Source organism: Apus apus, chromosome 15, assembly GCF_020740795.1.
Source record: "Apus apus isolate bApuApu2 chromosome 15, bApuApu2.pri.cur, whole genome shotgun sequence".
In the NCBI taxonomy this organism is placed as follows: Eukaryota; Metazoa; Chordata; class Aves; order Apodiformes; family Apodidae; genus Apus; species Apus apus.
The window spans coordinates 9,032,053-9,155,782 of NC_067296.1; the positions used below are offsets into that span (position 1 = coordinate 9,032,053).

The following is a 123,730-nucleotide window of genomic DNA, read 5'->3' on the forward strand; positions in this document are numbered from 1 at the left end:
ACAGCTGGGGAATGAATGATGAGCAGAGCCCTTTGTGCCACCATTTGGTTTTAACACTGGGATTGCTGTGAAATGGTGGCTGTTGCTAATGCAGAAGCAGAAGAAAAAAAAAAAAAAAATCCCAGCTGTGATCCCTGCTGGTTAAGCAAGGTGATGTAAAAGGAGAGAGAAGAAGAATCCCCTAAAACATTGTTCTGACTATTTTTGCTTTTGACAATTGTGAACACAGAATGAAAAATAAACTTGTGTCTGAATCATGTGAGGTTCAGTCCACCTGTTCTATGTGAACATTACCAAAAGAAGTAAGAAGGAACTATTAAAAAGGGGCATTCCGTTGGAACACCCAAACCCAGATGCCATCTAACAACTTTGAGTCACTGAATAAGATTTAAGCGAATCTGCAGAGGTACCTTGGACCCAGACAGATAGCCAAATGGGAGGTCCCAGCAGCTTTATTCACCGTGCTAGAGAGTAGTGGTTTGTCCATGGGTGTGCATGAGGAAGTCCCTCTTTTATCTCCCATTTCTTTAGTGTCTTTTGCCAGAAAAGGAGACCGATTTAAAACAAAATACGAGCACTTCCTCTCCCCACACACCCCCCCTGCCAGTGCCTGCTTCCATACAGCTTTGTTTTAGACCACTTTCCTGTACATGCAAAAATCTGAATAGTCATTTCCCCAACCCCCCAAGGAATGTACATAGAGATCAGATAAAGTAAGTTTCAGACTACTGAAATTTGCACTCATAAACTACAGGTCAGACAAGAAAGCTTTGCCCAAGCCACATTTAAAAACATTTCCTTAAAATTTCCTTCCTTCTCAGCAAGAGCAGTCTAGTTCATTCAAGGTGACTTATTTAAATACATATTTAGGGCCACATGTCATTCCACTATTATTTATTAGCTGAACACAAAGTCCCCAAACAGAATTGGAAACCCACAATCCCGAACTAGATGATGTTGCAATGTACTCACGACTGATTTATTTTGCCATTTCTTAGAGAAAAACTTAGTCCAGAGGCTTTAAAATATTGATTTTCAGGTGTAATTAAAAAAACAAAACAAAAAAAACTACAACAAAAAACACACACACCCACAAAAAAAAAACAACAAAAAACCCCAACAAAAGAAAACACACACAAACAAAAACAAACAAACAAACAAAACCCAAACAAACAAAACCTTAAACAACCAAGCTTCTTGAAGAACAGTTACTAGTTCCACATACCAGCTGCTTGGTAAAGTTAAATATGTCGGATGGTTTCTCAACCAATACTAAGCAATTAGGCTCGATTGTGGTTTAATGATTTTCCAAATGCCTTTTTTTTTTCTGTTCCTTTGTCCTGAGGGATCTTCCTATCATCTGACCCAACGAGGGCGGATGATAAAATGCACATTTGATTGGGAGGTTTGAATAAGAATTCATTCCTAACAGCTTTTATCCCTCAAGGAAATAATGGTATGAAGTAAATAAACAAACAACCAAATAATTAAGAAACTGCCTCTGTCCTGTTTCCTTGAAGAAAGCAGAGCTGCCTTTTCTTAATATTTTTATTATTATTATTATTATTTTTATTTTGCTGCTTTTCTCGTGGGTCTTTTCCCCCAGAGAGCCCCTCCTGAGCACAGGGCAGTTTAGTGTATTACAGGTTTCAAATGCTGATGTTTAAAAGTTTTCAACGAATATGTTAATTACAATGGACAAGCCTTTAGCACTGTGCTGAAGCAGCAGCCTGAACATTGTGTATTTAGCAGATTCTATAAGGTGACGACAGCTCACAAGGAGCTGATAACCGCCATTCCTCAGAAAGATAAATGTAAACCAAACATCAAACCTCTGGCAATTTATCCACAAATTCAATTATTTGATGACAACATTTTAAATGTAAGGGATTGTGAATTTTAAAAAGCAACAATAGAACTTAGGCTTGACTTTTATTTATAAGCATTGAGGAAAACATGATATAAAACATGAAAGTCAAAATAAACCAAGGTTAGGAGGAAGACATTAATATTCTCTACTTGTATGGGTCCTGGCTCCTTCCTGTGACAACTTTACATGGTCATCACAATAACTGACTCCAAGCAAGTCCAGAATTGCAGAGCAAGTCCCTGTCTTTTTCAAGGTAAAAGATTTGAAGGAGCAGGTGGATTTCAGAGCTTATCTAGCTAAAGGGTCACAACATGACTACCATGTGCACACACACACAAAAATGTGGACTCTCAGCTCCACTGGGATCCCCTAGCTTGGATGCCCCATGGCTGGCTCTAGGATTGGGCACCATGGAGCTTACAGGTGTCAGAACATGTTTATCAAGACCTATGAGAGGAGCAACCCAGTGTTTTTTAAAGTACAAAACTTCCCTTGCGGATCCCGTGCTACTGCAGAAGCAGTTCCCCAGGGGTGTGAATATTCTCTCCAGTTGTACAGTCACTGGGGAATGCTGTAAATGGGATCGGATCTTTCCTGCATGGATCGGCACATCAGAGTGTCCCCTCAAAAAACTCTGGTGCTCAGGAATGTGCATTGGAGTTGGGGCAACACCTGGAGGATTTGGTTCTATAAACCAGTTCAGCAGCTTCATACAGGACTATAATTTGACTTTGAGGTGCTTCAGAGTCATTATGTCCTTCTTACAGATAAGTAAAATAAATTGCATTGAAATCTATTTTAAAATATGAAACAACTTCTGTTTTACTAGCAGACTAAAATATGCCTTAGTGGTTTTAACTGTCTGTGGAAACCTCAGACTCTGGTCATGAGAACTAGGTACAATTCTCTGTTACCTTTAGAAAATGACATGTGGGAGTCATGAAATGGAAGTTGCTGACATGCACACCATGAGGGGAAAAAAAAAAGCCTGTGACCCCTGCTGCTTTCTTTTTGAACATACCTGCATGTAAACACAGTGAGACAAAAGCACAGCACAGGCACTGGAAGATGGTTGGTCAGTTGTGCTGTGTGATACTATTGGCACATACAGATGTGCTTTCCCCCCCCCCCATCCAGTGTTCATACTCTGAAGTGCTCAGTTTTTGAATACCTGAATCACATGAGTTAAATATTTGCTGTGCACACACAATGTGGGGCAGTGCAGGATCAAAAAGTTAAGAACATCAATTCAGTGCTCTGCTTTGTGAATCCTGAAGTTCAGTTAAGTGATGTTTTGGGGGTTTTTTTGGCACTAGTTCTAAGAGAGTAATCCTTCAGATTGGATATTTTCAGGAATATTTCCCCCAAAAAAACCCAAAAAACACAACAAAACAAAAAACAACACAGCCAAAAAAACCCCACAAAAACACCTCGCTCCATAAACAGAATGTGCTGCTTCTTGAAAATGCCCTTCTCAGATATAAGGATAACTGTGTTCTGGGTTAAGCAAGGAAACACATTCTGTGCTGGGACATCAGCAACTGAAACCATCAATAAATAAGACATGTACTAGAGACCCAAGATATACTTAAGTGTGCCTCAAGTCACAACAACCCATTACTTTCAGCTTTGATGAAATCAAAGAAACTGCACCAAACCTGGCCATACTCAGCCTGCTTTGTAAATCCCTCAACTGGTGCTTCAACACCCGGATGCTCCACTTGCTTTTAAATATCCCATCATGTAATTGCAAAAAACATTTTCAGATCTGTCCTGGGCTAATTTTTTAGTACTAAGAAAACTCAATGGAGCTACATGTGCATGTTAGAGCCTGCTGGGAAAGGACATGTAGGTGTGTGTATGAAGCCATAAGGTGGTCTGTGCTTTGAACAGGTAGTGTTTGCTGCTATCCCAGACAGGAAGCTGAGAGAGCACATAAAAAAAACCCCATGCTGTAATCCAGGGATGAAGTCCCTGAGTACTCTTGCTTCTACATCCCAACCACCAGCTACACCTCAATTAGAATACATGTTGTATTGATTGCCCAAACTGGCAATTAAATATAGCTGTGTTTCTGTGCGTATAAAAGTGTAGGAGGACTCATAAAACCACCACCTGAGGCTCCTACAATGAAAAATGTATCTTAATTGATTAATTTATTATATTTGTTGACCAAGCAGAACCACATCCAAGGCTGACATTTCTCGTTCTGATTTCAAGAAGGAGCATGTGATTACAGAATCACTTGCTCTACATAATTTGAAATTCTTTCATACCAATTGCTGAACTTGTTCAGCTCTAGTGGAGGTTTGCAATATGCACCACGCTCCTGGGTTTGATTCATACAGATTTTAGACACACATTGTGTGAAACTATTTAGAGAGATTCAACACTTTTTTTTTTTTTTTAAATCAGCATCTGACTCATTTGAAGTGCTTGAACACAAACTCAAGCAATGATTTACAGGAAAAATGTTTAGGGGATGTGTCAAAGACTGTAGAATGGGTAGCATTATAATTTGTTAAAAGCTATTTGGTGTCTCAGCAACGTATCTGACTAAGAAATACTTTCTATTATCAAAAATATTTTTTGGTATTTTCATTGGGAAAATGTGAAACATATTGTCGTCTACTGCATCTGCTTACAGAAGGGAAATTTCATCATTCCCACTGATGTCACAATTTGTTCAGCTGCACACATTAAAGGTGGGAGTCTTTGTTTAGCTAAACTTCTACTGAATTTCAGTTTTATTCTACATCAGCTGCTATGACCACAGACAGCAGAGGCCAGCTCCTCCAAAGGTGCTGTTCAGACTCTGCTAATCACACAGTTCTATCAAGAAGATACCAATGTCCACATGACTGAGGTAGAAACATCGAGGCACAGATTACATGATTTGCTTGAGATCGTCAAATAGTTCAGTATCACAGAACAGAATACCGACTTCCTAACTCTGATAACAAATGTTACAGAGTAGTCTATTTTTGATTAATTTTTAGCAGGTATACTCCAAATGCAGTTTCTATCTTCTGAACAACACAGGGTCTTCCAAATTCCAGCTAAGTACTTTCTCATATAACTGCTTTCTAATTATCCATCTAATTTCTTGTTGCAATGTAACGCCTGAATTCTCCTCAGTTGTAAGCATCCTATTTTCTGGTTGTTGATTTTTTTCACATATTAACACTTTAAATTATGAGACTTACAGCAAAAATTAACATTTATGCACCGTTTGAGATCGCATCTACTTTAACTGTAAGGTTATAAAAAATGGCAATAAACAAAAACATGAGCAACACAGCTGTGAAGTGTGTTACTTTACATAGAAATGTATAATAAATACAATTACTGTCCAAAAGCTTCCATACATTACAATATTTCTTAGTCCAACTGTTCCTACAGAAAATTTTTATAGAAATAGCTTCGTTTCTAACTAAGAATGATACGTTACTTTTGTTTCACGCAAGAACTGTATCTAATACTGTGGTTGTTGAGATCTTAGGTCATGGAAAGAAGATAAAAGAAGATATTAACATATCAATGAAACACTCTCCTCAGGAGCCATGGAGTGGGAACAATATTTGCATCTACAGTTTGTTAACAGCATGGGCAAAATTCTAGTGAAAATTCTTAAATTAGGGTTTAATGTGATGGTATCCATTTTCAAAAGAGAAACAAAAAGCTACCACAAATCCATGTGCTCAGAAGTGGCTTGTTCTATGTAAATATCACTGTAAATCACCAGTGAAGACCTCAACCCCTTTTGGTTAGGTAGAGAACAAACTCGCATAATAACAAATTAATCTAGAACTACCTTGCTTCTTGGGGTCCCAACTAGGAAAATTACACAGCTAATCAAAAGAAGAATTTCTCAAAATGCAGTGAATTAATTGTAGTATTTATCTAAAGAAATTATTGCTTCATACAGGTACACCAAATTGAATAAGACCTTAGTAGATAAGCATCTTCTCCCTAACACTGGCCAGTTCAATATTTGGGATATACAAGGATCTTGTGGGAGATCCCGTCCATAGCAGATTTGTTTTCTAACCCACATCTCTTAATGGTGTCTTATGCCTCAGAGCTTGAGAAGCTATAATTTCTTTTCTTGCCCTATTTGACTTCAAGAACATCTTGTGATAATGAGTTCCATAGAATACTTCTGTTGCACTGGAAAAAGTATTTCCTTTAGCCATTTTACACATCCCTCATCTCTTAGCCACCTTTATTTATGAAGTACTTCTTGCTGAACTAAGATTGAATGCAGTATTCCAGATGACATCACACCCTTAACATTTTATATTTTATTTTCTCTCACACTCCTTATACCATCTACTATTTTAAAAGAGAAATTGAAATCCTGACTGAATGCTGAATACAGGTCCCATTAAACTGTCCTCAATAATGCTCAGGTCTTTTTTCACACTTGTATCACTCACCGGAAAAAACAGACCTTTTCTTTGGAACCATATGTCAATGGAGTTGTTGGCATATTCACTATCCTTAGTTATATTTTAAGATGTTGTTAGAATGAAAACAAATATGAAGACAGTTTTTCACAAAAGGGAACTGTTTTCTGGAGCACCTTGTTGGCTTGTCATGAGCTTTGAGAACATAATCCCCTCCTTAGGACCAAAAAGCAGCAAAAGATGAAGGAAATTCAGTATTTCTGAAGTTATGGCCACATATTCAGGAAAATAAATATGGAATTAGGGGACTATGCATTGCCAATCATTCCTGAAAACCCTTAATTGGGTGATTTTATGTAGTGCCAAGAACCTAGCTAAAATTTTAGCTTCCAAACGATGAGTTCAGGGCCTGGTTTTCAAAGCGATGAGCACTGTTAGGTTCTACAAAAGCCACTGTGGACTATAGCACTTCATAAAAAATCAGGCTTCATGTTGTTTATTTAATTTATTTTTAAAATATTTTCTTTGCTTTAGTCCACTAACAACTAATTAAGCTGCCTCCAGATTAAGAGGTAGAGCCAAGAATTACAGGATATACCACATGCTTTCTCAAGGCAAATATTTACAGTCGTTTGTTGGGTTGATGTCTTTGACATCTATCTTCTACACATAGGCCATTAAAAAATGCAACATCACAAAAATCACCACATGACATTATGTGAAAGATTTGCTTTTTGAAAAGCGAGATGTATTCAACGCCAGCTTGCAAATTGTTTTGCAGATGCTATTTCTATAATGCTGGCATGGCTTCTTTTAGCAAGGGGGGCTGGGGGGTGGAGAGAAACATAAAAGACTTAGATCAAAGATTCTTTTTTGGTAGGCAAAGGCTTCTGGCTTCTTTTTCCTAATAGAAAAAGTTTGTGATATCAGAGGAGACCGCACATCAAGCAGGGTTATGCAGCCCAGCTTTAGCATTCTCTTTATTCGTGCTTTGTGCTTGCTGCTGCTCCCTTGTCACTGTGTTGGGGTTTCATGGGGGCCTCTGCAGGATTTAGAGAACAGAGGCAGAAAATGCTGCAGAAATAAAGACTTTAGTAATTTGTTTATCATTCCTGTTAAACTAGCGCTATGACTGACTCTCCTCAATAAGACTAATCCAGTGAAAGGCTCCAATGGCTTCTCAGTGCTCTCAGTAATCACAGAATGCCCTTATGCTTAATGATGACACGGCAAATGCATCCCTGTGCGGGTGAAAGAAAGCTCCTCAGAGCACTGCCTGTCCTTTCTTAAATCACATGCATCTCTGATTTCAACAGAAAACTTCGGAGGAGTCAGTTATGCAAACAGAAATTTAAGGTAAAGAGACATATGTATAGCATGAGGCTGTCCACCCCTCATTGCCTCAGTTCTGCAGCCATTCAGGTTTAGGATAAAGCTCCCATTTTCTCAGTGGGCGATGCCTAGTGCCCACGTGTCTGACTGAGGCAGTGACCAAATGCTTGCCCAGCAGGTTACAGACATGCAGCATGACCAGAACAGGCAGTTCCAGTGTCCCTGTGCTGACTCCTGTCATAGGGCTGGAGACTTGCTGGAGGCAGGCAGCTCCACTCACTCCACGAATGGATAATACAGCAGTATGTGCCTCTTCCAGCCAGCTCGGCAAATGGGCTTTGTCAAGTTACTAAATACATTAAAATATAGACTTCAAAAGCCTCTGATCAGAAGATGGTGACAATGAAGGACACCATGCAAACAAATAATCTAACACTGTAGACCTGTTTAGGAGCTGGAAGAAGTGTAGAGATTTTCCGCTCCCTCACCCCCATAGTTTTCGGAAAAAAGGTCTTTTGAACTTCTTTATCTGAGCACTTATATTTTTATTACAGGAAATTAAGAGGCTGAATGATGTGTGATTCAACTGTAGACCCCTGAACATGAAATGAAGCCATAACAAAACATTTTCATATGAAATCAAAACCATAAGCTTGACTCTCTCCTACTTCTGACCTCTGCTCTATGCAGAAACAAGTACATAGTGGGAGCCAACAGCTGCTCCTTCATTGTCTTTCACCAATAAGGCTTTAGACAGGTTATACACTGCCTTCAATTATAATTCTGGCCATGGAGGTCCCAAGAGCAGATCTCTGTTGTGTAACAGAAGGCAGCCCAGGGATGCCTGGCCAGTGCATGGCCATGACAAGGTAGGATATGAGCCTGGTTCTCCTTTAGCACATACTGCTTGTGTGCTCCTGTGCCTGGCTCATCTTGAAACTCAAGGCTGTGGGTCCCAGTCAATTAATTTACCTCCTCCTATGCCTCCTCCTAACACAGTAAGAGAAGACACAGAGGGTCTGAGATACAAATTTTGATCTTAGCTTCAGAATGATAAAGTCAAGAAATGAGATTGGACAAGAGAGGGTTGCTTCAAAGTTGGCTTTTTTCGCTTTGAATATTGCTACTTAGGAAGAACAAATGCAGATGCTTGGTATCATGCTGCTGCTCGCTGAGCTGGTACAGAAAAACATGTGAGAACTGTAAGCATTAGTCAAAGAAATCAAGCTAATGCTCTAATCAAGTACAGCTAAAATCTGTAATGCCCAATAAAAGACAATCAGCACAACTGGAAGAGTGCCAAACAACCAAACAATACAAATTTAGTTTTCCAGTGAGGGCCTCTCACATTAAACTAAAAAAATCAACAAAGACTTGAGTCTGACATTGCAACTAAACCAGTCCAACAGCTCACCCCATTGCAAGCTCCCTTCCCCCCCGCCCTGTGCCAGTTTCTGTGAACACAGAGATCTGATCCAGGGGGCTAAACCAGCCAAAAACTAAATTTCTTTTCCTCATACTCAGGTTCCATAGAATGACACCGAGTGTCAGTGTCAATGCAATGGAAGTGGCAGAAATACATATCTGTGCACAACTGAGGAAAACGTTATTACTGGACTGGGTACACTTTGATGTTATCAGGAAGACAAAGAGGAGAACTGAAGCATCCTACCTGTGCTCCATCTGGGAAACCAAGCTAGGAATTGCAGGACAGGCCGCCACAACATGTGTGCAACAACACAACAAATTTACACTAATTGCTTTGAATTTATAATTGAAATGCAATTGTAAATCTGAATAACTAATGGTGGAAGCAAAACCTCATGTCTAGACTTCCAGAACCGTTCTCCAGTGGGTCATTTACTTCTGGCTTACTGGGATGCCTGCCTTCCAAAGGAGTGTTTGGAGTCATGCTAATGTTTACACAGCAATCTGCTTCCAGCAGCCAAATACTGTGTTTCTCTTGGTCTTTGGAAATCTGAGCAAGCCACTCCAAAAGTTCTCTGGCAAATAAATCAGGTGTACATCTGTAAACTGGGTCCCACTTACTAAGTAATGCTTACTGTAACAGAAATAGTCACCTGGGTATATTATACCAGAAATGTAAATACAGATGACATAGTGACACAGAGAGGAACAACTATCCCTTATGTCAAAGTCCATACTTCAGCTCACATGGAATCTAAAGAAAAAGCACATTACCAACACTACAAGTCATGGTTACTCAGAGAAGCAACACCACCAAACTTATCAAACCTGGGCGACAAAGGCAGGCTGCACACCCACCCTGCTTGGGAGGGATAGCAGAATGTGAGCAAGCAACATGAGAAATTGATTAGCACTGAAAAGTCAAACTCAAAAAAGGCAGAAACAAGTAATGGAGCAGTGATACAGTAACAGAGACAAGGAAATAGAGGGAAAAAACCCCAAACAAACACCAAACCAAACAAAAAAACCCTAACGTTGTTTTTATGTTACTCACATCCACAATAAAGAATTTGGTCTTTCTCTGTGAGGCCTTTGCCTTCTTTTACATTCCTTCCATCACATATGTTGTCCAGAGCACTCAAATTTATGGTCAGAAGCTGAGAGGATGCATAAGACAGGAGGACAGAACTGTTGCTTTTGGTGCAGCACCTGCAACAGTGTGCTCCTGGTTTGTGACCAGTAATTAAAATAAATAAATTTAAATAAATAAAAGACAGATATTGAAAGACCTCATCATTGTCACTGCTTCAGAATTAATTAATCCACCTGTAGTGTCTGGCTTTCCATTTACATTTAAAAGGATGTGAAATACACAGTAACAAAACAGTATTAGAACAAATAAGCCCAATAAGACAACTAAAAGAGGAAGTGAAAAGCTTAATAAAAATAAGAATGATACATAGCAATTGTCTCTGATAACATTTGCCAGTATGTCCAAACTGAAATGTCATATGGAAGTGCTGCAATTTTTGCCTTAGATATGAGTGAAACTGTCTGTCAGATGCTTTCCTCTTATCCTTAGTAGTTCACACATTAATGAAACTGGGGACTTCTAAGGTGAGCACCCAGCTGTCAGCCTTCCAGGCATAACACTATGAAGCCAAGGCTCTTCCACACTACAGGAAATCTTGGAGCAGTTTTTCTTTTCTATTCCAAATTAGAGGTAAAGGAAATTTGAGAACATTTGCATTCTGTGTTGAAACCTAATAAATTCTCTATCAGCCAGCTGTGCTAGATATGGTTTCCCAACCATCTAACCAAAAAGTTCCCAAGTGTAGCGTACTAAGTTATTTTCTCCAAAGACCATAACCATGTTAGACCACAAGAGCAGAAGCACATGGTGCTATGCTGGTACAACTTTCGCTACGATAGCCTGAGAATCCCTAAACTTGATTGATCAGGGTTGTAAGATATCCCAAACCATACAGAATCCAGGTAAATGACTTGCAGAGAAAATCCAGATACCAAATGCAGATATGAACAGAAAGTGAAAGTCAGATCACAGCCAGGAATCAGAACCAGCCTTCCCCAATCCTGGACAGCCCATGTTCACTAGATCACTAGAATATTCTAAGAAGAGAGGTGAAAGGGGTCTTCTCTCAGTCACTGATCTTATTTAGATGTGCAGCTCCTAAACCTTAACACTTTCTAATAAATACAGGCTTAATGACAGAACAATATCACAACAGCCAAGAAGACCAAAATGTAACAGTTTAGAAGGGAAGGGATTTTTGCCTAAATAGCATACAAGAAATGGTGTTCACTTTGTTGAAGGCTTTAAAAAAAGTTATCCACTTATATTTTAATGAAGGGACATTCTGGCAATGTCCAAACTGTCCCACCACTTCAAGTAAGGCAAGAAATTACAATAAACATTTTCACACTTCTGAGAGGATAAAAAGCTTCGTTGCTGTTAAAAAAAAAAAAACAACAACACAACAAAACCCAACACAAAACACACACAGAAGAAAACCAGAAAAAGAGAATAAATTAAAGGCAAGATAATTTTTAGGAGTGCCTAGCTCTTCTCTAAAGCTCAACAACCCCTTTTGCCAACTGCCACTTTGTAGGCCTTTATGATTAGAAATAATTTCAAAAGCCATAAAAAACCCTTTGCTGATCTTTTCAGAGTAATTTCAGTTATACTGTAGAAATCTCCTGACCAAATCTCCCACATTACACACCCTTATTTAGGAAGCTTTTCTGAGGTTATTTCTAGGCAAAATAAACCAGGAAATTACAATATTTGCTGCTGTTTCAGTACCAGCCTCTTTTTTTTTTTTTGCTTCCCTTCTAGTAAAGTGGTCATCCAGAGGCGACTGGAATGTACAGGAGCAACCCAATACTCAGAAGAATAAAGTTCAAAAATAATTTTATCACAGACCTCAAAAAAATGCAAGCTTGGTAATTTTTCCTAATTCCCTCTGCCAAGAAATAGAAATGCTTTCTGGTTCATTGAGCAAATTGGTGGGTCTGAATTCCAGAAATTTAGAGATACTCACAAAGGCAGCATTATGACCAAACAGGTTACATGTTCAGAATTCTGGCTGAGTGCCACTTTGTTAATAAATACAAGTGTTGAATTCAGCTGGATTTAAAGATTGTATTCTTTGCATGAGCAAGTCTGAAAGTGCCAGAGTTGTAAAATTATCGTTGTAGCTTGTGCTTTGAAACTCATGAGACACCATCGCAGATAAAAAACTGTCTCTGATGCTGCAGATGGGCAGGTCTCACACTGAGCCTAGCTGACTTCAGGGACCTAAACCAGCTTTTCTGCACAGAGCCTTAAAAAGATTATACAACCTGTAAAAAATTAAACACTCAAATAAACTACAGAACATATTTTACTTTGATTTAGGTTTTTTAATTCTAATTTTAGAGATAGAAGACAAAGCAGTAAAAACGTGATTGCAGATCAGAGCTAAAATTGTTTCGAGTTCTCTGTGCTCTACTTCATTAAAAATAAATTAATTTTCTTCAATAAAATTGACTATATTCCATCATCAACAACAGTAATCAACGAGAATGTCAATAAAACCCTCCTAACAGTCGTTTGGTGTTTTGGGATTTTTAGTTAAAATACAGTTGATTGATTCTTTTAAAAAAACAAACAAACAACAAACTCTCTGTCTCAGTTATACAGGATAACATTGGTATTTTATATTGCATAATAGCAGTTACCAGAGCTGAACAATTTCAGCCAAAATATTTCTTTCCTTATCTGCTCCAGTTCATAAAAAATATAAATTACTCAAAATATATTTGTTATTCAAAATTATTCTGTAAATACTACTTGCAATTAGCGGTTAATAAGTGCACAGATATTTTTATTATTTTTTTTTCCTTTGTGCAGAATTACCAGATCCATTTTACAGATTAAAACCTGCGGCATGGAAAGGCATCTAACCCTGCACAAAACCAGCCTCTTCCTGTTGAAGCACTGGACCACAGAAGTTTAGAATGGTCAGATTCTTTGCAGGTAACTGCCTATGCACATTTACTTAAGGATAATCATCCTTGGATTTTATGCATGCAGGCACATATACACACGCATATCTCTGCCAACACCCAAGTTTTATCAATACCAGACTCTACATATGCAAGACTGTTAACAACTCGAGCTTTTTAAAATTTATTTTTAGTTTTTAAACAAGTGTAAGTGCCAAGGATCTACCATCCCTTAAGTAGCCTAGAGGCGATTCCTCCTTCATCGTACATCTTATTCTTCTAATTGCTTTATACTCCTTTTCACTCCTCCTAAAAAATTTGAAACCGTGCTGCTATTAGCAAGCGAGAGAATGTTCTGCCCCTCCTCCCCCAGTTCTGGTGCAGCTATAGACTCCAGTGAAAGCCTTGTTTCATGAGAACAACAATTATTTGATTTGAAATGACTCAAATAAGAATTCTGTTCTGAATGGCTTCAGGGAAAACTATTCATAAAATCCTTTTGTTATTAGCAAAGATAATTTATTCTTGGTACACTGCAATAAAAACCCCAGAAGTCTGCACTGTCACTGCAAGCGATACTCGGCTTTTCCATCAGGAGCTCAGTGCTCTGGCCTCCGGATTAGAGCATATTCAATACAGCAGAGCTCCCCGTAGAAAGCTGAACCCAGTCTTTACAACCTGCAGCAGCAAGATGCAGACAGGCACCTAGCGGAAAATGTAGAAAATTCCTACTTTTCCTTACCCTTGAAATGCTGAAGTATTACATGGAAGAGATACTGAGCATCTCCTAGGAACTTATGCTGAAAACTCCTGTGCCGAACGGGCCTCACTAGGAAGGTTGCCAGCTGAAACTTTATTTATTTATTTTATTTTTTAAAAACTGGCTGTGAATTTAGCAGTGCACGGATTCCTGGGACGCATGAACTGACTGTGGACCGACACCATCCCAGGAGCCGGCAGTTTGTCAGAGAATCAGAAGAAAGGTTTCTGCCCGTGCTGGAACCGAGTTTAGAGCAGGAGTGACAGCACAGGGACGGTCGGAATTCTGTGTTACAGGGACAGCTCCAGCCATTATTAACATCTCAGAAGTTCCTCACAGCCACTGAAGGGTTTAATTGCAGCAGCCTAATGAAACTCTGCCATGCCCCCTTGCTTCTTCTTCGGGTCAGGACACATGGGGCTGGGGGAGGGGACGAGAGGAAGGGAAAAGGAGGGAAACAAAAAGATCAGAAGTACATTGCTTATCTGAACACTTTGCTAGGTGCTTCTCATGACATTGTGGTAGCTAATCTGGTCAAAATAACCCAAAACATCTAGTGAAAGAGATCACTGTCTGCACAATGAAACCTTGCAAGACATTTGCTCTTCTTTCAGACACCACCCACGTACACGTTTGAAGATTTCCACACTTTTTTCCTCAATTAAGCACACTTAAAGTCACAGATCCTCCAGCTGTACCTCATCATTTACATTGTTACATGAAATCAACACTTTCTTTATACATTGAAGTGCGTGTAGATACACGCATGCACATACTTACAGGAAAATGCAATAGAACGTTTGCAGAAGTGCAGGCATATATTTGCCAAGCTATGTATTTTACTTCTGTATTTGTATAGCTCAGAAAAAGGAACAGTGCAGCTTTAACATTTTTTACTCAATATTTTAATTCAAATACTTGAGAGATACGTGTATTGCAGCGTCTCATCACTGATGCATTGTCCTGTACTGCCAAAGAAGAGTGGGAAAGCATTTGCATCCACAAAAATGCCACTCAGGAGAGCTGTCCCACTGAAACGTCTCGTGCTCCTCAGGTGAGGATCAGTCACAAATAATTAGTTTGATATTTAATCAATGTCAAGATGCTGCTGGAAGTTAAGTGTCTATCCACATCAGAGATCTAATGGATCTATTTTGATATTAAAAATACATGGAGAAACTTCACTTACTCTAAGGTAGAACAAAGAGCTTTTAATTGCTTTACAGATGACTTGATGCTGTACACCACATCAGTGGGCAAAAAAAAAACAACAACCCTGTAATGACAGCTCAGTGTCTATTTTTGTTCCAAGATACACTTGAATCTACAGGGCAAAGTTCTCAGATCTTGCTTTTTTTTCTTCCAAATTCACCTTCTACTGCTCAGTCTTTGCAGAAGGCAGTGGGAAATGAAAGGGGAATCAGATATTCTGCACAGCCTGGATGGAAGAACTTAGCTGTGGTGTGTCTTTAGACAGAGCTTTTATGGTTAACCTTTAGCAGTCTCTCACTTTCTCCCCACTTCTTATCCTTAATAACATTTTCAAAATTAGTACCCTTCTATTCAATTGCTGTAGTCAAAACAGAACCACAAGAATCTTAACACAGAGTCAAAAGAATGGCTGTTCCTCCTCTTACCTCATCATCTAAGTACTACGTCCTTAAACTAGTCAAAGATCACTTTCAGAGATCTAAAAATGTTCTGAGGTGATAATAATTTCTGCTTTCTCTTGACTTTAGAAGGATCAGATCAATTTGATTCAATTCACTGTGAGAAAAAGAGGTTTTGCAATGAATATGCACATTGCAGACCTAAAGGTCTTTCTCCAAAGCACTTAACATCAGAGCAGTCTTCTAGCTGCAGTCTGCTGCCTGACAATTTGTTATATTTACTTTTTGCTCTTTCCTACCCCTTTTTTGCTGAAGTGTAGTGCACTAAACCCAAAAAAAGAATGAAGTTATTTAACTGTTGAGAGATCTACCAAATATAATGAGATTACCCAATATTCAGCCCCTTAGCCAGCTGAGCCCTGAGTTTACTGTTTCAGCTGTTCTATTTCTTTCTTCAAGAAGTGCAGATTTTCAAAGTTAATAATAGTAGATAATAGTACACAGACCCAACTATTTTTTTTTCCCCGGTGATACAAAGGAAGTGATTTTGCTGCTACCAGGTACCTTGTTTGGGATAGTAAGATAATGAAAGTTCACCTCCACAGACAAATTGTGACTGCACTCCATCCAATCTGACCTCAAGCATGAGATATTGAATGAGGAGACATACATTGATAGCAACACTCTCTAAGACTCCAATAAATCAATTTCAGCCCATCCCCTAATCTAATAGAAGAAAGTGAACTTCTGTACATATAGTTTGAGAGAAGGAAAAAAAAAAATCCTTCAGAAATGTTTCAGTGGTGTTATACACATGCAAATAAAAGGCCAGTTCAAACTTTCGTCATATTTAGCTTTTCTTCCAATTGCTCATTTTTTAAACAATCCTGTTTCCAAAAAAAGGATGCACAGGGAGGGATATCAAGAGGCAAGTTTACTTGAAGAGATACGAAACATTACACACTGAATCCCAGTTCTGCAAGGCCAATCTTGCACCAAAACATTTGCTGCTTCTGCAGAAAAAGTGATTCTATTCTGTTATTCAGGACAATAGTAGACTTTAAACTAGTACAGCGAAATACAAAGAGTTCATCACAGCAACTGAATAACTGGGCTGAATAAATACCAATAAAAGCCACTCCTAGGCACACCTGTAAAAGGTCTTCTATACAGTCAGTACTTTTCTAGTTATTTATCACTGTGTTTCATGCCCTGCTAGAGTGGGTGTGGTAAATTTATGATATTCTCACAGAATAACCTGATCACCTTGCTAAAGACACTTTCTCTCTAACTTGAAATGTTCACATTTCCTGATTAAAATGGGTAAAAAATAATTTATGTTGTTGGTTACAGATTAAAAAGTCTAGTATACTTCAAAAGCCTGTTTACCTGTGATTTAAAACCAGTATCTTTTGATCAAAGAGATAAACTGTCTCCGTGCTGTCTGGTGATCACTACTTTCCTAAGTCCTTTTCCCTTTTAGTTAACTTCTCTTTAGTTTTGGTCAAGTACAAAAAGATGAGACTTGAAAAATTGTCCATGTAAGCTTACATAGGGTCTATCACGCTGCATCGGAGATAATGTTTCAGCGATTTAAGATTTAACAGCTGCTGCCAAGAACTGCAATTGGATAATCTCACGGCTGCTGTTACTTTGAAGTTGCCAAGTCACACAAAACCCATTGCTTCTTGCAAAGGCTGCTTTTGGGATTATTACTAGTCGATTGGAAGATCTATTGCAAAGAAAACACTAAAATGCGTGAGTATTTTTCTGCTAAAATCAGCTTGAAACCTGCAGCAAAATGAATCAAAACTTTATTCTTCTTAATGACAGCATGGAGCAGAAAGGAAGAGATGCAAGATTGACCTTACTTCCTTTGGTGCTTGTTTATATCACTGGAGCAGAAAGAATCTCAGTGCTTGGCAGCCCACTTCCTGAGGGCAGAAAAAAATAACCTTCATTTGCTGCAAATTATACAGAGATCGTGAAGCTCTGATATCACAAGTCATTGATCTGGTCAAGTGTTAAGAGATAGATATGAGGCTTCACCTTTTCAGTTACAAATTCCAACATCAGAGACAAGAAAACAAGGATTTTTCTTGCCCCCAGAATGTGTTAAATACAGAGGGAGAGAACCCTGGGATGACATTTTTCCTCCTTGTGAGAAATACCCATGTTATTTTTTCTTATACCAGCAAACATTTTATTAACTATAAAATGCTTTAATTGAGCTACTGAGAGGGCATCAACACTGCAACACCGATAAATATTTACTTGAAAATATCGCCAGAGCTGAAACTTAATTGAAATGCTAAAGCTTTGTTTGCTTCCCCTGCTTCAGCACAGCTGAAACAACAAAACCAGTCAGACAACTTTCTTCTTCTTTTTTTTTTTTTTTTTTTCCTTTTCGGTCAGGTATGTGCTGAATTACTGACAAAAAGCTTTGGGGTTCTTAGAAGAGCTGCAACACCCAAGGGATCTCTCCCAGCTCCAGACAGAATGACTTCATTTAACTATACTGGGTGCTCTTTTTGTGATTGCCTTTCAGCAGCCTGGACTGAATGTGTGTCTGTTTTGTGGGCAGACACGAAATTTAATGTGAAAACACTACTGGAACACCCTTTTCCAAAACATTAAAAGGTTTACAAATGAGATTTTAAGGTTTCTACATAAGCAATTTGTGAGTGTAAAGGGACTAGGTTTTGTTTTTACTGTAAACCTCCCCCTTCAAATACATGAGGACTGTGGAGATAAAAACTGTTCTTTATACTTCACTCCCTATTTTGTTTGTTTTCTGGATAAAATTAAATTTCTGAAATTCCACGGTGGGTTGTAACATTTTGTAGGATCCTCATGTATCGTAGCTTATTTTTTTTAAGCATTTAAAACATTTTTTTTTAGGTTTTTAAAGATATGCCTAGAGTAGCTGTAACTACACAAGTGCAGAGGTCCGTAAAGTATTTTTACACCTCTTCTGCGTAAGTGTGTTAATGTCAAATAAGTGGAACTGTTTCCATTTCACAGATGGAAAACTTCAACATAGATCCTCAAAAGCTACCTAGGCATTTATCTTTTCATCTGCTTCCCAGACTGTGAGTGGTTAGGCAAACCTCTACTGAGCTCATCCGGGCAGATCCCATGCTTGGGCACTTAACATCCTCCGGGTCTTGCCTGACTCTTGGGTCTGGGGGTTCCAGCTGGAAACAGCTTGATGGACACGGATGGAAAAAGAGGCTTCAGTGTATAAAGAAGCAGCAGCAATGCCTTAGAGTACTCTGAATACAATTAGAATACTTCTGCTGATTCTTCACATTGCTATAGCTTACCTGTGTTAACTGCATTAAAAGCAGCAACTGCTAGTCTATGCCATAATACTATTCTTCTTTCACTTTAGTGTAAATGTAGGCTTAGTTTCTACTGTTCTAGTACTTTAAAAAAGTTAGCCATCTTAGTCTAAAGTAATCCAAACTGGAGAAAGATTATAGGACAGTATTTGGGGAAAAAGAAGTAGTCTAAATAAATGAACTGTTCTCAGTATTCCCAGGCAAACTGATCTTCCAACCAAGATGAGAGGGCGCAGACATCTAACCTGCTGAGATGGTTGAGAAAACCCAGAGCTGACCAAGTTCCACAGCATGGAAAAAAATATATCACAGTCTGAGCATATTGTATATCCTGGCTTCGTGCTTTTAATAGAAACATGAACGACACAGACATGAAAAACAAACGAAGAAACAAAAAAGGCAACTCAGCCCCAGCAGGCTTACTTTAAATTAAATACAAAGAGCTCCATGAAATGGTACAAAAAGTCATGAAAACTGTCACAGCTTGAAAGATAGCAATGGTTCGTAGCACTAATGTGGGGTGTGGGGTGAGGAGGACTAAGGCATCACAGAGGATGTTTTGGCTTCCATAGCAGTAACAGCAGGTGATGCTGAAGATGAAGATATTGATGAACTACACCTTTTTAATAAAAAGAACAATTGTATGAGAACAGCACACAAACCAAATAGACTGAAGATGACACCATGTTCCATAGACAGTGCTTTTTCAGAAAAGCTTTTGTGTAAGGCTTTTCCAGTACAGGTATCTCATGCTCCTTTTCAGAAGAAAAAAGAAGAAAATGAAAATTGTTACTCTGTGTGTGTCTCATAATATGTAAAGATTGTCTTCTCTTTCATACAGAAAATGTGTTGATGCATACCAGGAAGTAGGTGACTCAAAGGTTAGCATTAATTTTATGCAAAAAACACATGTAAGAGCTGGGGAAATAAAATCTGCTGAAAAAACATGTAAAAAATATCTGGAACCCTCATTAGAAATTCTCACCCACACAAAACCAGACAAATATTCATGTTTTCACCTATTTTTCAATAAGCTTTTTTTTCTTTTTTTTGTAGAGCTTTTTAAATGGCTGACAGCATAATAACCACTATCATCAGAGTGTGTCTCTTTGATTGCTGTTCCATGCATTCTCAGGTGAGAGTTTTCAAATAAAGCACAATATAGGCATTCAGAGCTTCACAAGGCCATGCCCAGTACAGCACGGGTAAGCAGACGGACCCTACCATATGAAGTCATGAATCGAGACCATTTAGGCAGAAATGCAGCATCTTGTTCCACATTTATTGCCACCAACTGCAATAAAGTAACTTAGCAAAATTATTAATGGCAGGGATAAAGGGCTACTGTTGTGAAGCACCGATCATACCAACGTCTAAGTGTTAGGCAGTGTCTAAAAGAAAATTACAGCCACAAGTCCTGGATAGCCAAAGGGCAGCAGAGGTGCACAGAGGCAGGGGATGTGTCATCTGCTTTTGAGACAAAACTTTTGGTATGTTAAGAACACTTAAGCTCCAAAATATATCTTTAATTGTCTTTATGAGGTTCCCTCTTAGGGTATTCACACCTCATTCTGCAAAGTTACAATCCTCTGTATTTAAAAATGAAACAACAAGATTCGTGCTACTTTTGTGGTGGTTTTTCAAGAACAGGTTGTGCTGGGGCACATCAGAAACTTGAGCAAATATGTAGAGCTCTGAGCTTCTAAAGTTATGTTCATAGAAGTCTGTGAAAAGTTTAGAAAGTGGAATAAGTGCCTTGCCCTTTTGCAGAATGGCTGTAGAAACTGACTGGCATTTTGATATGCCTAGATGTATTTGTTCTTTGTCTTGAAGAACTTCTGGTTTCTGAAATGGCAGTGTAATGGTGGAAACTAGGTTTACGTTGTGTTTTTAGCCAAAGCAAAACTCAAAAATGAACTACTTATTGGTGGGTTTATCGCCCATCCACCTAATATGCTGGGGAGATTATGAAGATATTATATAGCATGCTGGAAGATTATCTTATTTGCAAGCAAAAAAATTAAGAGTAATAAGTGGGTGAAAAGAATCACCAATGTAAACATTGGATTGCTGAGGAAGATAGTCCATCTTTATAAGAAAATGAAAAGCAAATTTCAGAGGGCTAAACAGTGCACTCTGAAGAGAAAAACAGCATGTTGAATGCTCTCTGACCAGTGGCCCCAGAATTCTGTACTGTCTACCTCTGTCCTTCTCCTGCCTTCTCTTTTAAAGCATTTGATTTGTCATTCCTAACAGAGTGAAAGTCAACCTGGGAAGAGCTCCTGTAAGTCAATCCCCAGGCTAAACACTACTGACAAGCTAATGCTCCCTGTAGCAGCGGGGTGAACTTCATCCCATTGCCAGACTAATTAAATAGCGTGGCACGACTGGAGGCTGAAGAAAAGTGTTAAAACTCCTTTGTGATATATAATTTTTCACCAGGGCCTCATATGCTTTTGATGCCATGAAGACATAGCCAGCAGAGAATGACATGGGCAGCTAGGTCTTAATGATTTATTTTTCATAATTTAAGAATGCCAGTTGTACTTATTTCCTGTGGTGGGAATCCATTATTCACATTTACAAGAAATTCTCTAGTAAGCAGGTAGAAGCTCATAATCAGAATCAAATTACTATACTCCTGATGATACTTCACAAGATGAACACTTTATTAGGAAAACAAAAGCTTCCAGAGAGACTATTTAATGATAACTACATTAGTTTCTTTAATTCTTGAACAGTAATTGCTAGTGAAACAATTATTTTTCTTGCCCAGTGATTTCCCCACCCCTAGTGAGAGTGGTTGTATTCAATGCTTAGAGCATAATACAGTTATTCAGAGTTCATTAATAGGCAATATTGTTTTTCCTTTCATTATACCAGACTTGTGTGTCTGTTTGAATAAGAATATATAAGTAATCAACCATAAAGTATATAGTTTTAACATTTTTTTTTAACTGTTAAGGAAGGAACAGTGTATTTAGGGAACTGAGGAAACCTCGCTCCTAGTTGAGTTTGCTGTTCATGGTAGCGTGAGCAAGTCTATCTCTCAGCACATCTGCTCCACTTCAGTTTCCCACATGTCAGACAAGGAAAATTCTTCCCCAGCTTTGTAGGAAGCTTTGGAAATTTAGAGATGAATGATAGAAAATTACTTACACTCTTTTTAAACTTCTGTCAGGCAGCATTGAGGACAAGGAGCAGTGATAAGGCAGATCATATGGCCAGAATGATGGGATGAGCCTGGTGGCTCTGCAGTCACATCAGCCTTTGGGTACAAGAAAAGCTACAGCAGTGACCATAATTTTGAAGTGCCTTTTGCCAGTGGCTTTCTGTTCCACCACAGGATTTCCTTATGAAGTCTTTCTCAGCTGGATAAACCCCTGTTACACAGTGGCCAGGCTCCTACACTGGATAGAAGTAATAGAAAACCTTTTCTCCCTTGGCACACCAACTCCACTGTCAGCTGCACTCACAGTGGCTGATACTAGAAAGAAGCATGGGCTAGCTAAGTAAAGCAGTGTTCAAAAAGGAAATAGGCAAATAAAAAAAGCTCTCTCATGGACAACACCAGCACAGTGGGCCTCTCACTGGGGCAGGAACAGAAAGAAACAGATAGCTAATTTAAGGGACCTGCTTCTCCTTGAAATATGAAAACAGCCTTCCCCCCTTGTTCCAGCCCTCCTTATAGCACTGCAGATGAGCATTAACTCCACTGTATGATTAAAGACAGCATGTACCAATTTTTCTAAAACCTTAAAATTCTTCTTAAAAGAACTGTATTCATTCTGAAGCCCTTCAATTCAATTTGGCCTGTTTGCCTCATAAAGCCCTAGTCTTATTTTAAGTCAAGGTAAGCAATTAGAGTACTAGGAAAAGCAGTTTTGATGCCGAGCAAGCAGACAGAGGCAAGTACTTTTACTGAATGTTCCATGTGGTGCCAGTAATTACTGCCAGTAATGAGGGAAAACAAGCCAACACATCCATCTGCAGTTGTATCATAGTACCGCAGCACATAAAACTGTTCGAGTTTCCCTTCTGTATGTTTTTGCATGCTAGGTGCTGATAAAGATCTTTTCCTCTAGTTTCATGTTTGCATGGTATTCTTGTGTAACAGCCAAACCTGTTTGGTTACAGATTCCTCTGTCTGTCCTGATTAATGTCCTCCTCTTTGGACCCTGTGAGGGAATCTGAGAGGCTTTTGGTGCTTTTTAGGCCATTTGTTGCATTATCTGGGCTGTCATTCTCTGTTTCAGCTGCAGATTGCTCAAAACCCAGTGGTCTCCACCATGCATTACTTGAGGTTTTACTTGGCTCCTCTGTTCTCTAGAGAGGAACTTTTCTTTGAATTGGTACTGAAATCAACTTAAGAGTAATCACTGTTACAAGAGTATAATGTAGATAGCCTAATGTCTCTTCAGTTAAGAATTCCATATCTGCAGGGAACCAAGAAAAGCACAGCTCTTATACACCCCATGTGATTCAGGGCTTGCAAATTCCCTATCACCTTGTAGTAGTGAACAAGAAATCCTGGATGCTTGTCAGTTTTTGTTTTTTTAAATGGAGAGACAACATCTAGTATGTGGTACCAACAGGAACAAAAAAAGCATAACGTGCAGGCATTCCAGTCCCAGTGTGAGGCAAGGTAGTGATAGTAAAATCTCTCCTGGGGGACAACCTAAATACCGGAGTGGTTGGGTATTCATTAATCACTATCAACCTTTAAAAAAATAAGCTCAGAGCAAAAATGAGGTACATCTGTCCTGTGGAGGACTGTTACTTTAGTCTGAAGAACCTGGCTTTATGGCAACACTAGGCACGAAAAGGTGAATTAAAAAGAAGTTCCTTTGATGTGACATCCCCATAGAGACTGTTGCTACAGCAACAAGACCATTAGTTCCTCAAGTCACTTAAAAATAAATAATACTAGTAAAAAAAGACTTGGCTTTCCAAGCCATTATGAAGTTTTCAAAGAAGAAAATTTCACCCAAGAAGAACTCAGGATGGGTGTTACACTCGCTCCTAACACATTCAGCAGGTGCACAGCATTGCAGTACTGTAATCACAACTTTTTTCCTGATCCTTATTCTGAGGCAGTTCTATCCTTCTAATTAACAGCATATATTATGCCCCCCCAAGTACAACAGGAAAAGAAAACAAAGCATTTGGCTACAATGTACTATTTTGAATGGTTAAAAGAGAAACAGGGAAGGGCGTGCGTGTAAAAAATGAAAAGTATATTTATTACTGATGCTCACTATTAAATTTGACAGATAGCATTTGCCTCCAACCTTTCAAGCCAGAAGTGGAACAGATGTTCATGAAAAGCCAGTTAATTTCCTGCCATTTGTGAACTGATTAGAAACTGAAACATTAGCACATTGACACTTCTTTATTTTTAATCTTGCTCATGTTTTGAAAGGAAAAGAACCACCGGGAGCTAAGGTCTGGTTTTCAGATAGGAATGGCTGCACATTTTTGTTTCCTCTTTTAACCCAAACCCTCTCTGTTAAGGAAATAGAAAAAAGCAAAACTGCCACCACACAGCCAGTAGCAACTCGGTGTTGCAAACTGTCTTCTGCACGGCTGATGCAGGGCTGCCAGCACAGCCAGTGAATGAGGAAGAGAAGTAGCTGCTGCTCTCTCACACACACCTATCTACTGTTAACAGCTGCCAAGTAAACAGACAAAGGCTCTAAAGCTGTTTTCCAACACTGCTAGTAAATAAGCAGGTTACACTTGTACAGGTCATTGTCAAAAACTAAGTGTTCTGCGCTATAATGAGGAACAAGGAAAGAGGAACTTTCTCCAGTCTTAGTTTTCAGAAGTGTTGTTACTGAGCTGCATTTGTAAGAGGTCAAACAGCCTCTGCTTTAATAGATCCCAGAACAGAAATTCAGACCCAAATACTGATCTAAGTAGGCTCAGTTCCACTCAAAACTGAATGGTGTCTCCTGATCTAATTCAAGGACAACTCACTTTTGTTATAAATATTTATGTACTATTATTAATCCCAGTGGGAGAACTTCAGGAATGCATTATCAGTTATCTATTTATTCCCTACCCCAAAAAAACCGAAGCTTTTACTCTCTCAGGTCACATGTAGCAAGTTACTCAAAAGTAAAGCTGGTCAGAAACTTTCTGACAAAGCGAGAGTTTGTTGGGCAGTCACAATTTGCTAAGCCCAAAATATGTTATTTAAAACATCCTCGGGTTTGATGAACAGCCACCGAGGCTGGGGCAGGGTCCAGCCCAGCCGGGCTGGGGCAGCTGCGGGGCCAGCCTGGCTTCTTCTGCACTTCCACTGCTGTTCTTGTCAATTTTCCTGCAAAGCCCGGGGGGGCCCAAACTGCCGCAGCTTCAGAAAACTTCATGGCCCCAGTACCCAGAGCAAGCAAAAAAAAAAAAAAAAAAAAAAAAAAAAAAAAAAAAAAAAAAAAAAAAAAAAAAAGAAAGAAATCCCTGCAAACTGGAAACCCTGCTTTTCAAGCCAGCAGTACTCAAGAGTAATTAAAACAAAGATAATAAAAAAACCACAAGATCTCTGCATTTGAAACCAAGGTTTAAAAAAGGAGAATCAGTCAGGAAAGATTCTCCCCCAGGTCAGCTCGCTGCTCAATGTTATATATATATATATCCTTCGCCTACGTTGTGCATATATCTACAACTGGAAGAGCGTGTGCTTCCAAACACATAATACATACTTTGTGTATCTACATTCTGAACAGTGCAACTGTGATCAAACAAATGATTCAGTGAGCAGCAGATCTGGTGTGAGAGTGTGTGTGTACGCGTGTGCACACGTGTGTGCATGAAATCAGAGTACAAAAATCGGAGAAATGCAAAGCTGGCATAGAGTGAGAGCTGCTGGAAAGGTTTCATGTTGAAAGACAAAGGCTGATGTGTTCCCTATGAAAATTTTCTTGGCTCTGCAATTATTTCACCCAAGGTGCACCTTTCTATGTGCATCTGTAAAGGTATGTAATTGTTTTTCTGACGGAGTTTCAAGTTTTAGTAACAGGTGGTTGGACTAATCCTCAGAAAATAGCATGCAACACACAAAGCTTATCTCATTTTGAATACTGCTTTTACCATACTGAATCAGCACACACCCAGCTTAAAGGTTATGAAACCTCTTGAGTGAAACTATCCAAGTTACTTACCTCTGTCCTAATATATGAAGAGCGAGGATGTTACACAAATACTCTCATCTGTGCTTTATCATAAACCTTTAGGCCACACCTTGAATTGGAGTAAGTCAGAGTAACTAAACTGCTATCTGAAGGACAATGCATGTGCTTAAAGCAAATGGCTTGTGAAATTCAGAGTTTTCATTATCTCACAGAATCTTTGGAAAGATTTGCTAAAAAGTGTACAGTTGCCCTTTAAATTCCTTTCCTTACCCCACTTTCAAGTTTTCTTTACTTTTTAATTCCTTTCTTCTTCCTACTTCTACTACCACTCCTCTGCTTCCTCCCTCTACTGGGGGAGGGGAAAAGGAAGAATAAGTGCTTTGTTGTTACTCCCCTCCCCCAGCTTGTAAAGTTTTCTTCTCATATCCCAGTGGAAAAGTCACATTTCCCCAACCATTTGAAAAAATACTGCAATTTTAAATTGACAATTAGATGTTTGAAAAAGAGAAGAAAAAAAAAATAAAATAAAGGCCTTGTGGGGAGAAAAAAATGTGGGTGTTTTTTTTCTTTTTTCCTTTTTTGTTGTTGGCCACGTGATGTGTAACTGCGAGTGGGACTCTGCATCACGGTGCCTACGTTCATGATCGTATCACTCCCACCAGGGAGGGTCGAGCAAACTGAGCTAACAGAAGAGTGAGAGAAGCCACTCCCTCCAGCCTCTGCAGCTCCATCTTCTTGAATTACTCGCTCTTGAGGCCTTTTAGGGTTTTACTTCTCTATTCTGCATGAATTTCCTTTTCCCAGCTATTTCAGTCCCTTCCCCTGCCCTTCCACTTTATGAAGTGCTCAGTTGATAAACAATTCCCACTGGCAGGAAGTACCACTACTGCACTTGTACACTTCATGTTCCAAACAGGGAAGAAATGCAGGGCAGCCTGCACCAACCTCCCTGCCTACTCAAAGCGCATCCAAATATCCGTCTAAAGTTCCAAGCAGTCTCTTCAGTATTATCTGCTTACCCCTCTTTCAGCCTTAACAGCACTGCAAAAGCCAGCCAATTGTTTGAAAGGGGCAATTTAGTGTATCACAAAATGTCAACCACATAATGAATAATTTCACAAAAATCATAAATGTGCTAAATTAAATCACCATTGAAGACCCTGGAAAAAAATGTCATCAAGTAATTTTAGAACCATACAAATGTAATCCCTGAAAGGAGCTCTGAACTGACAGGGAGGGGACTTAAAAAAAACACAACAACAAACCAAACAAACAACAAACCAGACTTAATTTGCACAACTGTTGTAATCTTTACAGAGAGCCTTCTATCTAAATAAAACAACAAAACATAACACAAAAAAACCCCACAAAAAAACCCAACAAAACCAAAAATCCCAACCATAATCCTTTCAATTCCAGTTTATTATATTGCTGAGTATATTAAAATATTTCTGCATAAATTCACTAATTTTAAATAATTCCCCCTTCCTCCCCCCAGTGTCCATCTGTTTATAGGGCTCTACTCTTGACTCAGGGAACAGAAACATAACTAGACTTGTGTAAATTATTTCATTAAAAAAGAAAAAAGACAACAATAGAAAGGTTGAATGCATGTAATTTGGTAAAATTATGACTAAGGGAGGATATGATAACAGCCTAAAATATTTGACATGTGTGAACATTAAAGCCTGGCATGAAATAGTGTGGGCTGAAATGAAATTAGACTGAATAGCAAAACAGTCTCCTAGACTATGGAATATTTTGCTAACAGGAGTGGTGTTTGAATCACTTAAAACTAGACTGGACAAGGAACTGGAGAACATACTACATGGTTAGAGAGACAGCTACATCAAAGGGTGATTTTCAGTCTATGAGTCACCGTGACAGCTGTGCCCCGCTGGGAAAATGCAGATCACAAAGCTCAGGATGAAGCACATGAGAGCCAGAGACAAAGCTTTCTCTGTCAAGGGGAGCTGCCTACACAGCGGTCTTCAAGCAAGAGATCAGGCAAGTCCAGAGTCGGAGCATCTTTAGGACACGCTGCAAAACTGTCTCCCTTAAAAAGTCCCTCCACTAGGAGACAGACACGATATTGATAGTCCTTGCTACTCTGAGAGTGCAACCAACCGACTAAAATGAAGTACAAAAAAAACCAAACAAGAAATTCAAACACAAAACCAACCCAAGTTCTCTATAAACAGAGATCTTATCCCAGAAGAAATGAAACACAGAAATGACCAACACTCTATGAAGTCCACTACAGACCTTCCTTTTGTGCAGTGGTGCCTAATACTGACCTCTGAATACAACTCCTTAATCTGAAATAAGGGTTATTCCAGCAAAATTATAAATACATATTTTCTAAGAGTTGATTTTCTAATATAAATAACCTCAGGTCCAAAGCACAGAAGAACCCTGAAGTAACAGGGAAGTGGAGCATTCCCTCTAACTTTTTTTTCTTTTAAAATAGCAAAGTATGTATAGTCTGTCCAGTAGAAACTGTGTTTAAAATCAGTGTATTGAATGAAGATAAGCCAAGGCATATCCAGATTTACACTTAGAATCTATGTATATTTCACAAACCCCAACGTTTGCTAGCACTGTTTTATTTATGCTGTATAAATCCACCTAGTAATCAAAGCCTCACATAATCAGTAACGTTTGCTGTGATGATTTGTGATGTTTATATACTTAAGGTAACTCTCTGTTTAAATGACCAAAACAAAAGCAACTGTTCTAAACAGGTTCCACAAAACTAAAGATGTAATAACAGAAATCCCCTGTCTTCATCCAAAATAACTGCTGCTGGAAATTACCCATGACCAATTTAAAATGAGAATTTGGAAACAGGCAGTGATCGTTCTTATTGTCCTACTGAGACAGAGCTACTCCTGGTGCACTTCCAGGAAAGCCCACACTGATGTAACGCTAATGAACACTGCCATTTACAGGCACGAATCTGTGCAAACAATACTTCTTGTGTACTAGCAAATTCACCTAAGAATTAGAAATGCTTGTTTCATACACTGTAGTTTTAAGTGGTAGTATTCTGTTCTAACCTAATTGTAACAAAATTTATCTAGCGCTTCCCACTGCCCAGATACACCTAAAACAAGAAAATAAACCTATAGTTCTGTAGGAAGTTTGACTTGACTTTAGCTTGAGATATTGAATTACTGGATTTATTCCAAATATTAAAAAGTCTCACATTTTTAGACTTGAAAACTGTGTATTTTTCTTTTTAGAATAGATAGTGCTGTAGTCTAAACTATAAAATAAACAGACAAAAACAAATCCTATGTTTTTCTCCTAAAATTAGTTGAAATGTAGCCTCGTCAAACCTTCCTGGATTTGACCTGAACTGAATTCTAGATCCATTGATGTGGTTTCATATAGCATTTTTAACTCCAAGAGTCCTTAATTTCCTCTTAATTTTCATATGCGCGAATTATCCAGTTTGCATATTAAACCAGACTCTGCCACCTCCAGGAACACCCCTTGCTGCAGAGTGACACAGAGTACATGCTACACTGCCTGGCCTTATTTACTCCTTGATAATTTATAGGTTTTTTTTTTAAATGAGAATTGAATGTATTTTATTCTTGTAACCTGATATCTATTCTATACCATAAACATTTGCCTTTTTCTTCAGTATTTACTTAACAGAAGAACCTTTACACAAATTTCTTCTATCAGCAGACGCTGAACTAGTTTAGCCACCTTTGTTTTTTGTGTGACCTTATCTTTCGGTCTTTCATTTTCATTTAAACCAATGTTAAACGACGTGGCTGAGATTATTAAAAGAAGCATTATGTAGGCTACAGGAAACGAATGTGGGATTGTTTTAAATCTCTTCCTCAATCATCATCCATTTGTACAGTGTTTTTTCTTTTTTGGTTCAATTAGTAATAGACACTAACAGCATGGCTGCCGGCAGCACACCCACTGCAACTGAAAGATACTATTTTTGTATAGTCTGGCAGGCCTGCAATGTTCCTGTGGCCTTTGTACAAATAGTTTCATGTCTAATTTATATTATTTTAGTTCGTGCAGTTAATGCCAGTGTGGCAATCCATAGCCACTTGCACATGTTGCTGCGGAGTCTTTACATTAAAAGTCCTCAAACTGCCTTTCTACAGGGAGATGAAGAAAGTGGCCTGTGTTGATACATCAAAGAACAACTGTCCAGCATCAAAGCTCTGTTGTAGATTTAAATCAAAGATGCATAAAGCATTACAGAAGAAATCAAGTAAAGTATATAAATGCAGAGAACAAAGATTTGTGCATCCTAATACCAAGGAAAAGCAGCTCCATCCTGAGTACTGATGCAAAATGCAGATTGGGGTGAACAGGAAGACAAAAAAGTGTTCTTGGGACAATTCTCAAAAGCTGGGGGTTTATTTGCATAACAGATCAGATAATTACAAGACCTGCCATCTCTTATTTCTGTCATCAAACAGGAAAAAGAAATAACAGAATGTGTCTTGTGGCTGATCATGTGACCAAAAAACTGAACAACATGAACCTCCTCCTGGACTGTCTACAGAGAAATCACAGGACATGGTTTGTTTGCACAAGCTATTTGATGAATCATTGTGAACAAATAAACTTCGATCAGGCGATTTAAAACCAAAAAAGGGTTAAATTAGATAATTTGTGGTGATTGTGATAAAAACTGTAGGTGGCTTATTTTATCTCATTCCACAACATACTACTTTTTATCTAAACAGATTAGCCAATGCCTAAGTTTAAGGCATTTAAGTACCTTATGATAAAGCAAAACACACTGAGCAATAATTTGAGTGAAGAAGAAAGTTTAGAGCTTCTTGTAGTTCTGATTTGGGTCTCTAATTTAGCCTAGTCTGCTCATTCTAAAGCCAAACTGATGTTAGAAATGTTGCTTGCCCTACTCCAGATACTACAAGCATTTTTTTTTCTTTTTAAGCACACTAATATTCAAACATCTTCTGTGTGGAAACAAAATCAGCAGTTTCTCTTTCTCTGACATAGATAGCACCAACGGCTCTGGCCCAAACAGGCAGGAGCTTTCAGATAAGTTATCAGTCACTGCACACAGGCTGGGTATAGATCCCCAAATCTTCCTAGATGTATCAGGTTCCAGATTAGGGTTTCTGCTCTATTCCATTGTCACTTGGTAGGCTTTGAAGAAGGAACTGCTCTTCCTGCTTCACAGAATAAATCATCCTGCAAAATATTGATCATTCTGTTCCAATAAACCACTCTGTACCTTGCAAACTATATTCTTAGCTGTACTTGGTGGATTGTTCATCTTTCAGCACTCTCTCCCTCTCCAGAGTTTTATTGACAAGCCTAAAATAAGTGATTTCTCAGAGCACAGATGTGCTCTTTCTAAGAAAATCTGCACCGAGATGCTCAGAAAAGCATTGCTCCATGTGGGAAGTTGCATTTCACAAGCCTCTCACGACACTGCCTCTGTTCTGCATGCCAATAAACCCAGGCACAGGCCCTCAGAGGTAAGCACTGCTTTTATTTGGTCTTTAGGCTTTGATAGAGTATTAGCTGCTTTGTGATCTTTATTAGGAGCAAGGAAACACTATGTAGTTTTGTCAGGCAGTGGCAGATGTGAAGCAGTGTGGAGATTTTTATGTTTTGTTTTTTACTCCCAGGAACTTCTGACAGCCCTGCAAACAAACATTTGGCCATATAGCATGTGTCAGTTGTACAACATACATTGGATTGTGCTTTTTATTTTCAGCTTTTATTCACTATAATGGGATTATGGTAAGAAAAGAACTACCTGAAAACATGCCTTTCCTCACTATGCTTTTTAACATCTTATTAACCACAGCTCTTACTCTGTCTGCTTGTATTACACACGTACATGAACACAGAGAAGGAAGCATATAAACTAGATTTATGCTGCTTGCCCAGATTCATCCTGAGGCCACTCCCTGTTTTATATAACCAATCCCACAAGCAGCCTGGCCCCCAGACTGGGCAGGGGCAGCAACTCTTCAGGCTCAGTGAGGTGGAGATGTGCATCCATGGCCCTTACACGTGGGAAGGCATTGTCCTGCAGTGGAAGTGGAAACCTGTGTCCATCCCAGGCACTGCTCCCTACTCCCCAAGCACCCCAAAAGCTCAGAGCTCCAGCCTATGCCACCTCTTCCCTTCCAAGAGGATGACTGACTTAACAGGAACAGCACTACTGGTAACATTTAACAGAAATGCAACAGGAACACCTAAGTAGGTTCTCTCACTCTTCCTTACACTGGGCAAGGCTATAGGGAAATGTAGTAATTTTTACTAGACCAAATGAAAAGTTGTTTTTCTCCTTCCAGAAAGTGTTAAAACATATAAATAAAAATCTTCTGCTCTGTTAACTAGGCCTTTGTCCATCATGGGATTCAAATGCATAGAGCAGCTGTAAGCACAAGGACCTAAATTAAATTTAGTCTTTTTTTCCCTTGTTATCTAGGTATCTGCTCCCTTCCAATAATTTTTCTTCTAACCTGTGAGTTGTGATTAAAAGGTGAACTGCTAATTGCTTCAGCCAACAAGCTTAAATACCACCTATCACCAAAAAAATCTCAGTGCAGTGATGTACCTGTCAGAACCAATCAAAGATCCTGGACATTTGCCTCATTTACACAAAAATTTGATCAGGATCCCTGACTCATATCTGCCTGAACCAGCACGCTGACACTGAATACCAGGAACTTCAGACACCAAGCTGTGTAGGAATAATCCTTTATCTTTTAAGAGAGCTCAGAATACAATTTTTCCATTATTAACCTGAAATATGTACTAGTCAGTTTTAGAGGAGTTTCACTATTTTCAGTCTCAGGAAATACCATAGTTCCTAAGAGCCACAGCCACAAACTAGAACCCCATTGTGTGAAGGACTGTACAAAAAGCCTGAGAGACTTCTCAAAAGACAATGCTTTCACCCATTTAGAATGAAACTAGGAAACTGAAATGTTTCCTTTATACTGAAAGGACCTAAGTGAAAATGCGAACTCTATACAGGTCCTGCTGATTGTGCTTTTTAATCCAGATGAATCTGTACTAGAAATAATACCGGAAATGCTGGCAACTTATTTCTCAACTTCAGCTTAGGGCAGGGACCGTGAATACTTTGTACCCGGGCAGACTGCAGGGTGAGAATACCTCCTTTTAAAGGCGACTGATCCTGCAGTAGCTTTTCTGCTGAGGTTACAGAGATGACAAGTTAAGGATCCTAGTCGTCCCGGTACGCAAGGCACTCTCATTAATTACTCAGCTGTCTGTCCTAGCTCAGCCTATTGTGACAGGTATGACTGCACTCCTTTTTTAGTCATGCAGTTATGGTTGCATACAGTGTTTAATTAATTATGTACCTAACTAGGCAATTATGTATCTCACAAAGCAGTTATACAGTTATCTGACTTGTATGTGAACTGAAAGCACAGAACTGACTGTACAACTGTATATATACACTTATGACAGATGTAAATCGCAAATCAGTTGTGTTGGCTTAACAGTGTGCAGTTGTCAGCCATCAGTCCCATTTATATTTCGTACCAGACACGCTTCAGTTCTTTCCATTAGGTAACAGCTTTCCCAACTGGATGGCAGTGTTAGGAGGGAAAGGTTTAAAGTAAGAGATTTCATGGGTCTCAAGCAGAAAATTGAAAGTTGCTTTCTGAGAAGGATATGGTGAGAGTAAACAGTATAGTTTTTCTTCAAAGCGATGTGGTAAAGTACACAGGTAAGCATGTTTCCTCCCAACCAGCCACCTGTCCCAGCACTGCCTTTGTCTCTCTCGTCATTAGTATTGTTTCTATTTCCTTCTTAATATGAAGAAGGCAGTAAGAGAAAAACAAAAGCACATCTACAATCGCACAAAAAGTTACTTCCGTGTTATGTAGACCAAATCTCTCGACCTTTTTGTTTCTTTTGCATTTGAAAGGCAAAGAGAGAATGGTGCTGCGAGGAATATGTCTTTTCACATACATAAGGCACTTGTTCTCATTTACCCTGTCTTTTTGATTTAAAAGTACTTCTGTGGTGCCTGCTTAACATTCACATCACACTGTGCATAGATTTTTAGGCACATTATTTTTTGCTGTCCTAACTACATTGGTTTTAGCAAGACAGCAGATGAAGAAACGAGAGGTCTCATTTTCCTTTTATCCTCACCCCTCTCCCCTTCAGTGACACTCCCTCATTTGTGTTTGCCCCACTCCCACAGGCACACGCCCCACATCACCTTTTAATCACTGGGCTCCCAGACCAACTACCAAATGAAACTCTGTCTCCAGTCATCCCTTGAATGGTGCTGAGCGGGAGAATTAAACCATACAGCAGTATTGCTTTATTATTTGTGAAGGAGGGTAGGATTAACAGGAAACCTGAACAGAGATTATTGGACTCAGCATCGAGCTTGAGCTGTAAATCCTGAAAAATAAATTAAAAAAAAAATCAAAGTGTAAAGAGAGGAAGAGGCAGGGAGGTTTGGAGGAGTGTGCTGTTGTCCCGAGCACAGCACTGAGCTGTAGTTAGGATAAGCCACCATTTTGCTGAGGCTGCAGAAGCGTTATTTACCCAGAACACTGCTGTGAAGAAATTGCTCCGACAACATTTTAGAGGACCCTTTCATTAGCCTCCCCTCATGATCAGAAACGTCCTCCTAAAGAAAACCGATGATTTTGAGTTCACCAAAATGGTGCCTCCCACTGTCTCCTCTCTTTCCCTGCAGCGATATCCCCATCCCTGGCACATCTGCACCTATAGGCACATCTCTCTCCTCCCTGATCTCTATGCAAATTTTGATCATGTAGCTTTGGGTTTTCGTTTGTTTGAAGTTGTGCTTTTGTGTATGGGGTTTTTTTTGTTGTTTTTTTTGGTTGGTTGGTTGGTTGGTTTGGGTTCTTATTTTTTCTCTCCCCCCCCCCCCCCTTGTCTCCACGTTTCTATGAATGGGAGGACAGGAAAAAAAACCTGTAAGTGCAACTGCTTGAATAGTTTTAGCGACTGAAACGTCCAAGAAACTAAGTCCAAGTGCCCTCTGCTGGCATTGGAAAAAAAAAGGTGCCTGGAGAGCGTGGGTGCGGAGAGGAGGGGGTGGCAAAAAGAGGAGGGAAGTGATATTAAGCAATAGCAAAAGGAAACTGTGTCAATAAAGTGGGTATAATCGCATAGCAAAGCTATTAAATTGTTGGCAGGCTGGGTTGTTAGTGTAATGTACAGTACATGCCAAAAAGCACGTTGCTGGTACAAAAGCAGTAACAAGCCAGGATGTTGAAACAACTTCTGTTTTGGGGGTGGGGAAGGGGAGGTAATTAAACTCTTTTTAGTGTAAAGTAATGTCTGTACTTCTGATGCAGAAGATAATTTCTTCTCTTTTTTTTTTTTTTAAATTTTTGGCTCTTAAATTTCACCTTGGACAAAATTTTGAGGGAGGCAAGAAGGAAAACTTTTGATTATTTAGTACTTAATGTCTTTATTTTAAAGCTGAGAAAAGCAGTTGTGCAACAATTACATTACCACATGAATCTGGTCCTGGAAGAAATTATATCATGTGTGTTTATGGGAACTTAATCCATGAAGTCCCAGGAATGCTGGGATTGTGTGTGTGCATATGCACGCACACACACTAACAAAACAGTTAATGGAAAATCTGTTTCAGACAGTCATTTTTGGACAGAACAACTCATTCCTGCTCTGTTAGAAAAGCTGTGTGTACAATTTTATTGGTACCACTGTGCTGACAGTAAATTTGCAAGATCAAGAAGTATGGTGTAACATGCAATTGCAGAGCGTTCAGATTTTACTGAGTCCAGTAATCTACAGAAGTTTATCAACTGCCTCAATAAAAGGTAAAACAAGCCTAACATTATTATAGACAACAGATTAACTGCAGTTGAACAGGAGGGCTATGTAAGAAAAAAGAGTTTAACAGAAATTCAAGCAGCAAACTTTGATTAACTGCTGGTTAAAATATATCTATATAATTCTGGGAAAGTACTTCTCAATTCCTGTAATAACAGCAGCAACTTTTTTCAGATTTACTGAAGAGACCATATCAAGAATGGAGAGTCACACAGCATTCACAAGACACAAAGGCACTGGGGAAGTGAAGCCCAGAAGAGGAGAGCTGGACAGAGATGGGATTCAGCTGCTGCATGAGGAAGCAACTTGGGGAAGTGACAATTTTGTCTGTTTTTCTGCCAGGAAGGCAGGGGAGGAGACTGCTCTGTACAGTCTGAATAGGACTGGATGGGATTGCGATTACTCACTGGAAGACTGATGCGACAACTATAAATCTATGTACAATGTCCTTTTTCCCCTGCTATGTCCACAGTCGGTTTCAGAGGTGTCACATGCTAAGTAATTCAGTAAGTAGCTGCCATATTTATCATACTGGGAGAGAACGAGCACCACTCAGGATCTGCAGCATTGCATCTCTTCTGCACTCTGTGATTCTACTCAATTCAGTTTAGGTAATCCTGATGCATATCCATTTAATTACAGTAAAAGCAAGTCAATTTGTGACATCTAAATTATTCTAGTGCATGTTGAAACCTACCAGAAATGGCAACAAGACCTTGTGTGAGATCAGGTTAATGCATTATACTTATTCTTAAAAATCATGTATTATGTACTTGCTAGGCTGGAACTTGAGGTGAAGATCACCTCGCATTCCCAGTAACCACCAACAAATCAAACACATGGTACCAGCCTAAAAAAGCTCAGAATCTTGGTCACCTTTCTAATATAAAAAAATAATTAAAAAAAATAAAAATTTGCTGCTAGCCAGTTAGCTTAGGGTTTCTTTCTCTATGAAACACATGCTGCTATTTGATTACTCCCTTTAATAGTGTCCATCTGTGGGAAGGGCTGCAGTACTAATATACATGCACGAAAGCAGTAATCTTACTTTCAATATCAAGGATTGTTTTATCTGCTTCATCTTTAATATTTCACTGCTGAGAACAGGTTGTACTTAAGGTTCTGCAGCAGCTTGTTTGCAGTCCATTTCATTGTGAACACCTTCCTTTTCACAACTTCCCTTTTCCACCTGAGCTGATTCTTTATATAGTGCAGCAACATTAGTTTTCATATAGCGTTCATCATCTGGTCCAAGCCTAAACCCCCTCATGGGCCGGATATTAAATCATAAACAGCTCAGGACTAGTTGTGATGATGCAAAAATATTCCACCAACTGCAACAGGAAAAAAAGAAAAAAGAAAAGAAAGAAAATAAAAAGTCCATCTTGCCTGAGCGTGGACATACCTCTCTTGAACAGCAACCGCATGTGAATCAGAGTTGTGGTGAGGCTGGAAACATTGTCCCCTAGAGAAGACAGTTACCAAACCTGTCTTGTTGAGAAATATCTTGGGTATAATATACTCTGGGAAAAGTGACATTAAACATAGATATGTAGTTATCTTTTTCCATGGTCCTTGCATACCATTCTGGGAAGAGCCTGGCTTGTCCCTGCATGGTTCTGGGTCTTCCACTTGCCATGAAGTCCCAGGTGCTGTGAGCTCCCACGAGCAGCAAAGGGTAAGCAAGGCCCTAAGTCCCATTTTGGCCCTGTGGCTAGAGGCACAGATAAGGCCTCCATCTGTCTCCTGTTGCACTTGGAGAAGGCTATGAGAAAACCAGCCGTCAACATGGAGAGATCCTAAGGGTGACCTGTGCTGCTCTCACTGCACCACAAACTTTTCTCCTCTGCTGGGCAGTATCTCAGAGCTTTCCATATCTCTGACTTTAATGTAAGGAAGCCAGATATATATCTATGAGGTACAAATAAGTGTAGAAGCAATAATGCATTATCTTACTGGAGCTGTCTATTTTAATGTAGACATGGCATTGACTTTCAAAAACTGATCTTTCCAGCTAAAGCATAATAGACAGTTAAATAGCAAGATGCAAATTCAGACTAGCAACTAGAAAAAATATCTCACTTTCAATATCTGACATGTTCACTGGCAATAACAGCTGGATTCCCCACACTAGTTTTCATTCTCATCTCAGATTGCAAATTGAGATATTTCAGAAGTACTTCAGTATTTCATGTTACTTTGTTGGTAGGGCAGAGATCAACTTAATACATTAAGAGGAAGTCAGATATAAAAAAAAAAGTACTTAGATAAATGCAATCAATATGTAGAATCTGACAACATATTTTTGAGCCTGAAAACATAAAAAAAATATTCCTCAGAAACAGACAATAAGTTGTGCTCAAACTTACAAATTGAGTACCAAGGAAACACATTTTTCAACTTTTGCGGGAACTAACATGACAGTCTCATGAAGGGTCAACTTGAGGGACTAAATTAAAACCAAATGAGAAGGCTGAAAGCATGCTAATAATGTCAGTTTGGGCTGACCTTTACAGTATCTCACTGCAAAAGAATCAGCACGCATAAAAGGTTAAGTTCTTTGAGAAGTTACAAGCCAAATACCCCAACATTGAAGCATGCATAATCATTAGTTGCTTAGGAAATTCTTGGCAAATGCATGTACATAAGAACAAAAAGCTTAAGGAACCCTTTCTGCAAAACCTTAAATACTATTTCCATCATAGAATATAGACATTTACAAGTAATTCTGCCAGTAACCAGTAGTAATTTTAGTACAATGTTTGTTTCCAAGTACTTGAAAGCACCTACTCTTGTGCAATGGACTAGGAATAGTAACTACCATCTTTACCCTGTCTACAGCAATTGCCTTTTTTTTTCCCTTGATGCTAGAAAAATGAAACACAGACTTGATGGAAAGAGAGTAAGATTTTCTAAATTCTTCTACTTTCAGCATATGGTTTAGTTTCAGTTTTCTCCAAGTTAGAACAATATGCTTTACAGGAGACAAGATGATGAATGCTTAATTTTGGGTTCAGCTAAAACAAACAACTTTCTCTAAAAGCACATGCTTTATTTCAAAGTGACATTTGTTAAAAGCCTCAGTGTCCATATTATATTACATCACCGCAGGTCAGCTATCATGACTGACACGGTGACATGGGACAATGAAAGAAGGCAGATTTGCCTTAACCCTTGACATGCCACATCTCCTGTATGCTCTGAACACACCAGAATTCAGGTTCCTTTTGCACTGTTTCTACATCTCTTTGTAACAATCGAGACAGACTACCAAGTTAAGATATGTAGAGATTTGTGCTTGTTGAGAGAGAAAGAGAAAAAAAACAACAATCAAACCCCCAAAATTAACCCAGTAAACACAGACTAAAGAAGTATTTATATAGAGCTCACACCAATAAGCCACCAAGAAACAATATTTCATGCTGTCTGGTGCAGGCAGGCTTTCTGCCAAATGTGCCAAAACCCACCACCATTCTTTCACAGCAAGATACTCAATACAAGCCCTGCTTGGGTCTCTTGTGAGGCTTTAAAATGATATATCCCCTACTTATAGAACACTGGCACATTTTACAGGGAAAGGCAACTTTAAAAAAGTAAGCTTGTTATTTCTGTGATAAACATTCCTTTGTACTTCTGGGCTCCAGTAAATTTACATTTTAGCATTGTAATTCACCTTTAAATAAGAAGTGATGGAGGTCAAAGTTGTTCATGTTTTTAGGGCTGAAGTTAGGTGGTTAAGTCCACACTTAGGCTTCTAACAAAAGAGGCAGAAGAACGTATCTCTGCACTGGATTAAACATGTGCAACCCTTCCAAGAGGTCAGTTTCTAATGAGGGCTTCAGCTAAGGCACTGCCACAGCACTTCCAGACAAATCACACCACAAACTCCAGAGAAGGCTAAACCCAGAAAAGTTTACCAAAGACTGACGTCTCCTTGGGAAACCATAAATGAACTTCACATAAAAGGCTGAGCACATACTCCAGATTGAAAAGGCAACAATCTCACACCGGCCTAGCTGCCTGAAGGACAGCTCAGTAATGCACAGCTCCTACCTGGTTCTGTCCTAAGCTGGCTTTTCTTCTGGCAGCAAATAGACCCTGTCTTCTTTCCCAATTGCTTTCACAGGAGCCTAAACCTTCTTAGCAATATGTATGGTGAAAACCAACTGTGCTGACTCACCCCACTGCAGTAATTATCCCTTGTTAGGTCTCTGTGGGTCCTGAAGACCCAACTGCAATAGCAGATTGATGGAGACAAAAATTAGTTTTTACTTGGCAGTTTTACTGGCAGGATTGCATGGAGGGAAGAGGGTGGGAGAAGAGATGCAAAAATTATTTTCAATTACAGTCACAACATCGCTAAAAGCTTAGAGTGGGTTTAGTCACACTGGAATTGAATTTGTGTAGCTCATGTCTCTGGCAGGGGTGCTCTTCTAGCAGCATTGCAAGAAGTTAGCTGCAATTACCAAAATGCTTCTAGTGTGCAAAATTAGTGTGTCCACTGGCTACAGGGAATTGTTTCCATAATATCTAAGACCAGGTTCTGCTCCATTATAGGAGATTTAAATAGAGATATAGACATTTTGTGTCAATAAATAGGTGTTAATAAAGTTATCTAACCTTGATTACTGATGAAGGATGCATGCTCATTTGTGCTGTTACTATATCCACCTGCTTCCTCTCTTACTCTGCTGGTAGCTGAGTGAGAGAACACCTTTCTGTCATCTCAGGTGACACCCAAGGATTTTAGTTTATAGAGATAAATACTCAAGGCTGTGAAGTACCTTAGCTGAAGAGCCAGCACAGGTTTAATTCTGCAAGTCTCCTATAGTACTTCTAGCAAGAACCAGTAGGCTTTAGGAACTAACCAGGTATCTATTTATCTAGGTGTTTATATGACCCTGGTCTCCTCAGCAATGAAGCGTGATGCGCATTCATACATAACAAGGTATCCCCTTCAGAGTGGTAGAAACAAGCTCTTACGTCCATATGCTTACTAGAAATAATGCAAACTATGCAGAGAGGGGAATTTATGGTCTCCTATACAGAGGCGGAGTAAAAAGGCTTTGAGAAGGCACAGATACGGGATCAGAAGCAGGCAGCAGGACACCTGCAAGCTAAACTCTTGCTGTTCCTACCAGCCATGCTCACAGTGCTACCCACTGCCTTGTCAACCCATGCTCCCTCCCAGCCCACATGGATGGAGGCTGAAGCCAGCAGCTGGCAAAATCCCACACTTGCTTCCAAACCCTCTGTTTGTGCCCTTGAAGGGAGACACCCCCTGAATGCAGCACTCTGTGACAAGCTGCCTGCAGAGGAATCGTGACAGCAGTGTTTTGATTGGGGACTTCTAAAGTGAATGAGTGATAGGGAGATGTTCGGTTCTACCAGACAGACATATGTTCTTATTTCTGTCAGTCTTTTGCTTATCAGGGGTTATATGATCTCTTTGTGTAGGAACAGGGCATTTGATATTTATATACTTCTCCAATACTGTGGATCAGTGGTTAAAAAAAGAAAAACAAAATGATTGCTTCAGAGGCAAGCTCAAGTTTACAATCAAATTTTTCATAAGAAATTATTTTCTTCCACTTATGACAGCAACTGCCAGTGCTCAAAGGCTGCAAAGAGAAAACTTCCTGTGGTGACAGTGCCTCAACATATTGGGTTACTTCAGTCTCATTTATTCAAGTAATACAATTTCAGTTTATACCACCTAAGAATCTACTTCTCCAATTGACTGGAAACTGCTGACAGAAATAAGTGAAAACTCTGCAACTTAATCCTCACTTCCCTTACGTTTTCCAAACAACTCTAGTGAAGTAATCACAAACATCCTTAAAATTAGTGAAGTACTGTAACAAAGATGACTCTGCAAAATTCTAATCATGTTTTAAATGTCCCAAAGATTGTGTCCAGGGTCTGTCTTTTATCATTCCCCATGCATTGTGACACTCATAAAGGACCTTACTCCTACTCTGTGTAGGTGAAGGGGTAGTGTCAAATGCTGCATCACCTGCTTACAGTGGGATGTGATAAAGAAGGAATTTGGACTTTGTACCTTTCCGGTTTAAAGTCAAATCGCTAATGCTTCCTGTGCAGGAGGCTGTTTTCCTATGCAGTTCAGTAGGTGACAAATTTAATAGGAAACGATTAAATAAAAGCAAAGAGTGTTGATATGGGTTTTATTCTTCTTCAAGGCTTTTGATAATTTGTTTTCAGAAAATAACACAATCTTTAAGGAATTTAAATGCATCTTCTGCCTCTGTCAAGGCTGCTGCAGAATTTCCTGTTTTTGTGTTCTCAGAACTGCTAAACTGCTGAAGTTGCCAGTAAAGACCTGGGTGTGTTATCCAGAAGAGGTGGAGTCTATAGCAAATCCAGATTCTTCACTGATATTCTCAAATGGGTATACTGAAGTAAGAGCTATTCCCTTGCTCACCTCACAAATGGAGTCAGTTCCCACAGCCACAACTCATCTGTGCACTAACCCTGTTTATTTTCTGTTGTGCTCTTTTCTATGTATGAAAACATGGATTTTGTTGCATAAGTTGCCTCAAAGCCAGCTGTAAACATTTATGTATAAAAAGGTATTAAGGTAGTCTTAAAACATGCTCTAAGTGTTAGGGACAGGGCTAGCAATGTGAAACATACAAATGCTGGAAGCAACTTTGTCACTCCCTTAGATGTCAGATTCTGGTCTCAGTGCAAGCAGACCAACCCCTCATCTCCTAAAGCAAAGAATCTTGTACTTAGAAGAGTCAAGATCCTAATCAGATTCCCAACTGGAAAGCTGCTCCAGCTTAACACCTGGCTGAGGGTAGATACAGGTCTGGCATGGTCAACAGGGAGAAAGTCTGTACTTTCTAGATACTCTCAGCAGTATTTATCAGTTTTCAAACCTCCCTGGGAATGCAAATACAGCATGATTGAAGGGTGGACACAATTCAACAGAACAAACACTTTCACCAGACAGGTGGCCCAAAAAGAACCTCTTAAGATTCTATCATACAGGAACAAGACTGTAGTTATGATACTTTCAGGCATATATTCCGCAGGAGCTGGGACCCACAGCAACTCCTCAGCAATCCCCTCACTTTGGCTGGGCTAGCAGTGACAGGCAAAAGAGGCTGAGGGGACCCAAAAGTGTATGGACTGGCTCCTGGGGCACTGAGGTGTAGTGCCTGCCCACACAAACAGCCGGCGCTTCCCGGGCACCAGGCTTTAAAGTGCCACTTCAGCCCCCGCAGGTTGCATGGAGCACCCCACCAAGCAATTCCTTATACTTTGTGGCTACTTTGCAGCCACCAACAGGCCCTGTCCCAGCACTCTTACCAGAGCAAAGCCAGGCATGGTCACAGCAGCCGTTACAAACCTGCTGTCCCCAAGCATACACGAGCCAGGCCTGGCCCTCAGCGCTCAGTTTCCCCCCATTGCCTAAAATGTGTGGGGAAGAGTGACAACTGCTAGTCCCGCTCTCCACTCTGGGGTCAGGGACAGATGACTTTAGGCTGGGTGGCCAGTTAGGTGTGGAGACAGGCCTGGCCAGCGAGACGGGCCTGGCCAGACCTGACTGCAGCTGCCCCGACCACGGCCTCCAACAGGGCCCCCTCAGAGACACCACCTCCAAGACACACACAAGGCAACCGGTGGGCAGGGCAGGCCCAAAAAAATGCCAGTCTTTGGGGTGATTTTGTTTTTATGCAAGAGTCTTGCTTCCAACAAACAAATAACGGCTGCTAACGCGCAATTACCTGGTGGGCGTGCGGGCAGGGTGCTGCTGACGGGCAGAACCAGCGGGCGGGAGGCTCGGTGCCGGAAAGCGCCGCTATTGCCAGAGTCAGCACAGGGCAGTTCTGCCAGGAGTTATTTATAAAAACCTTCTTGAAACGCAGTGGAGTTAAACACCTGGACAGCTTCCAGAGAAGAACAGTTGAGCTCGGATATGCTTTTTCAGGAGGTGATTTGCTTTCGGGTGACCTGTGGCCGCCACCTGCTGTGAAGCCGCTCGCGTCTCTGTGCTGCCAGGGCAGGCCGGGCTGGCTGAGGGCTCAGCCCGGGGCGGCTGGACCTGTGCTGCGGGGCCCTGGACCTCACCCAGGAACCTGCTCTGCTACAGAGAGAGGGGAATCAACATCTGTCTGTTGGACGAAAGCATGGCTTACACAAAAAGTAGCAATTTCAATCCATTTCCTAGGACTTTTTTGTATTTATGAGACTGTGTTAGCTTAAAAGTTTTCCAAAATGCCTGCATGAAACACACCTTAAGATCTTTGAAGCAGTCTGCTGTACTTCAGTTCCCCTCAGAAGGTCCTGTGCATAAAACCAGAGCCTGTTTGTTGACAGGAGAGTCTAAATGCAATGTATTGCTTTGGCTAATTTTTTCCTTTGTCTTGGATTGCAGCCTTTTCCAATGTTTTGTTGTCCAAATAACTTGTTAAGTTTTGCCAGGCCTGGACATAAAAGCTCTACTTTTATGTTTCTTATATGGCATGTGGAATGCGGAAGCTCAACTTAACTCTGAATGCATCTCCTAAGACCTTTCTTCCTCTTGGGGCTCCATGTGCTGCTGCTTTATGAGAAGGCTGACAAGCTTCTTCAAAGCTTGTGTTGTTCCTGTTATCAGAGAGGAATCAAACAAAACGGGGAGTTTCTGTGTGGGAGGCAGTGGCTGTGCTAACCGTTATTTCATCTGCAATAATAGCTCAGTGGCATAAGGGGCATCCACAGCCAAACTTACTATTTTTTCTTGTTTTTCTGCCAAGAGGATTTCCTGATTCCTGAAATTGGCCCCATTGCCAAGTGATATGGTCAGATCACGTGGTCAGCAGTCCTAATTGCCACAGGAAGTCAGAATTCAATCAATTCGATCAGACCTGCTCTTAAAGGGTGGACTAAGGAAGAGCTTCTATCTTCCACAGAAGTCCTGATCTATCCATAAGATAGCATTAATACTCACACTATTGTATAATTATGTTATATAGTTTGAAATATAATTAATTAGCCATAACATATTTTTATTTGAAAATTGCTTAAATACTATTCTAATACAGAGGCAACTGCAGCAGTATGTCACCAAATAGCATGATGGCATATTCCTCTTTTCTGATAACACTATGCTGACCTCAGTGTAACCACGTGGATGTCTCACTGTATGTAGCTTTATATGGATTGATTTAATCAAAGCTGTGTACTCTTACAGTGTAGACAAAGCCTAGAAGTTTCTTTGGGAGCAAAGCTGGGTATAATAAGCCAAGTCCTTCTCTTACTCTACCATAAATGGGGATGCACAGAAGTCATCAGTCCTACACAGATGTAGAAGTAGGTCGTTGTGAATCAGGTTTGAAATCTGTAAGCAGTCACTCCAGATTGCTATCACTTTATATGGCATAAAAGGCCCTTTGTACTAGGGAGGAGAACAGAAAGTACTAGTATAACTAAAGGATCTTTTGTCTGCGCTCTCTGCACATTGAACCACCAGCAAGTCTTGCTCATCTGCCCCAAGTCCCCAGGTTTGCAGAGGCCAGTGCAAAAATACCACCTACCTTCAATGGCTCATAGGGAGGGTGAAGGGTCTGTCTTCTATGACTAGTTAGAAATATAATTTGGCGTATTTTACGGAGTTATCACTTGATTTCCAGTTGTAATCTTTACTCAAATACAGAATGAGAGCTGTTAACTTCATAGGCAGGTTTTTATGTGTTGATTTCTCTTAATGTCACATCAATCATCAGAAAACAGGGACATAAATAGCAAACCTCGTTTTAAGATTAAAGCAGCAAATTATTATTTTTTTTAAAGGGTAAGTATTCATTTAATCATAAGGAAGTCAAAATATACAATGCTGTATCATTCACATACTAGTGTTGATTAAAACATCAGGTCCACAGTTCCCCCTCCAGGTTGGCCCAGGGTTGAATAAACCACAGAAATCTAATTGCAATTTTCTGTAAAATTTATTAACTACAGTTATTACAGGAGTTTTATGAAGCAGGAAGGAGCCTGGAATTTGGTTTTTATTAGGATTAATTACAAGTATGGATATAAACAAATATATGATAAAACAACTAAGTTTCCTATCATATGAAAAACATTAATAACAGGATTGTAGTTCCAGCCTCCGAGTTAGGGCTGTGGCGGGGGCGCGGGTGCCCCCTTGTGTTCCTATTAAAACCTTAAATAGATTTTAATTTGTTATCCCACCTCATCAAGACAAGAGAGAAGTTGTCTCAATCATGTAAAGCCTTTGCATTTTAGCGTTTTAATTTACATTAATAACCAATATGAAATAAAACTTTATAACCACTGATTCTATTATACTGCAGACTTTTTGCTAATTTCAGCTCTATTGAAAACCACAAAAGGTGACTTGGCTGTTTTTACATTTAAGTATAACATTTATCAAAGGAGATTTTTTTTTTTCCTGGCTGCTTCAAAGCTCTCGAAAGCTGAGGATTTGTTGCTCATGCCTTGCTGCACAAACTGCATTCCTTTGTCACATGCAATATTTCTGCTGTGTCTTTAATTCGCTGCCACTTTCTTACCTTACATACTCTACCCTCTATAGACTTAAAATCTACCACATGACCTTTCTTTAAATATACCACACATTGCTTGATGATCTTTAGAGTTGCTTTCTAACATCTAATGAACAAACCCTGTAAATGATACACCTTAAATGATACACCAGTGTTTGCTTTAGCCTCAGGCATTTGATGACAGCCATGAAAAGGAAAATAATGAGTCATCTCTACTGCAAGGGAGCTAGCAGAGAGCTGCTGATCCTTCAGCAGCCACGTTAATTCATTACTTGGATTTCCCAGCAGGTAGGATAGACACTGGATCTGTTTGCACTTCAGCATCAGACATCCTTTTGGAGCCCTGTGGAATAAGATATAGAAATTTATAAACATTTTCAAATATTTCAGAACAGTTAAGGCTGGGATTATATAAGTGTTAGAGTTTTGCTAGCGGTTCCTCCACTCACTTCACCTCTCTGCTTTCCTTAATTTGCCTTGAAGTTAATATGCATAAATAGATGAGCTCCATCTGCATCTTGACGACCCCAGAAAATACTGCCTGTAACTGCCTAAATATGGCTGTTATTTTAATACAATTTTCCTAGTCACAGAAAGCAGTTGTCTTTAGAAACTGGACTAACATACCAGACACATATTGCTGTGTACTTACTGCATTGTAGTTTTGGCATAGCTCTCCCTAAAGTATCCCTGGCCTGAACGGTTCACTGACACCGTGCTAAGCATCCTTCAAGCCTGATTAATAGTGTATTATAGGCAGCCTTGGTCTGTTGTAAGTTAAAGGAACATTAAATACTTTCATGCATGACAAGTATTTGACAATGTTAGAGTGTTAAAGCTTTTTTAGACTAGAAATATAATTCTGGTTTTGGAGTCAGTTCAAGACACTAATCTGTCTCTGATGAAGGTAGTACATAGAACTAGCTGTACCAACTGAATTTTTGACCAGCAATTGGTCAAACTTGGCTTTAGTTTTAAGATGCCTTGACCTAATTTAACTGGCTCTGAAGCCATCAAAACTTCAGAACATGAGGGCGAAATGGATCCACAAACAGTTTCAGAGGTCATTGTTAACATTGTATAGGATGCCAGTCCTGTTTGCAGCCAGATGCCTAAGCCATTATGTACTAAACAGAAAAACAGCATGACAAAGCTAAAGGTGACTGCTATGTGCTTTCCCTCCAATAGGAACTGTGCAAAATCATATGTGAATTGTCCTTTCACACAGTAGGTTTTGCACTGGAAAACTGACTCATCTCTTAGGTCACCATAGGACTATTCTGTGTCAGACCGGGAGAAAGATCTCAACTTCCTCATCCCTTTCAGGGAAGTAAAAACACTGGGTTTTTTATACTGATTAGACTCTGCCTCACTGATACTCTTAACTTTTCACCTTTGAAAATCTAACTAGTAAAAAGAGCAGCCAAAAATCACAATGGACTAAAAGAATCCCTTGTCTTAAACTAACTGTAATATTGTGCAGCTCAATCGGCTTGCTTCTGCTTACACTGATGTTGAATTTGGAAGAAACTCTAGAACAGAATAAAAAATTTTGGCCACTTATATGTAGCAGCAAATGGAAGAGAAATTTAAAAATGTTACAGGTTCCAATACGCATCAAACAATACTGAACAAGCTAGTCATTCCAAACTTATCCAGCAACCCTAAAAACCTACACACCGGTTAAAAGAGTCACGGACTCTGTCAAATGGAGCTGTTCCTGTCTGATGCAGTAAGATATCGAGCCATTTCTAGAGTGATCTAGGAAACAAGATGATACTATTTGCCATTCTTCCTATAAATGGGTGAAGCAAGAAGCAGAAGCTCATTTAAGATAATCCCCATTTTGACTCATTTAACACATTTGCAGAAGTGTCATATGCTACTTGCTTATACTACAGTCTCTGGGCTGCACCCATCTTCCAGGTGGTTGCTGATTAAAGCAGGAAGCTTTGAGGGAGACTGGTTGATGATTCTTGTTAAACTGGATTTTCCAAGCCCAATGTGAAATAAAGAACTTTGTTCCTGCCCTTTTAACAGCCAAATTCCAGCTCTGCCCTCAGATGCAGAAGCACAGGTACCACTGGCTCACATCTCACTCTCGGTTACTTTACATAACCCCTTTCAGTGCACCAGAAGTAGCCTGCACTTGTGACAGCTAAGCTGGAAGATATTATTTTGGGCAGAGCTCTTTAAAATGCACACACAGGAATGTCATGGTATTGGAGTATATTTTTTTCCAGCTTGTGCTCAGGGGAGGTTTGTGTCAATATACTAGATAGTCTGATCAGAACAGGTCAGAGTAGTTTCCACATGTTAAGCACTCCCAGCTTCAGACAACTTAAGTATGAGCTATTCCAGCTCAGAAAACAACATCATTAGTATTTTTTTTTAATTATTATTTTATTTTTCTTTCTAATCTTTTTAAGACTTATCAAATACCTTTGATTTTATATATCTTATAAATTAATCTCTTTTACCATAGGAACAGCCACTGGACCTTACTGTCTGTGCTAAAACCACCCAGCCACACCGTAACGCTGCTTGCATAAATCGCTCCATTTGTATCAAAAGTTTCAGCATTTATTAGCCCAACTGGGACCAGATGTTTGAACTGAAGTGTTCTCATCAACTGCATTCCTGCACTATGACATCCCCTCACTCAGTGCGCTTTCCCAGAGGAACTGGCAGATTCAGGAGAGTAGTGTTAAAATAGCTGCTATTGAAATACCTCACCAGAATTTAGGAGGAGCTTGGTGGGCACAGTTTATGTGAGCAAGGACCTGGATCCCCTGTTGAGTGTCCTCTGCTGCTATTTTATCAGCATAAAGCTTAATATTTCTGCGGAATTGTTACCAGATATTTGAGCTGTTGTACTGAAATGGAAATTCTGGCATTGGTTTGTGTGTGATCTAATACAGTTAATGATTACACCTTTCTGGGGCATAGTATGATCATCTAGGAGATGTGCAGAGCACTTCTTAGAAGCATTGCAGAACTAGGTTCCTTAGATGTGGGTAATCTTAAGGATATTCAGGAAGAGGTAGTAATTTTCTAGGAGGTATTTTCCATATGAAGACATCATTGTTGTGGCTTTTTTTTTCCTTCCAGTTTAACAGCACAATAAACAACCAAATAATTTATACGATTATCAAAAATGTCTTTTTTATGAACCATCTTTTGTTAATGAGAGAGGGAAGCTGTAGGAATAATGTTGACCTCTATAATTGCAACAGAAGATAAAGGACTATACAGCCAAGCTGTCTGACATACTACGTAAGCAAGCAAAAATATCTCACAGAACATCTCTACTTCCTCTACATTTATTCTGCATTTTTTTCCCCCAAATGGCCTTTTGCCTCTTCATAATCTCCTCTCTTGATCAAAAAAGCTTTTTCTTGTCCTTTGGATCAGAGAAACCTTTCCTGCCTCTCTCTTTCATGAACTTGCACTCGAAAGCATGTTTCCTTGCTGGCTCCTTGTATCGCCATCCCAGGAATAATTCTAAATTTGTACCTATTATTAAACTTTAGGAAAGATTTCTGGATAAAGGTTGGATGAATAACACCATACAAAATAAAGTCCAATTGTCAACAGACAAACCCTTTCTCACACAGTGGCAACAGTAAGAATTTTGACAAAAGAGGGATGTCAGTGCTAAATTTCAACAAACCTCCAGACCAGAGAAATAGATCTTAATTATCTCAGGAAAGAATAGAGGTAGTTAACATTTTCCCCATTTTTAGATAACTTATGCCAGAAAAATGTGACTGTCTTCCTCCCCTCCAGTTGATGTAAGAGATCTTTTACCATCATCTAAGTGGTTTAAGTAGTGGAACTCCTGATTTCACTGCTGGAGGAGCCAAGGTGCACGGAAGTCACTGCAAGTTGGTAGTTACTCCAGGTAAAAGCCAGGACTTCCTTGCTTCATTGAAATTACAGGAAAATCCCACTGATTTTGTGGTGGATGGGGATTTTACCCCAGAACAATGGGGTAAAACAGAAAGCAGAAGTGGCTGAACTAATCACTATTGCAGAAAGTTATTTTCCTTTTGTTCTTAATTCCCCTTATGTGTAATTATTATGGTAATGCAAATGGCCCTCTGTAGGATCCACAGTAATTCTGTGAAATGTGTGCAAATGAAACACTGCTTCTGATAGAGAAAAACATCTGCTTCTGAATGAGTCATACTGGTCTGCATGGCAGCCTGACTTTATAACCCAGTGTCCTGACAAGGCTAATTTTCAAATCTGCATTACCATTTCAAACTATATTGCTTGACTTTTCTTCCTTCAGGCCTGGAGGATGGCCTAGCTGGCTTTTTCTTTCCTAACAGCCTTAGAAGCAGAGTAGGAAGGAAGAAAAGCTGTATGTCTCTCAGGGGGCCAGATTCACTAAGAATCACTGCAGGGGACAGTCAAATCTATTTAGTTTCTTTACATCACTTTAAATTGGTCATGAAGTCATGGTCAGTTTACACACAAGGTTTCCAAAAGATGCTAAAAATGACCCCTTAGCTCTGTGGATTCATTGCAGGTGGGACAGTGTGAGGACAAAGGAACAAACTGCATCCTTCCAACTGATTTATAAAAAGCAATGGAAATCTTGCAGAGGCTTGAGTGGCAGTCCCAGGTCTAACCTGTGCTTTCATTGGCCCCTGAATATGGACAAGGGTGAAAAAGGAGTTTCTATCTATTTAATGCTTTGAGGAACCACTAGCTGCATCAGTAACACCAAACCTTATAGAAACCCAGATTTTAACTACACTGAATTCATTTCTACATTACAGGTGCCACTGAAGGGGACATAGCAAATTGAGGGTAAGATTTAACAAAACAAAGCAGGAAGAAAAAATACCACATGTATTTTTTGGTGTGCTTTAACTAGTCTATAACTGATTGCTAACATGAGGCATGTATCTAGTGACCACTATACTGGTTCCCACCCACCCAGTGGCCTACCTTGATTTTTAACTTGCAGGGATTTCCCACCTGGCAGGGTTGTCCCAGCTGCTCTGAAGCAGCAGCTGAGGCACTATGATGGCAGGCAGGTTACTCTGGGAAACCAACACCACCTCCACTTTCCCTTTATAAATACACCATAATTTGTAGGTGGTTCAGTACCTGCTGCAGGAACAGTTGAGTCATCCCCATAGCCAAGGCATGAACCTCTAAAACAGGGGTGTGGGAACAATTACAGCTCTCCCATAGTAAACCACACCTGCCTGTGAATCAGTACCCCGAGGCACAAGTTTTCTTGCCTTTGCCCAAAAAACTTGCTGCTGTCTGGCTGTAGTCCCGCAAGCTGCTTGAGAAGGTGCACTCCATCCAAGCACAAACGTTGCACGGTTAACAGCTTGCAGGCTGCAGGCTGACATCAGCTGAAAAATGGCTAAAAAGATAAGATGACGTTAACGTACAAGGCCCTTAAAAAACCCTCCGAGTGACTGCCTCTTCTCTGTCTTCTTGAAGGAGGGTTCCTTCGAAGAGTCTCCTCCGTTCTGGATGGAGTCGGTCTCGGCTGCTGGCTGCTCCCTGGAGTCTGGCTGCTCCCTGGTTTCCTGTTTGCTGCCTTTTTGCTTGCTCAGCACCACTGAAGACTTCTTGTCTTTTGAACTCTCTTTGCTCTTTTGGCCCACAGGTTCACTTTCAGCTGGGGCAACTGGCCTCTCTGTGGAGTTTAATGTCTAAAGCAGTTTCAAACAATAGTTATTTTTAGTGTGAAATGTAAACATTTCGGAAGGCAATCCATAAATATATTAAAAAATGAAAGGCCACCTGGCAGGGAGAAATCCTGCTGTCCAACAGGTTTTCATTTACAGTTTGGGACAAACTCCTGCAGCCTTGACATAGGAAAGGACTCCCACGGAACTGATAGAATTACTTACTTGAGCAAAGACTGCAAGATCAAACCATCCCTGCATAGACCTGCTTTATTTATGTGCATGTCTATGCTGGATCTGTTTTAGGAGGCAGAGAAGATGCACGGAGAGTCACAAAACTCCCCCAGTATTTCCATCCCAGTCTGTGAAAGCACCCAAAAGTGCATTGGAAAGACTTGGGAGAGAAAAGAAGTAAAAGACACCATAAAGCAAAGGATGAAAGCAACTCCCCTCTAAAAATGCAACCCTCCAGCAAAAAATTAACAACATAGAGTTTGGCTATGGAAGGCCACAGCATCAAAAAAAAAAATAAATGTGCAAATGCAAAAAAAGAGATAGCAAATATTCCAAAGACAAACATAATGACAGAGCACCTATTTCTAGTAAAAGAAAAGATTCTGGAACTTCGAGAAGTATGGGATATATTTGAAGTGCACAGGAGAAAAATCAGATCTGTCAAACAAAGGATAAAACAGTGCGACTGTTGCTGTTTGCAGCATAGCAAATGGCTAGATATGGTTTTGCTAAGAGATGTGTTTGCAAATAAGATTTTCTTTTTTTCTGATGCAAAAAATAATATTGCCTTATTAACATAATTAAAATAGCATGCAATCTTACATCTACCCTCAAGGCATAGCCCAGAGATTAGTGTTTTGTACTTTTTCCAAGTTGGGGGATTTTACCTTTTGGGTCTTGAAATATTTGGTGTTCTTCTAAAGGCCAAGAATTATACCCTTACGTGACAAGTCTACCTTTCATTAAAAACAAATACATTTTTAGCCATCATGATTTCAGAGAAAAACCCGAAAGCAGAAACTCTAGAGAAGAAGAATGCAAATATACCTCTCATATCTATTTAAAAAAGCAAACCTCAAGCCTCTGTAATTGAGGGGAAATAAGAATGAGAGGGAGTAGCAATACATGGCCTTTTTCACTTGATTCACCTTTCTTCCCCATATAATCTTAAAAAATCCCCCACATTTAAATTACAGAACCTGCAATAATTTAATACATTCAGTCTTGACCAGTTAGCTTAAGTCTTCAACAGAATATGTGCTTGTATTTAACAATTTCCTTTTCCAAAGGAAAGACATAACATGGGGCATATATTTGCCTGCATCTGGCTTTTTGTCTGCTGTTTGAATTAAAAACTACAGTCTTGAAGCTAGTCTTTGCTCTGGTTCTGCAGGAGATACAGCACAGGAAATCTGAAGCTGCAGGTGATCAGTAGCCCCATACACCACAGGCAGGCTCCCTCTGAGTGCCAATAGTTTATTAAAGCAAATTCAGTCACCTCGATGACCAGAATTGTCACCTGGGGCTGCACTGCCACCGTGCGCTGCCAGCGTCTTGCTCCCCTCGCTTGAGGAGAGGGACCTGCTTGGATGCACTTCTGAGCACCCAAGTGATGCAGGAGCTCCCCCAGCTCAGGGAAGAATTGAACTTCATAAACCCAAATGTAATTCTGTCTCTTTCTTTCTGACTCATTTTAACTATCAGACAGGATGCTCTAAGTTACTGAACCCATTGGTTGGTTTGACAAGATCCTTCTTACTCTTCTTTGCCTTAGTTTGCTTCCAAAATGTTTCTTTTTTGTTCAACTGCAAATGTGCATATTCAGTTCAAAAGTAACTAGAGCTTCCAAAATACAGCTGTGAGACTGGATACGTCTGAGTTCAAAGGTGCCAGAACAACTTCTAACCTTTACTAACATGCTGTGAAATCTGTGGGTTTATTCTGCAGGTGTAAAGTTAGAGTTGAGTCTTCCTCGCCACACGTGTTTATTGTGTAGGAGACTCATGGTTACATTAGTGCAGCCAAATCCAAACTGGATGCAAAAGGACTATTTCTCTGAGCAGGTTTGGGCCTTTGATGTTAGTCAAACAAAACATAAAAAAAAAAAAATTCATAATACATTTTCCAGGAAAAAAAAAAAAATTCCAATCAGATAATCTCTTTGAGGTGTTTCATATTAACCTTGAAAGGCAGGAAATTGGCAAATTTGATATTGATGGGAGCAGCTCAGGAAATACAAAGTGAAGCCTATGAATAATGAAACATGTTAATGTTTCTTATTCTAAAGGGTGATCTGCACCTGACAGGTTTGCTTTTACTCTCTCAACAGTAACAGTGCCACTAAAAAAAAAAAAAAAGAAAAAAAAAAAAAGAAAAGCCCAGAAAACCCAGGATAATGTTTTTTCCTGTTGTGCTACAAGGAAGTCTTGATCCAAGACTGCTTTTTAAGCACAAAAGGCAGACCCGTACATTTCTGCAGATTTGGGATCCATGTTGTAATGCATGTCTGTGGCACACAGAGTGGCAGTGATGAAAAGCAAAGAAAAATCACAGCATTCCAGAGATGTGAGAGCATCATGTAAGGAGATCATTTCACAGAAATTCTAAATAAGGAAAAAGTCAACAGCAGATATAGTTCTTCTTGAGCTCTTCTGTATAGCAAAACTGTGCTAATTTACACCAGTGCAAGTGAGAGAAGGAAGACTAAAGTTGATTATAAAAATATGGAAGGAAACTGGCTGCTAATTAAAATAATAAAAAGTAGATCCAGGATTGTAACTTATACTCACCCACATGATTTCACAAACCCGCTGTATGAAGTAAGCAAAAAATGTCACAAGACAAGACCTTCTACATTTAGGATGTTTTTAGAGAAATTATTCATAAAGACTAACCTTAGTATCATAGGATATCAGGAAAATAGGAAAAGTGAGAATGTAATTTTACTATTTTAAAAAAAAGGAAATTCTGAAAGGTCAGTTTTGCTCTCAGGTTAAAGGAAACCATATGTCTATAGACAGAACCTGTGTTATATATCTCATTAATGAGTGTAATTATTCTGGATATCTTGACTTGCAACAGATGAGAGTTTGACTCTCAGAATAGGTAACAGTATTTGTATAACAAAATTGTGATTTTTCTAAAGCATTTTTAAAGCTATAAAGTATATAACATCACAATCACATCCAAAGTTTGGGTTTAGCTTTTATGAATATAGAATGAAAGAAACAAACAGAATTAAACAAATATTTTCATGGCTTTTGTCAAATTGCAGGGAATGGCTTTTATTCTCGGTTAAATGTTTCTTCTATAGAGTTTCCTCATAAATGATCCTTTCCTCAGCAGACAAGTAAATCAACAAAGTAAAAAATATTCTAGCTGTATTTAGTTTCATTGCCTAAGCCAAGCTACATGCAGGAAGTAAAATAATAGCAAGAGAGATAGGAATCAAATTGAACAAAAACAATATTTTAAGAAAAGGAACACACCTGGAAAAATGCTTTTTTTTCATCTGATTGTGACCCTTAAAAATCTTGTTTAATAGTGTGAATAGGTAAAATAAATATATAAGTATAGAAATATGTAAATATATGAAGCTTGGTGAGCATGTAGCCTTTTCCTTTCAGTGATTTTTATATTTCCAAAGCCAGAGTTGTATGGAAGTAGGTGACACAACCCATCACCAAAAGATGAAAAAATCCAGGCACTTACTTGGTGACTGTGGCTTGAGCCATTTACCTCTTCTGAACTGCTTGTTCCTCCATCACCCTTGACTGACTAAAATAACAAAGGATTACAGGACTTCTAACTGGGTTCCTGTTTGAGGCATTAATTGAATATGAAAACACACATAAATCAAAGAAGGCAAAGTTTGATTTTAGGATCCTCTTTACAATGCTAAAACAAACCCAGACATTTCAGAAACTCTACCAGTATTTTTTAAATACCCACATCTCTAAGGCAGGTTTTTGCCAGTTCTTTTCTATGGGAAGTGATTGTCTCTTGCAAGTCTGAGAAATATGAATGAGGTCTCAGTAGACCAGAGATCATATCAGCCAGTAAACAAGACAGTGCTATCAGTCCTGCCACTGCAGTTTTCTAGGAAAGAGCTTTTGCTTGCTTTTAAGAGGCAAATCTGTTTTATAAGATCTAGTGGGACTTTGTTTCTATTTAACAATCATACTAAGTGCATATCCTGTGAATAATTAAAACCCACTCAGCTTTATGGATATATTTTTTATATTTTATCATCAGTATCCATTTTTAGCAAATTTTGCTTTCCAGTTCATGCCTTCTCTCTCAATACACCTCAGTAATGGCCCTTCCTGGTGCCTGCTCTTCCCAGCCAGGACAATGAGAGCAGACCCTGAGGCTGCAGCACTGGCAGGTCATTCAGAGCAAACCTTGACTCTGAAATAGATTTTTAAGGTACAATTCCCTGTTTTTGTTTAGATTTAAAAATTGAGAAAGACCTGTTTGACATAACTAGCTCAGTGAGAAAAAAATACAAGCTTTGTGACAATTAGATTAAGGTTTAGCTACAATTAGTAATATAAAAGAAACAAAAGGAGTAGGATGTACATTTCTTTAAAAAGCATGTTAGAGGGTTCAACGTGGTATTCTCCTGAGTAGCATATAAGCCACAGAGCTTAGCAGTAAAGCACAAACTCAAAAATTTCAAACTGCCCAAATTTAAATGTCATTTTTCATTGCACAAGTTCAATGAAAACAATGAAAGGATGTGACTTTCGTTCTAAAGATAGATCAGGCAGATTTGTGGTTTTCAGCAGCTTGTAGATTGTTACTTGAAGCACAACATTACCAGTTTGATCCTATGTCTGGTGTTATTGCAATGACAGTCTCCTATTTTCCTAAAACCCCACAACAAATCAATATGTAGAGAGAGAAAACTAAACCACTCCACGACGATCCCGTATTTGTCACAAATTGTGGGAACAATTGTCTTTCTGAAACGTGCTGCTGTGCAGCCTCCCGCAGGTTTATGCTCGTGACTCCTTATCTGTGTAAGAGGTTACAGAAATGGAGAGAGGAAGCACAGTGTGGTCTGTCTTAGCGTTACAAGATAGAAACTCAGTCCGGAGTATATGAAGATGTATTATGATAAGATCTAGCTTGCATTTCTATTTCAGCCCATCTTTAGTAATACTTTTCAGTATACGTATAGGTAAGGATCACAAGGATTTCTCTCCAGAGTGCTTCTGACCTCTCACCCTTGCCTTTGGTCATTTAGGATTGCTGCTGCTGAGAGCTTCCTGAAAGGGTCTTCTGCTTTCTGTGGCAATAAGGTGGATCAGCATATCTTTAAGTGGAGGAGGATGGGACCAGTAATAGATGCTATATTTTCATGAATAACGAAGGAAAATTAATGTGGGACAACAAAGTTATTATTGATTCCAAGTACTATTGTTACTTAAAATTTATTTATGTGGGGAAGTGGGCCAACACAGACACTGAAGACATTGGAAGTAATATTCTTTTGTTACACCAGAAAGATATATCCTCCTTGGGAGCATCTTCACTAATTCTGTTTGCAGAGGCTGTGGTCAGTGCTGTCTCAGACCAACCCTGCTGCCAGTCAGCTTCCCAGCTGAGGACAAAGGCTCAGTTTACAGTTGGTAATTCTGCTCATTTTGATTAAAAGCTGCCATTTTACATGCTTATCTCCACAAAATACATCAAACCAGACATTTTTGAAAGGATTTATCTTTACCTAGCTTTGCATCTGTTTATATGTTATGGAGAAAAGCAGGAACTTTCAGGGCTCACATCATCTGACGTGTCCTAGATCCTAAGGGGCTCTCAGACCTGCTTGCCTCTACTTGCTGCCTTTAAAGGAAACCTGGGGTGACTAGCTCAGATGCAAGCATTTCTGTCAAGACATCTGCACTGGGTCTGATGTATCCCTCCCCTGTAAATAAGATAGCTATTTGATTTTGATTAATGAGGCACGAGTGACTGTCTACTGGCAGCACAGGAATTCACGTTCATGTGGGTGAAGCCTAGTTCCATAAAAGAGCAGTGGTACTTCTTAATCTCTTATTGAATCACAGAGCTTCAAACTAATACTTTCTATAATTTCCCAGTAGCTTTTATAGCATTAGTTAACCCTCTCCTACTTTAACCACAGCAATGACTTTTGTCACCTTCTCAACTGTAAACAATTCATCACAAGTAAGAAGGGACACCTGCACTGACGAAGTCAGGAGGCAGTCTTGAGATACACACTGCCTTTTTCAGAGTAAAGTACTCCTAGTTCCCACAGTGGCTGTCCTTGTGTGAACACTGCTGCAGTGCTATGGATCTAAATGTCTCCTTGCTGTCAGGTTGTGCTCTCTGAGCAGAATATGTCAAAACAGAGGCACGTGGACAACTGACTGAAGTTTCTGAAGATGATAGACCGATGTCATATTAAACAACTTGAGTCCTACTCTAAACTCCTAAGAAGATAAGGTTCTTTTCTTAGGCACCTGGCTGATAGATTTGTGTAACATAACTGTGGATGTTATCAGAATACTTTGGGATCACCTTCTGGAGGCAGAAGAGAAACCCAGTAGACTATCATACTAATGTAAAATTAAAAGTCAGTCTCTCTCAGCAGCCGTAGCTATAATCCATCTATTGCCAGAATGGAGGCTAACCAGTAAAGTGTATCAGTAAACAGGAACCTGGGTTTTATGGAGTAAGTCCTGCCACATTCCTTCTCATTGACAAGCACGATTTCTTTCAGAGATCATCAATACTTGTGCTTGTTAAGATCCTATCTTAAAGAATTCATGGCTTACTCTATCTGCAGCAAAGCAGGAGTGCTCTAAGGGGACCTGCTGGATGAGGCAGTGACCTGCATCCCCTGGGTGGCCAGGTTTGTCCAGGCTCTGATACCACCTCAAGGCATTTCCCAATGAGTTAGCTGTAAATTAACTAGCATTAGTAGAAAGAGCAGACTAATGACAATAGGACAAGGACTGGGAAGGCTGCAAATGGCAGCTCCTCAAAATGTTCAAATTGCTCTGCTCTGAGCACCTTGGTACCAGAATTATGCTGGTGCCAAGGGGTGAGGTGGCTATTGCAAACCTGGCTCAGGAATTCCTCCACTTCATGGCTGTTACTGTAGGGTAGCCAGACCTCAGGAAAAAACTGCAGTGGAAGCAAACCTTTTCTGGGTAGAAACCATACCTTCCAGTACATGGCCTGCCACAACAGCTGTTCTGAGCTAAAGGGCCCTGTTAGGCATCTCTGCAGGACTCATCTCTACTCTCAGCCCCACAGCACTGCAGCTTCCCCCACTTTTCCTTGTGAAAAAAATCAAGCCTGTGTTGGAATCTTAAACATTTTGTGCATTTTCAGCACTCACTACTAGTTCAAAAGCTTTACAGAAGCTGGTGGTTTAGCAGTGGCTTGAAATCCTGCCTGCCTTACGAATCAGAAATACTGGCTGACCACTTGGCACAAAGCTCTAGGGCAGCTACATAGCTCAGATTGTGCACAACAGCATGACAGTGATCCAGTAAGCCAAAAGTTATTGAGAGAAAAAAGCCTAGAACATACTTTAAGGACAATAAATACGTAAAAATAATCCACAGTCTGTTTGGAAATTGATAGCCAAAAGCAGATGGATGCTAAAAGTTTCAAAAAGCTGCAAAACCAGTTGCACAGTTAAGACAATTCTGCTTCCCATGTGGGTAGATGTTTGCCTACATACTAGTTCTTTCTAGTCCCAAATCTGTATTATACTAGACTAGGGCAGTGTTACATCAACCACTTCTAACACAGCTTTTATTTACTTCCATGGTGACCAAGATGGGTGTGGAACAGCTTTATTTTTTAATTGTTGCTACTTTTTTATTTTGGTAGGGGTGACATGAGTTGAAGTCACCACAGACATCAGTGTTGGATACACATTGCTCCTGAGTCACCTCCTGCATGCCTAGCATGTGCTACCATGATGAGCCTCTATGCAGGGTGACCACAAGTCCTTTTGGGTTTAGGAATAATGTTGAGATTTTTCCAAAGTGACTAATTTTGTGAAGTGTTATTTGGAATTAAAGGCACATTGGGTGCATAATTCATGGCTGATATTAAGAATTTTAGCTTAGATCCTCAAATACACCAGACTAGCTACATAGTAACTACTCAAGTACTTTTTCTTCTACTGAAGGAAAAAAAAAAGTAAATGCACCCATTGTGGTTTGGGCTGAGGCTAACAACAACTGAAAATAAAAGAAACACTAATATTTTTTAAATAATAAATTAAACAGGATTTGGGGTGTTGCTTGTACCTTCCAGAATCTGACACATGAAGTTTTAACTGTTGACAGTGTGACAGTTCTCAGCTGTAGATACCAGCACGTACCCAAGAGCAGACAGTTTGGAGAACCTGGACTATTTATTGCACTGTGTTATAAGAAATTATGTTTTTTCACTTTTGAATGTATAAGCTACTCTGACTCCCACACCGTGTAGCTGCCTGAAAATAAACCAGCACTGATTAAAAATAGAAATCTTTCATACTCATTTGCAAACCTTGCCAAAATAGATCTATTTCTAAATAAATCCTCAAGGTCTGCTACAGTTTTAATCAGACAAGCATGAGTTCTAAATTTGGATTATTTTCCTGGCCACTCTTCTAGATTTTCTGAAGGAATTCTGCCTGGCTGTTGCTTGTACACAAATCCATCAGGATAATTCTTCAGTTCTATAAACACATCACTGTATCAACCACATCACCTCAGTGGTTTCCTTCTTCCCTCCAGACTTCTTGGAAGGAGTATGAGCCTCTTTTTTTTCCCCGTCTAACACATAACATCATTAAAGCAGCAATTGTATCGTTTAAGTGCCACTTTAGCTAACCTACATCTGCTGCCGAAAAAAGTTCCCCTACTAAAAGTTCAAAACCCTGAAGCAAGCCCGGGACCGAAGGGAGTGCTGCAGGGATGTGGGATGCTGCGGGGCTGGCAGAGGGTTTCCTCCAGGAGCACCTGCGCAGGTCTCGCACCCCCAGGGGAAGCGGTGCGGGCAGCTGAAGGCTTCCGCGGCGGCAATCCCGAATGCTGGATTAAGCCCTTTGAACCGCCCTGTTGCGCGGCTGCGGAGGAAAAAGGGCCAAGGCGGAGGCAGGAATGCTCGGGGCTGCGGCAGCCCCGGGGCTGTTCCCGGAGGAGCCACGAGAGGGAGATGCAGGACGAGGAATGCGCGGGGGGACGCGCCGGGAGCAGCGCTGGCAGCGGGGCAGGGGGTGCGGGGGGCACGGTCCCACCCGTGCCACGCACCCCTGGAATGGGCGCAGCTTCACTCCTGAACTCGTTCAGACATTTTCCCAACATTTTTCAATAATTACCACGCCCAGCCCTGCAATGAACCCACCGCTCGGAAGTCCTGAGCCTGAGCGCGTTGCTTACCAGTTTAAAAAACTTCCTCAGGTTTGCTTTGGGGGTTTTACTTTCTTCTCTTCTAGGTTTCACTTCTGCAGCTTCTGGGCTCTTGCTCTCATCCTTGTCAGGAGTCACCGCTTCTGAAGACGTGTCTGCTTTTTCATTGCTTATGATCTCTGCTTCTTCCGCTGTGTTCTGGGGTTATTTTGGCCAAATATTAAAGAAAGTGAAAAAAACATTTGGACTTAATCAGTGGGGTTTGGGGTTTGATTTTTTTTAAAAGTTACAAATTGCTTCAACAGCACAATAAGTTGGTACATCATGAAAAACATGGCATGAAAGCATTCTCAGTGTCACTGCATCTGTACAGGTTTCTTCAGGAATTTGATTAATCCCAATTAAATATTATATATATAAACTGGTGAGATTTTAAGCTCTGTTTAGATTGAAGAAAGTATTTCTTGCATTGCAGTACTAGTTCCTAAACAATAATTTCTCTTTGATTATGATTTAAATAGACTCAAAATTCCTTACATTTGCAGCAGTACCTGCCCTGAGTAGACAGTACTCAGGTAAAATAGCTAAAAATGAGCAACATTGACTTTATAGAAGGATTTTGGGTCCCACTGAGCTTTTGTGAATAACTGGAAAGTTCCTTCTATTATAATAGTACTTCAACCAGAACCACGTGGTTTGTAAATTCCTCTGAAATACAGGTCTTCCTAAGCTTTATTGATTTGTCTCCTGCATGTCTCATTCCACAGCCTTCTCAAGGGTATCCTGGGAATGCTCAACGTGTCAAAGCAAGCAACAAAACCTGCAGAACAGAAGGTGTGAAGAGGAGGCACATTTCTGCTGTAGGAAGTGGGGACACAGCTGGGCAGAAGGCTGAACATGCATTCCCTCAGCTGGATCTACTACCCTAGTAAATAATATTCTTCTGTACCCTCAAGAACTACTAATAAATTCCCATCTCACTGTTAAGTGCATAAAGTATCTTCCTTTCTGCCATAAAAATAAGCTGTTATGCTAATATAGCCAGGTAATTTGACCTGAAGCAAGCCCTTTAGCAGCCTCTTGCAGAAAGGTACAGAACATTATGAAAGCAGGGTAAGTTGCAACCTCAGTCTCCAATACTGGATCAAATGATAGATATTGACACTTCAACACATGCTGCTGCTGTAAACTACAGCATTGTTACAGCTGAAATGTATGCTACAGTTACTATAGGAAAGAACTACTGCAAAAAAGCCCTCAGTTATTTATATTTCACAATTTTTACATGTACTTGCAGGCACTTACATGTAATGCATACTCAGTTATTTTGACTAAATTAATTTAAGCTACGTGAACATGGGAACAATTTAAAAGATAACACCAAAGATTCATCCCAGCCCCATATCCTGACTCAGAGTACTAAAAAATTGTTGCCTCCTCCAGCAGCAGCTTAAAGTACCACTGCCCTCGTATACTTCTCCAGTTGTCTTCAAGTCAGTGATTCCCGTGGAGCATCTTTAGTTTAATAAACCCTCACAGATTTTTTTCTACAGCAATTTAGCTAAACGTTTTATGAGTTGATACAAACTCCTGACATCCAGCAGCATCCTGTGCCAAAGACTTCTACAACTACAGTATGCTTTTTTAAAAAAATATATATTTTGTCACTAAATAATTTTATTTGGTACTCTACTGCTTTTATTTTGAGCAAGAGCTGATATTTCCTGTTCAGCTTTTATGTTCCAGTAGTCATTCTGCATGCTGCTCTGCTCTTCCTTTCTGAACCAGAAAGAAAAATCCTAATCTATGTAGCTCTTTATACAGAAACCATTCAATATATTTATGCATTTTTCTCAGTATTAATGCCTTAAATTCTATATTTTTTCAGTTGGGGGAACCCCACATGCAAGCTGGGGACTTGCCATTGATGTCTATAGCAGCATGAGTGGTTTTGCTTTCTTCATTGCTATTTTGTGGAAGAAATGAACATTTTGGGGATGGGGAGGGAAAAGAATGATGGAATATTTCTTGTCCCCTGCTGCCTGACATTACTGCAGCACAGCCCACTTCCCTATGGAATTGTAGATTTAATTTATATTTATGAGCATTTTTGAGATAATCTATAATAATTTTAATATATATTTCTGCCTATTCACAGATACACAATCAATTCACCATCTATTTGCTTGAAGGAAATGATTCATAGCATGAGTGAAACAGTGCCTCAATAAAGCAGCAACCTGGCTTCTTGGAGCTCAAAGATTACAGTTTGGGAGCATATTACTGCTACATTGTTACAGCTGCAACCCAAGTGAGTTTTGTCTCTGAGTTATGCCTGTGCAATGGCTTTAGTGTCACTACTGATAACAAATGCAAAATGCTAAACTCAGAAAAGAACAGTCTATTTAAATAAAGAGCTGAGTGATTGTCAAGAGAGACTGATTTGTTTAATCAGTGGCTTTTTGTACATTACTTGATTGATTCCATGGGAGGCTTTGGGAAAGTTAAAATCCTGTCTTAATATATCTAATTTTTACTTTTTTTCAATGTTAGTCATGCTATGTACCTATGCAGTTACCTAAATTTAGTACCCCATTACGCATATCCAAGTTGTTGCAGAAGTTACAGGTTCTTGTTTGAGATCTTAGGCTTGCTATTACTAATTTTATGAGAATTTTCTTATTATCTGCAGGAATCATTCTTGTATACCCATCTCCCTCTTTAAGGCTAAATTAACTGATACTGAATATCTTTTATGATATTGTGATCTCAAAGGTATCTCTGGGGGCCTCCTCCAACCTTCTACTCAAAATTGAAATTGATAAGTTGAGCTTTTAGTATTTCCAAGGCTGGAGATTCCACAGTTTCTGTGCAATCAGATCAGGGTATTCAGATATGTGGGATAAAAGAAAACACCACAAAATCCTCTCAAGTAATACTGATACTGGTCAATGGCAGATCCTTGGAGACTGATGACGCTCAACCATGGTACACTGCATGCTTCAGAGATGCAGAGAATGTCTCTGCATGGTCTTTCAGTAGAAGGGAAAACCCCTTTCAGTAAGAAACTTTTCTGATGTACTTTTAAGAACAAAGTTTTTAGTTTTTGTTCCTGTTTCCCCTAAGAAACTGGAAGAAAAATTTCCATTTGTGCATTCAAGAGAATCACCAAGGTATTTCTGGCAAGAATGTAAAGCATAATAGGAAGAATTTGACAAAGATAAGAAGTCAATAAACTTTGAATCCTATATTAAACTGAACAGTTCTCTAGAGCACTGGGATAAGTGGCTCCTTCACCTAGGAGAAAGACAAAAATCAGATCAAGTTTCACGATTAGTTGCAGGAAGAAACTGCAGTTTGTAGCTAATAGTACTGTGCAATCAGCCCAGTTCCAGCAGCTTCACAAGTCTTTAATGCAAAAGTCTTCTCTTAAATGTGAGTTACCACCTTATAGCCATAAATCGCACCAGCTGAGGCTGCTGGACTCATAGGTCCAAATTCTGTCTCCAGTTTCCTTTGGCACAAATTGTAGTAAATTCAACCTGAGTCAGCAACTAGAGTGCACCATGGAGAGTGTTTTACCAGGCTCTGTTTCACTACTTTGGGAAGCAGTCTTCCATCTCTTAAATGACAGTATGTCTAATTTTCTTCTATTAACAAGCTTATTTAAAGCAGTTATGGTGGAAAGTTTGTGTCCACTCTGAGTCTTCTTCTGTTTCTTACAAACCTTCCTATTGGTTGGGGGAAGCACCATTTTCTTATCTAGGTTCCTGATCATGCAAATGGTTGCCTTGTGAGAGTGTAACTTATTTTGTGACCTGGATAACGTTGATTTGGGCTTCTGTTTCCATGTAGCATCTTTCATCAAAACCGATGTAAACACTATGCTTGGCTTTGATCTTGTGCTAGAGTCTGAACTGACTCTCTCCACTGCATGTCATTAGACACAAGGAACAGTTCTTCTGTTTTTCCTGGGTCATACCTTCTTCACAAAGCAGCTTTTATCTTAACACTATGTATGAGAGATGACCTTTTGCTTGAGAAATTTCCTGTTGCTTGCAGACTCACCAGGCAGGAGGCCAAGGGGGTTAGAGATATTTAACCCACCTTCCTGCCCTCCTTTGCCAACACAAAGATCACAGAGGTTGCTGCAGATAAGGTAGATCAGCTTTAGACATCAACATGCTCTGGGACCTCCACCCTGAAGCCCCCGTGATCTGCCTGAAGGTGCCACACAGCAGCTCTTCAGCTGTAACAGTCCAGACTATTAACCAATTAGTATTAATGACTATCAGCTTATTGTTAAAACTATGCTGCTCTGCACACAACCCAGGAGCATGGTGCTTACTCAGTTCCAGTTGGTTTTATTCATTGGGTTGGGGAAGTTAAGGCCCCTCCCAGCTGCCCAGGATGGCAGCTCTGCCAGCAGTGCTGGCTCCAGTCAGACAGGTTGTGAAATGGCCCCCAAAAGCCCATTGCTTATGGTCCTCCTCACTTCCTCAGCCAGGGAGAATTCTCCTTAAAGTTTCTTCACCCAGCAAAAAATGGCCAGAAACTCCGTCCCTCCTGCTAGGCAGTATATTCTGGGTAAACTGCTCCCATCCTGGAATAAAGGGGAACTTGATAAGTCCTCTATAACTACAACATTTATCTTGCACACTCCAGCCAAATATTTATCTTTACTTTCCTGTGGCAGAATATGGTTGAAGGCTCAGCAATAGAAGGAATTATCCTGCTTCACTGAATAACTAACCAGTTTGCTGTTTCTATTGTCAGTGCATAAACACCTCTGAGTAGAAAGGGTACAGTTTTTCTGTGGCAACAGAATTACAATAGCTTAAAATTCTAATTTTTAAAAAGTATATCTGCTTTTAAGGATAATTCACAGAGTAGGCTAAATAATACTCCCTCAATCACTTCCCTCCATCATTTAATGGCAGGTTTTGATCAGATAAATGAACCATCATGTTTCTCTGCCCTGAACAGATATTTGCAAGGTCTTGAAAACCACATCTCCAACACAAGTGAAATCACAAACTTTAATTTTCTTTTAATATTCCTTTAGTATTTGCAAAAAAGAAGTCAATATGACAAACATTAGAATAAGAGTTGTGAGAAGTTGTGCAGACTGATCAGGAAATGGGGCAAATAGAGTCAAAGTGGTTTCCATCTGAGAAGTTGAATAAGGATTTTTTTTCCTTTACATATTTATTTGCCTGTAGTCAGAGCAGCAGCATTAACTGCAACATGTTGACAGGCACTTCATTAACTTTACTTTGAAGTGAAAGCTCATCAGAAGATAGATATTTGAGAGACTGCCTGGAAAGAGGGAAACTGGATCTGAATCCTGGATCTATGGAGTGTCGTGGTTGCTATTTATTAGTTCAAAAGAAAAACTTCATGACTGAGTGATACACCTACTTGGAACAGTTGCTAGCTTCAATTCTCTGTTCTGGCAAAAGGGCAGGACATTAAGGGTGCCAGGAAGAAAGATAAAATCACTACAGAGAAAAGACAGAATCCTCAAACCAAACTGAGTTTGAGGCTAACATGGAGCCTAAGGACTTCTTTTAACTTTTTATTATTTTTTTTTTTAGCATCAAGCTGACTGGGTCACCAAGGTCATTCAAAGGAAATATATTATTCTGTCAAGGAAATCCAGTAAAGCCACAACAGCCTTTTATAGGTAAGGACTCAGTGCTCAAGTGGGCAGCTTTTTGTTTGTTTTAATTTACTTTTTTTTTAAGGCCAAATTCAGTTCTCTACTGCAGAAATATCCTTCATTTATTCTCAGGATGATTACAGACCCAAGAAGTTCTAATTAAGCAGAAATGGCCTCATTTCACAAAGTTAAGAGTCAGATTTCACATCCTACTGCAGTTCAGTGCATTTGAGCAAATTATTTAACTAGCCCTTAATACGTTCGGTAGCAGCAAAACCTGCTCAGAGCTGTAGAGTTCCCTACACTTTCCATTCACTGATGTAAGCAACTTTATTTCAATGATGATGAAGGATAAGTTAAACCCAACATTATGAACAAACAGAAATGAAAGACAGAAGTTTGATACAAGGTTTATACCCCTGCGATGTTTGAGATCCCAGGACTTCAGTGAAGATTGTTGTAAAGTTGGAAAGACACAAGGTAGGTGCCTAGACCTGGTTTAACTTAGCTGTGAGATATGAGTTCACTCTGGGCAGAGCCTACATTATATGAAGCAGTAAAATATCTAACTACATAAGGTTTTAGTAATATTTCAAAATGTTATTTTGAAAGATTAAAACCCCACCAATTGTTCCTCCACAGGAATGATTTAAACTATTTTTCACCAAGTGTAACATTCTTACATGCTTCACCGCCCCAAACACAAAAGGCCTTGTTACTTCATTACAAAAAGAGTGAACATGAGCCCAGATTTATAACAGTTTTACACTGAAACTGCTGTTATATATATAGCTGTTTGCCAGAAGGCCTCTTTTTCCTCTCCCCTTATTTTGTCCTGATGTTCAGCATACATCCTACTTCCCATCTCCGTTTTCAAATAAGCCAGACTACTCAGACAGGGGAGGAGGTTGCCATAGCAATGACAACTACATAAAACCCTTCTTCCCCTTCTCACAACTTTCCTCTCATTCTAAGTACCTGATTCACCAGTTCCACAGGAACCAAGTAACAAATATTTCAAGCTTAGATTGTTTTCAAGCATATTTACTTTGAAAATACCTAAACATCTTAAGCATTAGTGTTGTTTTAAAGGAAAATACCCAAAATGTATCTGTAGTATCACTGCTCATTAGGGAAAACCATTAAAGAAGCTACAGGCCTAGGTGCTCAGTCAGCATCTGTGAGTTTGGAAGCAGCTAATTTTTGGGATTTGAACTTGAACAGAAGCCCAGGAAAGCAGTTATTCAACATACAGTGATTCAGTAGATTTTAATACAGCTCTTAAATGAGAAAAGAATAAACCTTCAGTTTATAAACCATTATGAATCATGGAAACAGGAACCATGTTTTCCAAGTTAGTCCTAACTTTAGTTAAAATTGGTATTTAATGAGGAAATAAAATTCATCTTCCCAAGCAATCAATCTCAGTCCCTAAAGACTGATCCATTCTGGTAGGAAACTTATTCTACTGAGCAAGAATAGATCCACCAGATTCCAGGTTTTCAAACAGTTCTCAGAAATGTGTTTTTATACCTAAATCTCTTCATTATGTGATTTGGTAAAGAATACTATAAAGTCTCTAGAATTTTTAACAGGTGTGTTGAGTTGACAGAGTAATATACCTTCCTCCATTCTGAACTAGTACACAGTGATTTAAAAGACTACAATATTATAAGAATCTCCTGCAGGAATCAAACTGCCATTGTTATATGTGACTGCCCAAAGCTGATGTATGCATTTACAACTGCATCCATTATTTGTGTCCCTCATGCATTCAGCATACAGGACATACTCAACTGACAGATTCAGCTGCTTTAGTATAACTAGAACCTGTGTGAAGATGAAGATGTGGGATGGACCAGCTGCAAAATCCAGACATACCTTTTTCCAGAAGAGCTTGCTCAGTGGCATAGGAGCTGATGATGCTCTCTCCTTCATCACCTCTTTATTGGCTTCAGTGGCCACTGCCTGCTGTTGGGCTGCAGGCTCAGGGGCTTTTGTGTTCTGTTTAGTTGTCTGTGGCTCTTGAGAGGAAGAGACATTTTTGTCTGATTTTACAGAGGTAACAGGCTGCTGCTCAGGGCTCTAGAAACAAAAACAGAGGCTATTAGAAACATGTGAATTACAAGATACTCAGCAAGTTCAGACATCACCTGGTACAAAAGGTAAGTTGTGCTGTACAGGACACACCAAGCAACAAGGTGCAGCTCACGAGCTGCAGCCTTGTCCTTGCAAATAAAATAATAGCTTGAACAGCGGAAACAAATTACAGAGAAACCCACCCTTCATGACAGAGATGATTAACTGATAAAGAAATTAACACAGTGTCTTTGAGACTGAAAATGACAGGGGGAATAATTACCCTTTGACTGCATTATTCATACAGATAACTTGCATCATCCTACTCACTTTGGTATTAGTTGTCTGTTGGGTCTCTTTTGCAGCCTGAAGGGAAACAAAACACAAAGACAAGTCTGTCTCTGGCAATGTCAGCGCTCACAGTTACACAGTTCAGGAATTGTCTGTGTCACAAATTATTTTTAGTGAATGTTTGTGAAAGTCCTGGCTCCTGCAACCATGGAAACTGCTCTCCGGCTGCCTGCAGGGGCTGCCAGCTCCCATCCTTCTACCTGCAGCAGCATTGCAGCCTTTGTCAATTGCTGCTGTGCTTGAAGTCCTCTTCTCATTCTTAAAATGTGCATTTACATATGCATTCCCAGTTTCTTCAGGTAAGATATTACACAGTTTTAAGGTACTAGAGGTTTTTTTTCCTGATCTGGGTCTGTGTGCACAACTTTCAGTGCACATGTACAAGCCAGAGCTGGGTCTTTCCCACTGAAGGAACTGGATGCCAGGCAGGGATGTGCTACCATCACCTTCAAAGCAGGAGGCACGGATCAACCATGGCTTTATAGCTTAGAAACAGGAGCTGCAGCTCCATAAAAAAAGCTCTTCAGGTGCTAGAGGTTGCTTTAGTCCATCCACTCATTTTGTGCATTAGGTGGGATTTACTCTTTTTAAAATAATTTGCAGTGAGGGATCATCTGGTTTCATCAAAACACACAAAGCCAGGAGGGATCCAACACATTAAACTACTTCCTGGCCAGTGAAGTATTTCAGTATCTATTGACCCAAACACCCAGCATAGCTTATGCTGCAGATGAGTATCTGAGATGCATCAAAAGAGGAGCAGCAAGCCACAAACTCAAACAGAAGCCCAGCCTGCCACACACTTGGGAGGTTTCTTGACAGGTTGGGTGAAAGATATTTTGCAGGAGCCAAGAACTTTGTGGTTAGTTCTAATGAACAAGATTCAGACCAAGTAGTAAAAAGTAGTGTAATGCCATGAGCTGGCTTCAGTACTAATGCTGGAAATAAGTGATTAACCTTGCCAAGAAAAATACCATAAGTAAGTGCAGTTACAGTGTAAAACTGGCATACAATGCAAGGCAATTATACATGAATGGGAATGACTGACAGGGACCCAGCTATCAGATGCCACCCAGATTCATTATTGAGGTCAAATGCCAAGTCCCATCACATCAGCTTGTTACAAATTCATATTAGGATGCACTTTGCTGTTCAAAAAGATCGGTAACAAGTTGCTTTAAAGTTAGTATTTATGTAAACACAGGACACCAAAAACAATGTTTGTTAAACTAATAGTATATTTTTGCATAACTAGGATACTGAGAAGTACAATTTGGAAGACTAGCACAGGCAATTTTCAGAGAGGGTAAAGTTCTTAAAGTTAGATAGGACTACATATTAAAATTATAATTTCAAATAAAGGAATTAATTTCCTATTAATCTAATTGACACATCACACTAAGGCATTTCAAATGAAGATATCAGAGCTATTTTTTTTTCTAGAGGTGGTAACTTCAGAGCTTGTCTGTTACATTACTTTTCTGATTTGAATTTCCACTTTTCATCAGCCTTACAAGCAAATTGTTGGCACTAATTTAATACATCTCCTTTATTCTCAGTGTCACAAATTATACCCCACTTATTGCACCTGTTTCCTATGCAAAAAGCAAGCTGTGGAAATAAGCTTAAAAACAAGGAAAAACTATTTATAAAGTATCTGCATTTTATGATATTTTGTTGATGTAAAAATGGAGTGCTGTTGCATTCCTTCAAGATAACTACTTTCGTTGCATACCAATAGTCTTTAAAATGTATCAAATAGCATAATAACAAATAATCTCTCCTAACAACTCATTGTGAGATTTTAACTATTGCAGAAGAGTTAGAAAGTCTTAAAAAATGCTAGCCAGGTATGTTTGTTACTGGGAAGCCCCAACTCATATTTAAATTGTACTTCCTATCAAAATTATTAGCTATCAATGTAGTATATACAATATGAGATCTTTAAGCTGTTGGCAAGAACTGTAGACTTAAAACCATTGGGAAGATTCTTATTCCTTCAGAAATATGCAGATGAAATTTTTATCTCAAAAGTGAGACAGTGGAAATAACATTTCTGTTTTGAAAGTATCTCAAAGAATTCCCTTTGCCTCGTGGCCTTGATTATAAAGCCCTCTACCCACCAGAAATTCCATGTGGTTGTTTTCAGTGAACCTTAATTACTTTCCTCCCCCAGCAGAAGGGTCTCTTGCTTCTTCATTCTTTGGGCTAAAAAGCTACAATTCTTTGCTTCCCTGCCACAGAACATCATGGCAGATTATCTTCTTCAGAGAATGCACAAAAGCCAAAATATGGACTTTGAGACCTAAGCTCATGAAATTATTATTATTTTTTTTTAAAGTACTCTGAAACCACCATTTGCACAAAAAACCATGCATTTTGAACAACTTTAAATTATCCTCAAAACCCAAGTTTTTTCCATCCAAACAATACTTAGAATTCACTTAATACTTTTCTTGATTTCAATGAAGAGCAACCATTTCTGAAGGAAATTCCATGTTCCAGTCTCCTCTCTGCCATATCAGATGCACCAGTTCACCAAATCACCAATTTTAGCCACCTGACAGTGCAAGTTAAGGCACTGTGACCACAAAGCCTCAAGTGTAGCCGGACTGAGCTCTTAAACCTGTCCTACAATTGCAGACACTGTCATATCTGCATAATTCATTGTTTCTTAGTACCTTTTACTTTATTTTTATTTTAAGTGGCCAAGGAAGTTTAGTCAGCATTAGTAACTGGGAAGCACATAGTGGGGAAGGTTAGAGGAATTGTTTCAGAATCCTGAATTCACAGATGTATCATGAGAGAAACGTTGCAGATGAAGGCTCTCATCATGCATGGCACAAATGCTCACGCCAGTTGTTTTCAGAGCACTGCACAGCTGGCCAGATGCTGATTTCAGTTACCAGTTAAATTACTTTGCTCTCTGACAGGAGCCATCTGCTACTGCTCAGGATTCTGCTCTTGCTAGAGTTTCATACAGACCTTATGCCTAAAGAGTTTGCTAAATGTGCTGTGTCCTAGCTTGGGACTCTCTGCCTTCTTTTTCTTGGCTCCTTTAGTTTGGGGTTCTGTCGGCAGCTCCGGAGCAGGGTGCCCACCATGGCCTTTGTCCGCTTTCGAGCCCTTTTGTACAACAGCATTTGCAGTTGAATACTTAGTGCAAAGATCATTTGGTTCATGACACACATTCAAACACTTTTACATGTACTATTAAAAACAAACATGTCTTTTTTGCCCTGGATGAAAAAAATGACATTTTATTCTAATTACTCAGTTCTCCTTAGACTTTTTTGGAGTAATGAAATAAATATAAGCTGAGGCAATCCAGCTGAATTAAAATTAAACCACAATTTTCCCCAAAATCCTTCATTACTTTGAGACCCAAATCCCACAAAGACTAAGACTTTTGTATTGAAATTAACGAGTAACCAACTACATTTGGGATTTATAAGTTCAAAATAGGCAGATATACAAATCTTTGAAGATACCTTAATCCTTTTAATTGCAGTATTATAGGGATTTTAAAGTGTTTTGCACAATTGCATTATTTAGGAAAAGGACAGAATGAACATTTATGATATATACTACATAAAATATTTCAAATTGGCAATAATGTTCATGTTCTTTCAATTACTGCTTGCTGGTATGCTGGACTTAATTCTGATCTCCCTTAGGCAATTTAGTTCCTGATTTAATTAATAATCATGCCAATATATATAGTGGAAAAAGCCCAAATTTTAGAGGTTATATTTCAATGAAAAATGACTCAAATGTTCACCCACTGGGTAATTAGCTGGTCCCTTTACAGGCTTTGGTCTGTTTTCTTTTACACTTGAACAAGGCAAAACCAAAAGCTTCTGACTTAGTAAAAAGCTTCAATGAGTTGACTACAATTTCAAAGAACTGCAGAAACATGAAGAGACCCAAACTCCAAAGAAACAACCTACAGTAGTTAACATATGAAGTTGACCACAACTAACAGAAGAGGAGGAAAGGTCCAGAGAATAGCATGTGACATATAGGAGCATGTTAAGTCAAGATCTTGGTCTCCAGACTGTTTCACTCAGAGCAGTTACACTCTCACTACAAAGTACTTTGTGCTGTGAAGAGGCTGTGGCCAGTTGCATAAAAATTGGCCATTTTCTCAGGGTGTTCTCTGTACCATTCCTAGTATTCCCAAACACACAGTGATGCAGGAACAAGTCAGGATGTGCTACAGAAGGGTCAAATATAGGAGTCCAGAGCAGATCAGATGTGAATGCCCTGTTGGTTAGTATAAACTTAAGAAGGATCAATTAATCTAAGGAGGTATGACTCGACTCAGGTTAAACTCTTGTGTTTAGGTGGCTGCAGCAACCACCATTATGGGTGTGCCCAGGCTGCTAAAAGCACACACATCTTTAGCTGATTAAAGCCAGAGGCATCACTGGTGACAGGACAATGCAACAAAACCACCACGGTCAGCTCCAGTGAGGCCACACACCTCTGCCTTGCAGCAGGAGGGAGCAGCTCAAGTGGGCTGTAGCTGTTCCTCAGGTTTGTGAGAAGGCATGTCTGTCCTCTTAGCCATGGGAGAGGCCTACCGAGAGACCCTGGGAATGGACTAGTCTTTGTGTGGTAACACCTGGCTCCACCCTGCAAATGGGGCCGGGGGTGCTGAGCAGCCAGAAGGGAAGTGTCACCAGGAGTCACAAACACCTGTCCCTGTGCCAGCCAAACCATGCAAAGCCCCCCAGCCACTCAGGAGAGACTGCACAAAAGGAAAGCCTTACTTAAGAACACATCTTTGCCATTAAGACAAGTTATTTCTCAGTGAAAAAATGACCATTATTTACTTACGTATTTCAGCTGTAAAATCTGTAACTTTTCTTTATGGCAGTTGCCACGTTAACTTTAATGTATTTTTTTCTTTTAATATAGCAAAAATGTCCTTTTTATCAGCAAAACACTAGTGAAGATAAAGAAATTCTTCATAAAGAGCAACTCCCATTTAACCTCCATATAATGGGCTTGCATATCCTGCTAGTCATCTGGGTTTGTTTACTCTCACAGGTGTGATAGCAAACCAAACCCAAACAGCATATTTGTTCCCCCATTACAGTACACCTACACCAACAGTCACCTGCTACAGGAGCACATGGGTGCCTTCCATAAAGTCAGGTATGCAAACAGGACTGAACAACTGGGCTTTTCAGAAGCTGTTGAAAGAGTTACAAGTCTCACAGAAGCTGCCTTTTCTGGGTGTCCCAGAAGACCTCAGCCCTGGTTAAGGAACACCAGAATTGTTGTGCTATAATCAGGAAGTGATGTGTGTGTCCTTTGTATTCACCAAGCTTTCCAGAAAGAATAACCTCACCTTTTTATTACCAGGCTATAGAAAAATTGGACAAAAGGGATAAAAAAAATGGAATGAAGATAAATTTTGAAGTCAATAGTGATTTTGGTTTCCTAATAGTTGAATTGAAAGACCATTTCCTTTTTTAGGGTTTTGTCCTTCATGCATTGTTGAAATTTTATCACAGGCATTGCAAGGAAAGCTTTAGTTATTCTAGTCATAATGTGTAAGGACATTTAATCTGGAACTTCCCAGCTATTCAGGCAGTGATGTGCCTGTAGGCCACTGAAACACCAGAAGGAAGCTTAATACAAATCATCTGAGTTGTGCTCCTGTTGAAACTATTGTAAGTCTTGGCACTACCTTAAAAGGAAGGAGGGGAAATTAGTCTTTGAACACCTACGTTTTCCCATTTTAAAAGATTGTTTTCCATTTCAAGTTTTTATCATTTAGATTTTTCTCTGGTGGTTTTTTTTTTTTTCTTGAAGTTTGGCAAACACATTAGAACAATCTGATGTTTTCGATTCTCTAGTAACCAGGCAGCTCCAGCAGGTGTGAAGATCAATAGAGACATGCATATACACAACTGGCAGTGAAAAACTAGAAGCTCTGCACAGCTCTATCAGTAAATTGAGTTTTCTCTGAACTGATAAGGATATAACTGGAGGGACCTATAGGTTTTGATCAAGGACAAGTCAGAGTAACCACCAAGATCTATACCAAGTAATCATCAACCTTACAGAGAATGCTGCATGCTCAAATCTTGATTATAACATATTACATGAAGAATTGCACTGTATACGTTCATCTGCCTTACCAAGTTTATGCAGGGAAAAATATTTTTAGTTACTTTGAATAATATCAACGGGTAAAAAGCAAGAGCATTAAGAGAAAACATCTGTACCAAAACTATATAGTGACCAGCATAAAAATGAGGAATCTACCTACCTTGTCTTCAGAATCACTTTTGGCTTCAGCTTTGCTTGGGGAGACCTTAAATATATTTGAGAAAAAACAATGTCACACCCAACTCAGTCTTTCAAAAGATCTGAAAGATAATATGTTTGATACTAGAAGTTTTTTCTAGCACAAAAGTCAAAGTAGTATGGACACTGCTTCCCCCTGCTCCCCATATGGGAAAATTTACATTAGAAATTATTCTCGAGAACTCAAAGTCAATGGCTAAAATGAAAAATATCTGAAGATACATTATTCAGGCTTATGCATCCAATTAGCCTATAAAAATGAACTTCTAGAGATATTATAAAATAATGTTTCATCATGCAGAAACGCTGAGACAGCTAAATACCTCCAGGTCTACAAGTATCTGTGCAGCAGGTGAAGTTTCCAGAGTAGATGATCATTTAATCATGGCTACACTGCACCTACACATCTGTCACTCTCTAGTCCTTCTCTAAGGCATCCGTTTGGCTTCATTACTTCTCAGTGCAAACATGTTACATTTAGTTCAACATGTTCAGGTGGGACTTTTATAAGCAATTTGAAGCACAGCCTAGAGATGAAAGAGAAAGGCAAAAAACTTACCAGTGTTTTCAGGAAACTCATGACGGAGTTGTCTGCAGCAGCAGCTGGCTGGGGGTTGTTTTGTTTTACCTCTGCCTTTTCAGGTTGCTCAGCAGTGGGACCAGTGACACCTGCTGAGTCCTGCCGTAGGTCTTTTTGGTTGCAGTCATCTATCTCCTAAAACAAAAAGGGAGGCAGAGTTTCCTTGGTTCTAGCTTGCTTAATTTCCAGTGGAATGCAAAAGTAACATTTGTGACTTGCATTATGTTGATCTGAGAGTCACAACCCTAATTCCAACCATACTTCTCCAGCCTACATATTCAGAACAATTGTGCATTTATACATTTCTTTCCCCTCTCTTCTAATATATTCAGCATTTGCTGCTGGTTGGAAGAACACTGTTCTCAGCTACCAAGTATAACAAACACAAGTTACACACAGCATCCCAAACAACATCACTTGTCTCTTTTAAGGCTGAACTTGTGAATAGGAACAAATGCTGAGATTTTGGCCTTTGATGGCTCAGTGTCTGGCTGTACCACACCAAGATTGCTTCCAACATTGTGTTCTGCAATTCCAGAATTCTTTATCAAGCAAACTCTAACACGGCACAGATTAAATGAATGAAAAAAACCACAGCAACCCAAAGTAATTCCGAGCCTAATGAAGTTGGCCTCCTCTCTTCCTGGAATTACAGCTCCCAGAGCCCAAAAATTGTTTTCCAGTGCTCAGTCACTTGTCTTTAATATTCTTAAGTTACTCACTTTCTCTGTAGACACCTAAACAAGGGTTGTCTTTAAAAAAATTCCAAAGATCTTAGAGCAGTTTTGGAGAGCTTTTACACTGAATTTGCCAGCCATTCTGGCCACTTTTGCCTTGAGCCTGCACAGGTGAAGCCAACACAAACTTTATGCAGGAGAGAGCAGCATGAGACAAATCCCATTCAATATTTCCCTTTTTAATATGTAAAAAGTACTACATCTGGCTAGCAATATTCAAGTTCATTACCAATAACTTCCTTCTCTCTTGTCTGTCTACATTTCAAGTGCAGGCCTGGATCTGTGAATTAAATAAACTGTGCTGTGGTAGGGGGTTTGAGACATTATTGAATGTACAATCATAGAAGTGCTGTATTTCTTTAGTACAAGTTATCATCCCCAATTATTTTGACAGCCATACACATCTGGCTACTGAGGAAACTGACTGAAGAAGCAGTAGTTCAGGTATGAGATGCCCAGATTACTGCAGAGGAAAAAATAGGACAAGAAATAACACAAATGAGCCTGTCCAGTTGTCTCCAGCAAAAACCATCTTTGAATCACTGTCTCTCAAAGACTGCCTGGAGATCTAAGTGACACCAAAGATCTTTTCCTGACCTGTCAATTAGGCATACTTGTTCAGTGTCATTTTTACTAGAGAAGTTTTAAATTATACTCTTGAGAACATTTTCCTGTATCAGGAAATTTGAAAACAATATTTGTATAGGATTTACAGAGGACACATTTCTTTAGGTCACTGAGGGAAGTAGTAGACTAGAGATGCATGAGTTAAAACTTTGGGGGGCTAATTTGAGATCAGGGAAGACGAGCATGGAGTGGCTGGTCTCCATGCAGCATTTAAGGAGTTAAAATACACAAGGTTTTACTTGCAAGAACAGACTTTTGTGTAATTCTCCACCCACGGTTTTCCAAGTTTACCCAGGAAGAAACACAGCACAGTAGTTCAGAGTGCTTCAACAGGCTATTTAGAAGTTTTTTTACAAGGGTCTAACACACCACTTTGTCCAGCTGCCAGTTGTGGCCCAGAGGAGCTCCAAGAACAATGTGTCCAATGCAGAACATGTGTGGCCACACCAGCTTCGGCAGCTCTGCTTCCAGGAATGCCATCTAAAGAGCTCTGCTCATGTGGAAAATGTTGGCTCTAGTTCGGATATTAAAGGGGCAACAGAGGCATGAGGCAGGAGACCAAAGAAGTAGGAAACAGAGGATACATTGCTAAACAAAACTATCTTCCCTACCGAAGTACTTGATGCTGTCAACCTCTGCACTAGATGTTACTGAACAAGAATAACGCACACAAGGCCAGACTCTGGCATTGGGCTGAACTTGATTTAGGAGGAAGGGATCTTCTCACTGGGCACACAGTTGTTACCAGCAGCAGTCACCACCTGGGACAGCTGCAGAGGTGACAGGTCCCACCACTGGCACCACTAAACCTTTCAGGGTATATCCCTGCTAAAGCCACACTTTGCCCTGCTGAAGTGACAACTACTGCAGATTGTGCGGAGCTTGAGGCACAATGTCATCCAAAAATCCCTGAACTCTGACTTGCAGAGCACAAGTGGCCCCTGTAATGACCCAGTACTGTTTGAGAAACCTACCCCAGGATCCCCAAGCCAAGGCTGCCATTAGCTACTGAGATACAACTCAGATCTGGGCTTTGATAGATGCTGTGATCCTTCTTGTGCTTTTGTGGGAATACTGCTATAGGAAGGAGCACAGACTCAGGCCATCAGTATATAAATCAGGGAGAGATAATCTGAAGTCCTACAATATCGCATTTTCAGAGCCATAGTCAAATAACTATAAAAACCTCCACAGCAGCTGACTGCATAATATGCTGCTCAAAACCCCGGAGGCAAATAATGAAAGAAAACCCTAGAAATAACAGAAGAAAGTCAGCATTAGCAGTTAACAGACACTATGTAAATGTTCAGTTCATTTCTTCAAGGAGCCAAATTTGGGGGTAATAAATGTCTTAAATACTTATACTATAGTTTCAGTTCAGTCATTAGAAAAACATAAAAGCACATATTCCTGCCAGCACTTTTGTTTGTATGAATCATGGCTCAGTGAAACATTTCAGGCATATAATTTATCTTTTCTTTGGCTCACATAGTAAATGCTTCATGAATTCATGAATTCTGTCCTTGTTTTAATTATGCTGTGTTCTGAATGTAGTTTTGTAGACCACAAAAATAAAGAGTGGTTCAACCAAACACAGAATGTTTGTGCAGCTCTTAAGCTACATCTGTAGAGTCTCTCTCTTACTTACCAGCAATGCTGTTTGTTTTGTGCTGGCACTCATTTCAGGGAAACTTTGGTTTTCTTTTACAGATACTACGAGTCATAATCCACACAAAAAAACACAACACCAAACTGTTGACAGCAATATCTGGATTGTTAGTACAATTATTTTGTAATAGCTTGTAGTTACTGCAGTAACAGCAATTAAATTACACTTGATCATTCTCCTATCCTACATGAGAACTAGCAACTTTAGAGAGAACAGAGGGCAAGTGTGCTGCAAGGCAGAGCCACAGCCTTTGTTTTAGAAATGGAATTAAAGTTTAGCAATGCATCAGACTTCTGGTGGATATACTTTTCCCAGAAAAGGTCTCTAACTCTCTGCCTCCCTATATTCCTCTTCATATTTGAGGAATAAATAGCCTGAAAATTCAAGAATAAGGTTAAAATTTCACTCTACCCTGTGCTACAGTTCTGCCACTGTCACTCATTTCCAGCTTATTCCCCTTAGTGAGGTACGGGATGTGGATACATATATGATGAAGACAGGAACAGAACTCAAAATTAACAATTCAGAATAAATAAGGCAGTATTGATATAATACTTTTGAACTAACAGAATAAGTTTTAGGTTATCTTGCCCTGTTCCCTGATGGTCACTGTTTCAAACACTTGCTTACTTGAGCTTTCCCAAGGTGACTATTTGCTCCCAGCAAACGTTCAACTCAGACTTCTGGTTAAAGCTACTTCAGACTGTTACTTCATTAGTTTCACACTGTACTACTTCCACAGCACGAACTGTGACCTTTCACACTCTGTAGTTTGCAATCACAGCAGAATAGAAAACTAAGAATTTTGCATTTGATTGTAAAAGTAGTTCTTCCAAGCCACAAGCAACACTTGGTCTTGGTGTTAGTAAAAAATGTCTCCAGGAATTTACAGTGTTGAAAAGCTTCAGTCTCATAAGGTTAAACAGAAGTTCCAGTATGCACTGAATAGATTATTCATTCTGAATTATTCACCCTGTTCTGTTTATGTAGTGAATGACTTGATATTCTCCTAAATCGAGACTATAGAGTCTTTAAAAGCACATATACAGCTGTCTGAAATACTCATGATGGGTGCTGCTTCTGAAGGGCAATGGTCAAAAATGCAACTGTTTAGTCTTACAAATAATTAATCAGAAAAATATTACAATTTATAAGTTGATACAAGAAATGTGACCTTCACATTTGAGGAGGCATAAGAGAGAAGACAAGACAGAAGAATAGAAACTGAGGAGACTTCTGGAGGCAACCTGCAATGCTGTCAGTGCAAGCAGTGTCTTGTGGATATATTTAACACTATTGAAAGCATTAGCAGTCATGGAGCAGTCTTATTGGAAAGCCTGAACTAGGCCAGTAAAAGTGATTACTCTTAAAATGGCATTTACACAGATTCTGATGAGGGAGCCATGCACCTGGTTTCTTCTTCCTGTTCCTGACATTGGACAGGATTTGAACTAGATCACCAATTTATGTATGCTGGCACTTCTGCAGCAGAACTACTGAGAGTTATGCCACTTACCCCTATCCAGAGGACGAACTTTTAAATTACCTGAAAACTAGTCCTACAGTATTCTTGCTGATATCCAACTTTGTGAGAAGTGTAAAATCTAAACTCACATCTGTTTCCAGCCTTAGATTATTGTGCTCTCTCAGATAAGTTACTTCATTTCTTATATGTCATTCTTATTCTGTAAAATCAATTCTAAGGGACAATGTTGTAAATCACAATAGCTGAGTGCAAAAATTACTACTGCATAATATTCCTTATTCTGGCACACAGGGTATGCAACAAGCAGCTATTGCTCAAGCAGATTGACTATTTCAGGAATAGCACAAATGCTAAAGAACACCTTTAAAACCATCCAGCATCAAACCCCAAGCTCCTAAAGCAGAAGAAACACTTTTACTTTCAAGTATTTTTGCTTTCCTTTGTAGCTGGCTGCTGTTCACCATCCTGGCAATCGGAGCACAATCACAACTATCGTGCCCAAACCTTTCAGGGAAATACAAGTGAACTTAAACTGGAGGTCACTGCTAGCATTTCATCACGAGGCAGACATCAGGTGGAGTTACCACTCCACCATAGGTTCTCCTGAATCCAGCCACCCCAGTGGGGTGTTAACTGCAGTAATTTTAAGAGCAACACCAATCCATTCACACAGCCATCAAGACATCAAGCTGTCCTGAACTATTAATATTCCTAAGAGGTTTCATTAGGAGTGAAATGGATATTCCCACTCAAGCACTTGCCTTCCCCTGCGGGATGCTGGTTGCCGTGCTCTGTAATCCTGCAGCCTCTGTCACGGTGATGCGCCTGTCGGGAAGGTCTGAGGTCTGCCTTTCCTCCTGGGGGTCACTCCGCTTTTTACTGCTTTCCTTTCCCTTCTCCAGTTTGAAGATCCTGTCAAAGAAGGTTACTTCTTTTGGCTTTGAGGCGGCCGTACCCTCTCCCTCAGGTGTCACTGATGCTGTGAGATCGATGTCTCCCAGCGAGGCTGGCGGCAGGGCCTGGCTCAGGTTTTTATGTGCCCCTTCCTCCCGTGCAGCTGCCGCGGGAACCTCCAGGCTGTCACTTGGCCCTTTGTTCGCTGCAGGCGCCTCTGAGCTGACATCAAGCCTCGCCGATCCAACTGATGAATCTCTAGCTGGATCTTCAGTACGCCCTGGTACAGCCCATGCAAAGGCGAAGACAGAGCGGGATTGAGCAGATGGCAGAGCTCTCCTGGCAGCTCTCCCAAGGCTCTGCCCGCCCGCCTCGGGAACGGGGCTCTGCTCCATTGTCTTGGAGGAAGAAACGGCCACATTATCCCCTGAAACACTTGCCTTTGCAGCCACTACAAACAGAAGCATAAAACAGTAATTATCCACCGCAGCAAAGGAGTTACACTGGCTGTACAATTAATCAGGGTGATCTTGCTCTTTAATAAACTAATTCTGAAACATGGAGCCTCAGGGAGGACCACACAGAGTGCAGCTTGTTTAGGGACCCTGAGCTGCTGCTCATCTATCAGATCTGTCAGGCTGATTTTCTTTCCTGTCATTCCTCATTGAAGTTGGTGCAAACTTTTTGTTCTCCACAGCCCCCTCTCAGCTGCCAGTCAGATAACAGACCAGGTTCTTGACTACTTAGCCCAGTGGACATGCTGAGAATATTTTACTTTCTAATATTAAATAAAAGATATGCAAAAAAATAATAAATGAAACTTGAGACAAAACTGTATATTCATATATTGCATGTTTACCTGTCAAAGCTAAAGGAGGAAGAAGAATGGAAGCTGCAAGGACTGATTTCATTTCCTGGCTGGCCAAACTCCCCACAGGGCTTTGCAGTCAGAACTTATTAATCCATTTTCCCAGCACTGTTCCTTGCCTTGCTGCCTACCCTCCATAATGCAGTTTCTTCTTGCATTTTTCTATTGTCTGGTTACGCCTGATTTGAATACTTACAAGTCACATCTAGCCAGGCTTCTTATCTGTACATTTCTGACTCTTCATCCACAAACAATATGTCCTTAATCACATTTCCATTGTTGCGTGTTTAATTATTGATCCTGAGTCAAACCTGACACTCCCTTCAAAATTCTCGCTAATAATTCCCCCTTGTGTACACACATGGCCATGACACTTCAGATGTGAAAAAATCTTTCATCTGAAAAATATGTTATGATTTTATCTTACAAAGGCACATACAGCCAAGGTGAAAATCCTTAATAGTGCAGACAGGAGAAGGCTCCTGCTTTACAGAAGATAAAATATGTAAGAGACAAAAGAAAAAAAAATCTTTCCTGTAACTATTTTGTGTATGGGAGACTGAATCATAGATTACGTGGTGTGAAACCCCAGTAAACGAGTGGGCTTGTCAGAAGGAATACCTTACACATCCCTCTAAGCTTGAGCTTCTCTCCCCTACACATCCCCTCCCTCTCCTAGTTCTATTTGACTAGAATATGTATCTGATTCCACTGTCAATCATCACCACAGAATTCAAGGGTGAATTTATATCTATTTAATTATAACTGAAAAACTGACAGTCTCAAACTGACTTGCTAAGTTAGAATTTTGAAACTGTCAGTTTCAGGGTAAAATTGAAATTATTTCAAATTATAATTATAATAGTCTAGTCAATATTATGCCCTTCACATTTTACTTTAACAGAAATAAGCCCACAGATACCAATAAAACCTGACTAAAATGTCTGTCTTCTACAGTACAGATCTTCAGATTACATTTTAAGATAAGGGAAGCAGAACATCTTAGATCACAGCTTTCAAAACTGCCCCTTAGCTTCTCACAACAAAATTACCCCAAATTCCCACACCCCCCCCAGATTTTACATAGTAACACACATCTGCAATTACTATGTGATGTGCCTGCATCCATGTGATACTGTCCAAGGACACTGCTCACATCCCTGGGCAGATGCAGGAGGAGAACAGAGGCCCAGCATCCTGCCGGGACATCCGCTTCCTCACAGCATTAACTCTGTGACACAGAGCCTGGCTGGACCTTTGTTGCACAGTCCAGGGTCTGTCCTGCCTAGCAGAAGGTGGAAGCTTCCATAACCCAAGAGATGTGCAGCTCCATAGCATGCCAGCAGGACAGTGGGAATCTTGAGTGGCTTTACCCAAATCCAGGCCAGGAGTGGAGGCAGCAGCTGACAAAGTAAGGGCTGTGCAGCAGGAGTCACAACTGCTGCCAGCATTTTGCCAGCTGCTGGGGAGCTGCCTCCTAACATCTCTCCTTCTAACATTTTTAAATTGATATTTGCTTTCTTATTGTGTTTTTGGCAAATGCAAGCGTGCAGAGGGGCCAGAACACCTCAGTACAACCCATTGTGCCCAGGTAAATAGATATTCACTTCTTTATATGCACTCTGAGAAAATGTCTTTCCCCAGATTCTCTGTTACTGATCGTGTAAGAAAACTACTTGCGCTGGCAAGAATTCTTTGCCAGCAATATTCTTCTGCAGAATTCCATAAGCACTTATTTCAACATACTGACATGCAAAGTAAAAGTACAAATAACTAGCTATTCAACCACCTATTCAGCTATTCACTCAGAGCCACTAACTATCAGTTATAGTTTCCTAAGCTTCCTGTAGTACTATACGAGAAAGAACTGAAGTACTGCATTCTAATTGTACTTGGAAGCTTGGGAAGGAAGGAAAAAGCAAACTCTTCCCCAGCTGAAGAAAGCAGAAGCAATATCCATTGGAAAATAATGGTAATAGATGCTGAACTTCTGCTTTATGTAACTGATAAAAAATGAAACACAGGAAAAGTGTCTTAGTATAAAAATAGGAATAGAAGCTCATCATTAAGAAAATCAACCAAACAAAAAGTAGCTCATGAACCTATCAAACTCCTTTTATCTCTAATTATCATGGAAGGAATGAAAGACCTGGAACATATCACCAGCATGAGCTCTGTCTCCTGTCAAAACAGTTCAGACTGTTTCAGGGAATGTCTACTCAGACACCAGGCAAAGCAGATCCCACTACTGAGAGGAGAATTACTGTGGTGGGCTGAACAGAAGAGCAACTTTTGCCATATTCACAGCAAACTGAAGGAGAGAAATGCTTTGGAGTGGCAATATTTGGATTAAATTGGTGCAGTTTTGACAACACTGTTCAACCTCTCAACATTTCATTTCAGTCTTTGTTTCCATACAGTGTTTAATTTTTATCCAGAGTCTCTACAGTTGCTTGTAAATGCACAGTGACATCCACAAGATTTGAGCATCTTGACAGGTATCTCCTTCCAACTGCATTATCCAAATTACCTGACTAAAGCTTAATCCATCTCTCAGTGAGTTCACTGGCACTTGGACTGGAACCCCATGTGGCAAGAAACTCAACTCCCAAATGCTTGCTCCTCTCTGTCACATTTATTTTGGAGCACTCCAAGTCTCTGTATTCCCATGAGGCTTCTGCTATCCCATCTCTCTGTCAGAACCCTGATAATACAAACACGCCATGTGTTGCATTCATTCATACAGGCAGCTATAAGCCAGAGCTGAAAGTGCACAGCAATTTTGTTTCTAAAGAGACACAGAAGTGCCATTCTTTCCAAAGTTATTCCACAATACAGAGGCAGAATTAGGAATAGAAGCAAAACCTCCCAAGTCTTAGGCCAGATGTGCAAGTAGATCAAAGCTGCTCACTCTGAATGAGATTAATAACTGCTCTGAAACGAAAATCAATATACAATTTACTGCACTGCTGTGAGATTGCATTTCATACTGCTACTACACAGGCATTTTCCTTTCAAGTATTTAACAAAAGACAGTCACACTACAGAAGATTTGTCCTTCCTTTCACTTAATTTCATCAGGATATGTAAAAAAGACAATCCTATAGCTGCACAAAGTCCCTGTTCTATAAGAAGAAACAAAATAAGAATATTTTTTCTGAATTTAGATTAGATCCAGAGTTTTTCCTTGACTTATAAGAGAAACTGTGCAGAGTAATGATTAGTGCAATGTTATGTCAATACTATTTCCCTGCTCAGAAGTAATTGTTGACAGACTTTCTCCTCTTTTCTTTCACATCCTTGACTTTACAATGAAGCACTTCCCTAGGCTGAGGAACAGCACTATGGCAGGAAGTCAGGACCAAATTTGCTACCCTTTTGCTTGCATATCACCCAGTAGCAGTGAGGGCACCACTACTATTTAAACAACATTAGAGGAGAAGGTGGATGCTAACACTCTGTGCAATGCCTACAGCCCCAATAACCAATAGGAGCAGGAAAGGCAAGTAATGGAAAGAATCCCTAAGCCCACACATCTGTCAGCCTGTTTGAGCAGAAGCAGCAAATGGAGGGAACCAGTTACCAGTCTGCACACACAGATGTGAAGCAGATGGTGACAGGGCTCTTCCAAATAACATTACTTCCTCTGGTCATATTAAGTTAACTCTCTGGATTCTTTTTTCATTATATTAACAGATATAGATTTCATAGACTCATTTATCAACTACATGGTTTAATGCACAGCACATGGTCAGATCACTGGCAATCACAGAAATGCAAACTAACAAGACAAAGACCACAAACATACATCTAACACTATTAATAAAATCCTCTTGCTTCACTTGCCTTTGTTGCAGCTCTTGTCTTCTCCAGAAGTGCTTACTTCAGGACCATAAACAGATTACAGTACTATTTCTTGCATGATTTCATTTTAGAAATACTATGAACCACATTTCCTACAGGACTCACACTTTTATTTCAGCAAGACCTTAGTGACATTACACAAACCAGTGAGATTTCAGTGGTATCGAAATGGTAAATTCTTTTAACTACTTTTTAAACCTTAGTAAAGTTAAAACACAGGTAATATCAAAACAGGATAGAACGATTTTTCAACTTACTACTTAAACTGATTTAGTAATTACATTAATTACGTAAGCCATTTAAGTAAAACAATGCCATATGCTAAATTGTCTCTGTTACAAGTAAAATGAACACTTATTTTCTCAGTCTTCAGACAGTGTAAATGATTTGCCTTTAATTTGCTTCCCAGAACTCTGCTGGTTTACACCAGCAGAAACACAGCTACAGGTTTTTATTTTCTAGCAGGCAACTGTTTAAATTGACTTCCTATAGCTAAATGGCATTAGGAAATTAGCCACGGAACAGAGATTCTAAACTGTAATCAGTACCATCTGCATATTTCCATATCAGTCTTAGATAACTTCTGTCTAAGCTTAGATTCTTCAACTGGACGTAACAGGTTGAGAGTGTTCTCTTAACAATGAATAATAATATTTTCTTTCCTTACAGAAACTGGAAAGAAGTGTTGGGTTATTGGAGTCAGAAAACAGAAAGAAATCCAATGCAAGGAAAACACTGGTAACATTAACATGGGTTCGCAGAGATGTGAACTGAAATGAGGCTGCTCCAGAGGACAGCTTCCTGAACATAGCTCAGGAAGGCTCCTGAGGAAAGCCAACAAGAGGTTGAAGGATAAATTAATGAGTTGCCAAAAGGTGAGGAGAGATACATGTCTGGATGAGAGCAATTACCCATGAATCTGTAGAGACAACTTTTCAAAACTCTGTGGAGTCAAACTTTTAGTGCTCAGGCCATATAGTTCACCCCAGATGTTCAAGATATCAGCACTGGCAGTGGTTGCTCAGCTGCTGACAGCACTGTTCCCTAGGGAGCCCAGAGTCCAGCCATGAAGCCCATCTAAAGGGGTCTGCAGTGGGATGCACAGCTCAGGAGCAGGACCCATACTCCCACTATTCAACTTCTACACTAACACCCACAGTTTATACATAATAGGGGCGTATTGATTTTATTTCCTTAGTGTACAGAGAAAGAGAAACAAGTCCTTGCCCACCCCACCCACCATGCTCTTGTTGCTGCAGCAGTAGTTGAATAATATTCAATAGACCCTATAGCGGCACCAGGAGAGAGGTGGTCAGGGTTACATTGTCAGTCTTGTGACACACTTAAAATTCTGGTAAACCAGACTGACCACTCAGTAATAATGTTGTCAGCGATGCTGTGTTCCCAGCTGTCACTCAGCTCTATAAATTACTGTACATCCCCTAAATTCTCTAGAATTCAAACTCAGATTTTATTTTTGAAGCTCTCACTCAAGAGCTTCAAAAATAAATAATCTCACTGGAGATTATTCTGCTCTCTTCAAGGTCTGCTACCTCTACAATGAGAGCAGGGTAGGTTTCTATATGTGAAAGGTACCACTAAGGCCCAACTCAGGATCATAGTGGCATTTCACTGCAAAGCCTCAAGTCCAGAGTCAGTTATGTTATTATACCTTCACTGCAGATATACTTACCAACTTACAGTACTTCCTCCAGCCAATAACTTTTTCTAAATAACAAACAGGACAGAAATAATTCCCCTATGCATAGTTCTTTGTTAACAAATAAGTGCTTGTATCTTTGAAGTCAAAGCCATGCTCCTCTTCAAGAATACAGGACCAGAATCAGAGAGCTAGATGGTACTGCTTAAATGAACAAAAAGGCATTCATCTTTCTATCATATCATTTGTTGAAATTGCTACTGAGAGGATCAGAAATATCACTCCGCAAAAATATCCAGAGACAATGAACTTTAAAAGACTTTACAGTCTTCTATTGCAGTCAAAAAAAGTCCCCCCTCAGTTTCCTACTCCTTTTTCACTTCAATACAGTATTACTTTAAGCTTTAAATAATTTACACCAATACATTTATTTTCAGCTTGCATAATTCAACCACCATTTCCTACACTCAATATTGTAACAACCAGAGTTGTTATACAGTCATGCCAGATCAGCAGGGTAAACTTCTGTGGTGCCAGCTTCAGGTGTCCCTTGAAATGCCTTATTCAAGCTCCTTACAGAACTGAACTGAAGTGAGACCCATTGACCTCATTAATATCAGATCAGTGTTTCCTGAAGCAACACAACAGTAATTTTTTTTCACCCCTTACTCTCTCACCTCCTCCATCCATCCCCCTTTGTGAACCAGATGCAGAACTAAATGCTTAGAACAATTCAACAAACAGCTTCCAGAGAACTTTAGAAATATTTTTTTCTATTTTACTCTTTATTATCTTTGAACTTTCAAGCATCTGAAAAAACACATGTACTGATTCACAAGTAAGGGCTGAGTCACAGGCTTATCTTTTAGTTTGAGACCATGTACCAATATTTATTGTTGCTTCAGTAGAAACCTCTCTCTGCCTGTCTGGTTGCAAAAGAAGTGCAAACATGCCACCCTTTCTCAGTACGTACCTTCACCATTCATTGTAGGAGAATGAGTCTGAACAAAAGCAACAGATCCATTTTTAATGTTGTCAGGAGACTCAGACAGAGCCTGAAACAGCAGATAGCACAGTTCTTAAAGTGGATTTGAAAACTGCAAGAAAGGTGAGAGTGGGCAGCTCTTGCTTACCTGATAGCTCTTTACTGTGCATGTATTGTCTTCTTCAGTTTCCTCTGGGATGCTCATTGTGTTCCCCATAGCTCCTGTAAGGTGAAAGAACAAAAACCAAACAACCCTTTCTTTCTCATTAATACAACTTCACTGCCTAATTCAAATTAAGAGACAACCAATGGGGACAGACCTTGACAGGCTGTTTAAATTCCCAATAAGTCCCACCTGCTTTGCCAAAAGCACCTGCCCTCAACATGACTCTGCACCAACCAGTCTTACTCAAACCCAGTTATGCACAGAGGCTCACAGCTGCTCACTAAAGATGATGCAAACTAATAAACTTGTCTTGTTTGTCAAGGAAAACTGGATGCAGTTGCACCTGCACCATTCATCAGGACTCAGAAGATAGTAACATGGAGTTAGCAGAATAAAGTCAGAAAGACAGAAATACATTAATAAGTTACAGCTGCTCGGTGGGGTTTTATATATTTGTTTGGTTTTCATTTTAAAAAGGAAGAGAGAAAAGAAGCAACAAGTAAAGAGATCATGCATGTAAACTGAAAATGAGGCCCTGTATGTCAGGTAGTTATGTGTAACAAATCCTCTGGGGAGAATTCTCACCTGTGGCTGTGGTAGTATTCCCCTTGTTCTAGACAGCTCCACTGCTCAACTCCAGGCCTACCTGAGCTGCATGTCTTTGGCTCAGCACTGCCAAGGCTGTAGCTACAGCAAGGCAGAGACAACACAACCCAGTGTCGTCCAGTCAGTGCTGGTCCTGGATGTGCTTTTTGAGCATCTTGTGTTGTCACAGGTAGGTGCAGCACTGCTGTTACCTGAGCTAGTCAGTTTAAAATGGCTTTCTTATGTTCATACCTACCGGAGTGACAGTTCAGGCATGATTTTAGCTAGTTAATTATGAGTATTCCATTAGATAATTTAACATATAATGAAACTGTTCTGATTTCTTTAAACTTGGCTTCATGAGCAAAGTGTCTGATTCAAATTTAGCCTCTGCCATATGTACAAGTACACATAAACCTGCTGGGGTTTTTGTTTTGTTTTGTTTTTCCTTCTCTTTTCCCCATAATTTAAAATCTGCCACATACCCTCTGAACTGTCTGTTCTTTAGGACTGTAAATTCCTTGTGGCCAGACAAACTCCCTGCAACATGGTTGAAGGGCAAACCAGACTGGAGTCAAGAAGAAGGTTCCTGTTGACTTTGGCTCAGGATATGTAAATGTATATATACTCTAAAAGCTACACAAATAAACAATAAGGAGAGACTATTCTTGAGTCACAGCTTGAAAAGGGAAGGTCTCTGCAGAGAAGAAGGTGGAGTGCTGCGGCCATCTCCAGCCTCACTGCTCATCCTGTTGGATGTCCTGCACAGCCACCATGGGTCTCACGTGCCTTTCTGGTTTATTATTGCTCTGGTTTACAGCTGCATGATTCAGTGCAGGTGCAGAGGTATCGATGAGAGCAACTCCTTTAGTATTTTCATTAAACAACCCTTGGCTATTGGACGTGAGGCCAAAAAGGATAGATTTGCTAAATCCTGTCCATTAGAATTTGACTGGAAATCTGGGAGCAGCTCCTCTCAGCCCACAGCCCCAGGGGGCTGCTTCCAGTTACTGCCTGCAGAGCTCAGGCTGGTTGTGGTTTTTTTCTAACCCAAATCTACAAAACTTTCCTTTACAAGGATGGTCCAGATCTGGTTTCTATTTTATGCTGCCTCATAGCTGACGTGAAATCCAAGCTGGGCCCCTCTCCAGAGGTGGTTATTGTTCTCTGTGAAGTGCCCAGCGTGGTGCTGGACACCAAGCAGCCCCCACGGATGCTGAAAGATGAACTGCAGCTGAGTGCTGCTGAGCATTGCTGCTGAAATCAGGGCTGTGGGGCTGAGCCTTGACTCCAGAGTGCAGAGTTATTTTACAGGGATTTTTATCTTCTCAGCTGATATTTCCACTATAAATCAGAACTTCTGATTTATGGTGGAAAACAGCCAGCGTTTCCCCTGGATGTACAATGGCCTCTTGTCCTTGCTATGTATTTGTTTCCTAGCAACTTCAAGAATTATCCTATTGGAAAGGATGAAAACAAGATTCAAATCCTACTGCTTAGTCTTGATGTTAAATTTAGTATCTGGTTGAACCTGGAAGATTTACTTTTGTTTACCATTCACAAGGCTGTCTGGTTTATGCCAAGAGACAAGCAGAGGATGGAATATTTGCAGATTATGTGCTTCCTTTTTCACATGCTCTAAAATCAGTACATTTTTGAAGGGAGGTGATAAGCAAGTTCCTTTTTTGTTTTTACATTTTATTTTTACAATGCTTGTAACCTGAATTTTCAATTAAACCAGTTTCCTGTGGATGCAGCACTACTTACTACAAGTAAGTCAACTGATAAGGAGCAGAGATCACAGGCTCTGATCTCTGGTATATTTCACTCTAGGAGCAACTGCCCATTTTCTACAATGAAATTTATAATTCACACAGAAATAAAACAGCCAGAGGTCATTTGAAATTTTAAAGATTTTCATTCACCAGCACCCCCTCTCTCATAGAAAGCTGAACAGGACTTGGAGGCTATTTTTGCTAAAGATGGGACAAACTTGCTAAAAACCCTCTTGGTCTATGATCCCAAAACAACAAACACAGTTCTCCAACATCCTACATATGTAATATGACTTCATATTTTCCCCCTCCTTGTAACAGTAATAGATTATTGCATTGCACTGGTTTTTGCAATAAACGAGCAGTGTTACAGTGGCTCTGGGGCAGAGTGGCTGCTGAAGAGAGATGACCAGTCTGTGGCCATTCTTCTGGGTACAGAGCTCAGTCAGTGGCAGAGCCTCACAGGCCTCAGCCAGATCCTGTAGTAAAACTAGGGAGATAGATGTGCATGCATGATTCTGCTCTGTTTTACAGAAAAAATGTAAGGTCACTGCCACCTATAGACAGAACTGAGTATCAGCAGAAGTGATAATACACATACAAGGTGGTATCAAACCTGCAGAGTTTCGAATTACCAAGTAAGTAATATGGACTGTTTAAAGTCTCAGCTTGACAGGGTGCTGAGCCATCTGATATATACTATAGTAGTACCTAGAAAGGTTGGACCAGATGATCCTTGATGTCCCTTCCAACCTGACATTCTATGATTCTTTGAAAATGTCACTGCTATTCACTTCTGTCATCGTACCCAGAAACTGCTGCTGCAAAGACTATTCCATCTGATTGCACTCATGTGTGACTCTAGATTTTCAAAAATGAGCAGCTCCAGCTCAGTCATTAACATGAAATGGTTACATTTTCCCCACAATGTCCAAGACTCTAATTTTTATCAACAAATCAAATTTTCTCTCATTTGAAACACCTTTTCCTGAAGACAAAATTATTAAATGTGGAGCCAAGCAGGTTTTCAGAAAAGTAAGGGACTCCCACAGGACTTTTTTCAGCAATGTGTTTACAAAGACCACAATTTTGAATGTGGGCTGCACCAAGCCCCGTTTTGGCACCCAGCTGAAGTTCACACACAAAAGTAAACGGGTTTTCAGAAGATGCTGAGGACTCTCAGTGTGCAGTGATTGCCTGAGAAGCACCAGTCTCTGGGAGCAGTCAGGATCTGGCTTGTTCTCCATGGGCAGAATCAGACCTAGTCAACCACTGAGGACCTCTGTCCAGCTGTGAACCCTACACTACTTCTTCAGATCCCGACTTGGTCTCTCCAAGTCTCAGTTATTAATCATGGTTATTTATTAATGGTACAACCACCAGGCAGGATGTATTTGTACCCTTTGTTCTATGTCTGAAAAGCACAAAGCTGGTCTCTGTAGTAAGCTGTGAGTATGGAGCAAACCTCCACCAGACATGGGAGGTGTTGCTGGCAAGTTGTGCTTTTTATAAGATGTTTGACAACATTTGCAGAGAAAATTTCAAGGACTGAGAGGGGAGAAGAGATCATACCAATGCAAGAACTTTTTTCAAAATGAGAAGAAAACCCTTAGAAGTCAAGAGAAACTGGTGTAAGCTCATTCTTACCCTTAGGCTTCCTGTCTAAATACAAATTTTTCAGTTACATTTCAAGGATATTTCCCTGGTGGGGGGCTCATTCAGACCGGTTGGAATGCAGCCTGACTGGTTTAAAAAGGAACATGAACTACCAGCCTCCAGATCAGACACAGCTCTGGAACAGTTCCTTTCCCAAATTATGCTTCACTGCTTCTATTGTAATGCAGAAAATAATCCAAAAGAAAACTGGGGATTTTAGATTTTTTTAAACTGCAACGTGCCCCAAACATAAGCTTGGTAGAATTCTCCTTTCCTCTTACTCTCAAAAATCATTGTTTTGGTCCTGGCAGAGTAGTACAAGCTTTGAAAAAGGTGAGAGAAAATTACAACCAAATCCACATTCTACTGTGTACTCTGGCTAAAGCTGGATAAACCTGACCTTTTAATGTATCGACCAAGCTAGAATATTACAATCACCTGTGTCACAGTGTCTATTAATATAAAAAGCATACAATTAATTCCTCACTAAAACTTGCCATATGTTATACTTAACTGCCAGAAAAAATAATCAGCTTTACTTAGTTCTCTGGGCTCTGGATATGTCCATGCTGCAGGTGCCGAGGAAAGACTAAAATAAACTCACGCGTATCACAGAGGCAGAGGCAGGAGCAAGCACACATGAATTCATGCCCACAGCAGCCTGTCCTGTGGCCACAGGGCAAGGACTGGATCCTCTTTAGTACCTTCCTGTCCCTTATCCTGCCTCTTGGAAAAGGGGTGATGGCGGGGACATGTCAGTCAGTGTCCAGCCAGAAAGAAAGAAGTTTCTGCTCTGATTTCTGCACAGCCAAGGAAGGACTTGTAACAGGACAGGGGTTTAGAAAGTCTCCTTACCTTCCTTCAGTGCAGCTCTCAACTGCTCTCCTGCAGAAAATGATAACTCAGACACGTGTTGGGTATGATGAAAGCAGGGGACAAATGCATCTGAGCGTTGTCAGTGGCTGAGGAGGAGAAATTGACACACAATAGACAGTAGTGGAGGGACAGAAGGAAGGAGTGAGGTGACTCACCTACAGCAAACAAGAAACACCCAAGAACAATTTGAACAGCAACCTGGCAGCTGGCCGTGCATCCAGGACATGCAGAATTGCAGTCCTTAGGGCTTTAGTGACAGTTTTAATACAATTCTTTCAGCCAGTCTGCAGTGTAGCAAAATGGGAAAAGAAAAATAGTTCAAACATTCACACCCCGGGATTTCAGGGAGGGAACAGTTCAACAATGCCACAAAGGTAAATAATCCCAGCCTGGCTGGTAGAAATGCCCTGTCAGAAGGGTGATCTTTTTATTCTTACGTCCTTTTGCAGAGAAAGCCAGTGCACCAAAAGGGAAAATTAATAACAGGCACTTCAAAGGCCAAATAAAATAAGCCACACACTTGCAGGAGGGCCCAGGATCACCAGGATCACTTAGCACAAGAGCACATGCAGGACTGAACTCAAGCACGGGACAGATGTGGCAGTAGCAGGAGAGCAAACGCAAAACTGAAGAAAAGCCAAACCAGCAGCAGCAGCAGGAGTTACCTGGGAGAAGGTGGCTGGGGCACCCAGAGCTGCTCAGGGCTGGGTGCTGCTTGCCCAGCCCGTGCAGCTCTGCCCCTGCTGCAGTCACTGCCCCTGCCTCTGCCGCCCATAATCAGCCCAGGGAGCGCTCACAAACACTGGGTGCAAACACACAGAGGGGTGGAGTAGTCCACCTTCCCAGTCCTTCTGAAAATATTGTCTTTCCTTGAGCCTTCTGGCCACCCAAACCTATCCAAATGCCCACCTGGCCTTTAGGCCCTCGGGGCAGCCCTGCACAGCTGCTGTTGTCGGGAACTGCAGCATTGTGCTGAACATCTACAAACCTTCCAAATACAGATTTTTCCCACAATGGCAGAAAAAAACAAAGTGTATTTAATGACATGACTGTTTGCTGTAGTCAAAGAGGATCTTAATGTGTAAACCTTCCATAATGTGTAGACTGACTGTATCGTAAACCTGTTGTCCCGGTTTGCTGCTCCCTCACGCGAGTCACGAGGCCCACGCTCAGGGAAAAGCCTTTTGTTACGAGTTTTCACGTCACCTCAGCCATTAAATCTCAGATTCAGGAGCTGAGGTTCTCACAGGCTGTCATAATACCAACAAAATTCTTCATTTTGCCGGTTCAGGAAGCGATAGCAAAGAGGTGTGAAAGGCTCGTGTAGGGCCCTGCCACAAACCCGTTAGCAGAGAGGCTGGAGCTCCTGCTGTGGGACCAGCCCCTGCCAGGCACAGCAGGTGAGAGCAGCAATGCCCTTAGCACTGATGTGAAGGTACTAAAGCACAATGTCAACTTCTCCTTAACTATTAATGAAATATACCGAGGCCAGGGCTTCCCAGATGTTCTCTTTAAGCTTCCTTTCATCCAGGCCTGGTGTACATAAATCATTTGACTGTCAGCTTCAAGTGTTCAAATATATTAATCAGCTTGTTTCAAGCAGTGTGTTGTCTGCACAGTGTGTGTCTCAAGATTCAAATAAACCCAAATACCACTGAAGTCCCTGAGATCTTTTTCAGTATTGATTTGCTCATATCATCTGGATGGCACTTTTATTTCTGTCTTGCTTTATGGTTTATATAATTCTGTTATTAGCCATGACAAAGAAACAGAAACAGAACTGTGAATGGTGGTCAGATGTTTCAGAGGACAATGAAGGAACTATAAGCATGAAAATAGAGGTTCTGGTTACATCCACCAGCTCAGCAGTATATGGGAGGAAGAGTGGACATCCTGATTCTTTCAGGTCTTCAAGCATTGGGCCAAGCATCTTTATAATTTATCCATTAATTTATTACCTTGCGAATCCTTGCCTACAAGCTTGGGTGATACCCCAGAAGTTCAGTCTCATAATCCTGTCCAGAGATAGAATATGAATTTTGAAACAGTCTTGGGATGCCACATATGATGGTGGCAACAAAACTTATCCACACAAAATACCAGCCTGGCTGAGAAACCAGACATCCATTCAGTGACACTGGGACTAGTTTTAATTCACTATTTTTTTTGGCTATTTTTTGATCTTTGTCCTTGAGTTTAAGTATTATCATGAAGTAATTTTAAAATGCAAGATGTAAATATTTAATTCCAGAAATATTTCATTTTTTAAAGAAAATGTCATTAAGATTCAGTATATGCTTGCATCATATTTTGCTTTCCCTGGATCTATTTGCTCCTAAAAAGGCATCAAATACAGCCTTAAAAACTTAATGTACATCATGAAAAAGTAATTTGGATTATCATATACTTCACCTCGTGGCATGTATTGTGAATATAAGAATAAAACTTCTCCTTTTCCTCAAAGGTAGCTCTTCTTAGGATTGAGCCCAAACAGATGCCAGTATTGCTGACGGATGTTTGTATGCTTTCTTTTATTTTCCACAGAATTGTGTTTGCCATTATTCATCCAGGCATTTTTTTCCCCTTCATGACTTGAAATGGGCAAGAATGATTTAGACACTTAGAAGAAAAGGTCACTGCTGAGCCTTGGGCATTTAACACAAGTGCTTAAGTGAGGGGACAGTTCCCCTTTGGATGCTGCATGGGCTGTGCTGTGAATCTGTGTTAACCGAGACAAATCAGGAGGTTGCTGTGACACGCCTCTGAAGTGTCTTTCTGTCTCAAGGCCAATCCCTGAATTTTGGCAGCTGAGTTGGACACTTACAACAAGACAATGTGAACACTCTCAGTGTCCTTGTGTGTCTTTCCACAGCATCAAGGCTATTGGTGTTGGGATCAAAGCTGGTTCTCCCTCCCCTTCTTGTAGCTCATCCTTCTCTGACCTGGTTCAGCAGCGCTTGAAGCAGAAATAACTTCAGCAAATATCAGAGGAAATATCTTTCTGCTGTGACTCCTCCAACACCAGGGCAATTACACTGAGAGTTAATTCGATGTGCAGCTGCTCAGATGCTCTTCTTGATTACACTGGTGTGACCTTATTCAATCAGAGAGATCGGAGTAGTTTTATACCCATTTAATTTGTCCCAATTATGTGATCCTAATGGACATTTATCCATCCGTTCTTTGAGGCATATTTCAGCTCTGGTTTTATCATTTGTTTACAGCCATTTCCAAGACACTCTGTGTCTTCATCAAGGACAGTCTAGTGGTGCAAATGGTGAGTTTTGTTTGGCTCATGCTTGGGAATTGTCTAGCTGGGTGGCAGTGGAAGGAGGATGACAAGCCTCGAGGAGAATCCTCTTTAAAGCAGAGGAAACTGTTTGCTGCTTTCATGATTTTTCAGTGATCAAAATGCTGTTTTTTTCTATCAAAAATCTATAACAAAACTCTCACCAAATAAATCTTTTTCCCCTGCAGGAAGTGCTCAGCTTGTGCATCTGACAGCTGCAGAGAACTTCCTGTTAATGAATGGCACAGAGCCCCCAACAATTACATATGATTAACCAGCTTCTTTTCTTACTGTCCAGAATGAGAGCCAACAACATTCAAATATTGACAATTGAAGAGCAGATTCATATTGGTCTGTATCTGCATCTCCTTTTGCTAAATGTAGTCTTGAAAGGGGCTGATGTGGTAATTTAAGGTGAGGACTTCCATCTGGCTGTTACGGTCATGGTTTATTTAGCAGAGCCAGAGGGGTGAGCAGCAATAAACCCTTAGCAACACTATGGAGAGCTGAGAGAAGAAACCTGCAGGAGAACAGCTGAGGGAAAAAAAAAAAAATAGGCACAACTCCAGTCAAATTCTGACAGTTTCAGGCAAAATACAAATGAAATTTGACTCAGTCTTTCCATTTCAATCCCAAGAGGATGAAGTGAGTCATGGACTTTGTTCTTTCTGGTGAGGGACAACCAGCTTAATATTTGCATTGCTTAATTTGCCCTGGGTCCCAAGGAGGGAGAGCCATGTGAGCCACCTAAATCCCTGTGCCAGCGCAGCCCTCAGCACCTGGACAGGTTTGGACTGACTGACCCAGGGGTGACACACTGGCCTCCAGGGTCTGAGGGTTTGCCCTGCACTGCTGGCTGAGCACCAGCTCTGAACAGGGATGAGTTGTGAAATAAAAGATGCTTCTTCAGTGAAAAATTCCAAGTTCATTGAGTTCAATCTCATTCCTGTCCAATAAGACTGTGGAAAGGGCACATTTCTGCCTTCTTTGGTTACAGAAACAGATTGAGGTAAAGGAATCCAGAAAGGCCGAAAATCTGAAGTAGGGTTCCAGCCAGCCTTGGAAGGAAACAGACACCAAAGTAAATGGAGTTGGTGACGCAGGGTCTTTTCTTATGGAAACTTAACAAAACCATCAGGAGATACATAACAATCTCCCTTTCTATCATTCTGTGATTTCAGCTTAATCTGAACATCCAAAGAGCATTTAGTATCATCTGAATAACCTGGTGGGAATTTTCCCCAATGAAAATGTTGGCCAGACACTGTGTTTCAGGGAAGGCTGTTGTGGCAGTGAGAGCTTTTGCATATTGGCACAGTCATTTCAGAAGAAAGGGAAAGATTTTGCCCTGTCTGGCACTTCAGTGTGGCAAACAACATGGTAACTCTTAGTCTTCACATGTAACCATGCATTTCTAGAAACCTTTGGGTGACACCTCTGAGGTTCAGATTTGTCAGACCAATGTCACCCACCTCAGAGCAGGTTTCCAGAAGCCCAGAGGCAGTGCAGTGACTGAAAATCTTATAGGCCTGGGACTTCAACATCTGATGTACCCCAAAATAAGATCTCTGAAGCCTTGTGACAGACATAAGCCTGGAAGATGGTGCAGAGGTCGAGTCAAATCTAACACACCACCAACACAAAAATCTGTTTTGAACTAGACAGAGAAAAGCACATCTGAGCTCATGTGCCTCCAACACTGAAATGCCTGATTCACAGTTACAGGGAAAACTGCTCCTGCTTAAGTTCTGCTTAAGTTTGAAGCTTTATTGGATCTGGCTCCTTTACAGTTAGTGATTCCTAATGATTACTGAAGAATTATGTTTTCAGCAAGGAGGTTTTCCCAACTGTCTCTTATGGAGTCCGTATTAATTGTTGAATCTGTCTTGCATTTAGCCAATGCAGTCTGGATGGGTAATGAAAAGGAAAGAGTAATTACTTCAGTTCAGGGAGCTCCAGGGAAGCAGAATCATCAGCAATTATTACCGTGCTCCCCACACCTCTCAGCAGGGACCACGAGCGAGGCTGCAGGCTGAGATACTGTGGTCTTGCTCTGAAATAATCCCACCAAAGCCAGTGGAATCCCTCCAGATTCACACTAATGTGAAAGCAGAATTTGGTTCATGCACTTCAGCTGAAACATGAGGCTGAATGAGGAACACTCAGAAAGAGCCTGAACACGATTTTTCAAACTATGTATTGCAACCTCTAGTTTCTCCAGACAGAACCACTGACTGTGGTTCAGTGTTGATGCAGGAAGGGAACTGGCAATCTGTTACTGTCTCTCCTGCCCCCCTCACAAAAAACCCCCACAGGTTCCTGCTGTCACTATTTTTTGAAGAAGGATAATTAGAAAATATATACCAGCTATTTCTTCATGTGGGAGCTTCTAGAACAGATAAAAGGTTACTGTGTAAGGATTGAAACAGAGAGTTATTGTACAAATAGTGCCTTAGTGGGAGGGACAGGCATTTGAACCAGAATTATTCTCCTGTATGAGCATTTTATGTTTCCATCAAATATGCACTGATGATAACAATACTATGTCAAATATTTCACTTAATTAATACAGCAAAGGCTGGCTCATGACTTTCACCATCTGTCACAGCTTTGGACCTTGCTAATGTCCTTTCTTTCTTCTTTCTATCACCCTTCCCCTTCCCAAGCCTGATATTTAAAATTAGAGGAACTTGGCTTACTAAAAAGAAAAATCTGGGGAAAAAAAAAAAAAGTTTATTGCAGAGCATGTATTTCATTCTTCACTGTAGTGAGAAACTAGTCCAGTCACAATTAGCAACGAAGCTGCAGCAGCACTGTCAGTAAGAGAAGTCATTACCTTTCAGTGGGTGCTTGATCCATGTGCATGATATCTATGATGCTTTTTGTCTGAGGAGGGGCTGGGTGTGAAATTAAGACTGCACCAGCAGATGATGGGATGGGCTGAGCAGGGGAGTTCTTTTCTTTTCTTCTCTTCTCTTTTCTTTTCTTTTCTTTTCTTTTCTTTTCTTTTCTTTTCTTTTCTTTTCTTTTCTTTTCTTTTCTTTTCTTTTCTTTTCTTTTCTTTTCTTTTCTTTTCTTTTCTTTTCCTTTCTTTTCCCTTTCTTTTCCCTTTCCTTTCTTTTCCCTTTCTTTCCCCTTTCTTTCCCCTTTCTTTTCCCTTTCCTTTCCTTCCCTTCCCTTCCCTTCCCTTCCCTTCCCTTCCCTTCCCTTCCCTTCCCTTCCCTTCCCTTCCCTTCCCTTCCCTTCCCTTCCCTTCCCTTCCCTTCCCTTCCCTTCCCTTCCCTTCCCTATATTGACTGGCTTCTTAGGCACCTTGTTTTGATGCTTCATGCTCACAGCACATGATGTGGGAAAGCTCTAGGTACAACTCCAGTTGTGAATTCCTGTAGTTGCCAAGGAGTGCAGAGTTAATGCTCTGCTCAGGAGAGGCCCCTCAGGTCACAGCAGGAGTAGGACAGCTGGAACCAATTTGTCTTTCTGGAAAAACATGGTTTGCTCAACTTCTGTCAAGTGAAAGCATAAGCATGAATAGACCTCACTTCAGTACACTGAAGGGATAAAAGCTTTAAATTATTAAGGAAATGTTAATTTCAGTGAATGGATCTGAAATGTAAGAATATTATTTAATTTTATTGCTGCCACTGTAATTGAGCTTCTGCTGAAATATCAGATATGACCTCTGCCAACCCCTGCACGGCCCCTTTCCCTTTCTGAGCTCTCCATCTGAGCACTCCCGTTGAACCTTATGACTTTGCCGTACTACTCAGGAAGTTCTTGATCGTTACAAGCTCAAGCTTTATTTCAGGATCACTCCCAGCTTCACCCAGAACAGGCCTGTCCTTCAGCACAGCTCCATGGAAGTCAGTGTCATTACACCAGCAGATTAGCTCAGCAGATAGTGAACTGGGACAAACCAAGCAGGAATTTCAAACAACATGGGAGAACTTCTTGTAAATCCTCCTGGCTCATTAAACCAGTCGTTTCATGTGCAAAAAATATGACATACATCTTGGCATTTCATAGTTTTATTGATTCAGAGGTGCTTGGGTTTGAATGTATTTAGGAACATTTTATAAGTTGGTTTTTATAAATGTAAATATCAATATGAAAAAAATTGCCATTATGTAAAGAAGAGGCAAAGAGGAGGTACCAAATATTCAGAATTCGTAGTGCAATTCAAGACATCTGGAGTCAAACTGTAATTATCAAGAATATCAGTAATACTCAAATCCAGAAATATTTTACCTTTTTTTTGTTGTTGGGGATAATATCACCAGGTAGTAACTTCATTACGAAATTTAATATTTAAAATTGTAAATTCTCACTAATGAAAGTGAAAAAGACATGCAGACTCTTGAAGAAATGCATAAACATTTGTTCTTTTCACATTTCAAAGATGCATCCCCAGTCTCAGCTGACAGCTTGCTCTTCAGTAGCTGGTTAAATCGTGTTCCTTCACAAATTAACCTGAAAATGTCTAGGATGAAGTTTTTTAAGGTGAGAACTGAACGAAGTGTTTTCTTCCCTGTCCTTCAGGACCAGTTGAATGATTTTCTCCTACCTGTTGCCCCACTGCAGCCCTCATAACACCCTCAATTCAGCTCACAGACAAGCTCTGGATGGCAGAGGTGATGTTCTGATTGCTGGTTAAAAACCCTGGCAGGTATTCCTCAGAGAGCAAACAGTGGAAATCCTTCCTGCCCTCTCTGCCAGGCAGCAGAGGATTTGTTTGACTTCAGATCTTACATTTACTTGTCAACATATTCTAGTCTACATTAGCAACTGAATTAGAGGTGCTGATATCACTGTGACAGAGGGTTTTCTGATGCAGAACAGGTGACTGTGGGGTATTTATTTTGCAGTCAGGCTCTTTGGAACTAGCTTGTTATAATGATGCATGACCAAAATAACATTCCCTTTGATTTGCAAAGTCATTAACTTGAAGATTCTCTCCCATTATACATCTCTAGCCTCTAGCCAATATTGTCCAGATTCCTAATGCTTGCTATAGTATCACAAAGTAATGCAAGTATCTAAAAATCAACATTGAGGAAGTAAATAAAAGAAGCCAGGTGATAGCTGAGTGAGTAACGCTCACAAAAGTAACCAAATTATTGATCAGATAAACAAAGCCCAGAAGCAAATGTGGGCTGGGTGAAAGCACCTATCAGTCTTGGTAGTGCAGAGCAATTGCACTTTGGGAACAGTGCCAAAGGAAATGCCTTGGGGGTGGAAAAGCATGTCTCCTGGATGGCTTCAGTACTGGCTTGGGCTGAGACTATGCAGCTAATGCCTCCACTAGTTTAATCCTCCCTTGGGGAGGTGAAATGTCAGCAGCACAGATGTAGGCACAGATGGCTGTAAGAAATGCAAGTTAGCTCTCCCTGGTCACCAGCACCAACCAACACCTGGAAAAGGATGGAATGTCTTGGCCAGCAACACCATGTACAAAGGATGGGTCTGTGTAGCACAGGATGGGACACCCTCCTGCCTTCCCCTGGGCCCCCGTGTGGATCTGGCTGCACCAAGGCCCTCACGTTGGTAATTTAGGCTAAGTAAAGATCTAACTGTGTGGAAGCAACTGTACTTACAAACCACCACAACAGAATAGGGTGGCTTGTGGCCAGAGAACTTCAGCACAACAGGAACTATGCAAAGGTAAATGTTGTGAGACAATGTGGTCAAAACCTTGCAAACCCAAATTTAGACGAGTCAATTCCTCTCTCATTTCTTGCCCGCACCTTGGCACAGCTTTTCTGAGGCTGTTCTCCGGCTGTTTGCAGAGCTGGGAGTTGGTGTGTGCCAGCATCCAGCCCTGCCTCTGGCTGTGACTAAACTGGGTGGCACCGTGCTGTGTCACTGTGCAGACTGGAGGTCCCCCAGCGGCTCCCAGGCAGCCTCACTATGTCTGTTTCTCTAAAGGGAAGGGAAGGGGGAGTGTGTCTGGCACTGGGAGCTGTCCTGAACACCACAGCCTAGCAGGAGACTCAAAGCCCTTCCAAAAGGTTCCTGGCATTTCCCTAATTTTACAGCAGAAAACAGGAAGTTTAGCTTTAAAATATTCAAATAAGAGGATTCTGTTAGGTACCTTGAAAATATGAAATATGAAGTGCAACTATTTGACTCATCTACCAATCTTTTTCTCCCAACCTGCCCTTTGTAGGAGTAGCTTAAGGGCAAGAGATGTGTAAGAGATTGTTTTGTTGAGACCTTTCTCTTACTGCTTCTAATGGAGACTTTTTCTTTCAAGATTTTTTTTGTGCCAAGCTCCAGCTCATTTCAAGTATTCTTGAATCTTTCTCTTCTTTGCCCATTTGGACATGATGCACATAGACTAAATGCAGAAATGTCACCTTAAGTCCAAAGATCTCACAAGAAGGTTAGCTTGTTTTTATGAATGCAGCTTGCTATATGTATAAAAGCCTGAACTTACACTATAGTCAAATGATGAATTTGTTATTCTTTGCTACTTGTGCCTTTTCATATCGATTGCATCCTGCTTTTCTTCTTCCCCATACTCTCTACATAGAAGCATGTTTGGGTTTTTGTTGTTGTTGTTGTTGTTGTAGTTAGGTCTGTTTTGTCTTTAACTAATGTGAACTGTTCTTTATCCTCTAAACCACTTTTTCATAAGCTCCTCACAGCAGTGCAAGAAATGGTGGCTGCTCTCCTCAATGAATTTCCCCTGCTAATTCAAGAAAATGAAAGTTTGCCTTGAACAAGGTGAGCCATTGTCAGGTGAGTCAGAGCTAGGGAGAAATCACATGAATTAAACAAAACTGACACTACAGCCAGGCTTTCTGTAGCTCTATTGTGACAAACCAGAAAAAAGCTCTTTGTGCACCACGACTCTCTAATTTTTGATTTCTGGGCATTTACAAGCTCAGACAGCCCTTTAAGAGAGAGCCAAGCTTTCACCTGGGATTTCTGCTGAGAAACAAACAATAAGAACTTAATTCTTCATTAATGCCTCTGCCACTACAGAGATTTAAGAATCTTCACATGAGTAAGCTTCTCCAGTTATTACTCAGAATATTTGCTTAAGGAAGCTGGTAACCTTTGGCATCTCTTTTCACCATTCTAGGAGGTCTTTTGCCTGCTTTGCACCTTTTATTCCTCTCTGCTCAATTCCTTTATGGTCGTTAGTCCCACATTAAGATTTAACACAGTAGAAAACAATCTGAGCTTGTGTTTATATGGCACAAAGTGAAGGGAAATGCAAGTCCAGAACTGTGGTTTGAAGGAACTACATCACTAAAAAATGCAGCTCCTCCTAACAACATTATTTAAAGAGACACTGGATGTTTTTTTTCTTGTTACAAAGAGTAAGAGCACAGATCAGGCTGTTGCTGCTACTGACATAATTAATTCATCTGTAGAAGGTAATTTGCCCCATATATTTTATTTGGAAACTATAATAAAATTACAGAATTACCCACAATGCATTTGAGGTGGTTTGGGTTGGTTTTTTTTTAAGTCTGAATTAGGGAGATGGTGTCAACTATAACGCATGAGACAAAGCAAAAATATATATGAGCCCCCAGAACTTCCATACTGCAGGAATTCTGAAATGTAAAAAGGGGTATGAATTCCCTGCTGGAAGCATTTCCCCCATTCTGACCAGCACTCCAGCACAGCAGGGAGCCGGGCCAGGGCTCCGGGCAGCTGCCGGCAGGTGGCAGCCATAAATCGTGTCCTGCGGGGGTGACACCAAGAGCGACAGCAGTGACACAGCCCCTGGGAGCTGAAAGGCACCATCCCCTTGAGAGAGTTGAGAGTCTGACCTCTGCGCTGGAGCTGACTCAGCTGTCTGACCGCCCCAGCCTCCCTGAACAGCTGAAACCACACCTGGGTGCCGGACGCTGTGGGTTGCAGATGAAACCTGAGCAGTTCTTCTGAGCAGTTCACAGAATCACAGAATCACAAAATGCTAGGGGTTGGAAGGGACCTCTGGAGATCATCAAGTCCAACCCCCCTGCTAGAGCAGGACTAAATCTAGGGCAGATCACTCAGAAATGCATCCTAGACAGGTCTTGAAAGTCTCCAGATGAGACTCCACAACATCTCTGGGCAGCCTGTTCCAGTGCTCTGTAACCCTCACAGTACAGAAGTTCCTCCTCATGTTGAGTTCAGTTTACTCAGTGACTGGTTTGAGACGTTCCCGGTAAGACAAAACACAGTTTTCCTTTCAGGGGATTAAACTAAAAGATGGGAACTTCTATTTCCTTGTGCATTCACAGATGACCCGAAAAACATCTCTTAACAATGAGCCTTGGAGTTCAGTGAGTGAAAAAATTACTCAGGGTTGACTCACAATGAAAATATTTCTCAAAGAAATGAAAAATAAATCCTCAAATGGGAGAGGTCATCTGGAAAATGTTATTTGATCAGGAACCATGCATTACATAACCCACTCTAATTAATTTTTAAAAACCCAGGTGCCCAGAATGCAGAAAAAAAACCCAAAACTTTTAAATTTATTGGAATACTTTGCTCATAGTATTTAAGTAGTTTCATCCACATCTAAAACCAATTTCCCTCCCACTTCATTTGCCAATGTAAAAAATACCTGCTGAAAATAATTTACTTTAATCCTTACTAAACATGGGATGGTTTTGGCCAGGTGCTCACACTCAATATACTTTTGCTTGTGTAACCTTACCTGGAACACTTTGATGCTCATCTATTTACAACCTGGCTGAGCCCATGTCTTGCAGTGAAAGACCCAAACATCTGAGCCATACAAAAGGCCATTTTCAGGTGCCACTGCTGGGACAACAGAAAACTAACTCTTGTGCCCTAAGTCAGTGGGAGCCTCTGGTCTGGCACTGCCCATATGAATCTGCTACTGCAAATTCTGCAAATGGATTTAGAAGAATATTACAAGTGAAGGATGTAGGCAGCTGGAAGGAGTACGGCCTCTCTGAAATACAAAAGAGGATTCTGGAGGCCAAAGTCTCCCTGGAGTTGTGTTCTGGTGTTTCCCTGTTACTCTGGAAGCTGGTGAGAGCTGCAGGCAGCTGAGTGATGGGATGAAGCTGTTCAGAGGAGTGTTTTCAACAGGATTAGAAAGTGAGATTTGTGAAGGGTGATGTTAAGGAAGCAATATCTGGGGAAAGGATGGAAAATTGGCAATCACGATTTCTCAGTGGTATTCTCTGCTGCAACGGTGACTCACTGGGGAGTGCCTGGAACGCTGTGTATGGTTTGCATTTCACTTTCCTCATCAATCTGATGGGTCAGCTACACATGTCCTGGGGTGAGCCATCACAACGAGCTTTTCTTATGGACTTGGGGTTTTTTTGGATTTAATCATCAGAGCAATACTTCAGATACACATAGCTGTGTCATCTCTTGGCTCCTTTATATCACTGATTAGCTGTAGAGTTTATCAGTTTGGCAAGTGCTGTTCCTCCTGCCACACCTGTCTCCTTCACAACTTGACACCCCACACTTTGAGGGTGGGCATCTCCTTTTTTCAAATGCTGGAGTATTGGTGAACATAGTGACCATTATAGATGACAAAGGCTGAACCACAGCACATATGAAGCTAAGATTTCAGAAACCTTCAAAGAAGATTGGCTGCCACATGAAAAAAAAACAACAAACAAACCAGGATAACAATGGCTTCTACTGATGTGCTTTTGAATAGTGCTAAATAAAATATACTAGGATTTAAGACAATCTCTTACTAGAGATGAAGAGACCCCTAAGAAGGAATAATATGTTTGGTACCTGGCTAAAACCATCTCTCTACTGCCTTGCTTTGAAGGCCTTGGACCAATCATGGAGACAGCAGGAACACTGAGTGACCAAAGGTATCACCTGGAGCACTAATTCAAATGGTTCAGTGGTCTGATTGTTCAATAATTTAGATGACCTCAAGGTAACTACAGTAAAGAAGAGCGTTCCTAACAATAAGCCATTTTCTTTCACATTATTTTCACCAAAGGAGACTATTGTGTCCACCAAAAAGTTTTTTGTTCCAACAAGCTTCAATTTTGTCCATTATTTGGTATTTTCTTCCAATTTGGGTTCAAGCTCCCAGAGGACGTTACAGTGATTACAATCTGAGCATGTGGACTTCTGGCCTTCTCGAGTCATCCTGCAGAAGTTTGTCTTTCCAGACCTGTTTGGTCTGGTCTGTAGTTGTTTATCTTTGCATAACTGTTTTGCAGTTAGTTTATGAATTCTGGATTAGAAAGAACTCAGTGCCTCAAGTGAATTTCCATTGAAACCACTGACTGTTTTTTCAACCAGTACAATTTGTATCATTTCCCCAGCAGAAAACACCTTTCAGTCATTTGCTGTCCTTGACACCAAGCTAAAGGCCACCTGAAATGTGAAACATAGGATTATTTGAAATAGTGATCTGGACTGTCTGGGAATTTTGTAGGTTCCCTTGCCACAGGATTTTGACTCATTTGGCACCTGAGCAGGCTGAGTTTGCCTCCTCTGCCCTCAAACCCACATGTCAGCAAGGGGCTGAGGTTCAGGATGTGCTTTCTACAACCATTTCTGGCATCTGTGTCCTCCAACTTCCATTGCCAGAAGACAAGCCATGCCCTGCCTTGCCTTTTCCTCACTGATAGCAGTTGTCATGAGGTAATCAACCTAATTTTTAAGTTTCTGAACAGTTCTGTGATTCAAAACGGGGCAAACTCATGGAGGCTTGTGCCTTATGACCTTTCATGGGTACTTCCAGCCACTTCCTCCCTCCTGCAAGGGAATTTTCTATCTGTTTCTTTTGCCTTCAACTGAAGACAAACTTGTCTGATGAACTGTACATGTATGTGCATGTTTGTACAACTCAAACTGGAAGTGAAATTTTGACTATTTAATCACCAACTCCTGAAAAAGACACGTTTGTAAACTCTCTGGTTGTTCCTCATCGTGCTATAATGCTGCTTCCCTCGTGTTACTAAAATAGGCAAACTGTGGTGGCTGTGACTGCGGTGACTGAATGGAGAGTCTGGCTGCAAAAGAGCTGTTCTTGTCATGACATAATCATGGCCAGGTCTGTTTTTAGCATCTGTAGTAAAACCGTAAGTCACAGCTGCAAAAATAATATGCAGGTATCATCAGGTCAAGCACACACTCATACATCTTTAAAAAAATTAGGAACTCCCAAAATCGTGTTATTACTTTGTCTTTTAAATAAAGAAATGCAACTAAATCCCAGATTTTTCTTTGACACTTGATTAATTAAGAGTAACTTACACATTTATTTAACTGACTAACAAATTTCTCTCCTTAGGATAGACTGGACAGGCCATGAATGCACCAGCTGTTATGATCAACTCCTTGAGCAGTCAAACTGTTACTTACTCTAGCTTCATTCTTTTGTTCACATTTTGAACAAGAAGTCAAATTTAGGCATGAGAAACCTTCTGAAGGTGCATCTTCCTCTCCTTGTCCAGCCACGGCCCCACTGTGCATAAGCCACACCATGACTCAGGTTGTCTCTGAAGGCACAAAACTGGATGTGTTTGGTATGAACTAGTCTCACTCTAAAGTTAGATTTTTTCAGATCAGGTTTTTCTGTTGTTAAATTTGTTCCCTGGGGTCATAGAGTACATTCTGACATTTTCAGGTGGGGTTAATGATTTAATGTGACTCACATGCCAGTGCAAATTCACTCAGGTCTCACAACAAATCCAACTGATGACTCCGGAAGCCTTTTTGTAATTGTATTTAGATGATGTGTGATTACAGTGCCCAAGAGTTCTAAAAGAAACAAATTTATGTATTTGTTAGGGTTTTTTGTCTCTTTTCAAATCTGTGATTAGATAACCCTTATCAGAAACAGACCACATCTCCCAGAAAACACCAGGTTATGGACTCCCTGCTACTGATAGTGGGTTGGGTTTAAAGAGGACAGAGTGGTTAATGTTTTCACAGTTAGCATGTGACTCCAGCCAGAGGGGACACAAAAGTAAGAAGAGAAAGGGGACCTGCCTATCATGTGGCACCATCAGGGTTGCTGAGTGCAAAAGGCACAATCATTTCAGGCCTCATCTAATCATGTTCAAATCCAATAGAAAGGAAACCACCAAATTTAGTAAGCCTTGGAAACCACCTTTAATGTGCATGAATATTAATAACAAGAACAGTACAGAAATAGTGGTGTGTTTTGCAAGTGATGTGCACAACCTGACATCCTGATTTGTGCTGAAAGAGAAGAGTGCTCCCACCTTAAATGTGCATCCCAGGTCCACAGCAGGATGAGACCTCGGCACAACTCTTTTCACTCAGCTCCTGATTTCCCTGAGGTATGGTACAAAAAAGAAGCCATAGGATGTTCCAGGTAAATGTAGTCATCACCTGCCCTGCAGTTCAGATATAGCCTCCAAGAACTCCTAGTTCCACTGGAGAAACATGTATTCAGTAGAATACCTTCAAGTATATTGCCTTTTTCATTTCTGAAAATGAGCTATAACAACATTTTCTGGACATAGTCAAAAGGCTATTGAATGCTTTAACTAGACACTGAAAGCTTTCTTAGCATGTTTGTTTTAAACAACTACCACAAAGAACTTGGTTATGAAGCATTGCATTAATTTTCAAAATGGCACTGAGCAGAGATTATGGTAGATATGACTGCCATATATCACTGCCCCTGTTGATTTGACAGAGGAAAAAGCTGAGTTTTTGAGCAAAAGTAAAAAATGAACTTGAAACATTGAGTCATAATAGATACTATATAGTAAAAGTATGGGCACCGAGGTGAGACTTGGGGATGGCTCATAAACCATGACTTATTTATCAAGTATTGGTAATAACTTAAATATTGTGTTATACAAATGAAAGTCTTTGTTATACTGGTGAGAGATATGGACTACTTTTTTTTCTGCAAAAAATCTGGCTGGAAATTCAAGCTTCTTTATTGTATTTGTGGATCCTGCAATTTCATATTAAAACACTTCTGAAGAGTGATCTTGATGTTTACCTAACTCTGGATTTTAAGAGTTATAAATAACTAGTAGGAAGTACCTCACATACCACTAGTTTGTCTAATGTTTAGACAAGGTCAGTGTGCAATGAACTCTTCAGGTAACGGAGTCCAGTAGACAATTATTGCCTGACACTTCAGTTTTCTGTGTGGATAATCTGACCTTTTAATTGAGCACTTAACCTGAAAGTTTACACAGTTTGGGGCTGCTTTGAAGGAAAAAAACCCCCAACCTTTATTATATATATTCTTCTCCAAATTTCCAAAATAAAAGAAAAAAAAAGGAGAAATGAGAAAGTTTTCTTGTAGCTGATGGCTTGTGTTAAAGATCATAGGAAAAACACCAGAGTGTTTTTTTACCTGAAGCAGCAGTGCCCATATTTTCAGACAAGGCAGGGTGGATCACATTCTCGTGTCAGGGTTGGGATAGGCTGCACTCTTTGGCCTTTCCCTTATCGTGGAAGGGATTCATGCTGTGGATTTGCTCTGCACACACACAGTAGACCCAGCGGGAGCCAGGTTTGCTGTGCATGCATAACATGACTATACCTCGTATTTTCCCCAAAACTTGATGCTTTCCTGGAAGGACTGGATTCACCATGGATGTGCAGTTAGTTCATTCAGCAAATTCTTAAGGACATGCCGGGAAAAGGCTTGAGGAGGCAGCAGCCAGGACTGGGCTGTTCCTGCTGCCCATACAATGAAGCCTGCCTGGAACCTGCTCCCTTTGCCTTCCCAAACTGCCCCCAAGGCAAGGTGTTTCCAAGACTGGGTTGAGCACTCTCTAAATTGGTTTGATGGTCTAGATACTGCCTGCAAGTTGTTGGATACCTGAAGACTGAGACTGGTTATAAAACAATTCTGCTGAAAAAATAGTTTGTTTAGAAAAGCCACATCCTGATTCATAAATAAATAAATAAATAAATTCTTTGTATACTTTTTGTAGCAGCTAATTAATTTTATAGCTTTTATGGGCTGCCTAGCTGGTAAAAGGGGTTATAACAGTACCAAAGGACTAGCACAGGTTTTCTGAAGCTTTAGATTCCAATGTTGGTTGTTGGTTTTTTTCACCCTTAATGGTGTCTAATAAAAGATAAAGGATGAGAAGCAAACTGTTTTCCTTTAGATCAATAATTGCTGAGAGCGAGGGCATACTTGCTTATATAGAGCTTACTCATAAGCAAGCTTGATAATCCCAGTAAACTCACTCATCCATTCTCTGAGATGAATGTCCAGATCATTTAGTTCATCACTGGTAGGAAGGAGGGACAAACTTTTGCAACAAATTCCTGTGAGCTGATAATAATTTTCTACTAGTTTTTTTCTAACATGTTGCCCAAGAAAATAAAAAAAAATCCCAACTAGACTCTTGCACACCACTGAGTACTCAATGCTTTTGCTGGCTGCAACAAAAAGAACTTGGAAAGTTCTTGGAAGTTTCATGTAGATGAAACAGGAGGTGGGGAGAATAACTGAAAATGCAAAACCAAATTCAGGGTTTAGGATGTGGGATTTAGGATGCTTTTGCTTTGAGTGAGAGAGAGAGTGAAAGAGAAAGAAGTTTGATGCAGACCCAGTTCTAGCAAAATATACTCTCTCTTCTAGAACAAGACCCTTGAGGAAAAAGCTAATGCAGCTTTAGTGATGTCTATCTAGAAAATGGGAATGGTCATTTCCAGCACAGTCAGCCATATCCCTTTGACCATCAAAACCAGGAAAGTAATGGTGTGCACCTGGGACATAGTGTGTTGTCATAAGATGGAGTTGTACAATTAATGGAGATACAAGCTTTAAATGAAAGCAAATGTAAACAATGAGGGTGACAAAACAGTGGAACAGGCTGCCTAGGGAGGCTGTGGCGTCTCCTTCTCTGGAGATATTCAAAACCTGCCCAGATGCAATCCTGGGTAAAGTGATCCTGCTTTGGTAGGGGAGTCAGACTAGATGATCTATGGAGGTCCCTTCCAACTCTGACAATTCTGTGATCCTGTAAAGAATCTTGTGGAACAAATATAGTAACTCAAACCTCCTCTTGCTGGGGCTTGTGACAATGACCACACGCATTTTCTTGTACTTGATCCATTTTCTTTAATAGTAAACCATCGGCCACACTGTGAGTGGAAATCAGACAAAGTGTCTGAAAAACACTCATCAAAGAACAGCAGGTAGCTACATTCCTTTTTTTCACACACCACTAATAAATAACTTGCACTGACTTTCCCACTGAAAGTCGGGGTGCCTCAGAGCAGGGGCTGTCCCTCAGTCCTCTGGGTGAGGGCTGCTCCACTCCTGCTTAATTGATCAGAGCTGGAGGAGTTCATATAGACTAGCAAAGGAAAGTTGTAATCTACATGGATTTATTGTACTGGTACGATAACTGTACAGAACCAACTGGTTCTGGCTCCAGCCTAGCCCTGAGACACAGCACCCCCAGCCTTGTGTTCCCACTATTCTGGCTGCAAGAGCCTTGTTTCACCTTAAGTCAAGGAATGGGATCTGTGTGCTCAGAACTTATAAGAGCTGGTGCAAGTCTTGCTCTGAGAGTGCCCAAGAGAAGAAATGTTTAGCTTGTAAAAAGCAGGGAAGAGAAATCAATTATTCTCTGTGTTTTTATTATTTGTGTCTTAATCCTGTCCTGTTTGGGAAATTTAAAAACAAAGGATACTTTATTTCTTATGTGAGCATAAATATGGATTAATCCTTCTAACCTTACAGGAAAACTGGGGGTGTAGAGACATCAAAAGGAGGGGAAATCCACATGGACCTAGAAAAATGTTAACATTTTTTACACATACATTATGTAGTCGGAGGATCAAAGTTGCTGGATTAGTTTGAATATTATTCTTGGAAGAGAGCAGCAAACACTCCATTTCTGTGTCTCACTTAACCTTTCAAGTAAAAATATCATTAGACATGAAAGTGCCATATATTGCTCTGAAATAAATGCAGCCTTCCTGGCCAAGTTTTCCTACTGTTTTTCCTCCTTTCTTCTGGGGCCAGACAGCTACAATGTCCCCCACGCTGACACTGACTCCTCGTGCTGCACCATCATCAACCATGGTGACAATTTCTGTGTAGATATGTGACCCACGTTATCTTTGTGCAACACCTTAAAAAGGCATCTTAAAATGATCTAGATACTCTATTTCCTCATCGTTTGGTTGTGATGTTGGTGGAGATGGTTCAGGGGAGAACTTTGTAGAATTGGGATGATGGTTGGACTCGGTGATCCCAAGGCTCTTTTCCAACCTGAATGGTTCTATGCTTCTATAATTCTTCCCCACTTTTCAGACTCGAACCGCCTCCTAACACGCTAATATTAGAAAGCCTGGGAAAAACGTGCAGCTGAGACTTGTGAGCCTCCATCTGCCACTTGTTTCCCACACTCTCCCGGATGCCCCGTTCTCCTCCTCTCCTGCATCCACAGGTGGCTGGAAGCTTGTGGGAATTTGCCCACAGTTCTGATTGTCTTGGTTGTGGCTGCTCGGTCACCAGCCCGGGCCGAGGTGCTGCAGGCGGGGCTGGGAGCCGGCGGTGCCACCGGCAGGTACCTGCTCGTCCTGCTCTGGCATTCCTGGCAGAGCCTGCTACTGCTCTTTCAGCGGGTTTCTAGTCCTAAAGTTCACTGAGGCAGGTTGCAAGGAAGTGGAAATGCATTATCACGCACTGCCAGCCCGGTTACTTATTAAACCTTTTTACTATTAATAGTAAAACACCAGCAAGAGGTGAGGATTGCAAGTTCAGCCAGTGTGTTTTTTCAGCTGGAGGATGCCAAAAATAGACACACAAAAGTCCAATTCTGGTAAACTTTAATTATTTTTTAGTTAAAAACACATACTATACTAACCCTCTGACCCCTGGAGGCACTGATCCGTGATACTCACCTGCTACTTCCTCGGAAGCTATAGAATAAACATTGTGCGAAAAAAAACAGATAAGCATCATCTACTTCATTTGTAACCTCTCTTTTGATAATATTTCCAAATTTGTGTATATTTATTTCTATATCAAAGGCTTTTTCTACTTTTCAGCTTGTGAGCTGAAATTAAGTTAAAGGATGTTGTAATGTATTTTATTAACTATAGTCAGAATAAATATCAAGAAAATGTCAAACCAATTCTAAACCAAGTGAAGTATTAGATTTCAGTTTCAATGTTATGAAGCTGCCAGCATTAATTATGTGACTGCAGTAATCCCTAGTTTGGCATGGGCTGATGTAGCTGAGCACCTACCTGTTCCAGCAGATATTCCACTTAGGACTCAAACCTACATTTTTTGGACACTTCCCAACTGACAAGAAAGTTGAAAAATATTTTCAGCATTCAGGAAAGACAGGATTGAACACTGCAGCATATAAAGACTAACCCAAATTTGGTCTCCATGCCCGAAGAACTGTTCACCATAAGCACAGGGAAAACATTTCAGGGGTTATGAATCATTACTTTGTCTAGACACGTGCTCTAAATTTTTCCTCTCCTTGAAGAAGATCAAAAGAGATGCTATGTGGCACATTCCCTGGGTTTTATTTTGCATCTCAGCTACTAGTTGTCATTCATCAGTGGCAACAGGTTCATATTCTTTTGCAGTCACTCTCCCCACAGAATTGCTGGGGCAATAACTGTGCTAAAACCAGCCTTCTGGCCACCATTTGATAGTCCAGTAACGGACGTGGGCAGAATGTGTTACCTTCAGTGCCCTGTTTGGCTTTGCTCAGCTTGTCTCAAGAAAGATATGGCCCAGGCTGAGAAAACAGCCCGGGGAATGCTAGAAAGTGGGTAGTTAAGTGAAACACGTGTGGGGATTGCCCAGGAGTGAAGGAGAAAGGTGACTGACAGGCTGAGATAAGCACTGAGGGTGAGAATTAATGGATCCTCGATCTGGAAGGTGAAGTGGGAAATGAGAGGACAGTACTCTGAGGGGAGGCAAAGGAGATAGAGTCTGCCTGGTCTTGAGGAGAAGGAAGCAAGTATTCCAAGAATGTATCAGTGGAGGTGTGTAGGGCACCTGATGATGCTGTGCCTGAAGATGTTTGGACGAAGCTACTTTCTTAAAATCAAAATGCGCCATGAGAGTAAGGCAGTTTAAATTAAATACCCTTTCAAAATGAAAATGAAGAGTTGTTGACATAATAATGTAGTCAATACCAGTTGGGAGCTTGACTGAAAGAAAAATCTTTGTCTTGGCACAATGGCTTGTAACAGTCCTGTTACTTCTTAAAAACAATTCCAGCTTTTCTGAAAGATTCCTTTTGATAATATTTGCATTCACCCTGATGTATTTTCTCTCTCCCAAACTTGATTTTTCTAAAAAAAATGCTTAATATTAATTTTATGTTATTTCATTTCAACTTCCAAACACAGAAGAATTTTAAATTCTAAGATTGTCCAAAAAATTAGAAAAACTCGTTCCTCTTTTCCCTCAGCTGCAGTAGAAGGCACCAGTCCTGTGCAAGATGTAAAGACAAGGAGCTGGCAGCTTCAACACACATTGCACAGAAGTGCAACATCCCTGCAGGGAGAATAAGAAGTGAAGGAATGTGAGCGTGGCCAGCGGTAGGTGTGTGGCTCCACAGGGCTGCACAGCTACTTTGTGGCAGAATTTGAGCATCCTGTGGGACCGTGAGGGCAGCCAGCAGATGTTCCTGCGTTGAACAGTGTTTTGTTATGACCATACAAGCACGTATCTCAGCAGATTAACTGTCCCTGGTGTTTGTGCCAGGCAGGACCCGCACCCATGCTCCTGCATGGAGCATCCCACCCTGCCGTGCTGCTGGAGCCAGGAGCACTGATCCCAGCCCAGGCTGCCCCAGCTGTGCCCAGCACCAGGGCTCAGGCTGAGGCAGCCAAACACCATTTCCATTTCTTTTCCTAATTCCCATCATTCCAGTACCTGATCTCTGTTGAGACAGGCGTGTTAGTGATTGCCGTGTGATCTGTCTGAACAACCTCTGCTTTAACTTCCCATATGAGCACATTGTTTCCATTACACAGAATTCACACCTTTGTTTACTTGCCCAGGAGCTCTGATTTTCCCCAGAACTGCCAGTTGCTTCTGTTGTTTTCTCCCTGGATCCCACTAACTTCTATATTTAGCACAATACTCCTCATGTCCTCAAAAATCTATTGTCTTTTCCAGAGAAGCATCCTGGGTGCCAATCACAACCCAAGAGAGGCTTGGAGGTCCCAAGGGGCTACTGAATATTCAGAAGAATGTGTGCTGTGTTATTCTAAGGGCACCTGCCAGAACCCTGCTGTTGGATCAAAGCACAGATCAAATATTTGGCACCAGCCATATCCCTCCTCGAACATCTCCACCTGCAGCTACTATAATAGACTATTTAAAAACATTTACTCCATCCCTTTGCATTGACACACATAAACTTTCCCCCCTCCTGCAGTGAATGGTAAATACAGGCACACGGGTGACTCACAGCTAACTCTTTGATTTCCCAAGCAATGAGCTGATCTAGTTTCTCTTTCAATTCTGCCTTTGGGCAAGAAAAACTTTACAAGAGTTATGAATCAACTGTATTTGAAGCTACCCTGCTTGCTGGAGAATGTCCTCAAGCTCATCTGCTCCTGCATTAGTGGCCAGACTTCCCCTTGAATATGACCCTTTGCTGGAAATTTGTGTTACCACTGTTCAGCAAGAAGGACATATTTGGCCATTGGCTTTTCTTTTCTGATTTGTTCAAAACAGAAAGGAAGTTCCTGAATAGTTCTTGCATATCCAAAGTGAAACTTTGGCATTAAGGAAAAAATAATCCTTCTGGATTTAGATCCCTCAATTTCAACCAAATATTTAAGAACATGAGGAGCTGCATGTCAAAGGGAATGATTCAGTGCCCGTATTTCTCTTAAGAGCTATCTTGAGAATCACTCCCTAGGTGGATCTTTGCAGCTAGAGGTACAGTTCCTTGGTTCCTTTGGCTGATGCAAAGCTATGCTGCAGCTCAGAGTGGTCTTGCCCTTTCCAGCTCCATGGTGTCATCTCCCAGATCCACGCTCACACCACTTTCCTGCTGTTGACTCCAGCAATTTTGTAGCCAAGAGGTGAGTCAGAGCAGCTCTCTGATCCTACTAAAACCACCCCTGCAAAAAAGGTTTTTGTCTGGATCAGAGTCTCATGGTTGACAGTAGGATACATGATCACGAGAGGGGTGGAGGACAATAGCCCATAATTAGTCTGAGAACCCACAAAGTTCCCGTGGGGTGCAATCTCTGCTGGGCTTTTATTGCAGGTTAGTTAACCACACCTAAAAAATTTCACACAACTACCCTCTCTATTCTTTTAAATTGGTATGGATGGCATCTGTGGACAAGTCCTTTCCATTTTCAGAAGAGGCTACAGTTTAACTCTCACTGACAGCTAGTTAGTGTCATTGAACCCCCAGGTGTCTGAATCAATGACAACAGCATAATTTATAAAGAGGCCTCAGAAAAGAAATATCCTTACAATAGTGGGCCTGCATTCTTCTTGTAACTCTATTGCACTTTGTCCCCCTGAAATATCTTCTTCAGGGAGACAGGTAGGCTGAGCAGAAGCCTCCACAAAGATTCTGGATTTAATAAAGCTGATAAAGCACGATTTTTCTTCACTGCAAATGTTTTCCTCAGTCTGCACTTTTTATCTGTCCTTCCAAGAGAAAGCACTTAGACATGAACTTCAAAATACTAAATTTTCTTAGAAAAAGGAAATGCCTGACTTTTTATGGAGCCAAATTCCCATAAAATGTCTTGAGTAACACATCTTTCAATTTTCCTCCCTTCTGGGAGTTGATGAGAAAAAGCAATACTTATTCTTAGCCTAATTAACGTTTCTTTCTTTTTTCCCAAGTTTTGGAATGGATAAATCATGTTTACTGAACATTTGTATGGAAAACTGCTTTGAACTGAGCTGGTTGCCAAAGTGAACTTGGATCCTTGTTCTTTAGACTGGTAACACCTTTTCACTAAATAAATAATTCACAGTAAGAAATTATCTTTTCCTTTGAAAAAATCCAGTGTTCATTCTAAGGCTTCTCTTCAGGGACAAATACTTTTGACCTGTACCAAAATATAACTATAACATAACTTCCATAACAACCTAGCTTTATTTTGTGTTATCTATCAAATTTCTATTCCCCTAATGTTTTGTCTATGTTCTTCAAGGCTAAATGTCAGACACTGTTGTACACCTCCTTTACTAAAACCTAACACCCCAATTTCTTCTACTTATCATCTCACAAGTAATTTCCTGATAAATAATTTGAATTAAAATTTATATAATTTTTTTTTTAGCAGAAACTCCATTTCATAAAGAATTTCATTTGGTCACCAGCCTTGCTTGGAATATATAATGAGTTTTTATGAAGTATTTTTAGAGATATTATCCATGCTTCATTACAGGCTTTTGAATTCTTTTATACACACACACAATTGTTTCATTCACTGTGATTTTTGAAAAATGTCATCACTCTTATGAGAAAATAAGTGTCTTTTTCATCCTGGAAAAATATTTAATCAGAACATTTGCTTCGATTTAATTTGAGAGCAGAAAAACTTCTAATTGCAGTGAGCACCCAGAATTAAAGGTATATTGCTGTGGATCAGATACCATTAGCAATTCATGTCTGTGAAGTATTTATTATTTTTAAAGGAGTAGTTAATTTTGTCTTCTTTGAAGTTATTTAAAGATCTCACAATCCTGGAATCTGCAAAACCTGCTTCCATCAGGTAGAAAATCCAAGATGCTCCAGGGTTTAGCCTTTAATGATTAAAAACATCTTTCTGTGGCATTCCAACCTCTTGTACACTTATTAAAAGGGAGACACTGCAGTGGAAGCTCCCAATAAGAATTTAATAATATGTCCAAGTTGTCCAATTACTTGAGTAATTTATATCATTGTGTTCAATGACTGCATGCAGGATATCTCCTGTTTTGTTCTCTGTTGTTTTGGTTTTGTGGTTTGTTTTGCTTTTTTGGTCTGTCTTTCTTTCTTTCTTTCTTTCTTTCTTTCTTTCTTTCTTTCTTTCTTTCTTTCTTTCTTTCTTTCTTTCTTTCTTTCTTTCTTTCTTTCTTTCTTTCTTTCTTTCTTTCTTTCTTTCTTTCTTTTTCTTTCTTTCTTTTCTTTTCTTTTATTTCATTTTATTTTATTTTACTTTATTTCCCCCCCACTAGTGGAATGTGCTTTGAAGCTTTTCACTTGCACTGAAATGAGACACCTAACGTGTGTGTCACCAGGAGCAATGTATATTTAAAGCTTTTCTTTCCTATTGCTCTGCCTTGCAAACGTAGCCAGAGGGAAGACAGGATCGTTCTGAAGTACCAAAACTTGGCATCTCCTGAACTCAGTGAAAGAAGTGTGTGAAGCCAACTATCTTCATGTCTTCCTGCCCAGAATCTTGCTCCCAAAGTCTTCTTTATTCTACTTAGCTCCATAGGTCCCATTTAAAATGACTAAAATTTGGATCCTAGCTGAGGCCTTCTCCTGTGCTGTAGAGTAGAACAGCCAGTTTAATCCTATTAACTTGCAACATCAACATAATGAGTGTGTTGACAAAGTGCAGTCTGTGGTTGAATGTTCCTGTAGAGCCACCAAAGCAGGTCCCAGTTTTAGGACTGAGGATGGCCTTTGCCCATGGGGCGAGCTGGCTCTTGGCTATCAGATATGTGGGTACCTTTGCCCTGAGCCAAGTGGGACTCAGCTTGATCCAGGCATTGACCTCATCTGCAAAACTATTTGTAATTCTCATCGGTACAACCGAGATAACAATAAGGGCTTTTTTGTAGGAACCTGAGAGTCTAGATAAGTGCAACCCATACTGCCTGAGGTATGAGCTTTTCAAATACTTCCTTCCATTATTTCAATTAAATTTAGAGGACATTTCTCCTTTCTTCACCTTGAGCTAGCTCCATGCAGCTGGACGTCCCTTTTTTAATTCAAGGTAAACAAGACCTACTTCTCTCCTATCTCCTGTTTTTATGTAGAACACAGTTCAACAGCAGGATGAATCAGATGTGATTTGTTTGATTTACTATCAAGTTTCTGGGCACCTAAATTGATAGTGCAGGGTAAAGTATCATAAAGGTGCATACTAATTTGGGAAGACCAAGGGGTAACTCTCTGAGTAGTCAGCATTCCCCTTTATTGCCTTGTTGTGCTCCTGGCCAGCTGCTACCTCTGCTGCCTTCCCTTCTCTGACATGCAGTGCTTGGAGTTCATTCAACACACTTAACAATTAGAGGCAAAGGGTTCAAACTTGCCAGGAGAAACATGCCCAAGAAAGCAAAGTATAATTTACCTTGATTATAAAACGCATTCCATTCCACACTTGTTTTGACATAATCCCTTGGAGAAAATATTTTGTCTCCTGCAGAACTCCCATTGTTGCTTTACTTGTCAGGAGGAGGATTGCTCCATAAGTGTTCAGCTCCATCCAAACCCCACAGTATAAAGCTTTTTAAAACTCCTTCTGGATCCAAATACTGTAGCTTAAACTTAACATTTTATGTTCCAAAGTCACAGGCTACTGATCAAACAGCTGAGACAGGAACTATGGAGAAGAGTTGAAAGTCAATGTAGCCCCTTCTCTGCTAGCAAAGGCAATAGGAATCGAGAAGATAAGGTCCAGATAGGTATTGTTTGAGGTGCTAGTGCTTTTCTGGATAAACAGACAAGAAAGAAGTGGACAGTAATATTCACATGGGGAACTGGGCTGTCTTGGAAAAAAGTACACAGTAACATTGATCCAGATCCCAAGCGTGGTCTCCGTCCATACTGGTTACACTTCCCTGTCCAAAAAATTGTTCTGATACCAGTTTAATGTTTTTACGTTTCTCATTATCAACAAATGTATTCCTGGTGTGTGAAAGAGATTCAAGGCAGTGGGACTGCAGCCCTGAGCTACAGGACAAGAGAGCAGAGAGTTGGCAGTACCTCCAGAAAGGTCAGGACACATGCTATTTCTGGGACAAAACAATTTAGTATCTCTGTCTTTTACTTTCTTGAAAGCTGATACTCAGAAATACCCAAGAATAAATACAAGTGAATAAGCTTGGTGCTCAGTTTCGTAATGTAATATTCATGCTTTTTCCCAAGCTGTGCCTGGAAGGACACATCAAAAAAACTGAATGCAGCCACCCACGCTATAGTATATCAATCCACAAGTTATCAGAACAACACACACATCTAGGGTAGGAGATTAGTGAGACTGCTTGTAGTTTCAATCTCAATAGGCCCTTTGTTTCAATTAGCTGAAATAAAAAGGCAGCTTTTTCTTCTAGAGCTACAATCCTTAGATGAATTTGGAATATGTATGCCACAAATGACATGCTGGAAATTGCTGAACTTTCTCCTTTTACAAAAAGTGCATTAAAATGAATTAAAAATGCATTAAAAACCCCACATGTACACATGCAGTCCCACTGAGGTCAACATGGTGTTTCCCATATTTAAAATTAAGCACATGCTGAGTTGTTCTCCTGAAATTTGTCCTGAAATAAACTTTAACTGTGAACATTTTGCAGAATTTATTTTTCAAATTATTTTGTGTTGTCAGCTAAAGTCAACGCTGACACAGACATGAATTCTAGCTGTAGCTGCTGAGAACAAAGATCCTTCTCAGTGTGGAAGAAGACAAACTAGAACACATTATCTGCCCTCTAGTCACAGCACTGATAGGTGTAAGCAGAGCCTGACTCAGAGCACACAATGTAACAGCCAGTTTGTAATGAACAGAACACATATGAAAAATTCCAGGTTGTCAGCCCTGAAAACTGGCATTCTTTATTCATAAAAAAAGTACAGACCAGTTGGCTCCAACTTTGTCTGTATCATTCCCACTAACATGCCTGAAGCCTGAACAGAATTAACTTCCTTTTCTATAGGTAAGCCTCTTTCACTTCCTTGTTGAGAAAGTTAATGTGGAGGCCAATTATTTCCATTCATTTTATGCTCCAACTATCTTCCCCTGAAGACCATCTGAAGGAAACAGTAACAAGGAAGCAGTGTTGCCATTGCCTTCTTAGCAAGTAATGCTCAATGAGCAAATTATTTCAAAGAGGCAAAGAACTGAATGGAATTTATCCAGCTGACCACAGGGAAAAGTTTTAAGAGACATTTATTAACCTCAGAAGCATCATGCTGGTTTTCATGCTTCTGAAATACAAACAAAAGAAAGCCATGCAGGTTTCTTAATGTGGAAGTCTGACTTGGTCATTCATTATCTGTGTAGTTTGATAATTACCTGATTCCTAGGTAAATTACTTTGGACATTTACTTTGAGGTAGTAGATTAATGAAGTTCTTTGAAAATTTCAGGAAGTTGAAAATCTACACAGCTTCCGGAACAAAATTTTCCAGGTCAGTGGTTATTGTACTTTCGGAAATCCAGAATCCAGCACACTTTTGTACCTCAGCTTGTACAGAGTTGATAAAAACCTTACTCAGAGCAACACTTGTATAGTTCTTTGAGTCCACTAAATTTAAATAGCAAAACCACAAAGCAGTCCAGTAAGCATGAACCTGTGATTTACTATACAGAAGCAATAAAGGATTTTGAAATGGCTGATAAAGAGCCTGTCAAGGTCAGTTCAAGTAGATAAACCTCTTCATTTTGGTTGTCTTTAAAAGTTAAATAGTCAGAACATTCGTGAGCAATGTGATATGCCTGGAATTGAAAAATAGTCCTGACTTTCTGTTAACTTTTGTTTCCTATTGGCACAACTCCATTGGCTCCCGTGGAGTAATATTAGTTTAGAAGAACAGACTTAGTGCATATTATTGTTGTAGCAGCTTGGTTAGATCTCTCCACACAGTCCTGCACCTTAGCATGAGCTACTAAAGCTCTCCAGAGAAGGGGGGAGCTCCTGCATTCCTCCAGCCCACCCTGCTGAGGTTCTGGGCTGTCACATCAGTTTCAGCACATGAATTGCAGTCACTATGAAGTGCATATTGCAATCTGTTTTTCAGAAAATAAACATTCTCACATAGTGCTGTATGGGTTCCTTGCACCATCATTCCCTTGGCAGAGACAGCACAGTCTTGATAACTGTCAAATTTGCTCTTTGTGTTACCAGTCACAGTGCTGGGTGCTTGGGCTTAAGATATATAATTTCTTTTGATCATGCAGAGGTTCAAACTATTTTCATCTTTTCACAAAACTTTAGGTTGATTTTATCGTGTCATAATAGTAGAGAAATGTAACAATCCCACCCTGGGAGACCTCAGCACTGTGCATGTGGGAGAGGAACATGTGCAGCCTGTGTTATGGATGCAGAAAGGCTGCATTCACTGAGGTCTGATAGGATTATGC

General features: G+C 40.2%; 1 protein-coding gene across 1 annotated transcript; it reads right to left on the bottom strand.

Moving 5' to 3' along the window:
* Positions 1-45,581: 45,581 nt before the first annotated feature.
* On the bottom strand, positions 45,582-89,354 carry BCAS1 (brain enriched myelin associated protein 1). The gene is made up of 12 exons (XM_051633406.1): positions 89,286-89,354; positions 89,126-89,207; positions 81,628-82,211; positions 76,327-76,482; positions 75,730-75,774; positions 72,429-72,569; positions 69,423-69,458; positions 68,895-69,098; positions 61,382-61,549; positions 55,677-55,742; positions 51,708-51,974; positions 45,582-46,630 (listed from the first exon to the last, which is right to left on the bottom strand). Exons 1-12 carry the CDS (start codon positions 89,352-89,354, stop codon positions 46,556-46,558), a joined length of 1,893 nt encoding a protein of 630 aa, XP_051489366.1. The 3' UTR covers positions 45,582-46,555.
* Between the last annotated feature and the right edge of the window lie 34,376 nt (positions 89,355-123,730).

What these genes read in the sequence shown, in the direction of transcription:
- BCAS1 (XM_051633406.1), bottom strand. Translation starts at nt 89,354, where the DNA reads ATGGGGAACACAATGAGCATCCCAGAGGAAACTGAAGAAGACAATACA. An exon ending in TGAGTTTCCTGAAAACACTG is followed by an intron (nt 75,775 to 76,326) that starts GTAAGTTTTTTG and finishes AATATATTTAAG; the next exon opens with GTCTCCCCAAGCAAAGCTGA. An exon ending in GCTCAAGCCACAGTCACCAA is followed by an intron (nt 51,975 to 55,676) that starts GTAAGTGCCTGG and finishes AAACTGCTTTAG; the next exon opens with ACATTAAACTCCACAGAGAG.